This window comes from Oryctolagus cuniculus, chromosome 1 (assembly GCF_964237555.1).
Source record: "Oryctolagus cuniculus chromosome 1, mOryCun1.1, whole genome shotgun sequence".
Classification (NCBI taxonomy): domain Eukaryota; kingdom Metazoa; phylum Chordata; class Mammalia; order Lagomorpha; family Leporidae; genus Oryctolagus; species Oryctolagus cuniculus.
The window spans coordinates 20,567,048-20,707,569 of NC_091432.1; the positions used below are offsets into that span (position 1 = coordinate 20,567,048).

Here is a 140,522-nt window from a genome sequence, read left to right on the forward strand (position 1 = left end):
CCAGGCATATGTAGCACTAGTTCATTTCTTTTTCACTGCTGTATAATATTCCACAGCACGGATATACTACATGGTGTTCTGTTGACTGACACTTTGTTGCCTTATTTTTTTTTACCTTTGTGGTCACAGAAAGTGTTGCTGTGGACATTCCTGTGCACGGATCAAAATGGAAGTACGTGGAATGCTAGATGGCAGAGTGGCGTGTGCATGGGGGACACGCACACACTCATGTACCGTGGCCTTGCCTGAGGGCTGAGTTCAAGGGGACACAGGGGTTCATGGAGACCTTTGGGGGCCTTAACTTCCCTCCTGAGAGGAAAAAATGAGGCAGAAATAGCGATTCTCTTTCTTTACCAGTGTGAAAGAAACTCTCCCATGCATGCAAAGTTCCAAACGGCAGCTCCAGACAAAGCAGGCAGGGACGAGGGGACTCCTGGGGTCCTGTCTCCCTGTGTCTTCTTGGTCACCGCTGCAGCCTCAGCCCCTGGAGGAAGAGGCCCCGGCACCAAGCGAGAGGACAAGGGTGAAGTTTAAAGTCACTGTTACAGGTTGCGAAGCAGGATAAACGATCCACGCACAGAGCTCTGTGCTGTCTTCACTCCCACGTCTGTGCGAGTCACTCTTTACCCTATGTACACACGCCCAGATTTTAATGGCAACCAGGCTCTTCGTTTTCTTAAGATGAGTGGCTTTTATCCTATGAGCCTGATCCCGTAGATGGTACGGTCACAGGTGACTAGGGATGTGACCCCCACCCCCACCTCCGGGTAAGGGTCTGGCTTTATGTGGAAGAGGAACAGGAAGACCACTCACCGCCGGGCACGGGGCTCGCCAGTGAAGCGCCTTCCACAGCAGACCCAGTGCGAGCATGTCCACTGCCACTGCCCGCAAGCCTGCCCCCCGCCCGCCCCCCAGCCGGGCCTCAGTTTCCACGCCCGTGAAATGAATTTGGTTCTTTCAGGCCCCGTGTGGCTTGACCCTTTGGTGATTCTCTGATGGAGAGCAGCAGCCACGCAGTTCGGACCCACAGCTCTGGCCTCGCGTCTCGTGCACAAAGCAAACTGCAGCCACGCTCATGTGTTGCTGCCCTGCCTGCCCCAGGTCTGTGACACCCCAGTGTGTCCCCCAGAGCCCCTCCTGCTGGCCACCCCCTGCCGGGGACAACGCGCAAGCGTACCTGGGGCTGAGCCTGGGGCTTCTCACGCCCTGTTTCCTCACAGCCCGGTGGGAGAAGCACCGACACCTTGAGGCTCTGAACGCTGGCATCTGTTCCGTCTCCCTCCTGGGGCAGATGCCTGGCAAGGAGGAAGCCACGGGATGTGGCTGGGGCGGATTCAGAGAGCTGAGCATTTTCTTAATAGAAGTCCCGGAAAGCCACCCCCACACTCTCCTTAATGCCCACAGATGAGCCAAAAGCTTTTCTAAGCCACAGATGGCCGAACCTACCTGGGAGAAGGCAGGGAGGAAGCCAGTCTTGGCGCTGGAAGCCACACGTTGCCATGGAAACCGGTCTAACGGGAGCCACCTTGGGGGCGGGGCCCTGTGGCAGCTGGTCCCCAGCCACAGGAGGGCACACATTCCCGTCCCAGCTTCCCTAAGCTCCTTCTTGCTATTTCAGTTCAGCCAGTAGACAAACCGGGGATGGCAGAAATCCTGTTTCAGAAACCTGGGACCCACGCAAGGACAAACCCACCCACAGCCAGCAGAAACACAGCCTCTGCAGGGCCACGGCGTGGGGGATGAGCTGTTGGAAGCAGAGGCTGCCCAAGGGTCTTTCTGAGAAGGGACGGGGATCCCCACGCAGGAGGAGGTGTCGGGGACTCTGCAGTCAAAGCCACAGGCAACTCCCCACTCAGCGTAGCCCCAAGAGTCCTGGGTGAAAGAAGATGACAGCAGGAAACCCCAGTACCTCCTAGGGCTCATCTCATCCTGAACCAAGAGGCCACCACCATGGCGATAAACAATCAGCACCCAGGAATCCCTGAGCTGGGCTGGCGCCTGGGCTCTGGGTACAGCCGGTGACCGAGGGTCTTTATTGGGTGGTTGCAGTAGCTTCGGAATGCAACCTGGGCTCCAAGAATCGGTGAACAGGAAAGTTCTCTCGCACTGGAGAATCGCAAGACACCAGGGCGTTGTCCAAGGGGCAAGAGCAGGTTGGAGTGGAGGGAGAATCAAGTAGGCACCACACGGACAACCTTGAGCTGTCTAGGGAAGGGGCTGGCTCAAGGGCAGATGCAACCAGCGGTCAGGGGTTAAAGTCACAGTGATCAAATGGGAAAACAGATGGAGAGAGGCGATGTGTTAGAATCCGAGCCTTTAGCTTTGGCCCCTACCACGCTGCTGGAACCACACAGCCATCAGGAGTTGCTTGCATTCAGTCCTCCCTGGTTCAAGGGCTCGGTGGTCCAGGCAGGGCAGCACAATCTAGAGGGAACAAACAGGAAGCAACCACACGCACACATGCACACCACAGCTTCCCCAGGAGTGAAGGTCGCTGCCCCAGGCGGCTGTTTGGACAAGGTAGTCAGGAGAGACCACATGGAGGCACTGGCATTTTTGCTGAGAGCTGGAAGAAGAGACAAACTCAGCATGCAGTCATCCGGGGGTATCCGGGCCCAAGCCGAGGGACTCAGAGGGTGCAAGACCCCCAAGCGGAAAAAGAGTATGCCAGACCAGGCGGTGGGCAGTGGCTGGGCTTGATGGAGGAACCTGGGCTGAATGGGAAAGTACCAGAGAGTGTCAGACAGAAAGAGGGCACCAACATCAGATCTGCACGGTGAAAAGATCATCCTTGGAAAGGTCGCATAGCAACCATCCAGGTCTCAGGATGCCAGCCCGTCTCCGTCTCTGGAGGACTCTCTCTGGGGTGAATTCAACTTGCCCTTGAACCTTGGAGGGGTGCGCAGGAGAAGATATATATATATATATATATATATATATATATATATATATATATAGAGAGAGAGAGAGAGAGAGAGAGAGAGAGAGAGAGAGAGGAGGGCGTAGGACAGACCTACCCCACACCATCATCCCAGCCCCACTTTGGGAAACAACCTCACAGCCAAGGGCAGCCTTGCTCCCTGGGGACGAGACCACTAACCTGTTACAGATACAGCTGCAAATGTGGGGCCAATCTGGGTGGCTCTGCAGGGGGCAGGGGGCTGCCCGGTCCCCCTAGCTGGCTGGCTGGTCAGCCATGGACCTCTGGGTCCCTTTGCTCCTTGGTTCCCTGCTTACCCTCTGGGAAGAAGAGAACTAGAACATTCCACAGGGGCGTTCACCACAAGAAGCCTCTAAGTGGTCAGTTGGGGCTGGGAGGAGACGGCCAGCACTGGAAAGAGGAGGTCACCACCCAAAGGTGCGGGGGCCTAGGGCAGCGAGGCGGCATCTCCAGGAGAAAACCAGGAGGCCCCACCCAGACCTTTATCCAATTCATGCCCACCTTTTTTTTTTTTTTGACAGGCAGAGTGGACAGTGAGAGAGAGAGACAGAGAGAAAGGTCTTCCTTTGCTGTTGGTTCACCCTCCAATGGCCGCCGCAGCCAGCGCACTGCGGCCGGCGCACCACGCTGATCCGATGGCAGGAGCCAGGTGCTTCTCCTGGTCTCCCATGGGGTGCAGGGCCCAAGCACTTGGGCCATCCTCCACTGCACTCCCTGGCCACAGCAGAGAGCTGGCCTGGAAGAGGGACAACCAGGACAGAATCCAGTGCCCCGACCGGGACTAGAACCCGGTGTGCCGGCACTGCAAGGCGGAGGATTAGCCTAGTGAGCCGCGGCGCCGGCCGGCCCACCTTCTTTCTCAAGCATCACTCCTCACGCACCTCCATCCCACTGGCAAACCCTTGAGCGAAGTCCCCTCTCCAGGGACTGGGCTGGAGTGAGAGGCACACAAAGCAGGTGTGGGGGGGGGGGGCGCATTCGGTCCACAGCTCACCTGCAGCCGCTCTGCGTGCTTCCGCCAAGAGGTTCTCTTGGGATACATACATGAGGCAGTAAATGGATTTCACCTGTTCTCTGTCACACTTCCTGTGGCCTGACAAGTGGGCAGGGCCAGGAGATGACCGGCCGGAAGTGGGTCCCCCAAGCCTTTATGCACCCATGCATTGAAATTTGGCCCCCACTGTGAAGAGCTGAGAGGGTGGACACTGAATTCCAGCATGGTGTCCAGAGCTGGGGCCTTTGCAGGGTGTGTGTGTGTCTGTGTGTGTGGCCAGCAGGTCAGCCCGTGCAGGTGCAGCCCCCATGATGGGATCCTCAGTTTTACGAGGACAGAGAGAAACCAGAACACACACACATACATACACACACACACACACACACGCGCGCGCGCGCGCGTGCGCTTCCAGTCTCTGGCCACCTGCTGCCCTGCGCCTCCCAGCACTCTGCCACCACAGGCAGGCCTGCATCTCACCTCCGAGCGCCTGGGTCCCCCTCCTGGCCCTGGCTCCCGATTCAGCCTCTGCTACTGCAGACCCTGGGAAGCAGCCGGGATGCTGCAAGCGGTCAGCTTCCTGCCGCCTGCTTGGGAGACCGGGATTGCGTAGCTGGCTCCGGGTGGGGGGAGGGAGTCAGTGGCGGTGAGCATTGGGGGGAGTGAATCGGCAGGGTCCATTCCACTTCCTCCGGAGGGCAGGCGTGGGAGAGAGGCAGAGAGGCAGGCGTGGCGAGTACATTTAGATGCTTTTATTAACAATCTTCTTACATTACAAGGCTAATATGACAAAGGAAAGTCTGTGTACAGAATATGATAAACCAACATAGCTCTATTCGTATCCAGTGTTCTAGGATTCGTCACACAGGTACTATAAAGCGGAGTCTGCGAAATAATGACATCGAGGGAGTTTACTGTTTCAGAAAGAAAGTATCAACACGCGTATACGGATGTGATAATAGACTCCTAGCTATCCCCCCCACCCCCACTTCATTTTGCCTGTGTGGTCCAAATGCAAACGTTCAGTAGCGTGGGGGTGGAGAGGAGGAGAGAGGCGGGGGCTGAGAGGGACCCAGCAGCCTGAAGGGACCACCCAGGGGTGCCGCAGGGCAGCCTGGTCTTTGTCCTGTGAGCCCTTGGCGCGCCCCTGGCACACTCTCTCTGAGGTACAGTGCATTGTGGGATTGCTACCTGGGGGTGCCCAGCCCCTTGCCGGGGGTCCGAGCCGCTGCAGTGGGGGCCCCGAGACCCGGGTGGGCAGCCGGCTGTGGCTCGGAGGGGCGTGGGCACTGGCACAGCAGATCCGGCCCCGGCCTGCAGGTGCAGGGTGGGTCTGCTGGAGACTGAGGTACTTGGTAGGATGGTGAGGAAGGGCAGGACAGGGGGGCCGAGGTGGCTCAAGGGTGGGGGGCAGTCCCACCACGGGACCCCTCGGAGCCCTCTCTCCCGCCAACAGGGCGAAGACATGAGACAGAGTGGACTGGAAGTGAACGGGCTTTGGACTCGCGTCAGGGCTGGGCTCGGGCTGGGGACAGCCCTCCACCCCACCCCCTAGCGCGGCCTTGGCCTCGGTCACAGAATCGGAACAGTGTCGGGGAGCTCCCCGCGCCTGTGAGGGCGGGGCGGGGGGCCGAGACCCCGCGCGCCAGGAGGGGACGGCGTGGTCCTGAGTACGGCCCGGGTGCGGGGGCCGCCGCTGAGTTTGGGAGTGTGCGGAGCGGCGGGGGTGGGGGGTCTCTCCCACTTTTCCCCGTTGGCTGATGCCCCCACACTTTGGCCAGAAAGCCGCGGGGAAGTTGGGGGGTGCGGGCGCCGTCGGGCCAGACTCTCACGCTGCCCACCTCTCTTTCCCCCCCGTGCCCCAGCCAACAGGACGGCTGCACCTCTGGGCATGGCCTCTAGGGGGCCTCAGGGGTCGGGCCCCCTTTCCTAGCGCCCCCCAAGCTGCTACGTGCTGGGGCGGCTCCTGGGGGGATCCTTCCGCCAGGGCTTAGAGGCCGAGCAGCTGGCGACCACCTAAGCGTGCGCTTGGCGGGGCGTGGGAGAGGAGGGGGCATTTCGGCTGGAGCGGGGATTGGGAGGGGCGGGGGTATCTCCTTCCAGCCTCAGGCCAAGCCTGCGGAAAGGAGAGAAAGTGCACGGAGGGCCGGGGGGGTCTAGCTCCTCTCCCCTCCAGCACAGGGTGGGGAGCCCCGCTTCCACGTTTTTCCCGCCCCCTTCTTCCTGCAGGCAACCGATGTTCCCTTGGCCAGCTCTATAGACTCTCTTTATATCTATTTAAAACATAGAAACGTATAAATATATAGGATATTATTTATAGATATATAGACGTGATTTGCTCTTACTCTGTGTGTAGACGTACTGTATATGTCCATATATACAACATAAATGCTGTAGCATCTGCATCACACACTGCACCTACCCCTGCCTCCATGCACTGTCTCCTAGGGAGACTGGATTGCATAGGTATTTCCAGGGCGATACCACTTGAAGGGACGGGGGAGGGGGGGAGGGCCGTACCATTTTTCCTCCCACAAGGGCACTTTTCCTCCCTCTGGCTAACCTGCAAAGCTCACCTCAAAGGCTCCTTAAAGGATCACAGCTACATCAACCTGATGACCAGCAGTGTGCGAGGGGAGGCACAGCTCCCCGTAGGTGAGGCACCTGCCCAGTCTCCTGCACACCAGCCCCGGAGCCTGGCCTCGGGAATGGGCATTCCCAACCCAGATGCCCCCGAATGCTCCTCCTATCCCGTAGAAGGAAGTCCAGCCTGCCCACTCCGGCCAGCTGGCCTAGCCTGGCCCAGTTAGGCCTGCCCCTTGAAGGGGCAGAGGTGTCCCATGAGCCTTCTGCCCAGGCTGCACGTAGGGACTAAGTCAACCCAGACCATCGACCAAAAGCAGATCTAGGTACAGAATTCCTTTTCCCAAAGCGGACAGAAAGAAGGAAGGCAGGAGGTCCCCAGCAGGCAGAAGTGACCCTTCAACCACTTGGGCCACCTGCTGGGTCCCAGCCCACTCCAGGGGCAGCAAACACGATGCCATACCTACAGCACCAGCTAGGGGGCGCCTGGAGCCCCTCCCAGCCTCCCCACTGCCGGGTTCAACCTTCTAGTTCCTTTCCCGTTTTCTCCATCGTAACATCCCCCTGCCACCTTCAACAACCACAAGGTCCTTTCTCCAAACCAAAGGTTGGCCTAAGCACCTGATGTGTGACCTGGGGGAGGGAGGGACTGGGCAAAGCAACTCAGAGACACAGAGAAGGGCTGAGGTCAGCGGCCACCATGTGTCAGCTGCGACCACCCAAGTGTGGTCTCTCTGGAGGCCAAGCCTGCTCTCATTCCCTAAGTGAGGGTGGGGGATGAGGGTGCACCTGGGTGCTCATCTCCCACCAAGCAGGCAGAACTCGGGATCCCAGATGTGACGAGAGGCACACATGAGGCTGGCTGTCCTCCTGTGTCACGGACACTCGGTGGCCACGAATTGCTTTACCCCGACCATGAAGGAAGAGCGTGTGGTTTGAACCCTAAGGGCCTCAGGCTCCCAGGCTCTGCAGCCAGTCCGCCTGGCACGGCCGGCCACCAACCTGGACCTGAGAGGCGATCTCACTTCCCAGCCGCTCCAAGAGCCAAAGGAAGTCAGCAATGCGGGCAAGGCCCAGCCCAGAGTCCCTCCCGAGCTGTGGGGAGCTGAGTGCACGGGCTCCACCCCATCTGCAGCGGCCATGCTGGGAACGCGCAGCACAGCGTGTCCACAGGTTTTTATGCCCATCAAAGGCGATCAGTCCTTGCCAAGCAGTGGTTCCCTGGGCTGGATCCCAAGGATCCCATCAACCCAACCCATCTTCCAGGAGGCAGAAAGATGAGGAAACCATAGGTGAGAAGCCCCTGAGCCTCTGGGGAGCCCTCGGGCGGAGAAAGGAGCCTGTACCACCTGCAGTGGTGGGTTACCCCTGCGGCTTCCTGGTGATGCCCGTCTCAAGGCGAGGTAGCCTACAGGATGCCAGCGACAGCACAGCCTTGGTGAAACCAGCAGAAGCCACGAACTCCCAGTCCTGGAGGCAAGACCGTCTGGAGCTCAGGTTTCTCCGAGGGGACGGCTCAGCAGGTGCCCCCTGCCGTCTCGGGCTGCTGCCCGCAGCCCCCAGCTCTCCGGGGGAAATGCAGTTGGCCCACAGGACTCTCCCCTGCTAGCCGAAGATCTGAGCTCCTTCTGGCTGTGACCTTGACAGGGAACAATACAGCCCTGATTAGGTGCTCACTCGGACACGATTCTCTCCTCCTGGCTTTTACAGGAGTGGCCTGAGGACACCCCCTTGGGATAGGGGTCCTCATGTAGTGGGTGAGGAGGAGAAGGTGTTAAGGCAACTGTTGGCGAGAAGAAAGGATCCCAACCTACTGTCTCTGCCCCACCTTGCCAGCCATCGCTGCCCTTGACCTATCTCAGTCTCGGTGATGTTGCACGAAACTCCTCTGAGCCAGGGAGGGAAGAGGAAGTCCCAGGCAGGAGCGGGGCGAGATGGGACCTTGTGCTTTGGAACAGCATCCCCACCTGACCCCAGGGAGGCGCTGGCCCAGGTGGGAGGAGCAGGTGCAGGGAGACGCCAGCTACAGCGGGAGCAGGGAACGAGGCTGGGAACATCACAGCATCACAAAGGCGACTGTGGATCTTTCCTTGCCAGCTCATGCCAACTCTCCTGGCTCAGAGGAGGGTGCGGACGCAAGTGGGAGACCGGGGTGGGGACAGAGAGGGTGGTTGTCGCCAGGCAGGGGTGCACTGATCTGTTGAGGAAGGCAGCATATGAAGCCTGGCAGTGGGACAGTTGAAGGAACCCAGTATTTTGTTTTTTTCATGTTTTTTTTTAAACATGCTACATCACTGTTGAAAATAAACAAAAATGTTTCAAAAATAATATATAATATATATAATATATTTATATAATGAAAAGCTACTGACTAGCAGCAATGATTCTAAAGTTATCTTAGCACCAAGACCATGGGGGTGAGGGGGACGGGATCTGTGGGGGTTCAGTGTTGATGACGTTTCCGACGGTGGCACGGGGCCCCGGACACGAGACACATCAAGAAGGAAGGAAGCCACCACAGTTCTGGGATGTCTGGGCCAAGCAGGTGGAGGGCACCGGGGCCTCGCCACCCTCTGCCAGGGACCCCGGGGGACAGAAACCGAGAGCTTCCTCCGTGGCACGGACACGCCCTGCATCTGCGTCCGAGGATCTCTGCATATCAGATATGCATGAATCAGATGTAGAGACGCGAACTGTTTGCCAACTGCTCACGCACAGGTTTGCAAAGCTCCCTTGCGAGGTATACCGGTAGTTCAATGGATGAGAGTACTGAGTGGACTCCTCTAGCTTAAACCACTGCTTGCCCCAGGGAGTGGGCAAGCGGCTGTTTCTAAAGCTTATATCACGGGTGTGTGTGTGTGTGTGCGTGTGTGTGTGTGTGTGTGTGTAGGCTCAGAGTCCTGACCTACTTTTTTTTTTTTCCTTTTCCTTAGGACATTTCTACCCTGTTCCAGAACAAACACAGTTCCCAGGCATAGACACGCCCTGCTTTCCCGCACCTTCCCACCAGGCTCTGGCACCAGACGGGGGCTCCGTCTGTTGCCCACCTGCGTGGGCGTCTCCTGTCACTGAACTATTTTTGCAGGCATCTCTGGGTCACTGAAGGAAAAAAGAAAATCCCGCCTCCCCCCTTCCCCAACACATTGTATGACTGTAGAGACAGAGAATAAGCAGTTGATGTAAAGTGAATGGATACTTGTCCTTGGACTTGTGTTTAGCCAAGAATCGATGCCCTTTTGGGGACTGGACTTCTTGGCTCTTGGTATCCACCACCCCCTCACCCCCCACCCCTGGGTCTGAATGGAATTCACTTGTTTTACCTGCACCATGAAAAACCAGGAATGCACAGAGCTTGCCCCCCCTTCCCCCTGCCACCCCGGATGGAAGGAGGTTTCGCCTTCCGTGTAACAGGTCACACCTCCTCTACGCAGGGGGCTGGAAGGCAGAAGGGACAACCCAGGGCGGGGACAGGTGACAGAGGGAGGAAGAGAGTGGGAGCCACTGTGTGACCCCCACTTTGTTTAAAGGACATTGTAGGAAGCTTCACTGGGAACTGAATTAAAAAAAAAAAAGCAAAAAAAGAAATAAATTGAAGTCGAGGTGGGGGAGGGAGAGAAACATCAGCATCCCACCCAGACCCCTCCGTCCCACCCCCACCCTGTGGCAATCAGAGAACCAACAGAAGTTCGGTGAGGAACGCAGAGACATCCCTCCCTCTCGTCAAACGGAACGGAAAAAGAGACGGGCGAGACCATCCTGACCCCAAGGACACGACTGGAAGGCGGAAGGTACGACCCAGAGGCAACCACAGCGCCCCCGTGTGGCTGGGCGGGAACACGGGTGGCCCCAGCGCATGCTCCTGGAAGGGAAAAATGAGTTACCACGTATGTTGCAGCTGCCAAATGTTGTAGACATTTAGAGTCCATGTGTGTCCGCCACTGTTGCTTTCTGAAAGCTCCCGGGAGCTTCCGGTGCACGTGTCACCTTGGTTCTTAAAAAAATTTTTCAGTGTGGGTTTATAGATATTTATATATAATATAATATAATATATATTTATATAATATATCAAAGCTTAGGAGTATAGATTAAAAAAATATTCACCAGCTTAATGAGCTCTGCGGCGCCGGCCCCCTTACATGTCCGGGTAGAAGTCGGCCGCGTGGTCCAGGGTCTGCAGCACCGGCTTCTGTTCCAGGGCCGACATGCGGCTGAGGACCTCGGCCGACAGCGCGTAGCTGTTGCCGGACTTCTCCTCGAACCAGCTGTCCAGGGCCCGCTTGGCGTCGAAGCTGGCGATGGGCGGCCCGTTCACGGCGATGGTCAGCAGGTCGCTGAGCTGCTCCAGGGTGAGGCGGGAGCGGTGGTTCTTGCGCACGCGCTGGAGGGCGGTGCGGCCCTTCTCGCAGCAAGCCGTGGACGTGGGCAGGACCTTCAGGACCTGGATGATCTTGTTCAAGAGCGGAAACCTCTGCTTGTACTTGCAGATGTGGTTGATGAGGTCTTTGAAGCCGTTCTTGGCGTAGTAGTCGGCCTTGAGCTCCCGCCACTCCACGAGCAGGGTGCCCCGGGGGTCCAGCCCTTCCCTGCAGAGGTCTCGCGAGAAGGCTGGAATGGCCTCCAGGTGATCGAAGATCTGCACCATGTCTTCCTTGCCGTAGCTCACCAGCTCCTCGCTGCTGCGCGGCCAGGTGGCCAGGTCGAACACCTGGCACGCCTTGACGAAGACACGGCTGCGGGAGTCGAACCTCTGGGCCAGGATGACCTGGGTCTTCTGGCAGATCTTCTCCCTGATGGACTGGAACTTGGCCTCGGCCACCCTGAGGTTCTTGACGGCGATGCCGTTGAAACTCTCGCGGAAGTTCTCCTCGAATTCCTGCAGGTACTCGCCGGGGGAGTCGGCCAGCCGGCTGATCTCCTGGATGGCCTCCTCCATCCTGTCGTCCACCTGCGACACCAGCAGGTACTCGCCCTGGAAGACGTAGGCCAGGCGCGAGAGCACGGCGATCACGTCCAGCAGGAAGTAGATGAGCTTGATGGACTGGTAGTCCATGAGGAACTGCAGCAGGGCCAGGGCGATGGCAGAGGCGTCCGCCCGCTGCGTCTGGCTGCTGATGTCTTTCAGGTGCGCCACCACCTCCAGGTAGTCCTTGATGAGCGCGTTGAGGACGTTCTGCTCGCCGATGATCCACCGCACGGCCCGGATGTCGCCCAGGAACTCGGTCTCCTCGCACAGCGTGGCGGCCGTGGCGCGCAGCTCGCCCAGGAGGCGGGGCGAGTAGCGATAGAAACTCAGCAGCTGCTTCAGGTTGCTCTCCAGCTCCTCGAGGCAGGGCAGCTCCTTCCCGCTGATGGCGTCCAGGATCTCCAGGTGCGGCCGGTGCACCATGAAGGGCAGGCAGAGCAGCCAGGGCAGCGTCTTGCGGATGGTCATGAACATGCTGGCGCGCAGGCTGGCCGTGATGTTGGCCCCGTCCACGCCCAGGCCCACGGTCGGCTTCTCGTCGTGCAGCCGGATGCCCAGGCCGGCCAAGGCCCGGTCAAGGGCCTGGAGGTAGCTCTCCGTGCCGGAGAAGGCCAGCTCCTGCAGGGACAGGAACTCCGTGGCCGGGGGCCCGTCGCTGCTGGTGTACTGCACGTACACGGCCACCGTGTCGGCCAGCAGGTCGTCACTCTGCCCGTCCAGGATGAGGCTGAGGCACGGCGACTGGCGGATGCGCTCCACCAGGTCCTCCCGCAGCGCGCGGGCGATGTGGTGGATGAGGATCTGGCAGTCTCCCTCGTTCATGTACTGGTCCACCACTTTGAGCTCGCACTTGCGCAGTAGCTCGGCCAGCGGCCGGAAGTCCAGGTAGGGCCGGCCCTCGAGCGCCAGGTGGTAGGCGGTGTTGAAGAGCAGGGTCATGTTGCGGCACATCTCCTCCGTCTTCTCGGGGTGCATGCGCAGCTTGTAGAGCTGGAGGCACTTCTTGTGCAGGTTGCTCTGGCTGTGCAGTTTGATGGTGTGGATCTTGAACTGCTTGGAGCCGATGATGAAGGCCGAGGTGCGCGAGGACTGCACGGTGTACTGGCGGCACACGTGGCACCACATCTCGTTCAGGGTCGGCGAGTACCGCAGGAACCAGAACTTCTTCAGCCACTCCTGCTTGAAGCGCCGGATCCTGCGCCCCGTGGCCGACGACAGCTTGGAGGGCTCGTCGGCCGCGGCCGCCATGTCGTTGGAGACGGACTCGTCTGCCGAATCGACCTCCTGGTCGTCGTCTTCCAGGACGGCGGGGCCACAGATGGCGCCCTCTGAGGCTGGAACACAAATGGGAGAGACACGTTTACACCCAGCGGGTGGAACGCCGATGCCTTTTCCATAAACGACCGGGAAATGCTGCCCGGAAGACAGGCGCATGCCCACCGGAACCCAAAGTCGGGCTGAAACCTACGACGGATCGACTCCCAGCCCGGAAGTTAGGGGTAAGCCCCCCTGTTCTCCGCGTGGGAGTCTGAATACCCGCTGGGTAATCTTCTGTCACCAGCACCACCACGCCCCATGTGTTGTCCTTCCCCCCTCCACTCGTGGGGATGGTCCACGGCCACGGGCAGCACCAGCTAGGCGAGCAGGGAGGAAAAGCACCCGCAGGTTTGCCGGTTGTACCGCCAGGGCTCGGCACTTGCCTGCCTACCGCTAATGGGAATGTGGCCCCCAGCGATTTCAGGAGCAGGCCACAGGTGACCTTGGAGGCTGGCTTTGAGTGGCTGAGACACCTCGCTGTGACCTAAGGGAGGTGGGAGGCCGAGGAAGGGCCGTGGAACTCGGCTGCAGGCGAGCAGGTGGCCGGGCGCTGCCATCGAATAAAACACTAAGATCCAGGCGACCAGCGGCAAGGCGCAAAGCATGCAACCAGGATTCCCCACCCCACCCTGCCTCTCTCCATCCTTCTGAAACTTCAGGCAGCTCACGTGGGGGCAGCTCAGAGATGCAGAAAGACAAGAACAAAACTGTGTTCCTGGACTGAGTCTGGGTGGCTGCAAGATCTTCCCCCCCAGCCCAGGACAGCCGGCTTGGGACTTGGGGAGTGGGGGTGGGGGGACAGGGACTGCCCTGAGGTGCTGGGCTTTGGGGCAGGACGGCAGGGGGACCAGAGCGAGGCAATGGGTCAAGAACACAGCACACACCCCTCCTGCGGCGGAACTTCCTTTATTGACAAGGAGGGTACAAGGGCAACAGGTGAGGCGTCCCCCCAGGGCCAGCTGAGGATGGGGGCCGCCACCCACAGGGGTCACCCCTCCGCGGGTTCCCTGGAGAGGTGGTCCCAGCAGAGAGAGCACCAGGCTCCCCTCTGCAAGGCCTGCCACATGCTCGCCCCTCCTCCACGACAACTTACCTGCGGGGTCTGAGAACTCCGGGAGCTCCAGGCCCTGGGGCGGCAGGACAGGGGGCTCGGGGAGCTTTCCGGACTTAAGCAAGTCCAGTTCCGCCTGCAGTTCCCGGACCTTCTTCTTCAAGCGGATACAGTTAGGGCAAAAGGACGTGGTGGGGAGCTCGTGTGGGTCAGACGCGAGGGAGGCCTCGGCGGGACTGTCGGCCTTGAATGACGTAGGCTCCTCTTCTTCGTCTTCCAAGGGGCCTGGCTCCTTGGGACCCCCCGCGGGGGCCTTCCAGTCCCCTTCCCCCTGGGTCCGGCTGACGCTGGGCACGCCATGCGTCACGGCCGCTGCGCACGGGCTGTAGGCGCCGTCCTGGTACTTGGGGACTTTCCTGATAACCAGCGAGGTGCTCAGGGCCAGCTGGCGGGCTTCGCCCTTTGCGGATTCCAGCGAGGCCTCCAGCACGTCCTTGAAAATGAGGTCAATCTTCTTCTTCTTGGCCTGGGGGTGCGCGTCCCCCTCGTCCAAACCCCGCTTGTAGGGACTTTTGCCCTGTCTCAACACGGGGAGCTGAGTGGGGCCCCTCAGGTCTTCTGTGCTATCCAGAGCCTGCTCAGACTTCTCCCTCTGCAACCTCTTCTCTCCTAGGAAGGAAAACCAGGGTGTAAGGAAGTGGGGAAAACCCTGGGGGCGGAGAAACCCACAGAGAACCACGCAGGCCTGCGGAGGACGGCCCTGGCGGGGTCTGGTCTTGGGACAGGGGCTACAGAAAGGGAGCCGCGGACCACGCCTGGAGTCACGGGACCCGAGGGTGCAGTTCTCAGTGCGGTCGCAAGGAAGTTCCACGTCTACAATGTCTACGCTGAGAGAGCACCATAGGTGAGGGTGATGGGCTTGCCACCCTCTGGCCCTGGAGAGTGACCTGGCACCTGGTCTAACCAGTGGGCGGGACCATATCTCTGGGCCGAGCCAGCGCTGACACCCCTGACCTCTGAGCTCCCCCTCCAGCCCCAGCAATCAGGAGCCCTCTGCTTGGACTTGGCAAAAGGTACGCACGCGACTCACGGGCGAGCGCCACTCCTTCCTCCTCGGCTGTTCAGGGCACAGCTCACTTAGGGCAAAGTCCGCTCTTCGGCGGCTCTCCTGTCTAACCCTCCCACCCTCGGGACACTGGAACATGGGCGAGAGCGCACCTGGGATTTGAGGGTTCTTGCTGACCACCGAGGCCCCTCCCAAAAAAACAGGAAGCGGGGGATGGCTCCACCTACTGCCGCCTCGGAAGAGATAAAGGACAAGGTTGTCACAATGACCCGAGGCGATCTGAAATACAGCTGTGTGTCCTTACCTGCTACTTCAAAAGACAGCTCCTTTTCTATTTCTTTCTATCATGTGAATGGATTCAGTTCATTCTTGAGTTTCTTTATATGACTTCCAGAGACTCTGGTGAGCTCCCCCAACCCAGACTGCTCCAGCCCGATTCTTAGAAGTCACCCCCATGTTTTCCCAACCTGCTGTAGAAGTGCTGGCCCTCTGCAAGGAGAGAGAAGCTCGCCAGGCAGGGGAACCCTTCAGCCCTCGGAGGGCCTGACGGTAGCCCGTGGGGGCTCAGGCACCTCAGGGGCTCCCTGGCTCAGGGGTGACGTGCCGCTGAGCGTGTTTGAATGAGGCTTCTGAAAGCTGCATTTCCCAGAGGCCTCTGAGCAAAGGCCAAGGGCCCTCACGAGTGGACATTCTGTGCATGGCTTCCCACGGTCGGCATGGGGCACTGAGGCCTGTCTGCCCCAGGCCCGACCCCCAGTTCCCTACAGGTAACAGCGCCTACAGGCAGCGGCCCAGGCTGCCCCCTCTCCCTCCTGCCCGCCGAGGCTTCTGGAACTCTAGCTGTTCTCCCGGCCCGCAGCTCTATAACGCCCCGAGGCCAGGGAGAGGGCACCTTTTCAACCAGGCGCTGTGTCTGTGGGACAGATCAGATGTAGAACCTGTAGAATCTGTCCGTGCAGAATCTGTGAACATCAGCACCACCCTTTCTCTTCCTCCAGAACCAATGGGGCAGCAAACAGCTGGGGATGCAGAGAGGCCAAGGCTGCGCATGGCCGGGGAGACCCTGCGTCTCCGGAAACAAAGTCGTCCAAATTTCCTAGGATGAACAGGAGACCTTTCTGTCCTTGAGGCTTCTGGAAAAATCTGGGAGCTGCAAATGACCTTTAAGCAGTATGAATTTGATTCTGGAGCCTCTTTGAAATACGAGGAGAAAAAAACACAGCACCTTCAGGGAAATCAGTGGCTCAGCGCAGATCGGATGGCACCCAAGTATTTGGGTGGAAGCATCGATGCACCCTGCGCTTCAAAGGTAAGCACCAAGGAATATTCTAGATTCTCCGCAGGAAGCAGGTCCCGGCTCCAGCCAATGTCCTTCCTGAATAAGGACGAATCACCCAGGCCCTACCTTTCACTGGGGTGCCAGTCTCCAAAATCCAACATGCCTCCTCCCACGTGAGACCTGAGCGATGGGGCAGAGAGGGTCTCCTTCCAGTCTGTCTATGGGGCCAACGCCACAGGTGACCAGAGGGTGCTAACGCCACGGGCCACAGAGACACACAGCCAAACGCCCCCGTGCTCCACCGCTGCTCCCGAGGGCTTCAGGGCCAAGGCCACCCACGCCTCTGCCACTGTCCCCTCTCTGGCTTCCCACTTCCTCCCTGTCTCCCGTTGCTCGGCCTGGCCAGGAACAACACTCCCTCCTCCAGCGTCTTCCCATGAGCTGATAAGCGGAGCCAACTCCTCTGAACCATGGCCGAGAGCTCACGGCCTTCCCTGAGCTGGGCCCCTGGGTCTCAGGGCTCTCTGAGGACGAGGCAGCTTGGGGTGCTTTGGAGAAGATGTTGAAGGGTGGGCACATCACAGATCCACAAGAATTCACCCAGAGCCGAAACCTGTGTCTTCAGACAGGACTTCTCTCCATCTCCTTCTTGGCGGGTGGGAGGGTTCTTTGGGAGTCTTGATTCTCTTTGTTCACTTTGGCTTTAATCCAGGCAACAAAGATTCACCGAGCACCTGCTGTGCCGCCGATGCCTCCCGAGGTAAAGCGGAAGCCACGGGATCTCCTCCCGGAAGCCCACTCCTTCCCATGTGTGAGCAGCGAGGGTCCCACCCGGCTCCGGAGAGGGTGAGCCAGGGGTCCGGCTTCTGGGCACACCCACTCTTCTACCAAGCCAGGTACACTCGATGTCCACGCCTGGCTTTGTTCTGTTTTGGTGCCACAGATAGAGTGTGGAAAGGGGTCACTCCCCACCCGGCTTTCTCTCTTCCCCACTTCTGTCCCAGACGGAACTCGATTTCCGGGCAGGAACACAAGATGGTGAGGCTTTGGGCACAGCCTGCGTGGCTGGGAGCAGATGCACTTTGGGGATGTGGATGTGTGTGTGGCCTTCGTCCTACGATCGACGAGGAAAGATCTGGACTCAAGGGTTCACCCCGGACCAGGCTGACAATGGGATCCAGAGGCGAGGGCTTGGGGCTGGCCCCAGGGACTGCAAGTCATTTGTACATGACTCATTTAAATGGAAATGTCTATCACCTTCCAGCCTTCCTCTTCCCACAGAGCCTGACCTGTCACCTCCTGTCACGGGGCCAGGACTGGAGGCCATTAAACTCTGTGGGTTACAACTTAGGGGCTGCAGGGTGGGGGGACATCCGGGCCGTTTGAGGCCTGCCAATCACTGGGCCTGGCCCTGCCAAGGCACCTGCAGGCAGGACACGGAATCCAGTCCATTTCCAGCAGATTCACTTTTGAGCTGAACATTTGGAATGGCCCACAAGCGATGTTTAAGTACCCAAACGGTCCCGTTGGCAGAACAGAAGGTCCCCACCCTGACAGGCCCCAAGAGACGTGGGCTAGGAACACAGCTGTGCCCTCCCAGCCATGTGACCCTGGCTGCGTCACTGGGCTCCTCTGCTGCTCCGTCTGTGTGTTTGTAGCGTGGGGCTAATGACTCAGATGACAGCTGACAGCTCACCCTGGCCAAGGCCGGCACTGCTCTGACCGTGGGCTGTCTGGCCTCACAGCCCACTTACGGGGTCCATGCTACTGCCGTGCTGTGACACGGGGACGGGGTGGGGGGGCGACTTGCTGTAAATGTTCCCCAGTAGCGCGCGCCATGTTTTTATCCATCCCAGTTGAGGAAGCCGCTAGCGAAGCTCCTCGGCTTGGCTCCGGGGACTTGGCTCTCCCTGACACTCTGCGCTACAGGTATGTGTCTCAGGCCATTTCTTGGGGAGGGGGACCCCGCTAGGGTGGCCACGCAGACTGGGCCAGGAGCTCCCGCAAGATGCTCTGGGTGTTCCGGGCACCGTCTGGCCCGCCGGTGTGCAGGGGTGGCTCCTGCCTGTAGCGCACTCACCTCTGGCCAGGTTCCGGTGGATGGTCTCCTGGGACATGCTGTGCAGCCGCTTCATGTAGTCGCCGCTGTACCAGACCCGCAGCCGCTCCCCGGCCCGGATGTCCCGGCACGCCCGGAAGTAGATGTGCTCATTGTGCTGGAAGGCCAGAAGGTTCTGCTCCTGCTCCTCCCGAGAGATGACCACGTACCTGGGGGCGAGGGGCGACAGGTGAGCACGCACAGGCCACTCCCGCCGGGGCCGGGCCCAGTGCTGGGCGGGCGTCCACCACCCGCACACGGGGCAGTCTAGGGAGCAGCCGCCCCGCCCAGGACAGGAGCACCAGCTCCAGCCAGCATCCCTGCCAGAGCTCTGCAGGCCTCCGGGGGCGCAGGGCTGGGGTCCTTGGCCTGTTTCCGCATTTCGCAAAGCCCAGCAGAAACAGAGCATGCGACAAGAGAGCCCATGAGATCAAAGGATTCGTGTTAAAGTTCCGAGCCGTTAGGAGCAGAGGCTCCAATGGGGACAGAGGAAGAAGATGAACGAGAGACAGGGAAAGTTGCCAACCACGGGCTCATCGAACCGAATGACCTGAGCTAAGGAAAGGAGGCTGAGTGTCTTGTTCAAGGTCACACAGCTAGGAAACAGGAGCTGGAGCCTGGTGGCCCCGTGCGCCTCCCACAGTAACTCACAGCTCTTAGGTGGGCAGAGAGAGTAACAACCCAGCGAAGCCCGGATAACCCTTAAAGTGCAGGCAGCTCCCCCCGAAATCCATGACCGTCATCCACTCTCCCTAACATCCAACCTGACCCCCTGGGGGGAAGGGGGGACAAGTGCGCATGCTCTGACACCTGCTGAGAAGGGGAGGTGCACCTAGAACAAAGTGGGGGAGGCAATGATTTGGAGACATATGCTCTGGGCTACGCAAGCATCTAGGCAAATTGTAGTCAAAAAACTCAGCTTCTTTGATCTGTGCTCTGATTTGTCTCAATGTCTGCTGGCGGGGTAGCTCAGGGGACTGCGGACCAAACTGTCCAGGGGAGACGCTAATTCACGTTCAAATGCACAACAAACGGAAAGTATTCAACATCACTGATGAGCAAAGACAAGCAAAGCAGCACCCTATACCCCCAGTGCATCTTTTTTTTTTTTTTATTTTTTTTTATTTTTTTGACAGGCAGAGTGGACAGTGAGAGAGAGAGACAGAGAGAAAGGTCTTCCTTTGCCGTTGGTTCACCCTCCAATGGCCGCCGCGGCTGGCGCGCTGCGGCCGGCGCACCGCGCTGATCCGATGGCAGGAGCCAGGAGTCAGGTGCTTTTCCTGGTCTCCCATGGGGTGCAGGGCCCAAGCACCTGGGCCATCCTCCACTGCACTCCCTGGCCACAGCAGAGGGCTGGCCTGGAAGAGGGGCAACCGGGACAGAATCCGGCGCCCCGACCGGGACTAGAACCCGGTGTGCCGGCGCCGCTAGGCGGAGGATTAGTCTAGTGAGCCGCGGCGCCAGCCTTTTTTTTTTTTTTTTTTAAAAAAAAAAAAGGGTAGGATCTGAACTGGCCAAGGCAGACCGAAAGACCCCTTGTGGACAGGCAGTGCCTAAGCAGCTGGCGCCATCCTTTGGGAAATAAGTTGGCCACACAGATCAAGAGTGATAAGTGTACTGGGGATGTTAGCCTGGTAGCCCAGGATGCTCTTCTCCCAATTTTCCTTTTCCTTTGCTTTTAAGATTTATTCATTTATTTGAAAGGCAGAGTTAGAGAGATGGGGGAAGACAGAGATCTTCCATCCGCTGGTTCACTCCCCAAATGGTCACCATGGCCAGAGCCAAGCCAACTGGAAGCCAGGAGCCAGCAGCTTCCTCTGGTCTCCCACGTGGGTGCAGGGGCCCAAGAACCTGGGCCATCTTCTGCTGCTTTCCCAGGCCACAGCAGGGAGCTGGATCAGAAGTGGAGCAGCCGGGACTTGAACCAGCGCCCATATGGGATGTTTGCACTGCTAACGCACTACCCCACAGCGCCGGCCTGATTCCCCTGTTTTTAACAGTGCCAAAGGAAAAGCAGCTGAACGTCTCAGACTGGAAAAATAATTTCATAAACGACAGAACAGTCACCACTGGAATGTTACTCATCGGCAGAAAAACACTTTTTACAGTTTATCTAGTTATTTTGATTTCTTTGCAAGGCAGAGCAACAGAATAAAAGATACTTCCACCCACTGACTGACTCCCCCACAGCCCGCAACAGCCACGGCTGGGCCAGGCTGAAGCCAGGAGCCAGGAGCTCCGTCCGGGTCCCCCACATGGGTGCAGGGACACAAGTCCTTGCGCCATCACCGGCTGCCTCCTGGGGCGTGCGTCAGCAGGAAGCTGGTTCAGGAGCAGAGATAGAGATTCAATGTCAGCCCCCCATGTGGAAGATGGAGATCCCAGGTGGGGGCTTAATGCACCGTGACGCAACGCCTGCCCCTATAGGAAAATGTTTAACAAAGACGCGTTCATGCCAGGAGAAACGGCGCCGAGACAGAGTGAGAGGAGTGAAAGCTATTTATACCACGCTTTCGCTAATGCTTTCAAAACAAGCCTTGTTCCACTACCTGGAGAAAATAACACCAATGTTTTAACAGTGATTACCCGTGACAGGTGGATCGTGTTTGCAATTTCCTGCACTTTCCAAGTTTTCCCTCCCAGTAAGGAAGTATGATTCCTCCTCCACTCATCCTCCCACACACATACACAAAGACAAGAAGTCCACAAACGCCAATCCCAGGAGGCGGCGGGAGTGGCGGTGGCCAGGAGCACCGTGCATCTTCATTGGAGATGCCCCGGGCACAGTGCCTGCCGCCTCCTGTCCATCCCACCCTTCCCATCTGGGCAGTCCCCTGTGAAGCCTGCTTTGCCCAGCCCTGCTGCAGGCTGAGCCGCCTGCGCAGGGAGCTCCTGGAGTCCAGGGGTGACCCCACTGTGACAAGCGGAGGGAGAGCAGAGCCCCAGCGTGGGGCGAGAACGAGGCAGAGCGGGGAGCAAACGGGAGCTCTGGCCACTTCGCTCTTTGGAGAGAAGCCAGCCCCACCCTGAGGGTGTGATACTTGTTCATCTGCACCAGGGTTTCACCCCTACAGTTCAGTGTCCCCATCGGCATCTGGTCAAGGATTTGGTCTCCCTGAGCGGTGAGGACAATAGGGCGATTCCCACGCTTTTCCTGCGGTGACTTTGTCAGCAAAAAACAAACAAACAAACAAACAAACCCAAAGGCTCTCAGGCCAAGAGAAGCCAGTCCAGATTCCTACCACGCAACCCCAACTCTCCAACCACAGGCTGCCCTGTCTCCACACCTGAATGTGCCATTTCCAATCCCCACGGGAGTGGGAGTCCGGGGTTTGACAACCAAGAAAAATCGCCCTAGCGGCGGCAGCACAGAACGGAACTGAGGCAATCCTGGCTTCCCTGCTGCCAGAGACGGGAGACAAACCATTCACCCGTCCTCCCCCGAGAATCGGCCGCACAGAACACGACGAATACCACCTTCCCCCTCCCCTCAGTCTTCAAGCCGCCGCCCATGCAGCTCTCCACGCAAGCAATGCGTTTGCCCAGCTCTCAAACTACTACGATCCGGGGTTTCTTGGCTCCAAAGAGCGACGTGGGGAGCAAACCGCTAACGGATCAGAACGATCCCGGCCGACTCCCTTTCTATCACCTGGTGCTCTCCTCCCCGAGGGGGTCGGTCTTTGCAAAGAGACCCCCACGGCTCTGCACAGACTGCAAAGCACTTTCAGAAGCTAGCAGAACCTGTGCGGCCATGCGCAGTGCCCAGCCCGTGGATCCTGCTGCTCTGCTCGGCAGGGATTGAAATGCTAACTGGAGCCAGCCACCTGCACGCCCCTGCTGCCTGTCCTCTCCTCTGCAGTGACACCTGCTGGCTTGACCCAGTCCCCGAATCCTTCTGCCCCGCCCCCATCCATGGCAAGCCCTGCAGGAAGGTCCACACCTGTCCCACTACATGGCTGGAGGCACTCAGGAGCCCCCCCCCCCAAACAGGAGAGCAAGACAGCTGCCCGCTCACTGTAGCTGAGCAGCCGGGTACCAGGCTGCGGGAGTTACCAGGCCACCACCTCCCTAGGGAGAGGGCACTGAGCATGTCCACCGGGACCTGAGAAACACCCGCGTAGTTAATCACCCTTCACATCCGGCCCACAGGGATGGGGGCCTTGGACAGGGGCAACGCGGTGAGCTGGCAGCGGGGGTCAGGGCGGGTCCTGGACGAAACCTCCCGCGATGACTATGCAGCCCCGGGTCCCAGAGAAGCAGGAAGACAACAGCTCTGAGACCCCACCCACTGGGTCCTATCAAGGACGCCATATGTGCTAGCTGGGTCCCGAAGTGACTCTCAGTTCACCCAAGGGGCCCTGTTCTTGTTGGGGGGATGGGCCAAGGCCAAGCTCCGCCCACGCCTGGCTGATGGAAGGGAGGCAGAAACCAGAAGAGGCTGTGCTTTGTCCTCACGGGCTGGGCTACACGCTTAGGGCTCTGGGCTGGGAGGCCCTGGGTTGTGTCCCTGCACCGCAGAGCAGTCTCGGGCTTGCTTCCCACCCCCCGCTTCGCCTCCTCTTCCTGCTCTAACCTGCTGGCTCCACTGCCCCACGGACGCCCCCGTGGTCTCTTGGCCTCCTTTTCCTCTGCGTCTATCTTTCCTGGCTTCTCCCCAGGCCCCTTCCCTCCCCAGGACCCAAAGGAGAGGCCGGCCAGGCACCGCTGAGTGCACTGTGGCTGGCCCTGACTTCCATAGCCAAGAACCACAGAGGACAGCCTGCATCCTAAGAGGCCAAAGGGGGGGAGAAGCTTCTAGAAGCTTCCAGACAAGACTGGGGGGGGGGGCAGCTGTCTGTGAGGCGGGCAGCGCGCTGCTGCCCAGCTGGGGCGGGCCCCAGAGGAGCAGTTCCATTACTTTGAGGAGCCTCGGTCCCAGGCGGGTGAGGCCTTGCGGCTTCGGGGAGGTGGCCTAGCAACGCTCACGCCTCCGGGTGGTCCCTAAAAGACACCGGGTGTGGACAGCCCCCAGAGTTCCCTGCCGGCACAGGCAGCACACTCCCCTGCCCCCAGGCACGCACACAGTAGAACACACTCGGTGGCGTCTTACTCGTGATGTGCAGAGGGGGTGCCCTACAAGTGGCCGGTCTCTTGTACGCATGCCATGTCTCCTGCCACGCCCCTCTCTGTGGGGCCTGGGAGCTTACGGAAGCCGGGACGTACGAGAGGCACCTGAGCCCCGGGTGCCACTCGCCTCTCCCTGCTGTCTAACCCCAGCTTCGGGCCCTCGAGGCTTTCACGGGCAGCGAAGAGAGAGAGAGAGAAGACACACCAAAGAAAGATCCTGGAGCCTGGGTGTGTTCCAAGTGTGAGACTGATTTCTTTTTATTGCCATCTTAACAAAAATGCTTCGGAAGGCAATCTGGGGTTCCAGCGTCGGAGGGCGGGGCAACTCCAGGCAAGAACCCAGCCCTCGGGCTGTTCGGACAGGACAGTGTTCAGACTGGGGGAGCAGGAACCCCCAAAGAAGCAGAGAATGGGGAGATGGAGCCAGGGGCACAGGGGTGTCACGGAGGCCTTCCGTGCTCCCTACAGGGCGCAAAACTGGGCCTGGGGTCAGCAGCAGCCTTGCAGGCACGCGGCACAGAGATCCTCCCAGCCCTGGCTCTGGCTGCAGAGGGCTGGATGGGAGGAGGCGGGGGAAGGGGGCAGTCCTCCACCTAGAGAGCGAAGAGGACACAGCTGCAGAGCTGCGCCAGGGCAGAGCTACAAGCTTGCACCGGCTGCTACCACCTCCCTCCCTAAGGCTAAAAGCCCAACTCTTCCCCCACCCAGCTCCCAAAATGAAACCTGAAGCTCCAGGCATGTATGTCGCCAGCGCGCACGGATGCAGCCCAAGCAAGCAGAGGCAAGGCATGCTGGAACCAGGGACGGGACGCGAGCCCTGCTGGGCTCTGGGTTCTTTCGGAAGCCCGATAGGCTGCCTTCCGGCTGCCCAGGGCGTGCCTCTCCCCAGCCACTGGCCCTGAGCCTTAGGGCCAACGTGGGATGCCAGCCTCACCCGCCAAGGGCTGCTATGACCCGACATAGGTGAGGCCGAGGCCAGGCAAGCAGCACGACCCCTGCCTCCCACTACTCTGTATCTGGCCTCTTACCAGGGGAGCTGGCACACCGCCCCCGAGCCGGCCCTGTGGCTAACTGGCTGCGGTCATCTGTCATCTACGGAACGCAGTCACACCTGACCCGGCTGCCTCTCTGGCAGTCCCAGACATCAACCCACTCAGATCACGGATCCACAAACGCAGGGAGGAGCCTCATCCGTCTCCCCGCTCCCCCAAAGGCAAGCACAGCAGCGGAGCGCACGCGCACGCACACGAGGAGGGTAAGCAGGGGGCCGTGGCGGGGAGGGAAGCTCCCTCCTGTGAAGGCTGAGCTTGCCCTCTTCTCCACGCCTCCCCCCTGCAAACAGCAGAGAGAACCCAAGGGGTCTGGGCGGGGCCAGCGCGGGAGGCGGGTGCCATCGCCGCTCCGCATGGCTCCATGGGGCTGCGGCCGCGTCGGCTCCGCATGGCGCACAGCCCACTCCCTGGGGCACAGACCAAGGGAGGCTGAACCTCCAGGCCAAGCAAGCATCAAGCAGGCAGCTTTGCTCGCGTCGGGAGCCCCCTGTGCCAAAGGAGAGGAGGCGCTGGGAGCCCAGGGCAGCCGACTGCGCCCTCCGAGGTCCTCCTAGGGCCGCCGCTGCAGCTCCCAGGCGCATCCACCTTCCTCGGAGCGCAGACCAGCCGCGTTAGAAATTGTGCTTTCTCTTCCGCGATCGGGTCGTCCGGACCGGGGCTGGTGTCGTAGGAGTTTGCGGGGGCTCCGGTGGGGGCGCTGCGGGGGCCTGGGGGGCGGAGCCTGCAGGGGCTGCCTCGCCCACTGGCGCCCGCTGAGCTGCCTGAACCCCATCCCGGATCTCCGTCAGCGTCTGGCACATCTGCCCGATGCGGCCGCTCAGCTCGGCCATGGCCTGGCCCATGACGTGCAGGCTGCTGGCCATGTCCCGGTGCACGGCCACCAGCTCCTGGCAGAACTGCCGGAACAGCTCGGTCTGCTGCACGTGGGTGTGCAGGAGCTGCCACTCGAGGCCCGTGGTGGGCGGGCTGGGGTGGGGCCGCGGGGTCCTGCAGGCGGCCTGGGGCGAGGGTCGGGGCAGGGCCTCCGGCTTGGGGCCCACCGGCTCGCACTGGTCGGAGGAGGAGGAGGAGCGGAGCAGGGCAGGCCTGGCCAGGTGGGCCTCTTCCTCCAGTGACCGCTGCAGGGGCACGTGAAGTGGCTGCCGCGAGGGCCCGGGCACCTCGTCCTCTTCGTCATCTTGGGAACAGAGACACAAAAGGACCACGGGTTACAAGGGGGATGAAGGGGGCGGCCCTGGGCTCGGATCCGCTCCTGAAAACACCCCCAGCGCCTGACACCTAGCCTATCCTGGCGCCCACCTATGGAGAAATCCCTGTCCCCCAAATCCCGGAGGCGCGCCGGGAGAAGGGCGAGCCTGAATCGCTCCCAGTTCCTCTCCTCTGCACGCCAGTGGGAGACTGCCCTGGCCAGGGACCCACGGACCCCAATGCCAGCGACCGCACCACTTCAGCTCTTGCCTACCTACGTCACCTAGCCAGGCTGTGAGGCAGGGAGTACGCGGCAACATGCATGAGGGCACTTTGCAAAAAGCCGAAAGGGACGGGGGGCGCGGGGGGTCGGGGGGAGGCTCTCCATGGACAGCTGTGCTGCACCCCCAGCCCCCGCGCTGAGCTCCAAGTCTGCGGAGGCCAATCCTGACTACTTGGCGCCACCTTGTGGCCTTGCTGGAACCTGCATCCTTAAAATCACCACAAGGGGGCACCAGCAGGCAGGAGACTGCAGGCCAGGGCTGGTGTTGGACTAGGAAGGACAGCGTCTCCCTGTCAGGCACCTGTGCCCCCATTCATGGCAACTGACTCGAGGCTGGACAGAGGGCAGGGCCCAGACCCACACAGAAGAGGGTTCAGCCTTCCAAGAGAGAAGCTGATTCCTGCGGTAGGATGACAAACGCTCGCTCAATTCAGAACCCCCTGCAGGGGGTGGTGACAGGGGCGATAGGTTTATCCTGCAGGCTGCTTTGTGTCTCATTTGGGCCAGCGCAGGAAGAGCCTGGTGCCTCCTGACCCTGCTCAGCAGGGCAGTGGCTGTCCCCTGGGATCCCGGAACCTGGCATGACCAAGCTTGTTAGGAGTGAGGCCAGTGAGGAGATGCTGCACCTCCTGCACCAAGCCCCTGGCCAGTGCTGGGACAGCTGCCTGCCGGCCGGGCAGGCAGGGCCGGCTGGGCTGGGGGGGAAGGCCTCCCTGCCTGGGCTGCCTCTCTTTGCCTTTGGTGATTCAAGGAAAGACTTCAGGGGCTACTGGCCCCCCTTTTCTTCCTCTAGATTGGATGGAATCCCCCTGGGACTCCCGGAGACACCCCCTCCCTGCTTCACAGGGAGCTGGCAGACCCGGGTTCGAGTTCTGGTTCTGCGTTGACCTTGGGCCCGCGTCCCTTCCTGGAGCTTAGCTTCCTGGTCTGGATACCAGGGCCCCCAAGGGCCTTTCCAGTCCTGGAAACCTGGGTCCAGGACTGTCCACCTGTCGGGAGCTCCGGGCCAACAGGAAGTGAGCAGATCCCAAAGGCAAGGGGCCTGGTGGGTCTCTGTGCACCACGTGCCCCGGGCAGGGCAGCAGGCTTCCCTGGAGCCCCTTGGGCCAGCTCCTGGCCTCCAGTGGGGGCTGACCCAGGGTGGGTGGGGTGCAGCGCGGCACAGGAGGGCCTGCACTGCTCCCTCTAGTGAGCCCTCCTAGAACTGCAGCCCTAGAGCCGCCCCCTCCCCCCCACCTCCGGGTCCATCAGAGACAGGGCAGCAGAGAGGGAGAAGGGGGCTGGCAAGAACAGGGGTGGGGGTGGGGTGCGGGTCTGGGAACAGTCTCAGGACAGCCAGCAGCAGACGTGGCAGGGAACGGGGAACGCAGCAAGGCACAGAAGACAGGAGTGCAGGCGGCAGGCAGAGAAAGAGCAACCAGGACCAGAGGCAGAGAGAGAGAATGGGATCCCAGGGCGGCCGGCCTCCTCTCGGCCCCTCCCCCACGCCCGCCACACTCCCGGCTGCCCTGGCTTCTCGCTGCTCCTGGAACGTGCCAAACGCCTTCCTGATGCGGGGCCTCGTACATGCTGTTCTCAGCAGGCCGGCCTCCGCGCCCCTGCTCAGCGCCCCTCGCGCGCCCCACCCCGCCTGCTTAACTCTCGCTCGCCCTCCCCCTCCTAGCCTGGCTGTCCCCTTCCCAGGGGAGCGGCTCCCCGCCCCTCCTCCCCCAGCACAGGGCGGCTGCTGCAGGCCCAGGGCCAAATGCAGAAGGGAAACGGGCCCCTCGTGCAGGAGCCACGAAGGATGTCCCACTGAGAGCTGAGCGTGAAGCCCCCGCCCTGCTGCTGGCGGACTCCCACGTGGCCAGGAAGTGCCTGGGAACAGGGCCCCAGGCAGGTGGGACACCCACGGCTCTGCTCCCCCCCATCTCTACCCCCACTGGCAGCAGGGGAGGACAGGGGGACAAGGTACAGAAGGACAGGAGGAGGGGGGGAGGGGAGGGGGGAGGGGAGGTCACGGGCCACCATCCCCAAGCAGGGAGCCCAATACTCACAGCTTGTGCATGGGCTGTCCGCGACGTCCAGCTCCGCCCTGGCGAAGCCGTGCCCGGCCCGGGCCGTGAGCAGTGCCGACTCGATGGCCCTCTCGTGGGCGGTGAGCACGATGGTGGGGCCGCGGCCGCCCGGCCCGGGGCCCGCCAGGGACTGCCGCATGAGCGCCAGCTTGTCCTTGGTCCTCCGCTTCAGGTCATCCCACCTGTGCTTAATGTCCTTGACGGAGCGGGGGACCTGGCTGGCCGAGGTGACCTTCCGGGCTATGCCTTCCCAAATCTTGTCCCTGTCGGCATGGGACAGCCGCATGGTCTCCCGCCCAAAGAGAACGGCTTCGTGGTGGGTCACCTCGGTGACCAGAACGTCCAACTCCTCCTTGGAGAACTTGGGCTTCCTCTTGCGCTCAGCCAGGGGCGCCACGTTCCTTGGGTTGAATACCCCACAAAGCACAATTGGGTAAAGGACCATCAGCGCGCGTGGGCCTTCTTCTTCCTAATGGCCGGCCAACGGCCGGGGGGGCCAGGAGGCACCTGGGGCAGCCCGGCCCCCCACCACACCCTCCTGAGACTGAGTGTCCCCTCCGCTATCCAGCGGCGGGCAGGGCGGCTGGAGGAGACGCCCATCCCACAGGCGGGTGGGAGTGTGGACTCGGCGTGGCCGCCTTCAGTGTCAGCCCCTGCCTTACCTCTCAAAGGCCGGGGAGGGCGGGCAGCTCCGGCCTATGCCGCCTCTCCCACCTTGTTCTCCCCACAAGGGATGGGAACACGGGCACAGCGGGCTCTGGGGGGCACTTGGGAAGGAGGGAGAGGCGTGGCGACGATGGAAGAGAGTTGGAAAGCCCCAGGAGGCGCTCAGGGACCCACGGCATGGAGCCACAGGGTGGCAGGGAGGGCCACGGGAGACATGACACGGGGACCCTGCTGACAAAGGCCACAGCACGAGACTGGTGCCACCCCTGACCAGGGCGCGGTCCTGAAAGCTTACTGTGTCACTACCTTCCCGTCCCCTGTACCCTTCCCCCAAGTCCCCACCTCTGAAGCCACGCAGGACACAGGCTCGCCTCCCACAGGGGTGCTGCCAGCAGTTCCTTTTGGGGTACGGCTGTCTTGTGGAATTCGAGGAGCCCACCACAGTCCACTGAGAAGCCAGGAGTGATGTCCTTGGCCTCCACTCTGACCGTGCAGCCGGGGCCCTGGGCCCGTCCCTCAGACCCGGCACCTGCCATGGCTTTGGAACTCCACTTCCCCGCACTGTGGTTCTGTCCGCCCTTTAGCAGTAGGAAGTCCATAAAGCTCACCCCAGACAGCACGCCGGGGCATGGAGGGAAGTCCAGAGCCTAACTCTACACTCACTGCCCCCAGAACCAAGCCAGCAGCCAGGGGCCAGCGCCACCACGAGCCCATGGCCCTGACCTCCCCCGCCATGCCAACCTGGAGCCTGGAAGGGAAAGGCTGGGGCACCCGGCATGACAAAGCAAGCATCCTTGGGCAAACCTTGAGGGGCTGTTGGGCGGGTTCACCGCAGGTCCCTCAGTGTCACCAGCACTGCCGCATGAGGCCAGGGGACTGGAGTGAGAGGGAGCACCCGTGCAGGGTGGGGTCAGAGCCCTCGCCCTTGACAGAAAGCAGGTGCGCCCACCTGCAGAGTCGAGGCATCACCAGCTGTCTCTGGGGCACAGGCAGCCCCTGGTTCCAGACCACCACGCACACGGCAGTGGCCGCACGAAGTCGAGCTGCCCCGAAATCAAAGCTCCCAACATGAGCTGTACACGGTGGGGGAGAGGGTGCCCAGGATAAACCGGCTCGCCCCTCCCCTCCCCCAACTGCCAGCAGCGGCGCGTCTCCATGGCAATGAACCTGCACCCCTCCCCATCAAGCCTTCTCTAGACGACAGCCGCTGGCTCTGGCCACGCAGGCACTGTCTTGGATCAGGACCCGGCTGAGAGCAGGCCTGGAAGAGACCCCCAGCCACGCCAGGACACGCCCACCACGCTCCGCCTGGTTCTCTGTGCCGCAGGTCCCCAGCCTTGTTCTGCCACCTTGAGCAAACCCCAGCTCAGCACAGAGGCACCGTGGAGAGCCTGACCACACCCAGCCCCCCAGGCTCCACCCAGCCCGCCTGAGTCAGCCACACTGGGGTACCAGGCAATGGCGGTGTGAGGTCCGGTGAGGAACCCCCTCCTTCAGGCCTAGGGGAGAGCCCTGTCCCTGAGGCAGAAGCCCTGAGATGGCTAAGGAGTGTGGGCGGTGCCGGAGAGCCGGACAGCGGCCAGCCTGGAGCAGCACAGGCGAGGGGGCATGGCCAGGGGGCAGGACCCGGCTCCACCTGCTCACAGTGCCCCAGCCCAAACCCTGGCCCTCAAGGAAGGCCCTCAACGAAGCTTCCTCCAGGCAGCGGCATGCCTGGCGGGTGGGAAACCCAGGGCCACTTCGGGCGCCCGGCACGGGGTCTGAGGCAGAGCAGGTGCACAGTGCGTGGGGAGCACCTGTGTGTGCTGAGCCACCCCGGGCCCAGCGTGGGCGGGAAAGCCGCCCCTGTTGACTGGCGCTGCAGACCGCTCCCCCCACAAAGATGAAGATGAAGCCAAGTGCCCAGAGAAGGGGAGAGCATGGCTCCATCCCTCAGGGGGTCTCTGGTGGAGCGCACAGGCCAGCAGGGAGCCACCAGGAAGGGCACCTCGCCATGGCTTCCAGCCCCCAACCACTTCTTCCTCACTCAGCAAGTCCCGCCCAGGAAGTCCCTACCACCACAGTTACCGGTCCACCTGCCAGTCCCTGTGCACGCGGGTCATGGAATTGCACAGTCACCACGCTCGGCACAGGCACAGCACACACATAGGCAGGCTACGCGGCCCCAGGCTCTGTTCAGCCACCAGGGAGTGACCCTGGCCCAGGCTCCTGCGCTCTCCTGGCTGGTCATTACAGACCCTCCTTCTATTCCAAATGCTGGACTGGGGACTGGGGCAGAACCACTCCGGAGAGGCAGCAAGCCCGGGTGGAAACCAAGCTATGGGCTTGGCCAGATGCCTCCTCTTCCATGGGGCTGCCGGGACTGGCTCCTGCAGTGCCCCAGCAGGGGTCTGTCCCAGGAGAAGGTGCCATGCTCCCAGATGGGGGGGCACTCTGCTGCCCCCTCCTGGGGCCTGGGTACGCCACACCCATCACACTGCCCTGGCCACAGCCCTCCTCCAGAGCTGCCCCAAGAAAGCCTGAGTGATGGCAAGACCCCCAGAGTCAGACCCGCTCCAAACCCTGCAGGTCCCGGAGCCACCGGGGGCCTCCGCCGCTGGAGGCCTCCCCCCACTGCCTCGGCCTCCTTCCCAGGGGCCAGGCTGGGCCCCCAGGCAACCAGCAGAGAGGACTCACCTCATCCAGTTGGCTTTAGTCTCATCCGAGCCATCAATGGACTTGTAGCGGCTGTTCTTGTCCACGATCTGCAAGACAGACAGAGTCCAGGATGGGCCTTCCCAGACGGGAGCTCTCCTTCCCGGGGGCCCTCTTCCCGACCCGGGGCCCTGGGCCCGGCCCCATCCACTGTCTCACTCCCTGCTCACCCTCGCTGCTACCCAACTGAAACCCAAGCTGGGGTCAGAAGTCCCTGCGTGCTGCTCCCGCCCCTTCTCGCTGTGGCACTGGGGGCGGCACGGGAGCCCCTGACTTCCTGGGAGATGGCAGCACAGGGCTGGGACTGTCCTCTTCCTTGGTGCTGATGGAATGCTGGCCACGTGACCAACAGCACCATGTCCAAGAGCCTCACATCGCAAGCACAAAAGTTCAGTCCACTCACCCCCGCCCCCCACCGTCATATATTATATAAAAACTCTACGGGAGACAGAGGCCACCCACAGGACTGGGCAGGTGGGATGGGAGAGGGCCCCTCCCCTGCCCAACCTCCAAATGTTCACATCCCCGAGGTCTGGGATGGGGCCGGCTTTTCTTTGTGAAAACAGCTCTGTCTCACCATCCCTGTTAACCCAGTGTTCAGCTGGGCCCTGGAGTCAGGAGTCAGAGCCAGGAACGCAACCCAGGTATAGTGAGCGTGGGGCACCTGCCCCTTGTGCTCACCCTTCCAGTAACTTCCCGGAGGTGTGACTGCCACAGCACGTGCAGCTTGATGAGCTCTGACAAGCTAGCTCAGTGGCGCGGTGCCCTGAGGTCGGCAGCTCTCTATCCCACAGGCAGGGGAGCAGCAGGCCGGGCCCTCCCTGGCCTAACCCCATGGTTGTCTTGTGCTCGCTGCACCCTGCTAGGTAATTTCCTCAGGACGCTCTTCCAGTTCGCTAATTCTCTCTTTGACTATGGCCAAGTACAGACCTCTCACAAGCTTAGGCTCCCAAGCAACCCCGCTCGTGCCGGTCTCAGCCACCCCTCCCCCAGCCTTCTGCTCGAAGCGGCAGAGTCATCTTCTGTCCACATCGGCCAGGCCAGATCACAATCTGTGGTCCCACACAGAGGGCTGCAGCCCAGTCCCTGGTCCCTGCCTGCCTCTCTGACCGACCTTGGGCCTCTCTCTGCCCCCGTCACTCTCCTGCAGCCAAGACGCCTGAGCCTTAACATTGAACTTGAGCTCCACTGCCTAGACCCTCCTCTCCCTATTCTTAAAGAAAAAGGTATTGACCATGAAATAGTCAAGGCATTCCTGAATGATAGAGCATACAGCAGCCGACACCCCGTGCTCAGTGGCTACAACCCACAGAAGCCAACACCAGTGAGATTGATCCCACATCGCTCTCTCCTTTGGCTTCAGGAAAGCCCCCAGAAGCAGGTGAAGCCCCTCACTAGCCTCTAACTCCTTCTCCTCCCCTTGCTGCCTCCAGGGTTGCCCACGGCCACTCCCAGGAGCACTGTCCATCAAGTGTACAGGACAGCACGCGGGTCTGTACATGGGCCTGCCCAAGCAGATGGCACCTTTGCCAACTCAGCCCCACTACGCCTTGGATGCCGGGCTCCTGCCTACCTTCGGGGTCTTGGATGTGGTTGGCGCCAGGGAGGACCCCACCCACGGCCTGAACCTGTAGCGAGTTCTCCCTGCCACTGCCCTGTGCTCTCTCCCTCTCTCCCTATCACTGGTCCTCCTGTAGAACCCCAGCGCCAGCAAGCGCATACGTGGCTCACGGGCCCTGCCTACCTGTTGGTCTGCTCATGGACCGTCTCTCCCACCACACTGGGAGCTAAGGAAGGCAAAGGGCAGGGCCACCGCGCCCACAATGGTGGCCCCGTTCCTAACAGTGCGCCACACGTGGGAGGCCACTGTGGAGCCAATGAATGAGTGATTGGATGAAGAGCTTTTTTTTTTTTTTTTTTTTTTTTTTTTTTTTGACAGGCAGAGTGGACAGTGAGAGAGAGAGACAGAGAGAAAGGTCTTCCTTTGCCGTTGGTTCACCCTCCAATGGCCCCCGCGGCCGGCGCGCTGCGGCCGGCGCACCGCGCTGATCCGATGGCAGGAGCCAGGAGCCAGGTGCTTTTCCTGGTCTCCCATGGGGTGCAGGGCCCAAGCACTTGGGCCATCCTCCACTGCACTCCCTGGCCACAGCAGAGAGCTGGCCTGGAAGAGGGGCAACCGGGACAGAATCCGGCGCCCCGACCGGGACTAGAACCCGGTGTGCCGGTGCCGCTAGGCGGAGGATTAGCCTAGTGAGCTGCGGCGCCGGCCGGATGAAGAGCTTTTTAAGCAAAGCGTAAGTTAAATGGGGAGCAAGAGCTTCTACAAGGTAAATATATTAGTAAAAAGGAAATGAGTGGTATCACGGGGCTGGCTTGCACTGATCACTAATAAGGATTACATTTTCAGGGTGTTTCTGAATCAGTTGTTAAATACAGCCATTACTAAAAACCAAATGATTTAAACGTATTATATCCTTTTAAAAGGTAATGCTCAAGGGATCGGCATTCTGGCATAGTGGGTAAAGCCTCTGCCTGTGATGCCAGCATCCCTATGGGTGCCAGTTCAAGTCCCGGCTGCTCCACTTCTGATCCAGCTCCCTGCTAATGGCCTGGGAAAGCAGCAGAAGATGGCCCAAGTGCTTGTGTCCTTGTCACGCATGTGGGAGACCTGGAAGAAGCTCCTGGCTCCTGGCTTTGGTGTAGCCCAGTCCTGGCTATTGTGGCCATCTGGAGTGTGAACCAGTATACGGAAGATCTCTGTCTCTGTCTCTCTCTCTCTTCCTCTCCCTCTCTCAGTAGCTCTTTCAAATAAATAAGTAAATCTTTCTGAAGAAGCTACCACTCTCTCCTGCTTCACCACCTTTTCCCATCCCCTACGCTTCTGGGACCACCGTCATCAACTGTGCCCATGCACTGTGGTCCTTGCAGCTCCAAAGTCGGTGGTTTCATGAGAGTACCCTGAAATGGGCTGAGGTGGGAGTCTTTGCAACATGGAATTTGGCTTGCAGTCCCCGGTGAGCGTCCCCAGCAGGTGGTCAAACACTCGCCGCACAGCGCATGCTCCGGTTGAGGAGCACAGAAAGTCTAGGAGATACATTGCAAACGCAACGCTGCTTCCACCAGAAGAGGGCAACGGGCAGGGTGGAGGCGCTTCTGCTTCCCCGTCTGTTTACGAGACCGGACACTGCCTGGAGGACGCTCGCTCCAGCCCACAGGGTCCTCCCCGGAGTCGCCTAGAACCCTGAACCACTCCAACACTCACCAGCCTGCAGCATCAGCTCGGCTGGCTCTCTCTCCCCGGGGACAAGCGCCCCCTAGGGTCCTGAAGCCAGCAGGAGGAGCACGTGGTGGGGTCGGAGGATCTGAGGAGAACTTCAGTGTCCCCTCCAACAAGCCCAGTGGCGGTGGGCAGGTGGCTTCACTGGCCATGCCTCAGTTTCCCTATCTGTGAAATGGGACGAAACCTTGCAACACTGTGGTCACAACACAGGAAATGGCCACAACTAGCACTGTGACTGTTACTGACTTCTGGGTGGTGGGAGCCGGGCAGGGCGACACCGGGTTCCAATCAGCCTTTTGCAGCTGGGAGGGTCGGGAGCCGCCTAAGATCTGTGTCGCTGGGCCAAGCCCGGAGATTTTCCGAGGAGGTGTTTCTCGGGTGGTCTCTCCCGTTGTACTCACCCACTCTGCACTGGCTGAGCTACAACACCCGAGAGAAGGCACTCGGGAAGGAGCGAGGTTTACGCCATCTGGCAGTTTTAGAGCTTCCCAGTCTCAGACTGGGCGGCCCTGCTGGTCCGGCATCTGACGAGGGTGGCAGAGGGGGCATTGTGTTGGGAGGGAACCTCGCAGCCAGCCTCAAGCTCAGCGGGCACCCTGGTTGTCTCCCCTCCACATGGCCTCTCAAAACCACTCTGAGTCCCTGTCAATCACAGGGCTCCACCCTAACGACCCCCTCCAATCCAATCACTTTCCAAGGCCCCACCTTCAGACCCCACGGCTGGGCTGAGCTCCATCCTCAACCCATTAATGCTAAAAGTCTGATATTAACATACAGTAATGTAAACCCTAACACCCACCAATCAGGATTCTCAAAGCAAGACCCAAACCCCAACACCCACCAATCAGGATTCTCAGAACAAGCATTCATTCATTCAGCAAACATGACAGTGACAAGATCTGGGGATAAACCAGGGCTCCGGGCAGATGGTACCTTTACGCTCAGAAAGCGCAGGTGGGGGCGGGGTAGGGCGGCCGCAGTCGGCACTGGGATGGGAACTTGTGAGGGCTGTAGCACGGCCCTGGGAGGAGTCAGCCGGGGAGCCCCCTGGGCGCTATAGAGTCTACACTGAAAAAGGAGGTCATGTTCTATGCAGGGTGCCGGGGGCGGGCAGGGCCTGCAAACCCGGGGGCCCCTCACTGATGGCCCTGGGCCACCCCGGGGACCTCCAGTCCTGGGACTGAGACAGGCGCAATAATGACCAGATGCTCGGGACCAGCGCCCCGCAGGCCGGTCTCCCAGCCTTCTCATCTTCTCTCTCAAGGCCACCTCCTTGGCCTCTCTGAACCTAGTACTTCTTGGACCATTCCAGAAGCTCTGAGCAGTGCTGCAAGAAGAAAAAAACGGGACCTGACCAGACAAGGGCAGCCAGATGGCGAGGGGTGGGGAGGGGTCCCCTTAGCCCAGAGAAGGATGGCCCGGAGGAGGCAGAGTCGCTGAACACGCTGGGAAGGCCGGCCACACCGGGCAGGCACTCAGGGGGACAGAGGCCTGCCTGGCCACAGAGCAAGCAAGCAGAACCGCCCCGAGCCTGAGAGGTGGTGAGCTTCCCGCCGCTGGGGATAACCAAAGGGGACCTGCTGTGGGGGGCGGGGAAGGGGTGAAGAGAGGACTCTGCCCGCCCCCAGGTAGAAATCTGTCCTAAATGACCTTCGAATCCTAAGACCAAGGTCGTACATGTCCACGTGGACGGATGCTCAGAGAAAATACAAAGCATGAGTGCTGGCCCATTGGGTCCCACGCCGTCCACAAGCGACCGCGGCAATAACGAATGAAAATGGCAATAATGAAACATCGGCCATAGCTGTCACTCAGGGAGCCACTTCACTGTGCCGGGCACCCGGATACGCCAGTGCATTCTCTCTCTCTCGACTGACACCACAGTGCGGGATCACTCACACCTTACAGGGGAGGAAGCTGAGGTTTGGGGTCCTTAGGTAACTTGCTCCAGGCCGTGGAAGGGGTACTTGGAGGGGCTGGAGTTCAAGTTCAGTCTCTGATGGTACAGCACACACTTTAAGCTCTCTGTAGGGGGAATGCATAAGCCCCAACACTCTCTAATGACCCCATTGGAATTGACCCAGCCCCTCTGAGACCCCACCCCCATGCCCAGCCCAGGACTTTCGGTCCCGCCTCTGCCTTCAGCACCCTGGAGCTACACAGGTAGCGCCTCACAAGGAGGAGCGCTCCACCCCGAGTCGTCTTCGCCTCCGCGCTGGGGCAGCCAGTGCCGCCACACCTACCGCTGGGATTCGAAGCAACCGAGTTGCATGCAACTTTCCAGGAACGCACCAGATCCGTCAAGCGAGCTGCTCTCCAACCCTGCACCTCCTCATGGAACAAAGCAGTCACAAAAATGACCCATGAGGCCATCCACATGCCCACGGCTCACCCACACATCGGATGGGCCTTCCCCAGAAACTCCAGGAGGGCGACAGTGGCGCCCCTGTTCTCCAGCTGCTCTCCGATGGGCTGACTGAAGAGCAGAGAGCTAAAGAGGCCGGCCTGATCTTGAACTTGAACTCTGGCCTTGGCCACGTCCAGCAATAGCAAATGAAGGACCTTTCAGCTGGACAGCGGCCTCCCTCGGGTTCCTAACCTGGTGCTGCAGGACGCGTCGGGAAATCTCTTAAGATGTGGGCGGCGCGCTGTGACCGCTGGAACGTGAGTATGACCTCCTAAGGGTGCAGAACCACAAGGGCGCCCAGCTGCTGATTCAACTGATAAGACACCAGTGCTTCCTTCTATTGCTCTGCAACGACTGTTAAGCGAGCTCCTTTTTTGAAAAAGCCACTTCATTAAGGTATCATTGACCTATAGAAAGCCGCACACACAACCGGATGAGCCTGGCTGGAAGTACATTCCCGTGGGGGTGGGTGTCGGGCACAGTAGTTAAGGCACCACTTGGGATGCGCGTGCACCATTTTGCAAACCCGGGTTTGAGTCCCGGCTCTGCTTCCGGTTCCAGCTTCCTGCTAACGCACACCCTGGCAGGCAGCAGGTGACGGCTCAAGGACTTGCCCATGTGGGAGACCTGCATGGACTTCTGAGCTCCTAATTTCAGCCTGGCCCAGCCCCAGCTGCTGTGCGCATCTGGAGAATGAACCAGTAGACAGAAGCTCTCTCTCTCTCTCTTTTTAAAAAAAAGGAAAATTAAAAAGCATCCATTTACCCATTGATTTAAAAAACATACATCTGGGACCAGCGCTCTGGTGCAGCAGGTTAAAGCCCCAGCCTGCAGCACCAGCATCCCATATGGGTGCAGGTTCTAGTCCTGGCTGCTCCACTTCCGATCCAGCTCTCTGCTATGGCCTGGGAAAGCAGTAGAAGAAGACCCAAGTCCTTGGGCCCCTGAACTTGCGTGGGAGACCTGGAAGAAGCTTCTGGCTCCTGGGTTTGGATCAGCACAGCTCTGGCCTTTGTGGTCACTTGAGGGAGTGAACCAGCGGATGGAAGACCTCTCTCTCTGGTTCTCTCTCTCTCTATAACTGTGTCTTTCAAATAAATAAATCTTAAAAAAAAAAAACAAAACACAGTCTACATCTGTGACAGCATCACCACAGTCTGCCACATCACCAGGAGGAGGAAGAGTACGGTGGTGGCACATCGCATATGATCCACCGTGCAGTGTGGGCTTCAGCATAACACGGTGTCGCTGCCAGGGTGCCATGCTGGGCACTAGATCTCTGGGCCCGGTGCCCCGGGCAGAACTGAAACTGTGCCTGTGCCTCTGACCAGCGCCCCCACCTCCTCCCTCCCAGGCCCTGGGAATCGCCATCGGCCGCTCTGCTTCCCGGAGTCCCATGACCCGAGATCCCACAGCTAAGAGACATCAGGCAGTATTTCCGCTTGTGTGCTTGGCTTATCTCGCATAGCCCGCTGGCCTCTGCGTTCATTCAGCTTCATAAATGGCAGGGTCTGCTTCCTTTATTTATTTATTTTTCATGTTATATGAGAGGCAGAGACAGAGATCCTCCACCTGCTCATCTCCTCCCCAAACGCCCATGACAGCCAGGGCTGGGCCAGGTTAAAGCCAGGAGCCTGGAACTCAGTACTTACAAAGGCCGGTATAGGACAGGCACTTGGTGCAGTGGGCAAGACACCACTCGGGAGGCCTGGCTGGGTCCCAGCTCCCTTCCCTCTGCCCCGGCTTCCTGCCGATGCGCACCCTGGGAGGCTCACTTGGCTGGGCCCCTGCCGCCCACGTGCGAGACCTGGATTGAGCTCCTGGCTCCCGGCTTCAGCCTGGCCCAGTCCCAGGTGTCATGAGCATTTGAGGAATGAACCAGTGGAGGGAAGATCTATCTATCTATCTATCTCTCTCTCTCTCTCTCTCTCTCTCTCTCTCTCTCTCTCTCTCTTTCTCCAGCCACAGCTTTGCCTGAAGCACACATGAAGGAACAGAGGACCACACGGCGGCCTGTGACCTGTCCATCACCTGCCGGCACCAGGCCTGTGACAGACACTGATTCACACCCACTCTCGACATCAGACTGTGCAGGGGACTGGCGGAAACAGGTGGCGAGGCCCAAAGACACGCTTCCGGCAGGTGGTGGAGCCCGCACGGCAGGCAGCCCAGGGACCTCAGAGCAGGGAGCCCTGTAACCAGCCCAGCCAGTCCTTCCCGTCACAGGCCCCTGGCTCTGCCTGGAAATGACGTCCCGCGTAGGGAGCCAGCCTTAGGAACAATGCGTCCCCTCCCCCACCCCCGCCCCCAGCCCCGATGGCACAGGGCCTCCCTCCTCTGCAAGGGGAGTGCTCGCTGGTGAAGACAGAGGCCACGGTCAAGTTCCAGAACAGGCCCCTGGGGAGCAGCCCGAGAAGCGGCCATCAGAGAGACCGGCCTGAATCCCATCTTAGTTGCAATTTCCACAAACGTTCTTGGGCACGGGTGGGAAAGAGATCGAGGAGGTAGCACAAATGTAAGCTGGAGAGAAACAAGCTTGAAACCAGGTGAACGTGGTACAGGAAAGCGGTTAACTGACGTGAGAAGCACCCTAGGCAGTTGTTCAGTGCACAACCTGCACATCCATCATGGACCACTCTCCTCCAATAACCAGAGAGACGGTGCGCCAGCCACAACAGGCCATGCACCATGTGAGCGTGTTCCCAGGACAGCGGGGCACACTGGGAAAGTGGAGCAGCGGCTGCCATGGCTGGGGGGAGGGGCAGAGGGAAACAGCTGCTGAAAGAGACAGCATTGCTTTTTTTTTTTTTCCAAGATTTTATTTATTATTTATTTGAGAGGCAGAGTTACAGGCAGAGAGAGGGAGAAACAGAGAGAGAAGTCTTCCATCTGCTGGTTCACTCCCCAGATGGCCGCAACAGCTGGAAATGTGCCGATCTGAAGCCAGGAGCCAGGAGCTTCTTCCGGGTCTCCCATGTGTGTACAGGGGCCCAAGGACTTGGGTCATCCTCCAGTGCTTTCCCAGGCCATAGCAGGGAGCTGGATCGGAAGTGGAGTAGCTGGGACTTGAACCAGCGTCCATATGGGATTTTGACGCCACAGGCAGAAGATTAACCTACTGCGCCACAGCGCCAGCCCTGGGATTTCTTCTTAAGGGGAAGAACTAACCTAAAATGGACTGTGGTGATGGCTGCAGCTATCCGTGTCTACACTAAAACCCATGCAAGCTGACGCTTTAAATGGGTGAACTCCATGGCACGTGAGTTACATCTCAATAAAGCTGTTAAAAGGATCAAATCTGTCGAAGGTCACACAGCAGCAACTACAGCAGGGAGAGGACTGAGCTTCACACCCCACGCCAAGTGTTCCCAGGAGAGGCCCACAGGAAGACGCCCGAGGGGATACCACGTGGGCGCCCCCGGATGTGCACAGCTCGGGCTGGGAGATGGTGAGCCGAGCTCTGGCTCCAAGTTTAGCCCCACGGTCAGCCGTACACCCTCAGCCTCTTACGCCCAAGTTGCCTGTTGTACGGAGGAGGCAATGGCCATGACCCCCAGCCCTACTGTGGGAGCACCAGGGCATGAGACGCACACATCGTCTGGGACGCGGTAAATGGCAGCTGTCGCGGTGGCTGGGACTCTTGTGGTTCTTGTGGTCACTCTGCCGCGGGCAGCATTTGCTGAGGACCCACAGGGGCACAGGGTGCCAACCTGGGTTCAGGGAGCGCAGATCAGACGTCTCTGTGGGGAACGTGTACACACCGGGAACCCCCAACTCCCGGGCCGTCAGAGCCACGGCGCCGGCTGGAAACCAGCGCTTCCCACACGACAGTCTTTGAACATGATCTCAAGAGCTGAATGTTCTAGAAATTCGTAAGTCCATGTTTTCATTTTAGAAAAATATTTATTTATTTATTTGAAAGGCAGAGTTACAGAGAGGCAGAGAGAGAAAGAGAGAGAGAGAGGTCTTCCACCCGCTGGTTCACTCTCCAGATGGCCGCAATGGCCTGAGCTGTGCCAATCCAAAGCCGGAAGCCAGGAGCTTCTTCGGGGTCTCCCATGTGGGTGCAGGGGCCCAAGGACTTGGGCCATCCTCCACTGCTTTCCCAGGCCATAGCAGAGAGGAAGTGGAGCAGCTGGGACTTGACCTGGTGCCCACATGGGATGCCAGCACTGCAGGTGGCGGCTTTACCTGCTTTGCCACAGTGCTGGCCCCAATGTTTTCATTTTCTTAAAAAAAAAAATGATTCGATCCAAGGGAATCACCATGACTTCCGGGGTGTTGCCCCAGCTGGCACCCGTGCCAGTGAATTCTCAGCCTCAGCTCTTCACCCAGCCCCATCACAGCCTCTGCCAGGGACTCTGCACTGTCTCCATTCCACGGGCGGCTGAATCCCTCGGCTCCTTGCCGGTGCGCTCAGCCACGTGACTTGCGTGGCTGGGGGATGTTACCGAACACGATGCACATGGCGTCTTGAAACGCAGAAGAGCTTCCGGCTCCAGGCCGCCCGGCACAGCCTCGCCAGATCTGCCAGGCCAAGGTTGACCACACAGGGGGCTCCACGGGGGACTGCAGTCAACCGGAACCCGCAGAAGCCAGAAAACACCTGTACCCGCCACAGACACCGCGTGGTCCGCACAGCCTCAGCTCGCTACTCCCGCAGCCGGCCTCGCGGAGCCCTCTCCTGTGGCACTACACAGAGGCAGCCGCCTCCCCGGGAACAGCTGACCAGGCAACACCAGTTATTGCCACTCGCTGGGAGCCAAGCTGTAACCTTAACAGGTCACTGTTAGATTCTGGCTAAATAAAGGCCTAGGGACCGTGGGGCAGTTAACATTAACACAAGCTTTCCCAGGGTCTCACACAGAGACAAAGAGTGGACAATAAAGCTAGCTCGCAGTGTGAAAAAGCACTGGCATCGCACACACGCAGGAATCGGCGCCCTGGCTGTCCCTGCCACACTGGCCTTATAATCAGCTATGTGGTTTCCGTGCAACAACAGTGCCCGGCACAAGGGCCAAGGGAGAGGCGCGGTGGAAGCTGGGAGCCGGGAACTCCACCCAGGTCTCCCACGGGAGTGGCAGGAACTCAGCCCTCTCCGCTGCCTCCCAGGGTCTGCACCAGCAGGAAGCGGGAGTCAGGGCCACGGCAGGTGTCAAACCCAGGTGCCCTGATCTGCGACGGGTGGGCGGGAGGGGAGGGCTTAACTACAAGGCTTCATGCTTATCCCTGTTTTGGTTTAAGGCTGCTGACAAGTTATAAGAAATTCTGTGTTGGGCCAGCGCTATGACGCAGCAGGTAAAGCCGTCGTCTACAGTGCAGGCATCCCATATGGGCGCTGGTTCGAGTCCCAGCTGCTCCACTTCCCATCCAGCTCTCTGCTATGGCCTGGAAATGCAGTAGAAGATGGCCCAAGTCCTTGGGCTCCTGCACCCACGTGGGAGACCTGGAAGAAGCTCCTGGATCCTGGCTTCAGATTGGTGTAGCTCCGGCCATTGCAGCCAATTGGGGAGTGAACCAACAGATGGAAGACCTCTCTCTCTCTGCCTCTCCTTCTCTCTCTGTGGAACTCTGACTTTCAAGTAAAATAAATACATCTTAAAAAAAAAAAAAGCAATTCTGTGTTGACCTGGCTTTGTGTTTATTATCTTTTTCTGAACTGTTAAAATAAAATGAATGCAATTCTGGCATTCCGTGAGCCTGGACACAACACGAGTGAGAGGCAGCTGCAGCAGAGCCGCCGGGGGCCGGGGGAGGGGTGAGGACGGGCCGGTCAGAGCCTGGGCCCTCCTGGGGACACCGGGCCAGCTCAGCATCCACTCTCTGAGATCCTGAGAACTGCAGACTCCGCCTCGGTCAGGACTGGTCCACCGGCATAGGAGATGTTTCGGGAGGAGCTCCCTGGCTTGTTGTAGGACTTAATAACCAATTATTTACAAAACAGCTACACAGCCAGAGCCTATTTAATGCTTCCGATGTTAAGAGGGGTCTGATCCCATGCTGTTATTCTGGCCTCCTGATTGGTAGTTACTCCTGTCTTCTGATCAGCTATTATTTTACTCCTCCCCTTGATTGGTGAAATCTGTACTCACGTTTCAGTAAGGGGCCAATCAGAGAGCGCCTCGTGTATAAAAAAGCCGGAACCAGCTTCTTTGGTGACTCCTCCCTTGGAGCCCCCTCCTGACAGGTGCGGCAGGTTCTCGCTTTCAGTAAATCTCGCCTTACTCACTATCCCAGTCCCGAGTGGATATTCTTCAGCGTGAGATAAGAACTGAGATCATCCCGCCACAAGAGGATGAGGACCCAGTCTGAAAGAGTTCCCACGGGCCAGGCCCAGGGCGATTTCAACATCAAGGTGAACAATGACTGAAATGGCCCACAGCACACTGAACAGAAAAGAACTGGAGAGTCTATGTGGACACTGGAAGTGGTTTTTAAATCGGCGGGAAGGTAGAGGAGTGTGGGGAGCAACTGGGAGCAGCCCGGACTAGACTAAGTTACTGGAATTAAGACTTATTCTATGCATCTGCTCTCCCACAATATGGCGCTGGGAGAGGAGGAAACAGCTTCTACACAGCTGCCTCCAGTTCAACCAATAAACAGCAGGACCTGCTCCTGATTGGAGGAGAGCAGCGTACTCGGCGTGTGGGTAGCAGAGTTGGGATTGGTGGAAGAGGACTATAAAGGAGGAGAGAGACAACATGCACCGGGAACATCTAAGAGGAACACCTGTGCAGCCCCCGAGAGAGCCGGCCGGCGGTGTGCCGCTCCTCCGCGGAAGTGGGGAAAGTGGCAGGGGGAACCGCCCTTCCACGGAGGTGGAAGGGACGGTAGCCAACCCGGGAAGAACCAGCAGCAAACCCGGGAAGGGCCGAGCAGACAAAAGAACAACGCAGGGTTTAGTGTCGTTCCTCCATGAAGAGGGGGAGCGACAGAGGAGGTCAAATTTTTTTTGAAACAGAACAGTGTCAAGCAATAAATGGAGAAGGAATGGAAGCAATAGGAAAATCTTTGGAAAGCACGAACAGTAAGCAGTAACTGGCACGGACAAGAATCATCCATAGTCACCAAAACTATCGGGTAAATGACGAACCAAACTAACACCATGCGCCTCCAGACACCAGGCAGTGAGAAAGACACAATATCGCCTGTGCCAAACACGTGGGACCTGAATCTATCACGAGACAACGAGCAGACAAATCTAAATGGTGGAACTTTCTACAAGCCACTGGCCTGGAGTCTTCAGCAGTGCCGACATCAGAGAAGAAAAACAGCACCAGGGACCCTCGAGGAAGAAAGGAGACTAAGGAGCCGTGATGACCCTCGCGAGCTACGGTGCTGAGTCCTGGCCAGGGGAAGCTAAGGGCCAGTACTCGGGGCTGCTGGAGACCCCGGCTGAACCAGGCCTGTCCTTGAGGCAGGGCTGCCCCGGGCCGGGGGCCACAGGCTGTGGACAGCTAGCTCCTCTGCACCTGTTCTCATATAGCCTCAGGCCCAAGGACGCTTGGGCATTTATTTGTTTTTCTCCAACGATGGGAAAATATTATTTTCAGGTAGTTTCATTTACATGCACTTCCAGTGTGTATGAAGTGCCCGTTTCAGCGCTCAGCAGTGACCTGTCATCGGGACGCGGCCACGCTCCCACGTCTGCGCGTGGGGATAGTCTGTGACGGTTTCACATGACAGGGGCAGAGGCGGGAGCTGTGACGAGACTGTGTGTGTGTGTGTGGTGTGTGCAGCTGTACAGAGACAGAGCAAAGGCCGGGAGGTGTGAGGAGCAGGGGTACCTGGAAGCAGGGTGCATGGGGGCTCCTCCTCTCTCAGAGCTCCCCCGCAGAGCTCGACATTGGCACAGCTGACGGCTCACCGAGGCGTGAGTGTCCAGCCCAACTGTAAGACGCCCATGTCTCACATGTTGTGTCAGGATTCAACACCCAGCTCCGATTCCTGACCCCAGCTTCCTGCCAGTGGAGACCCTGGGAGGGGCCGGTGATCACTCAGCTCCTGGGTTCCTGCCAAGACGCAGGAGACCTGGAATGAGTTCTGAGCTCTCAGGGTTGGCCTGGCCTAGCCCTGGCCATATGGCCATCTGGGGAGTGAACCAGCAGATAGGAGCTTGCTCTCGCTATCTCTCTCCCTCCCTCTGAGCCTCTCTAATAAATTAAAATAATAATAAAAGAAACAGAGAGTTAAGAAAAAAGATTTTCGGCCGGCGCCGTGGCTCAATAGGCTAATCCTCCACCTAGCGACGCTTGGCACACAGGGTTCTAGTCCCGGTTGGGGAGCCGGATTCTTTCCCGGTTGCCCCTCTTCCAGGCCAGCTCTGTGCTCTGGCCCGGGAGTGCAGTGGAGGATGGCCCAAGTGCTTGGGCCCTGCACCCCATGGGAGACCAGAAGAAGCACCTGGCTCCTGCCATCGGATCAGCGCGGTGCGCCGGCCACAGCGCGCCAGCCGTGGCGGCCATTGGAGGGTGAACCAACGGCAAAAGGAAGACCTTTCTCTCTGTCTCTCTCTCACTGTCCACTCTGCCTGTCAAAAAAAAAAAAAAAAAGATTTTCATAGACACTAACAAACAAGCATGACACTCCTCACTCACACCGAGTGCCCAAGTTCACTCCCATCCTGTCTCAAACGCCCGTCTCTTCTCCCTGGACGGACCCATGAACCCTTGCTTCTCCGAGCTCCCCCACACTTGGGCTGTTGCAATCATCTGCTTACGTTCCCACATAGCCCAGGCACACAGGGTCTCCAAGACCCTCCATTCTCGAGGATGGGCCATGAGCTTTTGCACATCCAAGTCCAAGTTTAAAAGAAATCTGTTTTACAATCAATGCTGAAACAGGAAACACTGAAAAGACCACCTCCCATCTGCTTCTCCCTACAACAGTGAGAATCGGGCAGACGGCAGGCTGAATGGCAGGGGTAGGCGGGTCTATCCCATGGCATCCTCTGTGTGAGGCCCCCAGGAAACCTGCCCAGGAGCAGCACCCTGAAGGGCCGACCCCTCAGGGCTGCCTGGTATCTCACGTGGCATGGACAGAAAGCACCAGAAGCTTCCCAGGCGCCCCCTTCCCTGCGGCGGCCGGATCTGGGACCTACAAAGCTACATCATGGTGCACGCCATTAACCTCGCTCCCGGCTCCACTCGGGGTCTCTGCCTTCGTCCTCCTTCCCTCTCTCCCCCAGCTGTAGGCACTGTCAACGCATGTTTTATGCATCCTGCGAGGCAGCCCTAAATCCCTTCTGGAACAAGAAGGGTCTGAGCGGATTCTGCGCCGGCCTCTCCTGTCTTTTGCCTCTTGATCAACCCACACGGCCGTGTGGCACCCCCAGGCCCGGTGCTCGCGGCGTCGCCCGCCCGTGGCCTGCAGTGTCTGGATGACCTTGGCAATGATCTAAGCATTCAGAACTTCCAAGGCGGTGAGAAAGCTGAGGAAGGGACATTTCTTTTCTAACAACCAGAAGTGAGCGTCAAACTCACACGTGGCAGGCCAGGCCACTCAGGAGAGATTCAGAGAAGAAATGGCCGCTGGGTCCATGCAAACCCAGGCCCTGGCTCCCACGCAGCACACGGTAGGAGCACCTCTCTTGTTGGGTAAGAGGGGCTGGAGAGGGAACTTGTGCCGGGCAGGAAAAGGAGAGTAGCGAAGAGTCAACCCAGGCCAGCGGTAGGCAGAGGTGTGCCAAGGGAGGCGGACTGAACCAGGGGTGGAATGAGAAGGGGGATTCTGCGGCTAGAACCCCAGTCCAACTCTGCACTAGCTTTGTGCAACACGACTCTCCAAGCTTCCCTCTTCTCGGCTGCGTAATGGGTCAAACAATGCCTGCGTCACGGAATTGTTGTTGGGCCAAATAAGATGGGACTTGACTATGCCACGCGCAGCCCCGGACACGAGTAAGTGCTCACTAAACACGGACGACGGCCACGCCCACCGTGACACCGTCACCATTTCTACCCGAGTGGAGTATGCACACGGCCCCGAGGCGCCGCGGGCAGAATCGCGCATTGTGGGATGGAAGCCAGCGTTTGGAGGTACTCAGAATGTCAAGAAAAGACAACAGCACATAAAGCTTTGCGACAGGATTTGACAAATGACCGCAGTTTATTTAGGGTGTAGAGTTTCCAGGCCCTGGTCCAAAATCGGGCGCCACGGTTCAGCCCAAGGCTCCCTGTCTCTCCAACCAGCACCTGAGCAGGCAGAGCGGCCCCTCACGCCTGCCTCTTCCCAGCTGAATCCTGGACATGCAACACACACACACACGCACACACATGCATGTGCACACATGTACACGCACGCATGCACTCATGTGCACACACACACACACTACAGCACCTGTTCCGTGAGTCATTTCCAGCGCCTGTCCTCCCCAGGCCCACAATGCCTCTCACCACTCGGGATCACGAAGTTGGTCAAAGCCTCCACACTGTCCGGCCACCTCCAGCCCCTCCCTGCCGACACCCACCCCTGCACTTGCTGCAGCTCCCAAGCCCTGGGAAGGAACCTCCTTGACCTCCAAACCTCCGGATGGCCCAGGATGTATGCCGACCCCGACCCCGGCCACAGGCCACACCCACCCTGGCTGGTGGGGTTGTCCATAGTGAGGCTGCCAGCGCCAGGACTTCCTACCCTTCGTCTCCTCCCACCCAGGCCATGCCGGGGAGCGAGCCGGGCAGAATGCACTTTGGCAACTCCCAGCGTTCCCCGGCTGGGCTGTCCCGGGGCACAGGCTCCAGCAGCGGGGGAAGGGCACCCAAGCAGCCCACGCTGGGCAGGGCCAGACTTTCCCTCACGGTCCTCCTGCAGGCTGAGCGTCCGTGGCTTCCTGTGTCGGACTCCTGTCCACCCTCCTGTCTCTCCTCTGATCTGTCCTGTGAAAAGCAGCCCCCTCTCCCCGCCTTCCGCCCTGTGCTCCAGGTCTGCTTCGGGCTTGCTTGGCTGGAAATCAGCTTCCTCCCCTCCTATCCGCCGTGAGCCCTGCTCCTCGTAACCGAACCACGAGCTCCATAAAGCACAGCGCAAACCTCACACGTGTCTGTTATGGGCAGGGCTCCCCGCGCCCAGCGTATGGCCTTGGGGCTGCTCTGTCTCCCTGTCTCTGTGAGGCTGGGTTGACTCTGGACCCGCACCACAATGGCCTCACACCAACTGCTCCACTCCCTGGTGCGTGGGAGAGCGCCATCTTTGAAGGGACCAAGGCCTGCCGTGTGCCGGTCGGGGCTGTCGCTTAACCTCTTGGGGCCTGTGTGTCTCCACTGAACCAGCCAGGCAGCGCAGCTCCCGGCAGCCCTGTCGTGGCGAAGAGTGGACTACGAAATGACAGAGTGGCCTGGTATGCAGCGGACACACAGTAACTGCTCAGAGGGCAACCAGATTTTTAGAACCAGTCACCCAGGGCTGGTGCTGCGGTACAGCAGGTTAAGTCTCCATCTGCAGTGCCAGCATCCCATACGGGCGCTGGTTGGAGTCTTTTTTGACAGGCAGAGTGGACAGTGAGAGAGAGAGACAGAGAGAAAGGTCTTCCTTTGCCGTTGGTTCACCCTCCAATGGCCACCGCGGCCGGCGCGCTGCGGCTGGCGCACCGCGCTGATCCGATGGCAGGAGCCAGGAGCCAGGTGCTTTTCCTGGTCTCCCATGGGGTGCAGGGCCCAAGCACCTGGGCCATCCTCCACTGCACTCCCTGGCCACAGCAGAGAGCTGGCCTGGAAGAGGGGCAACCGGGACAGAATCTGGTGCCCCTGGTTGGAGTCTTGGCTGCCCCACTTCCCATCCAGCTCCCTGCTGGTGCACCTGGAAAGACAGCTGCTTGGGCCCCTGCACCCTCGTGGGATACCTGGAGGAAGCTTCTGGCGCCTGGCTCCTGGCTTCAGCCTGGCCCAGCCCCAGCCATTGCAACCATTTGGGGAGTGAACCAGGAGATGGAGGATATCTCTCTCTCTCTCTCTCTGTTACTCTTTCAGATACATAAATGAATCTTAAAAAAAAAAAAAAAAAAAAAAAACAACAAGCCACCACCCTTGCTGGCTCCCTCTCCCCACCCCCACCCTCATTGCTCCATCTGTGGCAGTAGTTCCGGCCGGGAATCTACTCCTGGCACGTGCACCAAGACCTTCCTGCTGTCCCCAAGTTTCTGGGTCTGAGACAGCGCTGCCCCTCCCCCTCCCCACTTCTCACCAGCTCTGGGAGAAGAAACACCTCGTGGGGGCTCTGAGCTGCACCCACCCCAACCTGAGCTCGCCTTCTGGGTTCTCCCCAGTCCCAGGCCGCCTGTCCACCTGGCCGCATGATTTGACCATGTCCTCCATACCCACGGGCCACCGCGGCCGTCTCCCATGCTGCTGTTACCACTGGCCACCAACACCAGCTCTAAACCCCACTAATGGATCCTCCTCTGGTTCTAGAGGTCATGGGTGCTACTGCCAAGGTGTGGGCGGTGCTGCCTCCTTCCGGGGAGACCCCGTGTCCTGGCGTTGTCTGGCTTCAGGAGCCACCTGCATCCCGTGGCTCCTGGCTCCCTCCTCTGTCTTCCAGGCCAGCAGGGCAGCACCTGCCAACCTCTCGCTCTCTGATTTGGGCCATGTGTCTCCCTCGTAGAGAGAGGCTCACGCGTACGCTGTGGTCAGTCGGATGCTCCAAGGTCAGCTCCCCACACCAAAGCCTTCACTTAACCCCACCCGCAAACTCCCTTTCGCCATAGGACACGAAGCACACAGCTTCTGGCAACCGGGACACAGGCACCTGCCTGGGGCTACTACTCGGCCTCCATCTGCTCCAATCCTCCACCTGCCCCACCTCTGCCTGCATCCAGTGGCTTCTGGGGCTGCCAAGGCCTCTCTCACCAAGCCCCTCGGCCCCGAGGATTGCAGGAGCCGCCACTCCACCTTCACCTCCTCTGTCTCCTCCGTGCCTGAGCTCACCCGCAGCCCAGCCTCCCAGAAGCGAGCCTGCTGGTCGCCTCCAAGGCCGCATGCTCCCACAGGGCTTCTGCAGATAACTGCCGTGGAGGGCACCGCTGCACACGGCAAAATGTCGACCAGGACCCCCGCCTTTGACTTTGTGGATGCCAGGAGCAGACCTCACACCTCGTTGTTTCCGCCCCCCCCGCCAAACACGTCTCTAGACAAAGCCAAATGTGCCAAGTGCAGGGGTTCGCCCTGCGTGGAGACCCCTCGACCTAATCACGGTGCATCTCTTGCTGAAGTCGCCAGCGGCCTCCCCAGCACTAAATCCAGCAAAGACATTTTTCACCCTTTGTTCGCTCAGCTGCCCAGCGGATGGCGGCGTGGCAGCCACTGTAGCCTTCGCAGCCGCTGTCCTCGCTCGTCTGCCGGCACACACACCGCTCGGGCCGCTCACACTCCTTCTGCACCACGGGCGCTCTGTGCTCAGTCCCAGGCCCTCTGCAGGTCTGGATCGGCCCCTCCTTCCTTGGTGCTGTCCCCCACAGCCCCGCCCTCTGACTGTGCCCAGGTGATCCGAGCGCCAGACTCTTCCATCCAACTGCCCGCCCGATGTCACCACCCAGACATCACACCCGAGCCCGGGCTTCCCCGCCAAGGCTGTCTGACCACGACATGGGAGGGGCTCTCACCTAGACCAATGCCGCCCCTCCCCCCTCTTTAACCAGCTCACCCAGGCTGCACCCAGACCCCCTTTCAAAACATAAATGCCATCGGGTCACCGCCACCCTCACTCCAACGCCAAACAATCCGAAGGTTCCTTGCTGTTCTTCCCATGAAGAGCCAAGGCCTTAACTTGGCCCATCGTGCCCCACGGGGCCAAGCCTCCGTCTCTTCCCATGTTCCGCTGTGTTTGCTGCAATCCAGCTATGCTGACGGCCTGGTTGCTCAGACAGGCCATGTTCTCTTCTGCCACAGGGCCTTGGCTCATGCTGTTCCAGCAACCTGGATGCCCCTCACCCATCTTCACGGTGGACACTCTCTTCCTTCGGTCACAGCTCAGCCCTCAGGAAGCCTTTTCCGACCTAGGGCTGCGTCCATACCCTGAGGCATTCCCCAGCCTCTGCCAGACCTGATTTCTCCAAGGTCCTCTCTCCCAGCTCTGCTGTCCACACACAGCTTTCTTTTGTCCCCCTGTCCAGATGCACTGTGACCTACTCATCACCTCCTAGGCTAAAGGAAACCCCAAACCCTCCAACAGGCCAGCGATGATGATGGCAACAGTAATAGCGGAGAGTCACTGGGTGTTGACTTCGTGCAAGCAGAATCCTAAGAACCTGACCACGCTGACTCCTTTTATAGAGTCCCCAGCAGCTACTGTGGTCCCCATGCTATAAAGCAGGCACACAGAAGTCAAGGTCTCACCCAAGGTCACAGTCAGAAGTAAGCAGCAAAGCGGTTGACCCTAAGAGCTCGGTGGGCTCTGGGCATCACCTCGGGTACCACGAACACTGCCAGGCGCCCCGTATGCATTCCCTTGTCAGTCCCAACACTCTGTGTGCTGGGGCTCGTCCCAGCCTGTCAGCCGGCCAGACCCTCCGGACCCTGAGAGCAGGGCTCAGCCCCGCGCACTTGCACGCACTGCTTTTCTCAGCTGTAACCACGCCTTACCTCCTCCCAGCCTGTGGCTCCAAGTCACCCACCCTGGGTCAAGGGTCGGGGAACCCTTTATGAATGCCACACAGAGGCCGGCGCTGTGGCATAGCTGGTAAAGCTGCCACCTGCAGTGCCGGCATCCCATATGGGCGCCGGGTCTAGCGCCGGCTGCTCCACTTCCGATCCAGCTCTCTGCTATGGTCTAGGATAGCAGTAGGAGACGGCCCAAGTCCCTGGGCCCCTGCATCCATGTAGGAGACCCAGAGGAAGCTCCTGGCTCCTGGCTTCGGATCAGCCCAGCTCTAGCCATTATGGCCATCTGGGGAGTGAACCAGAGGATGGAAGACCTCTCTCTCTCTCTCGTTCTCTGCTTCTGCCTGTCTATAACTCTGCCTTTCAAATAAACAAATAAATCTTAAAAAAAGCAAGCCACGCAATGCTCCACCAGACCCACACAGGAGGATTATGGGAAAACCACCCTGACTTCTGCACATGTGCCAACGACCACTGGTGTGTGGGGGAGGGGGCTCCCTGGGCCCAGCCCTGGGACACCAAGGGCCACAAACACTCACCCAAGGCAAGGGGCCAGCAAGATCCTTGCATCCAGAAGAGATGGCAGAAACAGCTCTGGGGCCAGCACGTGGCTCCCCCTGCTGGCTCCCCTCCACGCCCGGGGCCACTCACCAGCCAGGAGAAGAAGCCCGCTGACTTGTCCTGGGCGGCGATCTGCCCCTCGTAGGGGCCGAAGATGCGGCCCTTGGGGATGACGTCATTGATGCAGCGCACGTCGCTCTCGCCGCTGGCCTCCTGGACCACCTCCAGGCCCTGCGGGATGGTGAGGGCCGCCCGGTCTGGGATGCCCACGGGCACCGGCGTGTCGGACACAAACACCGGGGGGCCGTGGTTTGGGCATTCGTCCACGAAGTACTCCTGGCAGGACTCGCAGACTGCGGGGAAGCAAGGAAGAGAGAGGGGGCTTCAGTGGTGGCGGCAAAGAAGGTGAGGGGTTGACGGGAGCCCCACCCCAAGGACAGCTTGGGCAGCAGGGAGCAGATGGCAGGCCCCTGGGGAGTGCCAGGCCCTCCACTACCCCAGCCCCCCAGGCCATCGTAGCAATAACCCTAACTCCCCTCCCACCCCGGGGCTCAAAGAATGCACCTGCCAAGGCCAAGGAAGCCAGTGGTGCCCTTGACTTCAGTCTGAACAAGCAGAGACGAGTGCGGCCTTAGAGGCCGGTGGGTCTGGATCTGAACCGATACCGTGCATCCGTGAGCTACAGGACCCGAGGCAGGTGCATTCCCACCTGGGAGATGGCAGCAACAATGGCCACCCCAATAGCTCCACGAGGCCCGGACCTGCACCTGGTCCTTCACAGGTGAGTGCCAGTACCTGTCCTTAGTGCCTTGGATGCAAATTCCCAGCCCAGGGACGGGAGCGGGAGCGAGGGAGGGGGAGGGGCAGGAGGCTGCAGCCCCACTTACACCAGAAGTCCACTTGCTGGAAGCTCTTGGGCATCAGGAGGTCTCGCTTCCCCTTTAGCTTCTTGTGCTCAACTTCCATGGCGGAGGGGTCTGGTCTCCTAGAGCTGGCCAGGGCAGGGGCCAGCAAAGAAAGCAAAGAGAGTCCATCAGAGAAGGACTGCTGGTGGGAAGGGATGCTGGGGGACCTGGCTGGGGGCGACAGGGAGAGCAGTGGGCAGAGGGGCCCCCGTCGACTGCCGTCCCGTGCAGGGGGTGTGGGAGACTGGAGCTCTAACATGGGTGCCCAGGCCTCTCCCAGGCCTCACCTGAGTGCTTCGAGGGAGTCTGGGCTCAGCTCCAGCCCAGAGCAGGGATAAGGAGGGTGGGCAGAGACTGTGCCTTTCCCCAGAGTCCCCAACCCAGCAAGCCAGCCAGCCACACCCTCCACCCTGTCGCCCTCCCCAGTCCCCACACAAGGGCCTCACCAGGGCTGGCCATAGTCCTGGTCGCGGAGTGGCGAGCAGGCCTCCGTCTTCACCACTGGCGCCATGTCCCCCATGGCCGCCCTGCTCTGGGCCAGGCACTCCTTCATGTGCTCAGTCATTCTGTCCTGGGGAGCAGCAGGCAGGGCCGGCACAGGAAGCCGATCAAAGAGACAGGGGAAGAGGGGTGAGTGGCAGAGAGGGCAAGCAGGGGTCCCTGGGAGTCTGGTTACCCTCCCTGCCATCTCCAGAGGAAGCCGCTTGAGAACACAGACAACAAAAACAGCTGTAGCCGGGCCAAGAGGAAATGCCATTTCTATCCCGGGCTGGTCCTGGGGACGACTGGAGCCACCCAGCCCCAAGGGGTCAGGGACCAGGGGCAGCTTAGGCCAGGAGGCAGGGCTGGGAAGGACCGCCCACCGGGAACCCCAAGGCCAATGGCCAAAGGGCAAAGGGCATGGGGCACCCACAGCGAGCCCACGCACAGAGGTCGGCCAGGAGAGCGAGAAGGGGACCACTCCAGTGCAACTGGGGCCCAGGCGGGCAGGCAGCTGAAACCAGTCCCCCTCTGCAGAGCTTGCCAAGGCACAGGCCCTGCGCAGGTAGACAGGCGGGGCCTAGGGTGCCACCCGCTCGGTCTCGGGGAGCCCCTCCAGCCCGCGGCTTACCGCCCTCCACCACCGCCACCGCTGGGCTTCGGCCCCGCCCTCGGCACCCCCGGGTCCTCATGCCAAGCCCCCGGGACCCCGTCCGGGCCCCCAGCAGGGCGGCAGCTCAAGCTGGTGCCGCGCCGGGCCCCGGGACTGGGCGAGCGGTGCGTGTGACTCACTCCCCGGGGCCCCGCTGGCCACACCCCTGCGCCTCGGCTAATCAGCCCCCTGCGCCCCACCGGGGCCCCAAAGCCGCCGGCGGCTGGGAGGGGTGTGGGCCACGGGACGGCCTCCTCCTCCTCCACCACCTCCTCCTCCTCCTCCGCCTCCCAAGAGCGCCGGGGCCGGGGGCGCGCCCAAGGGGCCGGCCCAGCCCCGGGCGCCCCCTCCGCGGGAGCCCGTGCGCGCCCCGTCGGCGCGAGCGCCAGGGGCCGGGCGCGGGGTGCAGGCTCGCGCTCTCGGCAGCCTGGGCGGCGGGACGCTCGGCCCGGCCCCCGGCGCCCGCCCCGCCCGGCCGCCCGGCATTCCTTGCGGGGCATGTGGCTTCTTGCCGGCCCCGGGGCACGCAGTTGGCGGGCGGGGCGGCGGCTGCTGTGGAGCTGGGGTCCTGAGCAGGGTCCTGAGCCGGCAGCGCCCCCCTGCTGCCATCCCACCTGCAGGGCCCCGGGTGGGAACGCGGCGCCTGCCCGCCCCTTGCCTCCAGGATGCGCCATGCGCGGGGCTCCAGCTTGGGAACTGGCCCACTCTGCATGGAGAGGCCAGGGGCTGGGGGTCGCAGGGGCAAGAACCTAGAGCTGGAAAATGAGGGGCCCTAGGCTGTGCAGGAGGAGTCTGGAAACGGAAGAACCCCCCCCCTCAACCCCCACATTCAAGCTCTGTGGCTCTGCCTCGGGTCCCTGCTGTATCCCCATCCCTGTCTTCTTTGGCCACAATCTCGGTGACCACCGTGGGGTGGGGTCAGGCCACAGCGCACAAGTCCAGCCTCCAGGTGGGAAAGCCTGGTGGTTAGGAGCCTGGGCACTGCGTTCGAATCCCGCTGATGAGCAGGGACCCCCGAAGGCTCCACGCCATTGTATTTGGAGACAGGGCCACCAGGAGATGCAGAGCAAGTGCGTTCGGGGGACCAGGTGCCCTCACCGGAAGAGGTGGACAGCCCAGGGCCCTCTGCCCCGCAGGAGGCAGTGAGAGGGCAGTTCCCAGGTCCTGGCACCTTGACCTTGGATCTTGCAGGACTGTGAGAAATAAAATGTGTAGGCCACCCAGGCCGCCATTCGGTCACAGCAGCTTGATCTAATACAGCAGGTTATGCGATGTATTTATTTTTCTTACTGACTTATTTGGAAGGCAGAGAGCGCGAAGACAGTAAGATCTATTTGCTGTTTCACTCGCCCCAGATGCCTGCAAAAACCAGGCAGGGCTTTGCCAGGCTGAAGCCAGGATCCTGGAGCTCAATCCCAGGTCTCCCGCGTGGGTTCAGGGACACAGCACTGGAGCCCTCGCCTGCTGCTTACCTCCCAGGGTGCACAAGTGCAGGAAGCTGGGAGGTGAACCCAGGCGCCCTGATACGGCACGCAGGTGTCCCAAGGGGCAGCTTACCCCCGGTGCCCCACGCTCACCCCTGCAGCAGCCCATCAGACTGCTCCGGGCGGGCTTTTTTCATGTGGACACATGGCTGGCGAGAGACTCCCCGTGCTACAGAGACAGGTGTGAGTGTGCAGGGGGCTGGGCCCGGCCTCCGCACATCCTGCTGAGAAGGGATGGCTTTGAGTTCCTTCTACTGGAGTGCGTTGCGTTTGGGTTCGGGGGTAACCATCTGCAACACGGGCACCTTCTGAGAACACGCTGCTTGGGGTGCGCTTTGCAAGGGGCTCCCCTGCCCTGGCCGCCCTGGAGCACGGCACAGGGCCCCACCTGTATCCCGTGCTCCATCCCGCCATGGGGTGACCTGGCTGCCCCCCCACCCCGCAGCAGCACCCCTGGGAAACCATCCTCTGCCTGCAGTCCTCTCCTAGCCCAAGTCCCACTTCACTGCACTTGTCGCACTGTGCCTGGTCTTTGGTGAGCGCAGTTCTGCGAATGCTTTCATCTGTAATTTTCACTTTTTTTTTTTAAAGATGTACTTATTCATTTGAGAGTCAGAGTTACAGTGAGAGAAGGAAAGGCAGAGAGACAGAGACAGACAGACAGACAGACAGACACACACACACACACACACACACACACAGTGCTCCCATCTGCTGGTTCACTCCCCAGATGGCCACGATGGCCAGAGCTGAGCCAGGCCAATGCTGGGAGCTCAGAACTCATTTCAGACATCCAGCCCAATGGGCGTCTTACAGTTGGGCTGGACACTCACGCCTCGGTGAACCGTCAGCTGTGCCAATGTCGAGCTCTGCGGGGGAGCTCTGAGAGAGGAGGAGCCCCCGTGTGCCCTGCTTCCAGGTGCCCCTGCTCCTCACACCTCCCGGCCTTTGCTCTGTCTCTGTACAGCTACACACCACACACACACACACACACACACACACACAGTCTCGTCACAGCTCCCGCCTCTGCCCCTGTCATGTGAAACCGTCACAGACTATCCCCACGCGCAGACGTGGGAGTGTGGCCGCGTCCCGATGACAGGGCACTGCTGAGCGCTGAAACGGGCACTTCATACGCACTGGAAGTGTGTGTAAATGAAACTACCTGAAAATAACATTCCCCTCAGCCGGAGCCTCCCAGGAGGGTGGCGGGGAACCAGGCACTTGGGCCATCACCGGCTGCCTCCCAGGGTGCACACGGGCAGGAAGCTGGGGCTGGACGCGGAGCCGCAGCCACACCCAGGCGCTCTGACTGGGATGTGAGTGTCCCAGGTGGTGCCTTACCCCCCTGCGCCAGCATGGTTATGTGAATCGGCTCGCTCCCCGTGAGGACAGAAATCCTCCCATGTCTGTTCAAAAGGGGCATGGAAACTGGAACTAAAAGGCAACTTTATTTTGGCTACAAAGATATTTCGAGATCCGTGCTGCTTTTCATTGTCTACCGCTTTATGAGTTCTTGGGAAGCCCCCCCCCCCCACTTAAGCACGGTTGCCTGCCACAGAGCTGCCAGCCCCTCCCACGGCACCTGCCACCGTGGCCAAGGTGACCAAAAGGCAAGCCAAGCACGGGGGCGCCGGCTTTTAGGACGCGCTCCGCCTCGGGGGGCGTGCACTTGTAGGACCGGCCCCCCTTCCACATTCACTCTAAGTGCTGGCTCGCCTCACCCCGTCCCAGCCCAGCCCAGCATGGGGCATATTCTCAGTAAGTAGTTGCCAAAGGAATCAGAGACCAAATGGCCCGTGGTTGAGCTCACCCTCACTAGCACATCCCACTCGCCCCGACGCTCAGCTCAAGAGCAGATCACAGATGGAAAGGCTGGTTGGCTGGCTGGCTGGCGGATGTTTTGAATTCTCTGCCCCACAAGGCTCTTTGCCCGTGACCTCTGCCAGGGCTGGCGAGGCAGGCGCTAAGGGGCAGAGCATGGTGGAGGGTTTGATGGGATCAGCCTGGTTCCGCTAATGGGCTGTGCAGGACCCGCTGTGTGGCCGTGAGCACGTCACTCACCCTCTCTGGGCCTCTAGTGCCGTCTTGGGTGGAATGGAAACAGTCAGAGGTGCCAGGTTCTGCATGTGACACCGAGCTGGAGCAGGGCCTTGGGGAGAGCCAGGCGCTAGGAGCTGACGGAGAATACGCACGCTCAGTCTGCTTCTGGCTGCTCCAAGGCGGGGGGCGGGGGCGGGGAAGAAGAGGAGGAAGAAGAGAGGGAGGGGATGAGACCAGAGGGGAAAGGCAGAGAGGAGAGAGGTGGACACCAGAGAGGATTAAAGACGGGGAGGAAGAGGGAGAGGAGGGAGGGGAGGTGGGGACGGAGGCCGGCGGGAGGGCAGGGGAGACACACCCGGCAGGTCCTGGGAGAAGAGGAACACACATTCTGGGTCTAATCAACCCTGGGAACACCATCCGCTCATGAGAAAAGCCTTCTGAGCAGAGGCGTCTCTGGGCCACTTCCTGCCATGTCTTGTGTCTCACTGACATCTCACCTTCACGACCCAGCAGATCTGCAACATCTTGCAACACAAATGCACACTAGACAGGACAGCTGAGTAGCAGCCAAAAGGGTGGCAGAGACCTCACAGATAAACAGTTGAACCAAACACAGCAATGATCTCTCGTAAGATGGTGAGCAATCAAGATTGTCATGTAGTTCTGAGCCTCCCGGGAGCCAAAGCGAAAAGGGAAACACAACAGCGTACAGACTTCTCACTGTTTGACACTTAGGTGTTGACTGCACGCACAGTGGAGTGCCCCTTCCATCCTCAGAAGTGTCCAGGACCAAGCATCACTTGTGTGAATGTTGTGCAAGTGGCCCCAGACCCTTCTCTGTGTCTATAGTGCACGACCCAGGAGCAGAGAGAAAGCAGAGGGGGTGTGGCAGGACATGTGAACCTCCAGGCAGGGAGAAGGCACAGGCTAGTGTCCTTCACTGGGTCCCTCTCGGCGAGCACGGTGAGGCCTGGGCCAGGCCAAGCCCAGCAGCCTTGTCCACAGAGCGTCCTAGGTGCCCGGTGAGGGGCTGGGGGAGGGGCAGTGGGCCGCCTCCTGCTGCTGGCAATGCTCCCTGGTAGCTGGCTCCTCTCAGTCTGCACACACAGAGATTAAGCTTGCTGCAAACACAGCAATGAGAAGCAAACCCAAGGGGAGGGGGCAGAAGGCAGCCCAGGAGCCTGCAGCTCCGTATTCACCCTTGGCGGGGGGCCAGGACGCTGGACGAGCCGACAGCCAGTGTGGCCGGGGGCCTGGGAGTCTGTGCCCGCTCGGTCTCCCTGCAGGACGGCTCCATGAGAATCTGGCAAGGCGGCGGTGGCCCTGGTCCTCCCCACCACGTCCTCCATGGCTCCCAGGTACAAAGGGCTCTAGGCCGGCCCGGTCACACACAGCCCTGGGCTGGGTACCCAGACCCTGGATCGGGGAGGGCTTGGGATTTTCACAGGGAGCTGGGGAGTTTACACATCCGGCAAGGACCGCCTGTAGAGGGGACGCATATGATGTGTGCCTTGAACTGCTGCGTGGAACGGATTTGCAAATGCAGAGAACTTGCGAGATAAACCGATTTTAAAAGTGTCACTGAATTCTTGGAAGCCCCGGCAGCTGTGTATTTTGCTGATCAACCAATACAAGCACAGCCACTTGCAAGCCAGGTCACTCCAAGGTCATTACTTCACTGCTTCCCCCCTCAGTTTTCTCATCTGTTGAATGGGATTGATAGGAACTATCCCACGGAGCTTTTATATACCCAACAAAGCCCAGCCTGCCATAGGCACTCTATAAATATTAGCTAATTGTTATCATTGCTTTTATTATTATTTAAGTGTAATGGACATCTGGTGTGCACACTGGTGAAAATTTTTTGACATTAAAACCCCTTCACTGGGGCTGGCACTGTGGTGTAGCGGGTAAAGCCGCCGCCTGCAGTGCTGGCATCCCATATGGGCTCCAGTTCGGGTCCTGGTTGCTCCACTTCCAATCCAGCTCTCTGCTATGGCCTGGGAAAGCAGTAGAAGATGGCCCAAGTCCTTGGGCCCCTGCACCCACGTGGGAAAGCTTGAAGAAGCTCCTGGCTCCTGGCTTTGCGCAGCTCTGGCTGTTGCAGCCAGCTGGGGAGTGAACCAGTGGGTAGAAGACCTCTCTTTCTCTGCCTTTCAAATAAATAAATCTTAAAAAATACAATCATGATGGGGAGTCAGTGGCACCAGCCTCCGGGAGGGCAGCCGGGCAACCACATTCAAAGCCTGGGAAGGAGCGGGAGCTTTGCAGAGGGCCCGCATGGAGGAATTCACCCTAAGGACATAACCGAGCGCGTGCAGAGACGGCCTCAGCCGCCCGACTTCCAGTGCTAAAAGCCAGGAATGAATTCATGCCTCCAAAGCAGGAAGGCAGGCAAAATACAGCAGGCGGCGGAACCCTAGAGAGCAGTAGAAGAGTGCCCGACCCCGGGGCACGTGCACATGACACACAGCTGGATACAGATGCAAGGCGGGGGTGGCGTCTAGTCCAGCAGTCAAGACGCCGGGCAAGGTGTCCACAGCCCTTAGCGCAGTGCCCGAGTTTGAGCTCCAGCGCCGCCCAGGATTCCAGCTTCTTGCTAAGGTTCCAGTAGTTGGGGTTCATGCCACCCATGGGGGAAACCCAGATTGGGTGCTGGCGCCCAGTTTTGGCCCGGCCCAGGCCCAGTTGTTGGATCTGGTGAGTGAGCCAGCAGGTGGAAGAGCTCTCTCGACATCTCCCTCTGTTTCTCTCTCTCTCTCTCTCCAATCTGAGAAGTCTACATATTGTCTGCTTCCACTTTTAGGAAATTCTGGGAAAGGCAAAATGATCGAGAGAGTGAAAGGCCCAGGGGGTGGAGGGGGAGGGGCGGGACACCTGGGTAGGGGCAGGGAGCAGGTTTCAGGGCAGTGGCCCGGCAGGTGGTGATGGTGGGTGGGCGTCCCCATGTTTGCCAAAACCCACACGCAAACCCATGCAAACCACGGGCTTTGGCTGACGAGGGTCGGGAACGCTGCCCCTTGGGAATTTTTTTTTTAGAAAGATTTATTTATCTATTTTTATTTCAAAGGTTGAGAGGCAGAGAGGGAAGAGGGATAGGGAGAGGGCTCACGCACCAACTGGTTCACTTGCCAAATGTACACCCAGCTGGGGCTGAGTCAGGCCCAAGTTCGGGTCTCCCATGTGGGTAGCAGGCACCCAAGTGCTGGGGCCTCACACTGCCTTCCAGGGTGTGCAGTAGCAGGAAGCTGCGTGCGAAGTGGAGCAGCCGGGCTACATAGACCAGGCCCTCCGATAGGAGATGCCGGGGTCCCAAGCGGCCGCTGAACCCGCTGGGCCCCAACACCCACCTGACGTGAGCTCCAGTGTCTGCCCAATGTCAATGTCACATGGCTCTGTCAAGGTTATGAAAGGTACAAGTTATGGGGAGGCAAGCTAGCATCTCGGTGTGACGGTGTGGATTTTTGTGCGCAGGCTGGGGAGACGGAGTCGGGGGGCACCATCAGGGCCAGCTGCTGCTGTGTCTTCCCTGTGTGCACGTGTGAAAAGATGGCACTAGAAGCTCTGGAAAGAACTCCCCATCCCCCTTGGCTCAGGAATCGCTAGGTGAGGTGAGTTCCAAGGCCCTTGCGCCTGTACCTGCTGGTCATTGGATGCCAAGACCCAATCAATTTATTAGGGAGAAGGAGGAACCCAAACTGGGGTCGAGGAGCCAGCACAGAAGTGGCCCCCAATGCGTACTTCATGCACGACGAATCAATCGAGTGTCCAATCAGGGCCCCCATATTTCTACCGTGAAGCATTTCTGCTTTCACTGTTCTTTTTAAAAGACTGATTTATTAAGTGACATGCAGAGAGAGAGAGAGAGGGAGGGGTACCATCTGCTGGTTCACTCCCCAAATGGCCACCGCAGCCAGGGCTGGGCAGTGCTAAAGCCAGGAGCCAGGAGCCCCATCCTGGTCTCCCACAGAAGCGGCAGGGACTCCCATTCTTGACCCAACACCTGCTGCTTCGCGGGCACATTAGCAGGGAGCTGGACTGGGAATCCTGGCTGCGAACTGAACCTGCACTCTGATACGGGATCCCAAGTGGCAGCCTAACCTGCCGGGCCACAACGTTGGTCCCTTCTTGTTCTTTGTGATTCTGTTTTGAAGGATTTTGTATTACTGAAAAGACTGCAGGCATTAAGTAGTAGTTGGTTTATCTTCTAGTTTTATAAACATAGGAATAGACCAGGGTTCAAAGAATGGTACGTTGCTATCATAGCAAAAGCAAAGAAATTTGGGGTGTTCATTCATTTGTAGTGCACCACATTCACAAAGCTTCTTTATGTTAAAAAAAAAATAGCATGGTGGATAGAATACTACGCAGAAATGAGAATAAACAAACTACGTCATCCTAAGAATGGAAACACACCTCCCACAAAAGAGTCCACACTGCATGGTTTGATTTATATAAAGTTTACAAACCAACCTGCTACAGCTATGCTGTCAAAGATCAAGTTCATGGTTCTCCTTGGGAATTCCTGGAACGGGGCATGAAAGGGACGTCCAAGGAGCTGGTCACGTTTGACTTCTTCACCTGGGCGTTCGCTCCCCACGACAGACATTACCACTGGCTTCTCTGGCACCTACCTCCCCACTCAGACTCTCCCTTGAGTGTCACCCTCCCCTACAGGATGGACCAGGGGTGAGCAGGAGCTGAGCCCGTGCCCAGCCCCAGGACAGGGCTCCCCGTCAGTTGAGGCAAGGCCACCTGCCACCCCAGCGACTGGATCAGCAGCCAGGGCTTCAACCAACCAGCAAAGGACAATGCCCTCCGAGGTCGGACACCTGACCCACTTTGCCCCGCTCAAAGGGGAGGGCGGGGCTTTCACTCCCTGACTTGAGTGAGAAAGCCCACAGCCATTGTTGGCCACAGCAGCCAGGGTCTGTGGGGGACCCGGCAGGAAGCAGGCTTAGGAAGAAGCCGGCTCCTCGGAGCAGAGCCTCCTCGGGGAGCTACAGAAATTCATGCTCAGTGTTCTCTTAATTTGTACGTCCTGCCAACTTTTTAAAGACCACCCCCACCCCGTCTGCATGGATTTCAAAATCTCTGCAGCAAAATTAATTGAATTGTTAACTCCATTCTTCACGATCCTTTGGAAGCACCTTTATATTTGCTCTTGGCATCTGGCTCCTGGCACGGAGCACCTAAATTCCTGGACCTGCCCGAGCCATAGGAAGGGCTTTTGTGACTGCTAAGGAGTCCCTTTGGGTCACGCTGGAGTTTATGCAAATGTGGGTGACCCCTAAGGGAGCTGATTGCCAGAAAGACCAAATGAGTAGAGGGGGTCAGAACTTTTAGCCACACCCACTGACCCATGGGGAGGGGGAAGGGCTGGGCGCAAAGAGAAAAAAAAAAATACAATCCACAAAAAATGCTGGCACAGCAAGATTCAAAAAAGTACCCCGACAGGAGACACCTGGGGGGGGGGGGCGGGGTCGCGGCTGCTCTGTGCTCTTCCCGCCTCGCCCTGCACATCTCTTCCTTTGGCTATTCCTGAGCTGCGTCCCTTATATCACCCAGGAGCAGGTGAGTGGTACCTCAGTCACCAAGCCCAAGGAGCGAGCCGTGAGGACCCGGATGGACCCCGGGGCCAAGCCAAGAGGCGCTGGCGTCTGCCCCACACTGTGCTCTCTGTCACATTGCTTCACCCTCTCAAGCTGTCACCAAACCAGGATCTCATCTCAGGAGAAGCCTCGGAGGGTGAGGATTCGGAGCAAAGAGAGGGAGAAGGCTTATTTAGGACGCTGACAGCCAGGGAGGGGACAGGCGAGCGCCTGGCCACCCAACCTCCCCCGCACAGGGAAATGGGCCGCTTTCCTACAGGGAACACACGTGTGCAATCGTGCAAGGGCCAGGTCGTGGGCAAGCTGTCCCACATGTCCCCCTGCTAGCTGGGTCCTTTCCCTGTGACCAGGTCATCGGCACCCAGGCCTCGAGGAGATGCAAACAAAACCATCCAACAGAGAAGGGGGAGGGACCAGGCCAGATCTCAGTCCCTCAAGTCTGTCCATCCCCACACTGGAGTCTTGTCCACTGCTAGGACAAAGCCTTCCCAGGCCAGGGTCTCTGTTGGGTGCAGCCAAAGCCATCCTCGTGGTGACTGTCACCTGCCAGGGGCACAGGCCCATCGACCCGGGCCCACGGCAGCTGGGTCCAGCACTTTGCCTGTGCCTTTATACTTATTTATGCTTAATGCTTGCTTATTTATTTATTTTCATCTACTTGAAAGGTAGAGTGACACAGAGAAAGAGAGAGCGAGCGAGATCTTCTATCCACTGGTTCACTCTCCAAGTGCCTGCAACAGCCAGGGCTGGGCCAGGCCAAAGCCAGGAGCCAGGAACTCCCTCTGGGGTCTCCCACTAGGGTGGCAGGGGCCCAAGCACTTAAGCCATCATCTGCCAGGTGCAGCAGCAGGAAACCGCATCAGAAGCAGAGTGGCCAGAACTGGAACAGGCGCTCCGGCACAGGATACAGGTTGTTCCAAGCAGTGGCTTAGCCCACTGTCCCACAATACACACCCTGTACAGTTTTAAAGTGCCCCCATCCACAGCACCCTGGCCTACAGGAGGGCAAAGTGGGAAGGGTGAGGGTATTCAGTGCAAGCCCCCAGCTCCCCTGAGCCCAGGATCATCCGTCATGCATTGCTGGGTGGAGTATAAACTGGTTGGCACTGGGGATCTCTAGAAATGCGTATATGACCTTCTGTCTGCAATGTCACTTCTAGGAACTTCATCCAGCCTGGCCCTGGCCACCACTCCCTTCCCCTGCAGTGGCTGCGTGGGCACCCAGCTGTCTCCCGGCTTCCACTCTGCATCTACCGTGCATTCCCCACCCCACAGTCAGAGTGAACCCATTACAACCTAAAGCAGACCAAGCAGTCCCCGGCTCACAACCCTGCACAGCAAGAGTGGCATGTCACCCTGGCCTGGAGCCCCCCCGATCCTGTCAGCCACGTCACCTCCCATAGCTCCCCACGTCTCCCGGCACAGCCCCATGGGCTGCCTTGCCAGCCTCCAGCGTGGCACCCTCCTGCCCTGAGCCTTCGCACTGGCTGTTCCCTCTGCCTGGAATGCTTTGCCCTAAACACGTGGACTGCTCTTCCACCCTCTCCAGGCCTTCCTTCTGCGGCCCCCTCCCACTGCGATCTGAGCTAACACTTCTGTCCACTGTGTCTTCCTCAACACGCGACCCCAGTATCTGTCTGCCCAGCTCGACGGGACCCTCCCGGAAGGCGGCGATGGCTGTCCGCTCACTGCTGCGGCCCCTGCCACCATTACAAAGTCAGCACACAAGGGCCGTTTGTTGCATGGCTGAACTGGTAATGAACACAAAATCAAAGTCAGGAGCACTGGAAAATGATGCATGAGAGCAGGGACCCTGGCGCTAGGCTGCCAGGGTTCAGCTTCCGGCCGCATGCCTTACGTCTGTGTGATGCAGGGCGAGTGTCTTCACCTCTCTGTTTCTGGAGTGATTAATAGCCCCTGCCTGGCAAGGCTGTTATGAGACATACATGAGTCAGCACTTGCAAAACCCTTTGAATACTACATGTGCTACATAAACTCAACACACCACGGCTGCATTCAGTGTCACAGGCCAGGCACACACGTGTGTACACTTGTATATAGCAGATGCACACACATCCGATTTGCAAAATAGACAAGCCATGCTTAGGAGTTATTGATTGTCGAGGCTGGGCTACAGGTAGGTGGGAGTTTATTTTTTAGCATAAGAAAAGCTAAAAAATTGGGTGGGTGTTTGGTGTAGCAGTTAAGACTTCACTTGGGACACCCACATCCCATAGGGGAGTCCCTGAGTTTGAGTCCCAGATCCGTTCCAGATTCCAGCTTCCTACTAATGCCCCCCCTCCCAGGAGGCAGCAGGTGATGGCTCAAGCCCTCGGGTCCCTGCCACCCACGTGAGAGACTCGGATTGAGTTCCAGGCTCCTGGATTCAGCCGGGCCCAGCCTCAGCCGTTGCAGACATGGGAAGAGGCGCAGAGGGAAAATCTCTGTCTGTTTTTGCATCTCTGCCTTTCAAATAAATAAAATACCTATTACTGTTCATAGTTGAAAAAACAAGCCCAAGTCCCCTCCCCACCCATGTTAGCAAATGGGGAGGTGCGGGCAGAGGCTCCTCCCAGGCACCTGCTCTCCTGTGGATGAGAACCCCGAAGTCCAAACACCCCGAGGCCCATGGCTCCAAAATTCCAAGCACGGGTCAGTCATAGCAACAGGAACTGAGAGGAGGGCAATGGACAGGGGTGGATGGAGGTGAGCGGATTCGAACCCAGGTCACCGTGCGTGCTCTCCCCTCTTACTGCCACCTGCTCACCCCGGCCCACCTGGCCCAAGCCCTTCCCTTCGAGACAAGGAGAGGGAGGCCCAGAGAAGGAACTCCCTCAAGCCCACCCAGAGAGAGACAGAAACCCAGGGCCAGCCACGGGATACCCGCCCCTCCCGGGTACCAGGCAAGGTTCTCACCCCACATCCCTCCCCGTCTAGGCAGTCATGCCTGCCCAAGCAGCCCGGGGCTCTTTTTCAGTGACAGGCACGGGGTGGGGGGTCCCACTGCACCATGACCCCAAACAGGAGGCTTGGGGAGGGCGGGGCTGTGGGCCCACAAGGGTCCGTGCCCCCAGCACCAGCCCCTCCTTCCCTGACAGTCTCCTCCCTTGCTGTCCATTCCTCCCTGCCTTTCTCCTCGACCCCTGTCTGCCCAGAATTTAAAGAAACCGCGTCACTGAGCCCTCGCTAGAAGGTGATTGATCCCAAGCTCCAGTCCAGGATCAGGATCCGCCTGCCGGGAGCTGCCCAGGGGATCTGCATGCACATTAGCATTGCAGCAGCTCTGGTCTGGACCCGAGGAGACCGGAAGCCTGAGCGCACACCAGCTCCCAGCAAGCGTGAGCACCTCCAGGAACAGGGAGCCCCCTACCGGGCAGGCCCGTCACCCCATCTTTGAACAAGGCAGGTGCATGTGTGCTGTGTGATGAGAGGCTGAGTCCACCGTGTGTGCTGAGTCCCCTGCTCATCCTTGCTGACCACGTCCAGGCCTCACTGTCCTTGGCCCCACAAGGCACTCACGTAGGTCAAGGCGATCTTGTTTACTGCCTGCTACAAAACGTGCGGAGCCCAGGGCCCGGAGCCCTGACTTCTTCTGGTGCGCGTGCCCAATGTATGCGCGGTCACCAACGGGGACCACTGTATCGCCCCTCAGCAATGGGGGTGGAGCACCTGGTGCTCCCACGCTGATGGTCCCACCATGGCTGTGAGAGATAAGCCGTCTTGTTGATTTCCTGCATCTTGGCCACTTTCAGCACCTACGCTGGGGTTCTGCTAGGGCTATGTGTATTTGTGTGTGTGTGTGTGTGCCTGCATGTGTGCCAATTATGAATTAACCGGAGCCAGCACGGTGGTGCCGCAGTGTAAGTCTCCATCTGCCATGCTGGTATCCTACCTGAGTGCTATCAGTTCGAGTCCCGGCTGCTCCACTTCTAACCCAGCTCCCTGCTAATGCCCGTAGGGAAGGCAGCAGAGGATGACCCAAGTGCCTGGGCCCCTGCCACCCACATGGGAGACCTGGTTGGAGTTCCTGGCTCCTGCCTTCAGCCTGGCCCAGCCCTGGCCATTGTTGCCATTTAGGGAGTGAACCAGCAGATGGAAGATCTGTCTGTCTCTCTCTCTCTCTCTCTCTCTCTCACTCTGTCTTTCAAACGAATAAATAAACCTTTAAAAAGAATTATGTGCCTTCCCATTTATCCATGCAAAGGTTGAGACGCATGTGCTCCAAGACCTTGACTTGAGGGGACCCAGAGGGACCTGGCCTTTGCTGAGCGCTCCCCTTTGCTAGGCTCTGTGCCAGGCGAGGTCCCTTTCTGCACCATCTGCCTGCCCCTCGCTGCAGCCCTGCACGATGGACTACGCCCCCTGTCTGCACCTGACGCAATCACAGCTCGGTCTGTCGCTCCATCTCAAGAGGGAGACAGGCCCCGGGGTCCAGCAATAAGACGTCAGCCGAAGATGAGGTGGTTCTTGGAGAATGACACCTGCGAATGCAAGGTGATCCCCAATGATGACAATGACTGTACGTTAAGCCTGCTGGGGCCTCTGCAGCCAGGCTGATGTTCAACATGGAGGAGGCAGAAGGTGACCCTCAGAGAGCAGGAGACCTGCACCCAGGGCCTCCAGGGAGCGACCGATGCCAGGCTCTGAGCATCGTTTTACGTCCACTGTGGAGGACAGCCCAGGCGTCCACCCTCGGCCTGTGTTCCCACGCCACCCAGCGGCAGGCACTGTCCCAGGTGCCAGGGACCGCAGGGTGAGCGAGGTCCCTACCCTCGTGGGACTTGCAGCGTGGGGGGGATGCTGGCACCAAGCCCCTCGGTGTCCTTGGGGAGCCCCCTCTTCTACAAGCTCCACCCCAGGGTGAAACTGAGACTGAGCACTGGCCAATCAGAGCTCCCGTCTGCAGGTGCAAGGCAGGGAATGGCCCAGGCAGGGGATAAGCTGGGGAGGGGGGAGGGGGGCTCTGGCGAGTCTGCGGGGAAGAGGAGGCCCTTTGCCTGCGGGGACTGCTGACAGAACCGTATGAGCCGACAGCCAGCTGCCATGGTGACAGTCTGCTGTGAACGGAGCCAGTACAGGAGGGAGCAGAGTAGGATGCTCGCGATGACTCGGTCTGAACTCCTGGATCCACTGTGCCTGCCGCTCTCTGGATTCTCCCGGGCTTTTGCTGAGCCGGTCAGTTCCACTCGTACCTAATTCTGCCCCACGGAGTATGTGTGAGACTGTACTTGGTCCTGTCAACAACCTACCAAGCAGTTTTACTTTGTTTTTTTTTGGGGGGGGGGTAGGAAGCAAAGGCTCAGAGAGGTTAAGCGGCTTGAGCAAGGCCACACAGCAGCTGTCCTGAGTCCTTCCGGCCAGTCCCAAGTGGCAGTTTAGTGTGATGGGGGGGGGCACACCACAGCTGGAGAGGTAAGGGGTCTTCCTTGGCAGGGGGTGACGGGGCTCCCTGAAGGGGGTCCCTGAGAGACGAGAAAGGGAAGCTGCTCCAGCCAAATCGGGTCTACACAGAGGCGCCAGAAGACAGCAAGCATAAGTGGCAAGCGGGTGGCTGTTCCTTTTTTTCCATTTTTATTTTTGCCAACTTGGAAGAAACAGAAGAATCTGTGTAAAAACGTGGCTGTTCCGCTTCCCCGGCAGATCGGGAGGGCTCCCGGCACGGCACAGACAATGCCACCTGCTGACAAGCTGCAGGGCTGGGACATGGCCTTGCCCCCCCAGCCCCCCCTCAGGTCCCCCCCCCCCAGGTCCCCCGCCGGCCCCTGCCACTCCTGGCTGCACTGGGCATCTGAGCTGGCAATTTCCACAGCAGAGACCAAGTGCTGCGTAGACGCCATCCAAAGACCCAGGCTCAGGGGACACGGCGGTGCCGGGCTGGGACCTGGCTCTGCTCTGCCTGCTCCCGGAATCCCCCTGCTCAGAACAGCTCCTGGCAACAGGCAGAGGCACCATCCGTGTCTGGTGAGCGCATGAAATACAGGAAGGATCTGAGCGGTCAAGCACCACTTAAGGAGGGGATGCGTTCTGAGAAGTGTGTCACTAGGCAGCAATGTTGGCACAGTGTGAACACCAGGTGCACTCACACAGACTCAGATGGCCGCGATGTTCACTGGGCGACAGACTCTTCGGAGACCGCAGCCGTCTATGCAGTCCGTCATGGGCCAAAGCGGCATTACTCGGCACGAGACAGCCTCACCAGCAACCCTGGACGCCCACTCCCGAAGGCACGGGAGAAGCGAGGAGGCGGGAACAAAGGCAGCCCTGGGGTCCACAGGCGAGGGGCCGGTGGTGCAGCAGCTGGCACAGGGGTTCTGGAGGGAGAGGCCCGGCCTGGCTGCTCACTCCCTGGGTGACCTCCTGTGCCTTTACCGACCCCTCCATGCCTGGGGGTCGTAAGAGCCATGCCCGGTTGTGGCAGATAAAGCTCCGAGCCTCAGTTTACCCATCTGCAATGACGAGCCGGTTGGGCTCAGTCATCCGTGACCGAAGACAGTCCACCTTCTGTGTGATGCCCGCTTCCAAGCCCCAGGCAGGTTGCAGGGGTCTCTCCACCACAGCACCCCAACCCCCAACTGAAGTCAAAAAGTACCCTACCAGCCATCAGAGCAAGACCCTCTGACCCCAAATCCCGTTAGGCTTAGCTCAAGTTTGGCTGTGGCTCATATACCCCTGATCATGACACCCCAAGGGCATGGGGACAAGGCTGGAGGGAGTTAGCCCTCGGGTGCCCGGCCCTGGGAGGGGCCCTCCTGAGCCCCGGCTCCCACCACGGCCGGCGCCCAGGCACCCGGCTGGCAGAGCTGTCTCCATCTCTCTCACACGCCCCTGGATGGGAAATGAATCATGAAAACCAAGAAGGTAAAATTAGCCCATAGGCTGCTGGGTAATCTACACAGGCATCGGTCCCGGGAGGGGGCAAGGCCCACATTGCGGGCTCTGGGTAGCCTCTCAGGGGCTGGCAGGGGGCAGGCTGGCCATCTGGAGCTCCTGTCTCCTTCCAGGGCTGGTGGCTTCTGGAGTGTTCTCTCTTGCTCGCTCACTCGCTCCTCCCTGCCACCCAACAGATTCAACAGGCACTGGGTGTTCCAAGCCCAGTTTCCTCAGCTGGCAAGGCGGAGGGGCCCGAGTATCCCAGCATTTGAAAAGGGATCTGAGAAAGTATCAACCAGGGCTCTGAGGCATACATCGTACCCCTTAAAGGGCAGGGCAGGAGCCCCTTGGTCTCCCTTAACAGGGTGGAATCGCAAGGATCGCAAGGCCCAGAGAGGTGGGAGGTCTTACCCAGTGTCACACAGCAGACCTGGCTGAGCGGCGGCCAGGACCGCGCCCTGCTGCTGAGATGCTGCGAGCGGAACTGCTGACAAAGGGAGCAACTCCAAGTATGTGTGAAGGGGCAGCCGAGCTGGAGTCATACCCCGAGATCACCAGGTGCCCCCGATCTCGTTCCGCCCCCAGGCACCTGCTCCCACTTTTGGAACCTACAGGGGACCCCTGGGCAACAGGGGAGGCCGGCTGGCGTCCTGCTCCACGCCCGTGGGGCCTTGGACAAGTCACCTCCTCCACCTGCGACCCAATAATAAGAAGCTCGTGAAATTGACAAGGAGACGTGTGACTCCTCCCGGGCACATCAGGGGACGGCGGTGGTCAGTACAGACCCACAAGGCTGGCCTGAACGCCACACAGTGTCTGCTCCCAGCACCTCTGGCCTCCTGGCTCTGCCCTGAGGATGCCCAAGGCAGCCCCCCATGCTCACAGAATGTCCCTCTGTCCCCATGTGGACAGCCGGGAACAGCACCACCCGCGCCCCAGGCCACCACGAACAGCGACCCCCCTGGGGTGACCGCAGCTGCTGTGGCCGCAGCCCCGAGCTCAGCACCTGCAAACAGCAATGCACGGGGCCCTACCCTTTAGTCCTGAAGGCAATGGGGTCCAGAGAGACCCAAATGCCTGCCCAAAGCCTTGTAGTCATTCGCGCAATCGCTCACCAGACAGACCAACCAGCTCCGGGCTTGTGTCAGGTGTCGCCCAGGAGTAAGCGAGGTGCGTGGCCGTCCTCGTGGTCTCCCGACCATCAGAGGCCTTTGAGCATGTGGGCCACAACCCTGCAGCCACACTGCCACCATTCGAGTCGCAGCCTCACCCCTGCGTGACCTTGGGAGGTCCCTGAGCTTCCTGCGCCTCCTCTCCTGAGCTGTAAAAGGGAGCGTAGTAATGGCATCTTCCTGGCAAGGTTATGCTGAGGACTCAGCGAAACACTGCGAGACAGAGGACAGTGTCTGGCACAGAGCGAATGTTGTTACCGAGCCAAGGCCACAGCCATGTCCGTCTGACACTGCTGACTACTCTTAACTCGGAGCTCGGCCAGGTCAGGTTCCCTGGTTCAAGCAGGAGGACTGGGGAGGGTACCCCTCGTCTAAGATCGGAGGGTTGGGGCCGGGGCCGGGGCCAGCTCTGTGGTGTAGTGAGTAAAGCCACGGCGTGCAGTGCCGGCATCCCACATCGGCGCCGGTTCGAGTCCCAGCTGCTCCACTTCCGATCCAGCTATGGCCTGGGAAAGCAGTAGATGATGGCCCAAGTGCTTGGGCCCCTGCACCTGCGTGGGAGACCCGGAAGAAGCTCCTGACTCCTGGCTCTTGATCGGCACAGCTCTGGCCTTTGCGGCCAATTGGGGAGTGAACCAATGGATGGAAGACCTCTCTCTCCTCTCTCTGCCTCTCCTTCTCTCTGTGTAACTCTGACTTCCAAATAAATAAAAATAAATCTTTAAAAAAAAAAAAAAAAAAGGTCGGGGCTGGCGCTATGGTGCACAGGATTAAGCCACTGGCTGCGACACCAGCGTCCAGTATGAGCATGGGTTCACATCCGGGCTGCTCCACTTCCAATCCAGCTCCCCGCCAAGGCACCTGGGAAAACAGCAGAAGATGGCCCAAGGGCTTGGGCACCTGGTACCCACATGGAAGACCTCAGCTGAGACCATCACACCAGTGGCCTTGCTGGCCATGGAGCCGGTGGCCTGGGGACCACACCCAACCTGCCAGCCGCTAGCTATGTGGCTATGGGAAAAGCCACTTAACCTCCTGCATGTAGCCTCAGTCTCCACATCTGTGGAATGGCCTTGGCCAGCTGCCTGTGTGCCAGGGTGGCAGCGAGGAGCCGGTTAAGAGGCTCGGAGGTGGTTTGGAACCCAAAAGACTATGGAGGAAAGAGCAAACAGGCCACTCTTGCCAGCACCAAAAATCAACAAGTGTGGCGACTGGCCCCAGAGATGGATAACAAGCAACCCTCGCTCGGACCAGCCAGTGTGGCCCAGAGGCGTCCCAGAGGTCCCAGGAGAGAGGCTGGCCCCCACGCTGCTTTCTTCCTCTGCCCACCCCGAAGGCTGAGGGAGATCAAATCCACAGCCACAAGGGCCCCATTGAGAGCGGGTGAATCTGCCCGAGGTGTGGGGTTTCGCCCCCAGCCTCCTGGCTCCCTCGGCAGAGCAGAACAGTCAGGCTGACCTCCTTCCCTGCCCGCGGGCCCCGGGCCAGCACCTTCAGGGCCAAGACGGGCAGAAAGTCGAGCACAGATTTGAAATACCAGATAGTAATTTTGTAAAGGTTTATTTATTTATTTCAAAGGCAAGGTTACAGAAAGGGAGAAGCAGAGGCAGAGAGAGAGAGAGAGAGAGAGAGAGAGAATCTTCCATCTTCTGGTTCACTCCCCAAATAGCCACAACAGCCAGGACTGGGCCAGTTTGAAGCCAGGGGCCAGCAGCCTCTTTCAGGACTCCCCCCATGGGTGCATGGCCCCAAGCACTTGGGCCATCTCCCACTGTTTTCCAGGCACATTTAACAAAGAGCTAGATTGGAAGTGGAGCAGCCAGGGCTCAAATCGGAGCCCATATGGGATACTGGCACTGTAGATCGTGGTTGTACCTGCTATGCCACAGCGCCAGCCCCCACAGGCTCCTGGAACCCAGCAGCAGCTGCTCTGGTACCCAAGAGGTCTCTGAAGTCAAACCAGAACTCAACCTCCATGACGGCTCCTCTCCAGAAATGACTGGATGTGAATAAGTAGAAAATAAAACGAAGATATGGGCAGGTACTGTAAGTGCAGCAGGTTCAGCCACAGCTTGGAAAGCCTGCATCCCACACAGGAGTGCCTCGGGCCAAGTCCCACCTCTGCTTCCGATCCAGCTCTCTGCTAGTGCTCCTGGGAAAGCAGCAGAAGATGGCCCAAGGACTTGAGCCCCTGCCACCCACATGGGAGACCCGGATGGAGTCCCAGACTCCTGGCTTCCGCCTGGCCCACACCCAGCTCTTGTAGGCATCTGCAGGGAGTGAACCAGCACATGGAAGATATCTACCTCTCTAGCTTTCTGTTTCTCCTCTCTCTGTCAGTCTACCTTTACAAATAAGTCAAGGAAGAAAGGAAGGAAGGAAAAGAAAAGAAAAGAAAAAAAATGCTTCTGGTAGCTCTTAATGCAACATCACAGTTGGATTTACCAAAGTGAGAAAAGCAATTTGCAAACTAACTCATGCTACCTGAAATTGATCACACACACACACTCACACACACACACACACACACACACTATAGTGATACCGACTTTACAGGTTACCTGTATCAGTGTATAGAAGGAGATCTTTTTTTTTTTTTTTTTTTTTTTTTTTGACAGGCAGAGTGGACAGTGAGAGAGAGACAGAGAGAGAAAGGTCTTCCTTTTGCCGTTGGTTCACCCTCCAATGGCCGCCGCTGCAGCCGGCGCACCGCGCTGATCTTGGCAGGAGCCAGGAGCCAGGTGCTTTTCCTGGTCTCCCATGGGGTGCAGGGCCCAAGCACCTGGGCCATCCTCCACTGCACTCCCTGGCCATAGCAGAGAGCTGGCCTGGAAGAGGGGCAACCGGGACAGAATCCGGCGCCCCAACCGGGACTAGAACCCGGTGTGCCGGCGCCGCAAGGTGGAGGATTAGCCTATTGAGCCACGGCGCCGGCCCTAGAAGGAGATCTTAAAGGATATACCAACAAGTAGCTAATTAATGATCAGAGGTTCCTAAACCAGGAGGAAGAGCCTGGAATGTTGTGGCGGCGGGGAAGACCAGCTTACTTGTTGATTTGAGTTTTTAATTGCAAAAATGTATCCATGTGTTCCCTCCAGTAATTAAAACGCCACCCAACAAAATGAAAGAAAGAGACATACTGAGTGGAGAACTCACCCACGCTGCCCTGCCCTGGAGGTTTGCCCCCATCTGTGTGCGAGTGGGCACTGCAGGGTTGGGGCGCTGCCCCCAGAGAAGCTGGGAGCCCAGCAGGGAAGCGGGAAGGGAGGCCCTCACCCCACCTGTGTCAGGGGTCACTGTGAGAGCCTGGCCGCGGGACAGGCCAGGAGCTGGGGCTTCAACTTGGCTCAGAGGAAAGGACTTGGGGACCGGCGCTGTGACACAGCCACCAGCTGTGACGCCAGCATCCCACATGGGTGCCGGGGAAAGCAGTGGAGGATGGCCCAAGTGGGTGGGTGGGTCCCTGCCACCCACGTGGGAGACCCGGATGGACCTCCTGGCTCCTAGCTTTGACCCAGCCCAGCTCGGGTCACTGCAGCCACTTGGGGAATGAACCAGCAGATGGAAGATTTCGCCACCTTCCCCTGCAACTCCTCTAAATAAATAAATAAATCTTAAAAAAAAAAAAAAAAAAGAAAGAAGGAAGGAAAGAAAGGGGAAAGGACTTAAGGACGTGGCAGGTAGGAGGCACATGGACTGGCCACCGAGGGCTCGCCCTCCACAGTCCCGGGGACTCCAGCCCCTCCGATCTAGCACCCCCAGTCCCTGGCCACCAGGACTAGTTTGTATCTTGGGGGAGGCCCCTGCACTGCTGACAAGAGCTCAGGAAGGAGAGACTCGGAGGGGGCGGGTACGCCATGCCCACAGGGCTGCCTGCCTCTGGCTGGGACCCTGAGCCCAAGCACGGCTGAACCTGGGAGCCACGGCCAGAGCCCTGGCCCCAGTCAGGAACTGCGCTGTGACGCTGGGACAAGCAAAGACCAAAGAAGCGCCGACTTTGAAGACAGCTTCAGTGTTAAGAGAAGAGCCAGCAACTCGGCCCCTGACTTTCTACAAGATCATGACAAAGTCCCTGCACCCCATGAAGCCTCACCTTACCCATCTGCAAAATGGGCTAACAGGCTGCCGCTTTGCAAACCACACTGGCTCTCACAAAACCTGAGGCCCCATCCCCACCTTGGACACCAGGCACTGAGCAAAGGAGGGAGCAACGAAAACCATCCAGGCTGGGTGCAGGCCCAGGAGCCTGGGCACAGCTGGCCTGAAGTCCACGGCAGCCCCCCGCTGGGCCCAGGCAGCAGCAAACAAAGGCATTTGGTGGCGAGAACAGCCCAGGAGGAGTCAGGAGTCAGTCCCGACGGGCAGTGGAGACTTTCTTGGCCACCATCCTGGGCCTGGGGCCAGGGCGCTCGGGGCCGGCAAGGGAGCTGCTGGCAGGTGCCAGGAAGGAGTCTGGTTTCTCCCTGAAATGGGTGGGGGGAGGGGACCCTCGGGAGCCGGGCCAGCAAGTCCTTGGCTCACCAGGAGGCCGGGGAACTAGGGCAGAGGCAGGCCAGGACGTGGCAAGGGGCATAGCAGTGAGGAGGAGCAGAGCCCTACAGCTGGGAGACGCGGTGACGGGCGGTGATGAGCACGGCCTCGAGGCTCCCCTGCTGAGAAGCCAGCCTGGGCCACACAGGCTAGGCTCAGGGCGCTGGGAGAAGCGAGCAGACCCTACCCTGCACCCACAACCAGGACGGACGGCAGGGCTGCAGGACGAGGCCTCAAGTGGGATCGCTGCCTCCCCCACTTCATGGAGGGCCTGGGTCTATAGCAAGGCCCAAGTCCAGCGTGGGAGCAGCCGAGGACAGAGCCAGAGAGATCTGAGGACCAGGGCAGCTGGGCACCAAGCACGATCAAGGCCACTGGCAAAAGCAAGGCACCTCAGGGGCACGTAACCTCCTGGCCCTGGATGGCTGGGGACCGGGGGTGGGGGAGGGGAGTAGCGCCTGCCTTGCCCACTCTGCAGGACCCCGGGCAGCTGGACTCGGCTGATCAACAGCCAGACAGTGCAGCCATTTGCGTGGGGTCTGCAGGGAGAGTGTGGGAGGCTGGGCCCCCTGCACGAGGGCCCCAGCGGAGGAGGGTGTAGGCAGGGCTGGCTGCCGGGAGAGGCACTTTGCCTGGCTCCCTCCCAGGCGGGCCCCCTGCTCTCTGGGACTTGTGGCCACACGCAGGCCCAGGCATACCTCGGGTAGTTCCCAGCAGCCCCGGGACCAGGCAGGGCGGCTGCGACTCTCTGACACTGCACAGCCTGCTCCCTTGAGCTGGCCCCAGGAGTGGGACATGAACCCCTCCTCCCTGCCTCAGCCAGGGGCGTGCTGACTCCTGGGGGCAGCGATGCAGGTGCCCAGCCCTGGCCCGTCAGAGGAGCAGGGCAGGAAGCAACTCCAGGCCTCCTCTTGCCTCCATCCTCCCTCGTCCCACCAGCGCTCCTGAACCCCCAGGCTGCACCTGAGCCCACGCTGACAGCTCACGTCCCTGGTCCTGCAGCTCTGACGGCACAGGGCAGTGGGACGACAGGGTTCCGCCAGGGCCAGCCAAGACCAAAGCGGCCTGGGAGCCCTGTCTGGCCAGGGCTGGCTCTGGGGACAAGACGAGGCCTGCTGGCCAGCAGCTGACCCCACCGGGCCCCAGCCAGGCCCTCACCTGCCTCTCTGGGGCTATCTCCTATCCCTTCTTTCTCAAACATCCAAGCTGGTTCGCCCATTTCCCGGAACCACAGGGTCCTCCGGCTACGTGCTTCATTCATGCTGTTCCAGTATCTGAAATGCCCTTCCCTCTTTGTCCACCTGACAGAGGGGCCCTCCCCTCCCTCACTGCCCAAGGCCAGGTGCCTCGCTCCCCTCCTTGAGCAAGTAGACCACCTCCTATCTCCAGCCACGGCCAGGATCCCAGCACGAGCTGCTCAAACTATTTGCAGGAAAAAGACTTCTTTTTATCAGTTTTCCTATCTGTGGCCGACTGATGCTTTCATGAAATACAGCAACAACAAGAAAGACGCAGCAATGTCAACTCACAACACGATTCTCTTGAGGCTTACGCTCAGCATCTGGACCGATCTCGCCGCATGCCAGTATCACACAGCTCACGGACAATTCCTGGGGGCCCTGACCACGCTCTCCACAGCACTGGCAGGGCCTCTGTGCTCCTGCTGGGCCCAGAGGAACCCAGGTTCAGAGCCCGTGGCCAGCCACGTCCCTGGTGCTCCACAAACAGCTCCTGACCCGAGGACTGGATGGGAAGATCCCACCGACCCTGTGACACACACATACGTGACTTGTGCTATGGCGTCTCCATTTCCCAGGTGGGCACACAGGCGTGCACCTGCCATGCAGCGGGTGACACAGCTGTCCACGTCCTGCACACTCTCTGCAGCGCCCCCAGTGTCCCAAGGGCAGACCCCTGGCACCTGCCACAGGCCATCTAGTCCAAATCCCCTCCCAGCGCAGGCTGCGACTGGCCCCTCCCACCGCAGGAACATCAAGGCAGTCCCGGGCAGCAGCCAAGAGCTGCGACTCTGGGTTCAAATCCAGCTTTGCCTTTCACAGCTGTGTGACCTTAAGCAAGTCGCTTTCCTTCTCTGGGCCTTGATCTCAGAGCCTAAGGACCCCAGCATCAGGGGACAGCCGCGGCAGCCACATAGAACCCGCAGCCCATGGCACGACCCACGCACACCTCATTCGGGCCTGGTTATGAACAGATGTTTCTGAAAAACCCTGGGGTCTCCCTCTGTCCTGGAGCCTTCCTTTCTGCCCCTCCAACCAATGCCCAACATCTTCTCTGCGGGGTCAAAGCTGCCCTGGCTAAGGATGCTCCTGCCTCCATACCCACCCCCGCGCCCCAGGCTGAGGGGCTTCTCTGTCCTCCCTGGGGCGCCCGGGGCTGTCACCTCTGGAATCGCCAGAAACCTCTAGTTACCCTGGCTTTCCCCAGAACACAGCTGGTTTGAGGGAGGGGGAGGGATTAACGCCCCTCCCCCTCGGCCAGGGTTAAATACCAGCCCAGGGTGAGAGCTGGAAACAGCTGGGCCATGTCCAGCGGTGGGTCGCAGCCTGCAGGCTCCCCCCACAACCTCTCTGTACCTTGGGCCATGACAACACCCAAGTCCACCCCAGCTGGGTCCCAGATGGCTGCTGCACCCAGATGCTCACTCCAAATGCCCCTCAGCTGTCCCCAAGCAGGCCATCTCCATCCCCTGGGCACCGGGCAGCAGGAAACTGTGCTGGCCCCCAGATGCGTCTCCCCTGGAGTGAGTGTGGAAGTCAGGGGAAGCTGACACTGTTGGGGCAGTTCCATTGTCACTACTGCTCAGTGAGCCCACGCCAGTCCAGCCCTGGGGTCAAAAGCAGCCTCCCACCTGCTTGGTCCACTTTTGCCCCAATCCTGCCCCGGGCCTGGCCCAGGGACAGCATGGGTCACTGCACCACCCCCACTCTACCCCGGGCATCTTCTAAGCACAAGACCCCAGGCCTGCTGCCTCTGTCCCCATGCCACGGCCAAGTCACCCTCTCGTTGGGCTCCCAGGGCACAGAGAGGCCTGGGACGAAGGTCCCCCATTCAGCTCTGATTCCAGGAGGAGGAGGACCAAGGTGCAGAGGAAGGGGCGCTAGATTGGAGGTTAGAATGTGAGCAGGGTCACCACTGAATCCGTCAGTTCCCCTCTCCAACCCTCAATTTCCTTAGCTATAAAACGTGGGCGTGGAAGCTGGCCCCTGCTGCCCCACGGGAAAAGGTAGCACTGAGAGGACCCTCTTGCACTGGCCTTACAGCTCAGGAGGGGCGAGAGAGGGTCAGATGGCAGAGCGAAAGCCCCAGATGGTTCCAGAGACCCCCCCCCCCTTAGCAACCACCCCTGATCTGAGGCTGGGGCTTGGGAGCAGGGGGACCATCAGGCTCTGCCCCTCGCCCAGCCTGAGCTCACTGGACACTCCTGGTTGGTCCACAAGTGCCTACCTGTGTGACCAGGGACCTTCTCAGGGTGGGGACAGACCTGGATCCAGCTGTGTACACCAAGACCCTACCAATCAAACTACTTTTTTATTTATTTATTTTTCTCTTATTTGAAAGGCAGACACAGAGATACACAGTGAGCTGTCATCCGCTGGTTCGAGCCCTCTCTGCTCACAGTAGCCAGGGCTGGGCCAGGCTGAGGCCAGGAGCCTAGAACTCAATCCGGGGTCCCCCATGGGTGGCGGGGACCCAGCCATCTGAGCCATCACCTGCTGCCTCCCGGGGTAGGCATCAGCAAGGAGCTGGAACCCGACGTAGGGCCAGGGCTCACAGCCAGGCACTCTCCCATGGGATGTGGCTATCTCAAGTGAAGTCTAAACCACTGCCTCCCACATCCACCCCAAATCCTATTTTGCAAAAGGAACTTTTTGAAGCCGTATTTATTTATTTGAGAGGCAGAGTTAGCAGGGGATGAGAGGGACTCAGAAAGACCTTTCAACAGCTGCTTCAGGGTGGGGCCAGGCCAAAGCCAGGTCTCCCACGCAGGTGCAGGGGCCCAAGGACTTGGACCATCCTCTGCTGCTTTCCCAGGTGCATTAGCAGGGAGCTGGATCGGAAGTGGAGCAGCTGGGACTCAAACCTGTGCTCATATGGGATGCCGGCATTGCAGGCAGTGCCTTAACTTGCTGTGCCACACCATCATTCCTCTAAAACCTATCTCGAAAACAGTTAGGAAACCTGCTGAGAATCATTCTGGAACACAAGCAGACGACCCCTAAGGTTTCCATTATACTTACAGCTTTTGCAAGGTGACTGGACAGATGAAAACGAGGCTGTGTGACCTGGAGTGGGTAACTCACCCTCTCTGAGTCCCAGGTTTCCTCAGATATAAACGCATGGGGCTGCTACAAGTGCCCTGGAGCTCCACACCGCTCCGCCCAGCGGCCCACCAGGATGACCAAGCCTCCAACCCGGTCCCCCAGACACGGCGGAAGACATTTCCTTCCACAGAACATGGGCCAGGACGGACATCACCACTTGCATTTCCAGAAAGGGCACGGAAGCCCGGGCAGGTTGAAGGGTGGGCGGATGGGTGGCCGGGGCGTGGCCAGCTCGCATTTCCGCACGGAGGCCACTGGGCTACTGGCCCCTCACAGGCAGACACCGCTGTCCCAGCAGGGGACACGAGATGACCCCCAGTGCCCAGGGCGTGCCTCTCCGTGCCCACTGGCTACCACCCCAGGACATGGCCCTGTGCCACTCACGACGCCGGCCGTGCCTCCTGCCGGGCTGCCCAGGAGGCTGGCACTGTCCTCGCCCCTGCAGAGGTGGGAGGGAACGTGGGGTGCACAGGCTCTTGGGGGTACCAAGCTGACCCCTCTGCAGCACCAGCAGCCTCATGGGGAGGAGGGCCCGCTACTCTGAAACAGAAGGCAGGAAGGTTCTAGAACCCTGTGGCCCCCAGATCTGAGTCCCAATCTGTGTGTACTGGCCTTCCGTGGGGAGGCCTGAGTCCGGCTACATCCGGCTTCCCCCTCGGGCTGGCGACCCCAGGCCTCGCCTCGCCCTCGCCTCCTCCAGGACTAGAACAGCCTCCCTGCTGGCCTCCCTGCCTCCAGCCCCTGGCCCGAGCTGCTGCTCGCTGCTTTCTGGAACACGGATCCGAGCATCGCATCGGCTTCCTCCTAAAGCCCTCCGAGATTCCTGTGGCCCCACAGACAGAGCAGGAAATCCTTGGCCCAGCCCTCAGCATCTCTCATGGCCCTACTGGGAGCCAGGTGGCCCGGGTTTGAATCCCAGCAATGCCTCTGAGCGACTGCAAAACCCGAGGCCGGCCGTGGCACCCCTCCGAGCCCCAGCTTCCTGAACTGCCCAATGCGGAGATGGCAGCATCGCTAGCAGGGCACTGCAGTAAAGGGCGCAGGCAGAGCATGCTGCACACAGTAGGTGCTCAATTCATCACTCCTTAGACACCCGGGGGAGGCCCCGGATGCGGTGTGCGAGGTGCTGTTCACACTGATCTCTGTGAACTTCTAACGAAGGGGGGTCAGACAGAACACAAGTCAGACACATAGCTTGGCGTGTGTCACACACAGAAGAGAAAGAGCAGGAAGCAGTGGGGGGTGCCCACGAGATGACATCTGAGCAAAAGCCCCCCGCAGGGATGGTGGGGGGGTGAGGGAGGCTGCTGAGGAGGTGGAAGGAGCAGCCAGTGCCAAGGCCCTGAGGCAGGATCACGCCTGGAGTGTCGGTCACACGGTTCCTGATTCTCGCCCCAGTCACGCCTCCTTCCACCGTCTCCCAGACACACGGTCCAGCCAAGGAAACCATTCAAGCCCTTCTAGGGGCCATACTGCAACCCAGCCAGGCCCCATCCCAATGCCCCCCCCTCCACTGCACTCTCTAAATCTGACCCATCCTCCCAAGGTCATCCTAAAGGCCTCCTCCTCCTCCAGGAAGCTTTCCTTGATTTAACATCAATGGCTGCCTCCCCAGGGACCTTCTGCCTTAACCTCTCACCGCCTGGCTCCCCTCCCACAGGGGTCTGAGCGCTCTGCACAAACAAGGGCAGGGTTGCATGCTGCAAGCGAGCGCTGGCATGCGTGCACCAGGGGAATGAACGAAGGAATGAATGAATGACCACATGGCCCCCAGACGGTGCCTCCCCTCTCACGAGGCCCTGGCCCCAGCGACGCCGCCGCCACGAGCGTGCCTGTGCTGTTTGAACCGGGGCCCTTCCGCCGCAGATACAAATCTGCAATAGGAAACGGGCTTTTTAAAAATAACAGCGCATTTTTCTTGTTTCTTTCTTGTTTTTCTTTCTTTCTTTCTGCATGGCCTGTGTCTCCGGCTCGGCCCCTGGGCCAGCCCCTCCCTCCCAGGCCCCATTCAGAGCACAGGGCTCAGGGGACCCTAAGGCTCCAGGAGCGAGCGTGGAGGCGCCACACCGACCGACACCGGCCCTGGAATCGTCTGCTCCAACCCCAAGGGTACTTTCTGCCCTCACTCCAAGGGGTGCTCCCTAAGGAGGCGCTAGCAGGCTGTCAGGGTTCCAGTCCTGGAGCCTCAGTGTATCCATCTGTGAAATGGAAATACGGGCCTTGAGGAGCTGTTTTCAGTGCAGGGGATGTGACATAAGCCTGCAGCTAACGTTAGCTGTCATCATCATCATCTTCTTCTTCCTCCTCTCCAGCATCCCCGGGGCACCTGCCCTGTGGCGCCTTCACGGAAACCCACCCTCCCAACACACAAAGACCTCAAGGGTCTATTACATCTCGGCCTTCTGGAATCTTCTCACACACAGGATGGGGCACGCACACCTGTACGGATGGGGAGCCTATCGTCTGTCCCCCTGCCTGCTGGCCCCGCTGCCCACAGCTCAGGGGTGTGGTGCCCATTCACCCTGCCCTCTGCCCCCCAACACAGGGGGAGGCCCCGGCATTGCTCAGCAGCCCCACCCCACCCACCAACAGCCCGGGGTCTGCAGGAGGAGCAAGACTGCAACCAACTCAGGACTCAGTGGATGGAAACCAGCCAGAGAGGAGTGGACAAAGGAGAGCTGGGCGGGGCCAGGAGGGGCTGTCATCAAGGAGGACTTCCCAGAGGAGGGGGAGTAAAGGCAGAGGAGACCTCCTCAGGGCAGGGGAAAGCACTGTGTTGGCCAGCACGTGACCAGCGATGGCGTCCCCACAGGGGCTGGAGGGCAGCCCAAGGACTCCTGTCTCTCCCGGCAGCAGCGGGAGCCCCTGAGGTCTTTGAAGCAGAGAGAGCACAGGCTCGGGTTTGCAGGTCAAAAAGGTCACCCCAGCTGGCCACTTCCCCAGCCACCATCCTCGCACTGTGCAGGAGTTCAGGACTCGCCACTTGTCCCTGCCCAGACCGCTGCTCCAAGGTGGTCACCAAGGGGAGCGACAAAGCACCAGGCCCGCAGAAGCAGCCACCATCCCCTACCACCCGTTGCTGGGTCACAAGAAGCAGCACCCTCAAAGGTCTCCACCCCAGTCACCGGAGGCACTGGAAACATTCAGAGACCAGTAGGGGCTCTCCAACCCCAGCCCACCCTTGGCCAACCTCCATCCATCCATCCATCCGAGGGCAAGGATGTGGGGTTTCTTTCTTTCTTTCTTTTTTTTTTTTTTTTTTTTTGACAGGCAGAGTTAGTGAGAGAGAGAGAGAGAGAGAGAAAGGTCTTCCTTCCATTGGTTCACCCCCCAAATGGTTGCTACAGCTGGCGTGCTGCACCGTTCTGAAGCCAGGAGCCAGGAGCTTCTTCCAGGTCTCCCATGTGAAAGCAGGGGCCCAAGTACTTGGGCCATCCTCCACTGCACTCCCTGGCTACAGCAGAGAGCTGGACTGGAAGAGGAGCAACTGGGACAGAACCGGTGCCCCAACCGGGACTAGAACCCGGTGTGCCGGTGCCACAGGCGGAGGATTAGTCCAGTGAGCCACAGCGCCGGCCTAAGGCTGCGGGGTTTCTAGAGGGGTCAGCTGAGCTACAGGCAAGGGCAGGGGCAGGTGCCGCTCTCTGGGGAACTAGCTGGTCCTTTATCCTAAATACACCGGGGAGACTCAGGTGGGAGCTGGCCAGGGTGACGCGATCTGGCCTGGGACAGCTCACTCTAGCCGGGACGGAGCTGCAGGGGACACTGGGAGTCTCTTGCTGGTGTCACAGGGGACAGTGACAGCGACACCTTGACTAAGACGCTGGGTGTGAGAGCTGGACCAAAGTGGACAGCCTCTTCTCAGCGGGTAACACACCCTGGGCCTAGAGATAGAGGGGAATGGGGTGAGAGAGACAGAGACACCAAGGCTTCTGCCTTCAGGACTGGTGGGACCCGGTGCCCTTGGCCGAGAGCCTTGGAGATTTGGCGAAGAGGACTGTGGGTGTGTCCTCACTAGGAGACCACCAGCAGGGCCGGCCAAGGACGCGGCTGAAGCTCCGACAGGTGTGGCTCCTGACTCCCAGCCCAGTGCTCTTCATTTCCAATTGCCTAGGACGAGAAGGCCCAGGGACGTCCAGGAGAGGTTTAAAGGTGCAGATGACGGACGCCATGCTGGACACTAAGGAGAAGTTTCTCAACCAGACCAATGCCATGGGCAGGCCCCAAGGACAGAGCTGGAGCACAGGGGTGATGGGCTCCGGGGACAAGGGAGAATGTCACCAAGGAAGAAGCCACACTGCACCCCCCGGGCTGCTCCCTGGGGCTCAGGGGAGGGCCAATGGGCACTTCTGACCGCCCGGGGGGCGAGGGGAGTGCATTCCACTCCAACCCCAGGGAGCAGGAATGCATCTGTGCCCTGTGCCAGGCCTCGGGGCTGGGCATCTCCTCCTGCTGTCCCCACTGCCTTGCCAGGCAGACTGCTGGTGGCCTCATTTTAGTGATGGCGACACAAGGCCCAGAGAAGTCAAGGGCAACCATGCGAAGTCCAAAGTCACAGTCATCATGAGAGGGATTCCAAGAGAGAAGCCCTGCCTGCTACACTGAGTCAAGCCAGGGCCCTAGGCAGCATTTGCGCGCTGGACGGAACTCTGCCTGCCCACTATACAGAGCTGGTGGGCGAAGCCATGCCCCCCCGGGGTGGGGGGGAGGACTCCACACCACAGCCACAACCCACAGGGAAACGCGCATGAAGGCCGGCTTGGATGCCACAGGCGCCGGGCCTCATGGAAAATTCTCTTGCCCAGGCACAAAAAGCCCCAAAGGGTATAGGGCTTCCCGGCCATCAGGAGCCCCCTGCCCTCCATGCACAAAGACCTGGGCGTGTTTCCTCTGTGCGTTCTAAATCACACAAGGCAGCCTTCCCGAGAGGGGCGCCGCATCTCTCTCCCCTAAATCCCAGCCCTTGGTGGTGGGGGGAGGGCCGAAGGGGAGGTCCCAAGCCCCCCCTCCCAAGGAGGCTCCAGGCACGAGCAACTTTTCTCCCGCATCGCCCAGCACCCAGGACATTGCCAGTCCCCCTGCAGCGACTTGCCTAGGGCATGCTGGCCTTGACGGAGCCAGGTCATTGGCCACCAAGTTTCTGCAGTTTCTACATAAGCCGGTGCCTTGGGGACCGCGGGGCGGGGGGCGGGGTGCAGGCTGCACTCCGGAGCAATCGCCCCAGACTACGCTGCCACCAAGCCTCGCACTGCACCACACACTCCCTCCTCCGCAACAGGCCCGCCGGCCGAGCCGCACCAGGCCCCGCCGCACCCCGCAGGAGCCCCCCCAAGTCAGCCCCAGGCGCAGAACCCCGGCTGGCCCGCAGAACCAGGCCGGCGGCGCAGCCGGTCCCGCGCCCCGCCCCGCGCGTGTCTCCGCGTTCCGAACGCCCGGCCGCGCCGCCGCTCCCATTGGTCGGCGGCCACGTCCGTCAGCGGGCGGAACGTCGGCGCAGAGAAAAGGCTACATTGTAACAAGGCGAGCGAGCCAGCGAACCGGGAGGAAGGAGGCGGAGGGCGGCCCCCGGCTCCCGCGGCGACGGCTGCTACCTGCCGAGGGTTAACCCGCGGCGGGGCCCGGCGCGCCGCCCCCCGCCCCACGCCTCGCCGGGCTCCCCCAGAGGGGGCCCCCGGCGCCCCTGCGCCCCCCGGCCGCCCGCGCCCCCCCTCGCCCCGCGTGCAGCCCCCCGCTCCGCACCCGCGGCCCCCCGCGCTCGCTGGCAAACTGCCGAGCGCTTTCCGAAGCCATGTTCAATGGCCACATTGGCTACCGGGCTGACTCACCTTCCCGGGAACGCGGCGGCGGCCGCCGCGGGGCCCGGGCGACGCGGGCGGCCCGGCGGGCGGCTCGGCGGAGGCGGCGCGGCCCCGGCTGGCGGCCCCCGCGGCGGGAGCGGCCGCGCTGCGGGCGCGCGGGTCCCCGGCGAGGCAAAGTTTCAGCGCCAGCCCCGGCGCGGCGGCGGCGGCGACTCGCTGCTGCTCTCCTCCCCTGCCTTGACCACCATCTTATTAGTACAGGAAATGACATGGAAAACGGAAGAAAGCGGCGTTTGGGGTAGACGCGGACCCCAATTCAGGGGCCGGAGCCGGGCCTCGCCAGCCGCGTCCCCACCCGGCCCCGGAGCGCGGCCCCGGGGCCCCCCTGGGCCCCCGCCCCGCGCGCGCTGCCCGGCGGGGGGACCCGCGCCGCCGGAGCCCGGGGGAGCGGCCCGGGCTGAAATAAATCAATGGGGAAAGAAGCGGGTGCGGGAACTTTGCAGCTGGGATACTTTCGGGGGGTCGGAGCCGAAAGTTGTGGAATTCCAACCAGCCCCTCGGAGGGGGCCCCGGGCTCGCCCCAGCCGCCGCCACCAGCCACCTGGAGAGTGGGCGCTTGATATTTTTAACCCCTTCGGGGCTCCGCACCCGCCCCGCGCCCGCTCCTGTTAACCCTTTGAGTGCCCAGCAGCTGTGAGACGCGAAGTGAAGACATTAAAAAACAAAAAACGGAGGCGCCCACGCCAAAGGCTGGAGGTCAAGGGTAGAGGAAGGCTGGGAGGTCAGGGGCAGGAGGCCCGTTAAAAACATTTAACTCTTTACGCGGGGCTGCGGTGTTCAAGTCGCGAACCGCACGTGTTCTTGGCGTCCAGATGAGTTGCGGAGATAGCGGTTCCGAGCCCTGCCTGCGCCGGCCTGCGGGGGGCCTCAGTTTCTCCATCTGTGAAATGGGCTCAGCATGGCGGAGACGAGAGGCGGGCAGAGCCAGAAAGCCCCCTCCCCCCGCAGGTTGCCAAGAGACTGGGGGTGGGGGTACATTGAGGAGGACAGGGGACACCCGCTAAGGCCTAGCTGCCAGAACGGGGCTGTCGGAGGAGGCTGTGTTGCCCGCCAAGAGTGCACCCTCCGCAAACCTCAGCTGGACAGAGGTTGACAGAGGGGTACCAACGCAGGGAGGCGCTGCCCCTGTGCCAGACGATTTTTTCGGGGGAGTGCTGCAATGGCCCACCGCTCAGGCTCCTACCCCAGGGGGGTGGAGTCCCCTGTCAACCCTGCTGCTGGTGCCCCCACTCCACGGGCTCCTCAGGCAGACCTTCGGATTGCTCCAGGCTCTGGGAGTGCAGGTGTGGGGCTGGAGGGGGCCGGCGGGAAGCACCTGTGTATCACATCTGCTCCCCTTGACTTTGGCATCTCCGGCATGGCCGCATGGAATCTGATTTGTTACTTGCTGTGTGATCTTGAGTAACTGGTGTTCCCTCTCTGAACTCCAGTTTCCTCCCCCGCAAAGTAGGGCACATGGCAGGAGCCGGGACAGTGCTTGCTGCGCATAGTAGGCGCTCAAGAAGCAGCCGCTATCCTGACCTGGCATCCGGTGCACCTGTGCTGGCAGGCGTCCCCGGCTACTCTCGGGGGCTCTGTTGCTGGCAAGGGCCAAGGTGGGACAGACGCGATCCAGCTGCTTGGAAGACAGAGGCGTTCACAGCTAATTCGGGAACTCGTGGGCGTGGGGCCACCTTGGGCTTTCTGCCCCAGGCCGAGTGCTCGGGCAGGGGCAGGGGCCTTAAGGAAGGAGCCATCTGTTCTTTGGAGGGGGAGAGGCCGCTGAGAGCATGGCGCCAGAGGCAGGCCCGTGCGGGATGGCATTCCAAGCAGGTGGAGCGAGGACCTCACGGTGTCAAAGGACCAGGGCTCCTGACATGTCCCGTCCTGCAGCGGCTGGAGTAGGCTGGGTGGGGCAGACAACACCTCGAAACCAATGAGAATGAGCTGGCCCGGGGTCAGGGAGGGAGGGGATTCCACCTGGAGGCACTGGCTTTTTATTTAAATCTCCTCTGCCTTGGGCCAGGTGTGGTGTCCCCTGGTCCCCTGGTGTCCTGGGGCTGCACCTGTGCCCTGGACACTGTGGTTTGGTGGTTCCTCCCGGGCGCCCAGCATCCTCCTGGGGATACAGACACCGCTAAGGGTCCAGCCGTCAGCTGTCCCTGAAGCTCAAGACCAAAGCACAGGAAGGAAGCCAGGGCAGCTGGGGGCAGCACAGCGGGGTGGAAAGCAATCAGCCCGGACAGGTGGCCTGACGGAGCTGTGCCTCAGCTTCCCTGGACAGCTGAGTTGGAGCTGAAACCCACACGTGGAGGTGGGGGATTTCCTAAGAATCAGGCACAAGGGGAAGAGGTGGCCCGCGCCTTAGGGGGCGTCACCACTCACCAGTTGAGTGCCCAGGCATCCAAGGCAAATCCCATTTTTAGTACCAGAGGAGCCAAGCTCAGAGAGGTTGAAAGTCTTGTCCAAGGTCACACAGCTAGAGGTAGGGGAAAGATTCATTGCTGGCTCTGCCTGTCTCAATGTCTTCCTCACTTGGTTATTTCTGGTTTGTAGTCTGTTTCAAGCATACAGCTTTTCAACCTACTGGTTGGTGGGACAGTTCCCTAATCTCCCCCTAAGGCATATGGCACCGACTTCACAGCCTGCCCTTACCAAAGCTGCTCATCTTGTCCTGGTTCCCAGTGGGACGCAGCTCCTCGAGGAGCAGTCTGACTGCTCCTACTCCCCGACCCGTCCGGTGAGGCCCCGGCAGGGCGTTTGCGGGTCCGCTGAGCTACAAGTTCGGTGCCCACTGGCGCTGGCGCTGGTGCTGATTGGGAGGAACGACCAGTGGAGTCACTTCCAAGTTTGCTATAAAACCCGGATGGTGTTTGTTGCCTCAATGAAGGACCCCCTCCTAAAACTCCAAGGGAGAAATCTCATTCAGGATTCAGCGCCTGCAAAGAATGGAAACGGACAGGCTGAGTCTCGCCTGAGGGACCTGGCAGGCTCTACCAGAGCAGAGCTCTGTGACCAATCGGGCTTCCCTTTGCACAGGGGCTTCCAGGAAGCTCACGGCCAAGCTCTACCCTCCTTCCCAACAGCTTTGGCCACTGCCTCTTTCTCATTCCTGCTTTCCCACTTCTAATCCCACCGGCTCAGCCTCATCTTCTCTGCCTTTAGTCGATGCCCTCCCCCCTCTTTTAATGGCAAGAGCTAAATCCTTTCAATAAACCCACATTTGGAAGAGTTGCCGCAGGGGGCTGGATGCCACGGGCCTTGTGCTAAGCCAGGCACAGTTCTGGTCTGGGCTGGTCTTGTCCCCTTGCCCAACAGCTGAGGGATCCCTCTCTTGGAAGGAAGGCAAGACTGGCTTCAAACCAAGGCATTGCTCACCCAGCTGCCGCCCACGCCGAACACCAAAATGCTGCCGGCTGGGTCGCCGTTGCTATTTTTCACTCTATTGGCAAGCAGCTTCTCCATCTCTCGCCGCCATCCCCTACCTGTCCCCCTGGAGGTATGTCCCATCAGCCCCTCCTATGCGGGCACGGCAGGGGTGGGCTCCTCTTCCTTATAGAAGCCTCCGCTCCCCCGGGCCTCACCCCTACCCCAACCCAGGCGAAAGAGAATGAGGTAGGAGCAAGAGCAGGCAAGGCTTCTCTGAGGAGGGGGCGTCTCAGTGGAGTCTTGGGAGACGCAAAGGAGCCAGCTTTACTGAGAAGTTGAGTGGAGGAGTTCCTAGACAGAGGCATGGCCAGTGCAAAGGCACTGGGGTAGAGCAGCACTGGTTCTATGACGCAGCAGAAGGCGAGTGTGCTCAGAGCGTAGTGTGGAAGGGGACCGAGGGGAGAGGGCGTGGAGACAGGTGGGCCAGACTCTTTCAGGTCGGAGGTACCCGCTGTGGTGGAAGACGCCGGCAGCTCTAAAGCTGGAGACACAGCCCCTGATCTCTGTCCCCACGATCGCCTTGGCTGCCCTGTGGATAAGGAGCTTGTGAGCCGGCAGCCATGTTCATAACCCACGCCGCGGAGCCGTCCTCACGTTCTGCACAAGAGCCCTGGGGCTTGTCTCAGCTTGGGGCTCCTCCTCGGTCATGAGGAGCATCCCGCCTCTGACAACGGGGAAGCAGCAGTGCCCGGCCTCCCTCCGCCCCCTGGAGCAGCTGAGGCACAAGAAACCCTGCAGGTCAGGGGCAGGCGCGGGAGGGCGTCCTGCCTGCCAGCCTTTCTGGGGAGGGCGGGATGCCAGCGGCTGGGCCCCCCGGGGAGCAGTGGAGGGTGGGGGTGGGGGCACAGCTGGGGAGCCGTGTCTCGCCACACTGGTTCTCCCGCTGGATCTTGGCTGAGGCTCTGGCTGTGTGCTCCTGACACCTGGTTCTGTAGCTGGACAGGTCAAGAGAAGGTGGAAGTGTGGCCCTGGGTGTGAGCCAGGGAGCTTCCAGGCACAGGCTTCTGGGTAGTCCCCTCCATTTGGGGGACGTCCATTGCTGGAAACCCCAGTCTCCTCATCTGTCCGTCAGGCTGGAGTTGCCGCATGCAGTCATGATGCCAAGTTGAGTTTAGCTCCTAGTGTTGCTCTTCTGGCCAAGCAGGGAGAGGAGGAAAGGACAGGGCTGGTGTGGTGCTGTGGTGTGGTGCAGCTGCATTGGAGAGAGAGCCCTGGCTGCTCTGCCTCCACTCTAGCTCACTGCTGATGACCCTGGGGAGGCAGCGGAAGATGGCCCAAGTGCTTGGGCCCCTGCCGCCCACATGGGAGACTCGGGTGGAGTTCGGGCTCTTGGGATGGAGATGGGGATGGGGGACATGAGAGAAGCTGCATTCAATCCCAGAGACTCCAAGATGACTCCCCAAAGCCACACACTTCTAAACCGGGAGCCCCCCAGGCAGGGAGGGAGCCGATGGAGGACCACTGGGTGGAATATAGAAGACAGATTTCAGCTCCGTGGGAAAAGAGCTGCCTAAGATGGAGCCCCCCGAAACAACAAGTGCTGCAACCACAAGTGGTGAGCTTCCTGTCACCAGCAGTATGCAAGCCAGGGTCTGGGGAGATCACTTAGGCCCCCATTTACAGCTCTCCCCAGTCCACAGGAAGGCTGTTGGTTCTAGGGATCAGACAGCTTGGTCAACAGGAGGTGGGCACTGCAGCAAAGGGAGAGAGCTCGGCTCCTCCCCCGTCACCTGGCTCCTGGTGTGTGTAGCGGGGGGAGGCGACATGCTAAGTTTTCTTGTCTCTCTATTCTGATCCATTGATCATTTGTCGATTCACACGGTACCAAATGGTTTAAGTACTCGGCTTTACAGTGTCTTTTAATATCAAGCAGCATGTATCTCCCACTCGCCAGATGCAACAATGTTAACTCTTTAACTGGTATTGGTTTCTGTGTTCCTACAGTTTGTGCTTATATATCCAGCTTTGGGTGAATCAGTTTTAGTGCTTATCTGTCATTGTTTCAGGCATGGTAGATGAGGGTTTTTAATTCACATGCACTCCCTCTTCCCTGACCCCGTGTACCCCGACCCTACTCTGCCATCACTGTAGACTCAGTCTGATCATAGTTGTTGGGTTGTTTTCCTAGTCCCTCCCTCCCTCTCTCTCTCTCTCTCTCTCTCTCTCTCTCCTTTCCCTTCCTGGCTCCTGGCTCTCACTGGAAGAATCCTTTCTTTGCATGTGTTCTGCCACCCACCACCTGCATCCAATGCCAGGCCAAGGGGATTGCCCAACCTTAGACTGTGAACCTCCAAAACCATGAGCCAAAATCAACTGCCTTGCTGCATAAGTCAGTTCTCCCTCATGTTTGTGGGTGTGATGAAACGCTGAAAACCAGGGGATTGCCACGCCCTAATCTTTCAGTGTTTCACCTTCATTGTCATCAGGAAGCCAGGTTTCTTGTTTTTTGTTTGTTTCCCACAGCTTCCTTTACCTTGGAGGCTGCACCGCTTCCTCTGCTCTGCGACTCTCTCCCCTCCCCGTCTTCCGTATCGTGTGCTTTCTGCAAGTTCGTCCCTGGTTTGTGGTGCTCTCCGGGGCTGTGGCTTTCTCCCCTTGTCTGCAGGTCCTTGGCTGCCGCTCCGTTCCTGAGAGTGAGGCACCACACAGGTGTGAGTGGGTGGCATTTGTAGCTGGAGGCGCTCCTGGTGGGTGAAGGTGTACTTCCCTGCGTGGCACAGGTCTTCCCTGCACCCGTGTGGGAGACCCGGAGGAAGCGCCTGGCTCCTGGCTTCAGACCAGCCTACCCCGGCCATTGTGGCCATTTGGGGAGTGAACCAGCAGATGGAGGACCTCTCTCTGTTTCTTCCTCTCTCTCTCTCTGTAAACCTTGCCTTTCAAGTAAATAAATACATCTTTAAAAAAACATTTGAGATACTTTTTTTTTCTTTTTCTAGCATCTTTGTTTTTAACTGACAAGAAAAAAATTATATATGTTGATAGTGGACAACATGATGTTTTAACATCTGTATGCATTGTGATGTGACTGTGACCTTCCCTCCACCCACTGGTGTGTGGGGGCTGGGGAGGCTTCACAGGGCTGCCAGGTCAGATGGGACCGCTAATGTTGGTCCTGAATGGGGAGGGGGCTGGGGGTTGCAGGCTGCTCCTTACCCCGCTGTTTTCAACTCAGTGCCTGGTGAGGCCAAATCAGAAGAATCTTCCTGCCCATTTCTGGGGGTTTTCAGGGACAGGAGGGGAGGTGGTCCCTGGACCGCCGTGGAAATGGGCAGGGGTGAGATGGGCCATCTAGGGGGTCTCACCACTTCTTTTTTTTTTTTTTTAAGATTTATTTATTTGAAAGGCAGAGTGTGAGAGAGAGAGAGAAGAGAGAGAAGAGAGCGAAGAGAGAGAGAGAGAAAGTGCCCAAATGGTTACAGTAGCCAGAGCTGGGCCAAACAGAAGCCAGAAGCCTGGAACTCTATCCAGGTCTCCCACGTGGGTGGCAGGGGCCCAAACTCTCAGGCTGTCCTCCGCTGCTTTCCCGAGTGCATTAGCAGGGAGCTGGGCTGGAAGCAGAGCCACCGGAACGCTAACAGGTGCTCCGATGCGTGTCGCCAGCATTGCAGGCAGCAGCTTAGCCCGGTGCACCCCTGCGCCGGCCCCCTCACTGCTTCCTGTACAAGGTTGTGAGGAAGGGGCCCTGTACAGTCGCCTCCCCACCCCTTAATCACAATTTCCCTTCCCAGTTGCTGTGGTCGACTGGTGGTCTCGACATAGTAAGTGGAAAATTCCGTAAGTTAGAAATCCCCAGGTTTTCAGTTGTGTGCGGTCCCGAGGCACGTGAGGACGCCTTGCACCCTCCCACTTGGAATTGGAGCCATCCCTGTCCAGTGTATCTACTCCACACACACCACCCGCCCGACATCATCGTGGCGCGGCCGCCACTTCACGCTGAGAGTCCTCCTGCTGATGGCGCCCAGGTCGCTCAGCTGAGCTCAGCTCACCATGCGGCCGTGCTGTCGGCTGTCGTCATCCTGGAAGCAGGGTGAGTACAGGGAGGCATTCCCATAGAGACCGCACGCATGTAACTTTTAACACGTTATATTATAGCTGTTCCGCTGTAGTAATCGTTGTATTCCTCACTTCCCACGGTTCCATCCGACATTCAGATTTGATTCTTGTCTGCAGGCACTGCTCGTCAGCCCGCCTCCACCTGCCTGTGTCCTCACCTGGTGTTTCCGATGCCTCTCTTGTTTTATCCCGGGTGGGGCTGTGGGTGGAGTTCTCCATCTGAGGGAATGAAAATGCTTTCGCTCCACCTTGGTGCAGCAGGTACCTGCTCATCCTGAAATGGACATTCTGCACTAGAAAGGATGAGGAAAGGCGAAGGAGGGAGGGAAGTATTATATTCTTACAATTGGGTCTGTGGAATCTGTTCTCTTTTGCCTAATAAAAAGCTAAATTATTTTTTTTAAAGAAAGGAAAAAAAAAAAAAAAAGGACATTCTGTCCTGTCATCCCCCAGCTCCCGTTCCAGGGAAACTTTAGAACAAAATTTATCCTTTTCTTCCCACCCACAATCCATTTGATTTTTTTAAAAATAGACCACTTCTTTTTTAAGAGGAGTTTGAAATGTATCGAACAATTACAAAGACGTTACACGGAGCTCCCAGATGGCTTCCAAGCACCTTCCCCTGTCACTAACATCTTACATTAGTGGGGATCGGTGACCCTTGTTCCCGAGCTAATCACGTGCCTTGCTCTTAGCAGGAGTTCAGAGTTTACGCAGATGTCTCTAGATTTTTCCTGAAGTCCCTTTGCTGTCCGGGGACCGCACCCAGGCTACCCGTGGCTCCTCGTGGCTGCGGGGACAGCTGCCCTGACTCTCCTTCAGAGCAGCTCTGTTGGAGGAGCTGGCTCAGGGTAACACGGCTCCTCTCGTCATCCATCGGCTGTTTTCTGGGGTTAGACCAAGGTTGTGGGTTTGGGGGAAGGGAACCAGTGGGATTTTGATGGGAATGCTGCTAACTTTATGGACTGATCTGAGAGGAATTGACGTGTCCACAAAGTTGAGTTTTCCTTCGGGGACCCAGTCCATTTCTCCACTGTATTTGAGTCTTTTATGATCTTCGGTGACGTTTTATGTGCAGTTTGCTTCCTAGACGCCGACCGTATTTCTTGCTCAGTTTATTTCTAGGTATTTTGGTCGTTTTTGCTGCTACTATGAGTGGGATCTTTTTTCGATTACATTTGTCTTCTACGTTGTCCTTGCTGTTTCATTGGAGAGCTCTCAAGTTTTATAAATTTACAGTCTCACCAGCTGTCTTACTAAATTCCCACTGTTTCTAACTTGATTCTCTTAAGTTTTACACATTCACAAATCTTGATTTCTACTTTAATTTTCTTACATTGTTGCATTAGTCAGAGGCTCCAAAAAGGACAATTAGGAGTGGAGACAGCCGGCATCCTGTGTTACTGACTGTTCCTGATGTTTGCCCTAGGATTCTGATGGTCTCTTTGTTACATTGTAGAGATATTCTATTCCTGTTTCACACGTGCATATATAATTTGAGCACATTTTATCAATACCATCTTTGCTATCTGTCAGTTATTAATGTCAATGTTTCCAGATTAACTTCCAGATGCAATCAGGAGTGCTCTGTGGTAATTTGAAAAAAAAAAACCAAAAAACAAAAAACAAATGCAATACATTGCAGGCTTGGCTAATTCTTTTTTTTTTTTTTTTTTTTTGACAGGCACAGTGGCCAGTGAGAGAGAGAGAGACAGAGAGAAAGGTCTTCCTTTGCTGTTGGTTCACCCTCCAATGGCCCCCGTGGCCGGCGCGCTGCGACCAGTGCACCGCGCTGATCCGATGGCAGGAGCCAGGTACTTATCCTGGTCTCCCATGCGGGTGCAGTTCCCAAGTACCCGGGCCATCCTTCACTGCACTCCCTGGCCACAGCAGAGAGCTGGACTGGAAGACGGGCAACCGGGACAGAATCCGGTGCCCTGACCGGGACTAGAACCCGGTGTGCCCGCGCTGCAAGGCAGAGGATTAGCCTAGTGAGCCGCGGTGCCGGCCATGGCTAATTCTTAAATCAACTTTGAATTCCTCAAATGAAACCCATCAAAGGGAGTCCTTCCTTTCATTTATTGCTGCATTCAAATTGCTGACGTCATAGATTTTTGTGTGAATAGGCTCTATTGGTTTGGGACTCGAGTTTCTGTCCACCTCCGTAACATTTATTTTTCTGATTCTGTCTTTTTTTTTGGGGGGGGGGTAACATCCTGCGATGATTTTGTCAGTGCAGTAGACTCACGAATCTCAAGGAACACCACAGTAAGACTATTGGAAGTTTTCTTCTGTTTCCTGCATTAACTCTACTTCTGTATGGACTGTTTGGTCTGGTTGTTTGAGTCAGGCTGACAGTTCTCACACGTCCGTGGGCGTTCACTGCCTCTTCGCATTTTCAGGAAGGACTAGGTCGACCTAGTGATCCAGCCTGTGCCTTCTCAGCAGTTGTGCCAGCGGCCATTGTTCCATTTCCCCAGGGGGCCCTGACTTGGCTGGACAGAAATGCAGCAAGTCTCTTGCAGAGGGCAAAAGCTGGCAGAGACGTTGCCCATCACAGTGCCTGGGTCAGGAAGCTGTTTGACAAACGGGAGCCCGGATGTGGCTGAAGGGGGTGTGGTATGCTCACCTGGCAAAGATCCACTGCACTGCATGTGCTGTTGGCACCACAGGAGACCTGAGAGATGGGGCTTGTGCAGAGGGCAGCTGCTCTGTGTGGAGGAGCTGGGAGCTGGTGCCTCCATGCTCTTCACCGACTCTGCTTCTAGCCCCTGCTCTGTGCCCTTTGGGGATCTGTGTGCGGTCAGCCTGGGCCAGGAGTAGGGAAGGCGTTACCCAGGAAGGAGATTTCACGACTGCACTGCTCCATCCACCAGCCTCAGAAACTCAGTGGAAGATAGCTGGAGCAAAAACAATGTGTGATTCATGAAACTAAAAAGGAAGGCAAAGAAATTCAGGTTGGGCTTCAGGCTCAGCTAGATCTGGGGATTCAAGCAATGTCAAAAGGAATGTGTCTTTATCCATCTCTCCACTGTGAAGAAAGAGAAACATTATGACCAAAAAAGTTATGAGAATCAGGGAGAACAAGATATCCTGGGAACCGAGGGGGCAGAGCACTCAGAAGGAGGGAGTGAGCAGAAGTGGAACTCAATTTTTTCACTCTTGCCCTGTACGCTGTTGTTACTGTTGTTGTGTCTGTACTCATATGAGGATGGGCACTGCGAGCTCTGCACACACCCTCATCACTGCTGGCTTCAACAAGCAAACAAGCAAATCATTCTGCATTTATCCTTTTGAGTACTGGTCACTCCTCCTGCTGTCTGTTCTCTCTGAAATACCTTTTTTTTTTTTTTTTTACCCTGAAAGACTGAACTTCTTGTGGTTCTGGTATGCTGGCAACTTTTTTAAAAATGAAAATATATTTATTTTACCCTTAATTTTAAAGGAATACTTGACAGGTATAAAATTCTAAGTTGGCAATTTCTTTCTAGCTTCCATAGATTCTACGGAGTGTCAGCTGTCAGTCTCACTGCTCCTGCTTGAAGTGATGTTTCCTCTGGCTGCTTTCACAGTCTCTCTTTGTCTTTGGTTTTCAGCAGCTTATAGGAAGCATACAAGTGTTTTACTCTGTGTTTGTCCTGCTTGGGTTTTATTTGCTTTATGAAACAGAGCCCCAGGCATCATTGATCCAAATGTTTCTAAGGACTCGTTCCACTGACACTCCAAGTATATGTATGTTCAAACTTTTGCCTGTGCATGAACCTGCATGCTCTGTCCTATATTCCCTGATATTTTTTCTGTATGCTTCAGCTTTAAAATTTTCTATTGATTTCATTTGAGTTCACTTTCCAATCATATATTGAATTCCACTTGCTGTCAGATCCATCCAATTCGTTCCTAAATTCTGTATGTTTTCAATTCTAGAATGGCCATTGGATTTTTAAAAATATTCTAAGTATTGGAGTTCTCCATCTTGTGTCTATTTTATGCATCTTTTCCCCTTATTTTTACCTATTGGTTATTTTTATGTCCTTGCTGGTAAATCCAGTATCTCTCTCTTTTGGTGGGTGGACTGACTTTGTTCCCACATGGCTGCTTCCTTGCTTATCCACTTATTTTTTACTGTCACCACTAGACGCGGACACTGTGTATGTAAGGACTATAGTGGCCGCAGATGGTATCTTTGAGTCCAAGGGTCTTCTCCTCTTCTGTTAGGGAAATAGGGGCAGGGGCTGATAACCCTACACTGAGCTCTGCAGTGGCTGGGGACAGTCCTAACAGCACTCTGCCCACCCCTGCTTCCTGCCTGTTCCCTGGGTGTGGCGCTCCTGCATTTCTGATGGAGAACCTGAGAGCTCTCTGTGTCCTTCACCCTGAACACCTGCCCTCTGAAGGTCCTGACCTTTGCCCTTTGACCTCCCATCCCCTACCCCCAGTTTCAGAATTGGGGAAATGTCTGAAGAACTAAAGCAACATGTGGTTCTTGCAGCATGGTCTGGTCCCCTGGCTGCCTATGCAAGAGCTTTCCCTCTGTCTTCATGGTCCACCCCTCCCTTTCTGTGTTGTCCTGGGACTCAGAGCACCTCTGTAGAGGGCGCTGATCTTGTGGTTACATCCCTTTTGCTGTAGGGACCCTTGCAGCAGACCCAGGCCACCAGAGAAAGGGACGAGGACTTCCCAGGCCCTGCCCCAAACTGGCTGTTTCAACCTCACCAACTCTGAGAACTCTTCTTCTATTCATTTCCCCACCCTTGTCCATGTCGCAGTAGCGAGGACTCTCGGTACAACCGAATGGACACATTCCTCTTATTCCTGGTTTTGGGAAAAAAACAATCACCATTCATTACTATGAAGTTAGCAATATTTACATATATATACATATATATGTATTTACTTTATCAGGCATGGATTGCTAATTTGCTGAATGTTTTCTTTTTATCACGAGTGGGAGCTGAGTTCCGTCCGACACGTTTCTGTGTATTTATTCAGATGATCCTGTTTCCTGGTCTGTGAACACACAGATCACGTGGATGGACCTGGGGGTGTGAGAGCAAACTTGTCTTCCTGGAAGATGCTCACTTGGTTGTGCTGTATTGTTCTGTGTCACTGAATTACATCTGCTAGTATTTTTTGTTGTTTTTTTTTTTTTTTTTTTTTTGGTACATTTTATTTTTGTGAAATTTCAAATATCCGGAAAACTGGATAAAATAGTTCCTGCATGAGCCTCCAAAGCTTCTCTGATTATTTTAATGAAAGCAGCTTTGAGCGTGGGCAACTGCACTTTTTTTTTTTTTTTGACAGGCAGAGTGGACAGTGAGAGAGAGAGAGACAGAGAGAAAGGTCTTCCTTTTCCGTTGGTTCACCCCTCAATGGCTGCTGTGGCCGGCGCGCTGCGGCCGGCGCACCGCACCGATCTGAAGGCAGGAGCCAGGTGCTTCTCTTGGTCTCCCATGCGAGTGCAGGGCCCAAGCACTTGGGCCATCCTCCACTGCACTCCCGGGCCACAGCAGAGAGCTGGCCTGGAAGAGAAGCAACTGGGACAGCATCTGGCCCCCCGACCAGGACTAGAACCCGGTGTGCTGGCGCCGCAAGGCGGAGGATTAGCTTGTTGAGCCGTGGCGCTGGCTGCTTCTCTGATTATTAACATTGGACAGCATGGTGATGCGTTCGTCAGGGTCCATGAGCCAACATCCACTCAGCGTTGTGAACCCAGGGCCACAATCTGCTCAGAGTTCCGAGAGTTTTACCCAAAGCCCTTCTTCTGTCCCAAGTACCACATCTCACCTAGTTGTCAACTCCTCAGGCTCCTCGTGGGTGTGACGTTTGAAGAGACTTCTTACTCTTCATGGTCCTGACAGCCAGGTACTTTGTAGGATGCCCCACTATTGGAGTTTGCCTGATTTTCTTTTTTAAACAACAACACTGGGGTCATGGTTGTGGGGTGAAAGACTGTACCAGTCAAGTGCCCAGTCCACCACCTCACGGCCGGGGCTGTCACCAGCAGGACGTCTGTCATCGAGGTTGGCTCTGGTCACCGGCTGGGGCAGCATTTGTGGGGTTTCTCTGCTGTGACGTTACTCTCGCCACCCCCTGTCTACACCGCATACTTTGGAAGGAAGTCACCATCCCGCCTGCCTCTGTGGGGTGGGGCATGATACTGCCCCTCCCTGAGGGCAGAGGAGCCACATAAATATTTTGAAATTCTTCAGCACGAGAGGTCTGTCTGCTCAGCATGGCCCAGCTTGGATGGTTAGGGACTCTTCGGGCTGGCTCCGATGCTCCTCCAGCATTGCTCGTCCACGTGTGTGTTCCTCTTCGTGTTTTGAACCATTCCTTACTCTCTAGGATGCCAAGAAGCTCTAGGCTCTGATTATATATTTCCTTCCCCAGTCGTAGAATCAACCATTTATCCAAGGACCCCGATCCCTTTTTTTTGGTGTATGGTGTGCTGGGTGCTACTTTACTTACGCTGGGATTATGTCCAAACTAAATCCATCATGAGTTGAAAATACCATAATTTAAAAATGCATTTAGTAGACCTCACACACCAAAGACGGTAGCTTACTTAGCCTGTCTCAAGTGTGCTAAGAACTCTCATGTGAGTCTAAAATTGGACAAAGTCATCTTGCACATAGCTTCAATGTTGACCATCTCATGCAATTTCAGCAGTACTTGTATGTAAAAGGCACTAGCAACACAGCGCGCTGTGCAGTGTGGCTCGTGGAAGCTGCAGCCCTCTGCCTACTAGCATCATGACAGAGCGTCAGACCAGGTATTACTGGCCTGGGAAAAGACGGAAGTTTAACACTTGGAGTGTGATTTCTGCTGCATGTGTGTGGCTTTCACACTGTTGTCGCGACATCGTGAGCTGAGCCATCATCAGTTGTAGACAGCTCTATCAGTTTGCTTGGGCTGCCATAACAGCCCGACAGCCCGAGTGACCTGAACACACATGTAGTGTCTCATACTTCTAGGCAAAAATCCCTAAGCACTACTTTATCTGTATTACACATATTTTGTGATGTTGTATTTTCTTTATTATTTCATCCAAAATAGTTACAATTTCCTCTCTGATGTCTTCTGTGCTCATTGGGCTGTTTAAAGATGAGTGATTTAATTTCCAATTGTTTGGGGGAACTTTCTAGATACATTATTGTTACTGTTATCTAATTTAATTTCATTGTCAACAGAGGACGTACTCTGGAATGTTTCAATCTTGCATTTTCCGAGATGTGTTTTTTATGACTTGGTGAGTATGTTACATGCTAAGAATATGCAGTATGCAGTTATTTGGTGTGATATTCTATAAATGAAAATTGTATCAAAGAACTTTATAGTGCTCTCCATAATCCTCTTGATATTCATTCATTTTTGGTTTATTTGTTCCATCAGTTTCTGAGAAACTGGTTGTTTCACCTAACATGATTGTAGATTTTTTTTTAATTATTATTCACTCTCTAGTTCTTTCAGGTTGTGTGTGTGTTGAGTTGTTTTCTTTCTATGCACATACACGTTCACACATTTCATCTTTCTGATAAAATGTCCTTTCAAACTGTGTGTGTTCTTTATCTCAGCAGATATTGCTCATTCCAAAGCATGTTTAATTTGCCGTTAATCTCACTGTTTCAGTTCGTGAATGCTTGCACACTTATATGTTTTTCTCCCTCACTTTCAAGCCAACTTTATCTTTAGACAGAAAGAATGCCTCTTGCCCATGGCCTAGCGTTGGCTTGTGCTTTTTTAGCTGGTGTGGTAAGCTCTGCTTTTTCATGGAAGCAGTCCAACCATTTACGTTTAGTGTAATTATCGCTGTAGTTGACTGTGTCTGTGTCAGTTTCGCTATTTATTTTCTATTTGTCCCATGCATCAGTTGTTCCTCTGCCCTTCCTTCACATGCCTTTGAATTAATATTTTCTAAAACTTGTTTTTCTCTATTGACCTTCTGGCCAAAGCTCTCTGAATTATTGGTAGTATTTGCTTTGGAGATTTCAATATGTATCTTTAGCTTATCAAATATATTTGTCCCTTCACATCAAAGATAAGAACCTTACAACCATATCCATTTCTTTTGGATTCTTTATCATATGATATCACTACTATATTGTAAACTTCATAGCATAATGATCTTTGCTTCAATTCTATATAGCTTTTAAAGATATTAAGAGAGTTTCTTCTGTAATCACTATTTGCATGTTTACCATTTTTAGAGTTTCTTTCTTTCTTTCTTTCTTTCTTTCTTTCTTTCTTTCTTTCTTTCTTGACAGGCAGAGTGGACAGTGAGAGAGAGAGACAGAGAGAAAGGTCTTCCTTTGCCATTGGTTCACCCTCCAATGGCCGCAGCAGCCTGTGCTGATCCAAAAGGCAGGAGCCAGGTGCTTCTCCTGGTCTCCCATGGGGTGCAGGGCCCAAGCACTTGGGCCATCCTCCACTGCACTCCCTGGCCACAGCAGAGAGCTGGCCTGGAAGAGAGGCAACCGGGACAGAATCCGGTGCTCCGACCAGGACTAGAACCTGGGGTGCCGGCGCCGCAAGGGGGAGGATTAGCCTATTGAGCCATGGTGCCGGCCACCATTTTTAGAGTTCTTTGTTCTGTCCTGTAAATCTAGTTTCTGTACTATGTAATGTCCCCTCAGCCTGAAGAATTTCTTCTTGCACTTCTTGTAGAACAGGTCTACTGGCAATGAACTCTCTCGTTCTCACTTGTTTGAAATGTCTTCCTTTCTCTGTATTTGATGGGAATTATTTCTGGGTATGCAATCTGGATCTCTTTTTCTTCTTTCAGCAAGTTAAAGTGTTACTCCGTTGTGTCCTGGTTTCCACGTGTCCAATGAGAATTCATCCATCATTCACGTAAGTGCCCCTCTGTTTGTCTTAGGGTTTGGGATTTTTTTGTGGTTGATTTTTTGAAAAGATTTATTTCCCTATCTATTTGAAGGTCAGAGTTACAGAGAGAGAGGGAGAAGCAGAGAGAGGCCTTCCACTTGCTGCTTTACTCCCCAGATGGCTGCAATGGCCTGTGCTGGGCCAGGCTGAAGCCAGAAGTCAGGGGCTTCCTCTGGGTCTCCCACATGAGTGCAGGGGCCCAAACACTTGGACCACCTTCCACTGCTTTTCTCAGCCCATTAGCAGGGAACTGGATCAGAAGTGGAACAACCAGGACATGAACTGGCAGCCATATGGGATGCTGATGTTGCAGGCGGCAGCTGTACCTGCTATGCCACAAGGCCAGCCCTGTTGATTTGGTTTTAAACGGATTGCTTTTAGGATCTTATCTTTATCTTTGGTCCCCAGACTGTGGTGTGCCTAGGTATGGATTTTCTTTGTATGATACCCCTTGAGGTTCAGTGACATTAATAGTTATATGTTATGTTTGCTTTTACTAAGATTAGGACATTTTAGCCAATAATTTTCCTTATCAAATGTTTCTATATGTATTTTCATTTATTTCAAAGGTAGAGAGATAAAGACAGAGAGAGAGAGAGAGAGAGAGAGAGAGAGAATCTTCCATTTGCGGAGTCACTCCCCAAATGCCTTTAACAACCTGTGGTTGTGTCAGGTTGAAGCTGGGAATTAACAAATTCAATTCAGGTCTCCCTTGTGGGAGGCAGGGGTGCAGGTACTTGAGCCATAATTTGCTGCCTCCCAGGGTGCACATTAGCAGGAAGCAGAGGCTAAGATCCACCTAGGCATTGCATTATGGGATCTGGATGTCTGAAGCAGTGTTTTAACTGCTGTATCAAACATCCACCACAGCAGTAGTTTTTCAAGTGCTTTTTCCTGCTCTGGTATCAATTTCCCCTCTTTCTGAGATTTTAACTACATGTTAGGCCAACTGATGCTGCCCCATGGCTCTCTGGGGCTCCATTTCATTCATTCTAAACCTTTCATCTGCAGACTGGATAATTTATACCTATCAAGCTTCAATTTTGCTGATCTTCTGCCAACTCCAATCTGCTGTTATACACAGCCAGTGAATTTTGCATTGTATATATTGTACTCTCAACAGCTATGATTCCCATTCGGTTCTTCTTTAGAGTTTCCATTTCTATGATTTGAATTTTCTTCTCGTCATTTGTGAGGAACATTTTCCCTTTGAGTCAGGGGTGGGGAATGCCCAGCCCATGGGCCACATAAGGCAAGGCAGCCACAGGCAACACTCAACATTCAATAAATTTACAGCAGGCTGATTTTGAAGTGGATAATTTTGTATGGCCTATGTACGATGTTATAAATATCCAAATGGCTCTTGGCAGAAAAAAGTTTCCATACCCCTGCTTTCAGCCCTTGAGTATACAGTCTGCTTTAAATTCCTCACACTGATTCTAGCCCCTTTGTCCTATGAGTATTGGCTTCTATTGCATTGTTTTCCCTGTGCCCTCAGTCCTATTTTTCTGTTTCCTCATATGAGTCTAGGAATTTTTTATTGTGTGCTGGTCATTGTGGATGGCTCATTAGAAGAATGGAGATCTGTTCTCTTCCTGTGAAGAGTGCTGATATTGAAGCAATCAGCTCCTATGGCTGGACTCCAGCCACAAACTATTGCCTCTCCAGTCAGAAATTCTTCCTGCTTTTCTAGGTTTGTTTCTCACCAGTTATCTTGGAATCTCCAAGGTCAGTCGAGGTTTTGTAGAGATTAAGTCTAGTTTGTGGGCTTCCTTTTGATGGCTCTCTGCTTGCTGGGATTTCTCTCATGTTCTGCTCGCTCTTACAGCTCTGGATCCTATCATGTGACTCCTCAAGCCTGTAAGACTTCAGTTTTCAACTCCAGTCATGCTATTCTCCATGGAAGTTAAAGCAAACAGGAGATCTGAGATGGCTGGAGAGAGAAAAGACGTGCTGATATTGACCACATGAAGATAACAGAAGAAAATGGGGTGGGGTCCGGCAGCTGCATTCCCAGTGGAGAGCTGGAGTGAAGCTTGCAGTGGAAACTCCACAGAAAGAAGAGAGACGCCATGGAGCAGTGGGGATTGGACAATCGTGCAGCAGGTGCAGCTCCCACAGTCGGTGGTTGGGAGGATGCCATGGCTGGGAGGGACCTGCAGTGGCCGTGTCAGTGAAGGAGAACCTCATGGACCCCACTGACCTGAGTCTGGCCTGAAGCACTAGCAGGGGTCAAGGTGCCCACCAGACCCCATGAAAGGAGAGTGCACTGCACCCTCACCTCCCCCCACCAAGGCAGCGGCAGCCAGCAGGGTGAGTCCTCATCACTCATCTCAAGCAGGTGAGCAAAGGCTGCTCTGGCCTGCACCTGACTGGGGGGAGTTCATTGGAGGGATAAATCCACTGTCCCCACCAACTCAGTCTGGCCTGGAGGGTTAGCAGTGGCGGGCACCCACTCAGGTCTGTGAAGCCCGGGCATGTTGCTCCCCTCCTCTCACCCTGTGAAGACACCAGACTCAACTTGCCAAGGAGGACCACTGCCCAGCTTCTGTCAGCAATTGGCTCTGGGAAGCCGTGGCTCTCCCCCTGGGAGGCTCTCCTCTGGGAGGACGCACAGAGTGGATCCCCTGATCCCTGATCCCTGTGCAATACAGCATGGGCTGTGGCTGGGTCTCTGAGCAATCACTGCACTGAATCTGGTTTCAGAGACTCAAGAGTTCCCTGGGGGCCTGGGGTGGGTCACTGCAGAGGGTTCCGCGCTCACACTGAAAACCGCGTAGATTCTTTGTGTGGTTTGTGCACTTGTGGGGGTGGGGAGTGTGGCTACTGAAGACTCATCCTGGGCAGTCGGTTCAATTTGGCAAAGAGGGAGTGAGGCTGTGATTACGCCAGCCAAACCAATCACAGCCTCCCACTGCTGATGATAGAGGAGACCAATAACACCCAACTTGGCTGTCACTCTGGACTCTCACCCACCTCCAGCCCTGGCCTGAGCTTCCTGGCCCCACCCAGCACACACCTCTGGATATCAACAGAAGGAGCAGACACTCCACTAAGCCAATGAGGCATATTTCAAAGATAAAAGCCCTCAGAAGAGAAAAATAAGTGCTTTTACAAATGCCTAAAAATAAACATACAAATACAAGAAACATGAACAAGGAAGACAATGTGACACCGCAAAAGGAACACAACAATTGTGATACTTCAGTGTCAGAATGTGGTGAAGAGATTGCTGAAATGCCTGAAAAGAAATTAGAAAGAATGGTTGTGGGGAGCCATTGCACGGCGCCCTAAAGATGGCGCCGGCTCCTTTCCCCCGGAAGGACTGGCGAGAAACAAACATCTCCTAATAAGGAGATGGTTGAGCTCCCTTCCGGCTTCCGCATTGCTGTACCTATCAATCCTTGCCACTTGGCTGCTTTTGATTGGTGTGCTGATGGCTATAAGAGGGATGGGAGAGGGAAGGAGGCGGAAGAAGAAGCTTGTTCAAGGTTCCTGAATAAACTGCTTGAAGAAGAGTTCGGGTCGTGTCTTCCTTGCTGGTCGAGGGACGCGACAACTGGTGGCCCGTACGGGGAACATCTCGAACGCGAACTCAGAACTTCCTGCAGTCAGGGCAGCGCTGGTAAGTCCCCCAGGAAAATAAGGTGGGGATCCGCGATAAGAGCGGGCAGTCCTGCGACAATAGCGGGAGGATAGCTCTGCGATTAAAGCAGAGGAAGTTCTGTGACAAAAGCAGAAGGACTCTGACCCGTGGCCAGGGAAAGAGTAAAATATTTGACGGTGGGTAATTCACAGTCCCATCCAATTTTTCTGGCGCTGAATGCGCTGCTTTGAGAAAACGGTTTGAAACTTAAGCCTAGTACGTTGCATAGGTTTTTACGTAACTGCGATACCATTGCACCCTGGTATGGGGTTTCGGGAAGCCTTACTATCCCTTCATGGGACAAACTAGGCAGGGATTTGGATTTTGCATTTGAACAGGGTAATCTCGAAAGGGGAGTGAGACCAATATGGAAGTTAGTGCGAGCATGCCTCGAGGATGAGCAGTGTAGTGAAACTATTCTGAGCGGTCAAGCTGCCTTGGAGGAGCTTCAGGAAGAGCGCTCCGAGAGAGCTGCCAGTGAAAAAGGGAAAACTTTGAAGGAGAGTCAGAAAAGAACTAGGAAAAAACTGTACCCCAATCTTTCCGAGTTGCGCAGCCCCTCCTTAGTAAGTAGTACTAGTGCAGAAAGTAGCTCAGAAAGCAGCAGTGAGTCTGAAGAGTGTGGTGATAACAAAGAGTCATATAAAGCAAGTATGGGAATTGAAGCGGCAAATGAGGATTTCCAAAAATTACAGCCGCTGAGCCATTACCAGGTGCTCCAAATATATTTACGGATGGGTCAAAAACAGGCTGTGGGGTTTATATGGTAGAGGGTAATGACCCGGTATTTCATCAGTTTCAGCCAGGCTCACCTCAAGTTGTGGAATTAAAAATAGTTATTGAAGTCCTTAAGCAGTGCTCTTTTGCCTTTAACTTGTTGTCAGATTCCTTATATGTGGTGAACGCATTAAAGATATTGGAAACCGCAGGACCAATTAAACCTTCTAGCCCAATTGTATCCCTAATGTCCGGTGATTGCTCATTGTCTGGATGCATGGGCCGCCTGGGGGAGACCCCAGGTGCTAAAAACTGATAATGGCCTGGCCTATACATCTCAAACCTTTACCACCTTTTGCCAAAAAATGGAGGTTCAACTTGTCCATGGATTGCCGTACAATCCTCAGGGCCAGGGCATAATTGAGCGAGCACACCGCACACTGAAAGAATATCTTTTAAAACAAAAAGGGGGACGTGACAGGCCAGGAGAAAGAGAGAGGAAAAATTCCACAGGTATCTTGACCTAGAGAAAAGTCTTAATTCGATAACCCTTTCCAACTTGATGGGTTTTTCTCTTTACAGTTAATAAAAACTTAAGCAATGGGCTCATACGCTGATAATCAATTCTTTTCTGTGCTGCTGTAGCTAACTTATCTAATGAGAGTTTTCGTGTGTCTTGAAGGTTTCACAATTTTCTATTGCCAGTATGAGTCTTGATTGGAAAAACTGCACCATGAAGCTGTTTACGTTATATCTTTAATGTTTGAGTGAGTACCTAACTTTGATCAGATCTAGTCCACAGCCTTGGTTAAACGTACTAATTTTTGACTAAAATGGTTTGACTCTCTGATAGTTTAAATTCTAAACCGAGTCTTTCAACTTTGGGGCTTCCAGTCGGATCCCTGGAACTCTCAAAGGATGGGACTCTAAATTTGTTAAAGTAACAGCTGTTTGAGTCAATTCAAATTATACAAAGTGTATTAAAATGTAGTAAATGAGGTCAAATCTATGTTGTATTCATGTTTTTGCTTTCCAGCTAGAGTAGTCTTATAAAAATGAGAGTAAATTCTGTGTATACAAGCCTTTATGTTGTTAACTCAAGTAAGCCAATACAGATTGGTTCAGAAAATTGGGTTAATGCAAACGCCCTTTGGTTCACTTGCTCAGTTGTACATTTACATGTCTTCGATATGCTTTAAACTTGTTTCTCTTAAGGATGAAGATCTTTTCAAAGTTGTAAATATGCACTAGTGACTGTTGCTGCCCAAGTGGTGTTATCCTTATGTTACTTAAAAGCATGGGAATGTAATTTTGACTTTTAATTCAGATAATGGTGTGGTATTCATTAATAGCTCAGTGTTTTAAGTTATCCAGGCATCGGTGCTAAGTAAAATATGGAAAATGTATTATGTATACTTTTAACATCTTAAATTTGATAAGAGACTTTTAAGTTTGCCAGCATGTATTCTCATAGGTTGTCCATACATGATAATTCAAGACTGTAAAAGTAACTACAGGTATAAAGTTTCAGAAGGTGTGAGCAAGTCATGAAAAGTTGTAAAAAGTTTACGATTTTAAAACATTGTTTACAGAGTTTTCTATAAGTTAAATGTTAATGCCAAAATTACACTAACCTAAAGTTGAAGTCTGATCTTCTGTTATAACCATGGGATTTTTTTAAAATGTGTACTAATGTTATTAATTATCTGGAAATGGTCTCAATTGTAAATCTTAAAATCTGTTGTTGCAAAAACTGTAACGTCTCTTTTTAACAGTGTCTGCTTAATCAGTTACTCTGCCATTTCTAAAGTTAGGCCGTGTAAGCTCTTTTTAACTCTGTTAAATAGTTCTGAGTTATGTGATAATTTCATGTGCTAACTCTTATGTTCAAGGTTTTTGTATTTCTGGTTTACCTAAAAATTCATGTTCTGCCAAGTAAATGTGTACTCTACTGTCTGTTAAGTTATGATTGATAAAAAGTATTAAGTCTTAAAAAGTTATGTTAAATATTATTATGATCAGATGTGGTCTAAAAGTGTTAAAATCGTCCTGACTAAATGTTAAGGAATTCTATTTTGACCAGATACTCTAAGTTCTCTTGGCACCTTTAACAGACTTTCTGAAAATCAAAGTTCTAAATTCTCTGGACTTTTGGTATCTCCAGAGGGCCCCTGGAGATGTCAAAAGATATATCTCTCATGTTGCAGAGATAATAACCAATCGGGCTGTTTAGATTAAAAGTGGTGCCAAGATGTGAAATGATGCTAAACTTCAGCTATAAACATGTTTCTTTCTAGCTGCTCCAGTCTCTGGCTCAGTAGCCAGATCCTTTAAAGAGGGACTGACAAAGTCTAAGAAGCATCCCATGGTCATGATTTGCATCACCTCAATGTCCAAACCTTAAGCTTTGGCAGATGGATGTTACCCATTTTTCTGAATTTGGTAAACTAAAATGCATACATGTTTCTTTAGATACATGTTCAGGTTTTGTTTTTGCCACCCCGCAATGCGGCGAGGCTGCCAAACATCTCATTGCCTTCAGGCCTTTGCTGTTCTGGAACCCCTATACAGATAAAAACTAACAATGGCCCAGCGTATACTTCCAACTCTTTTAAGCACTTCTGTACTAACTTCCACATCTCTCTTCACCGGGATTCCTTATAATCCCGAGGGACAAGGTATTGTGGAACGAGCAAATGCCACATTAAAAAATTATTTACAAAACATAAAAAAGGGGGAATACGGGACCATGGCATATTCCCCACAAAAATGGCTATCACATGCTCTTTTCATTTTAAATTTTCTAATACTGGATAATCAAAGGAAAACTGCAGCTGATCGTCACTGGCATCCTGAAACCAAAAGACAACAAGTCTATGTGAAGTGGAAAGACCCTCTAACTGCTCAATGGTATGGACCTGACCCTGTTTTAATATGGGGACGTGGACATGTTTCTATATTCTCAATGGTTACCTGAGCGACTGGTGGGCAAACAGACAATGTCACAAAGCAGCCCCTCGATCTTCATTATGATAACATTGTTGATTGGGATCGTTACTGCAGCCGTTATAACCGCCATTTCCATTGCAGCTGTGGGCGCTACAACAGCTGCTATAGCGCTCACAGGGACAGTTCAAACTGCTAATACCCTGAATAATTTGATGGCCTCCGTGGCTGCTGCTTTGGATACTCAGACATCCTTAAATGTACATATAAAGGGAGGCTTGATGATTGTTAATCAGCGTGTGGATTTGGTACAGGAGCAGGTGGATACTCTCTGGCAGCTTGCTCAGCTAGGATGTGAGTGGAAATTTTCAGGGTTTTGTGTGACCTCTGTTCAGTACGATAACATGACTCAGGCAGCAAATTACTCTAAACAGTTGTCTCAGATGCTCTTGCAGAATTGGTCCGCAGAATTTGACTACACCTTGAAGCAACTGTGCCTTGCCGTGGTCACCATCAACTCCACATGTGTGGATGTCTCCTTCGCATCTGGATTGTCATCCTGGATCCGCACAGCTGTCTCCAGCCTGAAGGAGTGGGCGGGACTTGGAGCTTTGACGGGTTGCTGTTACTTGTTGTGTTATTTTGCCTGTGGTGTTTGTGCAGGATGAGGACAGCTCATTGGCGGGAATTGGCCATGATAGCTCAAGCCTTTTATGCCCTTGAGGCTGGACAATCGCCGCAAGCATGGCTGGCCTTCCTTGAATGCTAGGCATGGGTGCAGGGTGCGAGGCAAAGCACTGCAGAGAGAACGAGCCATTACGTTCTCTGGAAGGCAAGTCTGTCTGCATGTGGGTTGGCATCCCAGATCCCACCCCCGCGAAAAGGATGCTGTTCCAGGTGGATGCCTGGCAGTGGGGGACAGACCCCTACCTTCTCCTGTAATCCTTAGATGCCTGGTTCTAAAACAAAAAGGGGGAACTGTGGGGAGCCATTGCACGGCGCCCTAAAGATGGCGCCGGCTCCTTTCCCCCGGAAGGACTGGCGAGAAACAAACATCTCCTAATAAGGAGATGGTTGAGCTCCCTTCCGGCTTCCGCATTGCTGTACCTATCAATCCTTGCCACTTGGCTGCTTTTGATTGGTGTGCTGATGGCTATAAGAGGGATGGGAGAGGGAAGGAGGCGGAAGAAGAAGCTTGTTCAAGGTTCCTGAATAAACTGCTTGAAGAAGAGTTCGGGTCGTGTCTTCCTTGCTGGTCGAGGGACGCGACAAATGGTCATAATGTTACTCAAAAACAGAGGGGAAACTACATGAGTTAAAGAAACCCATACATGATAAGGATGAAAGATTCTGCTGGGAACAGAAATACTGAAGAGAAACCAAGCTGAAATATTAGACACGAAGAATTCCACATGTCAAATTAAAAATACAGTGGGAAGCCTTCAAAACAGACTTGATAAGGTAGAAGAAAGAATATCTGAGCTAGAAGACAAATACTTGGATATATCTCAGACAAAAAAGAAAAACTAAAAATACTGTTTGAGAATTATGAGATACTATCAAATGACCAAACATATAGTTCTTAGGAATTCCTGGAGGTATGTAAATATGGAATGGATTAGAAAGCCTACTCAGGGAAATAATAGTAGAAAGACCCTCCCAACAACAACAACAAAAGCCCAGGACCAGATGGCTTCACTGCTGAATCCTATCAGCCTTAAGTATTTACTCAAATTACTTTTATAACTCCAATTCTTCTCAAGCTAATCAAAACAATTGAAAGGAAGAGAATCCCCCCAAACTCCCTCTATGAGGCCAGCATCACCTTAATTCCAAAACCAGAAAAAGATACATCAAAGAAAAAGAACTATAGACCAATATCCCTGGTGAACATAGATGCAAAACTCCTCAACAAAACACTAGCCAATCAAATACAACAACACATCCAAAAGATCATTCACCCTGACCATGTGGGACTTATCCCTGGCATGCAGGGACGGTTCAACATTCACAAATCAATCAATGTGATATATCCCATTAGCAAACTGGAAAATAAATGTCGCTCCCCCTCTTCGTGGAGGAACGACACAGGACCCTGCGCTGTTCTTTCATCTGCTCGGCCCTCCCCGGGTTTGCTGCTGGTTCTTCCCGGGTTGGCTACTATCCCTTCCACCTCCGTGGAAGGGCAGTTCCCCCTGGCCACATTCCCCACTTCCGCAGGGGAGCGGCACACCGCCGGCCGGCTCTCTGGGGGGCTGCACAGGTGTTCCTTCAGATGTTCCCCTTAGATGTTCCTCATAGATGTTCCTGGTGCATGCCGTCTCTCTCCTCCTTTATAGTCCTCCTCTGCCAATCCCAACTCGGCTGCCCACACGCCGAGTACGCTGCTCTCCGCCAATCAGGAGCAAGTCCTACAGTTTATTAGTTGAACTGGAGGCAGCTGTGCGGAAGCTGTTTACTTCTCTCCCAGCGCCATATTGTGGGAGAGCAGATGCATAGAATAAGTCTTAATTCCAGTAACTCAGTCCAGTCCGGATTGCTCCCCACAATAAAAACCATGCAGTTATCTCAATTGATGCAAAGTAACCATTTGATAAAATATAGCTTTCTTTTATGATAAAAAAACAAAAGCCTTAAGGAAATTTGGTATAGAAGGAACAATCCTCTACACAATCAAGACAATATAGGACAAACCCATAGCCATACATTACATTTTTGGTACTCTATTAGTTACCACAGATTAGGGAGAACATATGGTATTTGTCTTTTTGGGACTGGCTTACTTCACTAAGTACAATGGTTTCTAGTTGCAGCCATTAGGTTGCGAGAGAAGATTTCATTCTTCTTTATGGATGACTAGTTTTATGTAGTGTATATACGCCATAATTTCTTTATCCAGTCATCAGCTGATGGACATCTGGGTTGATTCCATATCTTAGCTATTGGGAATTGGGCTGCAGTAGACATGGACAGTACAGGTAACTCCTGCAAATGCTGATTTCATTTCCCTTGAGTAAATGGCTGGGTCATATGGTAGATCTATTTTCAGGTTTCTAAGGTATCTCCAAACTGTCTTCCACAGTGCTTGGACCAGTTTATATTCCCACCAACAGTGGATTAGGGTATCACCAGCATTTGTTGTTTGTTGATTTCTCTATGAAAGCCATTCTAAAAGGGGCAAGGTGAAACCTCACTGTGGTTTTGATTTGCATTTCCTTGACAGCTAATGATCCTGAGCATCTTTTCATGCCTCTGTTGGCCATTTGAATTTCCTCTTTTGAAAAATGCCTGTTTAAGTCCTTTGCCCATTTCTTAACTTGGTTGTTTGTTTTGTTGTTGTTGAGTTCTTTTTTTTTTTTTTTTGACAGGCAGAGTGGACAGTGAGAGAGAGAGACAGAGAGAAAGGTCTTCCTTTTGCCGTTCGTTCACTCTCTAATGGCTGCCGTGGCTGGCGCGTTGCGGCCGGCGCACCGCGCTGATCCGATGGCAGGAGCCAGGTGCTTCCTCCTGGTTTCCCATGGGGTGCAGGGCCCAAGCACTCAGGCCATCCTCCACTGCACTCCCTGGCACAGCAGAGAGCTGGCCTGGAAGAGGGGCAACCAGGACAGAATCCAGTGCCCCAACTGGGACTAGAACCGGGTGTGCCGGTGCCACAAGGCAGAGCATTAGCCTAATGAGCTGCGGCACCGGCCCTTGAGTTCTTTATAGATTCTGGATATTAATTCTTTATCAGTTTTACAGTTTGCAAATATTTTCTCACATTCTGTCGGTTGCCTCTTCACTTTGCTGAGTGTTTCTTTTGCAGTGCAGAAGCTTCTCACTTTGACGTATTCCCATTTGTCTATTTTTGTTTTATTGCCTGAGTTTCTGGGGTCTTTTCCAAGAAGTCTTTGCCTATGCCAATGTCTTCCTGAATTGCCACAATGTTCTCTAGTAATTTGAAGGTATCAGGTCATAGATTTAGATCATTGATCCATTTTGATTTATTTTTTTTCTTGCCCAATGGCTCTGGCTAAAACTTCCAGAACTGTGTTGATTAGTGTGGGGAGCAACTCGGACTAGACTAAGTTACTGGAATTAAGACTTATTCTATGCATCTGCTCCTCCACAATATGGCGCTGAGAAGGGAGAAACAGCTTCTACACAGCTGCCTCCAGTTCAACCAGTAACCTGCAGGAGCTGATCCCGCTCCTGATTGGAGGAGAGCAGCGTACTCGGCGTGTGGGTAGCAGAGTTGGGATTGGTGGAAGAGGACTATAAAGGAGGAGAGAGACAACATGCACCAGGAACATCTAAGGGGAACATCTGAAGGAACACCTGTGCAGCCCCCGACAGAGCCGGCCAGCGGTGTGCCGCTGCCCCGCGGAAGTGGGGAAAGTGGCAGGGGGAACCGCCCTTCCACGGAGGTGGAAGGGTCGGTAGCCAACCCGGGAAGAACCAGCAGCAAACCCGGGGAGGGCCGAGCAGACAAAAAGAACAGCGCAGGGTCCTGTGTCATTCCTCCACGAAGACGGGGAGCGACAATTAGCAAGGATGAAAGTGGGCATCCTTGTCTGTTTCTGGATCTCAGTGGGAATGCTCCCAACTTTTCCCCATTCCATCAGATGCTGGCTGTGCATTTGTCATAAATTGCCTTGATTATGTTTAGGAATATTTCTTCTATACCCAATTTGCTTAAGGTTTTCATCACAAAATGATGAGATATATTATCAAATGCTTTTCCTTCATGATATTTATCTTTTTAAAAGATTTATTTATTTATCTGAAAGGCAGAGTTATAGAGAGGCAGTGGCTGAGAGACAAAAAGAAGTTTTTCATCTTCTGGTTCACTCCCCAAATGGCCGGAGCTGAACTGAACTGAAGCCAGGAGCTTCTTCCGGGTCTCCCACGAGGGAGCAGGGGGAGCAGGGGCCCAGAGACTTGGGCCATCTTCTACTGCTTTCCCAGGCCATAAGCAGGGAGCTGGATCAGAAGTGGAGCAGCCGGGACTCGAACCAGCGCCCATATGGGATGCTGGCACTGCAGGTGGCAGCTTTACACAATAAGTCACAGCACCAGCCCCTCTAAACATAATTTTTAACGAAGACAGTTCCTTTCTTTCAGTGGTCAGTGCCTCTCCAATGTCTGACTTTTGGTCACATCTGTTCCCTCTTTTGGGCCTTAAAAGAATAGTTTGAATAAATATGTTGTTGTCAATGTGTCATTGTTTTCTGAAAAAAATGTTTAATTCAATAGAATCTGTTGCTATTATATAATATAGAACCAAGCCACACTGTTTTAACTGCTGTATTTTTGTCACATACTTTAATAGTTACCATGTAGATTTCCCATCTTTTCAGGACATATTGGCTGTTGGTGACTCATTCCTGCAGATAAACCTTGGACTTGTGCTTTCAGAAAAGTCTTTGAGAGATACTGAATGAAATGTCATTACATTGGGAGATTAGTATGGGAGATCATTGATATTTAATAACTACAATTTCCTTCCTGCAAGAGTATGTGTCTCTATTAGTTCAGATTATGTTTTGCTTCTCACTAACATTTTGCGGTTTTGTTCCTGTCTGGATCCGCGTGGAGAACCTGCAGCCCGTGGGCCGTAGAAGGCCTGCAGTAACCACTGGGTCTGGCCCGCCAGGGAGCTGCAAGCGGCACTCGGAATTCAGCAAATCTGCAGCAGGCTCATTTCTATGTTGATCATTTTGTGTGGACTGCAAATGATGTTATAAATAAAATCCAAACGGCCCTCGCAGACAAAGCTGCTCCACCCTCGATCTAGATCCTACTCGCTTCTTAATCAAGTTTATTACACAGTATTTGGTAATTTAAACTTTTTATAAGCACTTGAGCCCACTCTTTCCTTCCTTCATTTTTCTCCAAGTGCTTTAATAAGGAGGCTGATGTTTCCCCACTCATAGCTGTGTCAGTTCAGACCAAGTCATACAAACAGAAGCCATTCTGGTTTGTCACAGAAGGGGAGGAGGGTGAGAGAGAGAGAGAGAGAGGAGTCAGTTCCAAGACTTTACCAAAAGACCCTGGAAACAGGAGGCAACTTCCACCAGAACCCACTGCCCAGGTCCAGGCCATGGCCGGCTGGTGTTCAGTGGACAACAGCGGCTGCAAGCCAGAGGATGAAGTCTCTTCTCGCTTCTTTTGCCCCCTGCTCTTCCGGTCATCAGACACCAGAGCCGACTCTCTGAGCAATGCAGGTTCCAGACAGAGCCCAGTGTCGCAGAGCGGAGCAGTGTGGGTGTGGTACTCCCAGAGGGCATGGCTCAGGGTCCTAACGTTCGTGTGCCCAGCTCCAGGATGGTGGGTTGCACCGTTCCCCTTTGGGTGATGCTAATTCTGCCTCAACGTCACAGACTGCAATTAGTCCCGCTGACTACCCCGGGACCTAAAGAGAGAGGAGGGATAGTGAAAAAGAACTGACCACCGTAAGCAAGCGTGGGCAGATACACACACGGGCAGTGGTTAGGAATGCTGCACCCCACATCAGAGCGCCTGCGTTCATGTCCCAGCTCCACTTCTCTCCAGCTTCCTGCTAATGTGCACCCTGAGAGACAGCAGGTGAGGGCTCAAGTACTTGGGTCCCTGCCGCCCATGTGGGAGACCTGGCTCCTGGCTTGGTCCTGGCCAGGCACTGGCTATTGCAGGCATTTGGGAAGTGTACCAGTGAATGAAAGATCTCTCTCTCTCTCTCTCTCTCTTTTTCAAAAACATAAATATAAGCACCCGTGATAAGGAAGAAGAAAATACACGGAATTAGGAGAGTTCTCGCTTCTATTCTGATCATCAGCCCAGGGACAGGTGCTTTTTTTTTTTTTATATAAAGATTTATTTGAAAGTCAGAGTTACACAGAGGAGAGGGAGAGAGGGAGAGGGAAAGAGAAAGAGAGGACTTCAGTCTGCTGGTTCACTCCCCAGATGGTGATTCGGCGGCAGGAAGCCCCTGGGGTTTCTGGGCTCCAAGGTGGGAGCACACCCCACCCCACCCCGTGGAGTAGAGTGCCCGTGGCCATCAGGCGGCATGGGGAGGGAAGCCACCCCACCCTGCACCTTGCTGTGTGGCCAGGGGAGGAAACATGCCTTGGGGTGCTCGTGGACTCTGCACCCCGTAAGACAGAACCCCAGCCTTTTGGAATGCTGTCTTAGGGTCACTTTCACCCGTCTGCCAGAAGTCGTCCAGCCTTGGTGCCAAGCCAGCTGCTGCCGGATGATGGACGCATGCGCAGACCATCGATTTCTGTGACTCCAAGCCTGCTGAGTCCCCCTGGCTCTGACAGGTTCTGGTCGGAAGCAACAGTGGGTGGAGCCCGTGAATCGGGAATGCGATTTAACCCACAAGGGGCAGGAAAGGGCGCTGGGAGGGGCGAAGGCAGAGTGTGTGGCCCCAGAGGGGGAGCGGGGTGTGGGTCCTGAGAAAGATCAATCCCCCTTCCATCATGGTGCTGGAAATGCTACCAGTAGGGGGGACTTAAGTCCGCGGGGCTGGAAACTTAGCTGTACAGTGCTGAGAGGTGGGGCTTTCACTGGGTCGGTGGTCACAGGTGCTCTTGCGAATGGATCAGTGGCAGTGGCCCGGGACTGGGTGAGCTGCACCAGGACTGGCTCCTGGTAGGAAGAGGCATTCCCCCTCCCTCCTTCTTTCCTGTCTGCCTTCCCCCACGGGATGAAGTAGCGGAAGGTCCTTGCCGGTTCCCAGGCCCCGGAACTGTGAGATAAAAGCTGTTTTCTCTGTGTGTGACGCACTCGGTGGCATTCGCCGTTGCTGCACAAAACAGAGCGAGTCAGACTCCCCCAGGGCCTCGCCAGCAGGTGCACAGGGGGAGCTGGGCCAAGTTAAAATCCAGAGGCTGCCGCCCGTTCCAGGTCTTGCCGAGCCATTTGGCACCCCCAAAGTGCGCCCCGTTTGTGAACATAAAGTTGCGGGATCCAGAAGCCGACTTGAGTGTGGAGGACTGATGGCCTGGGTGAGCCCGGCTGCCTAGGGAGGAGAGTCCGTCATTTCTGTGCCAATCAGGAAAGGCGCCTCCTGTGCAGGGGGCGCTCTGCTGCCATCTGCTGGGAAAACCAAGCAACGCCTTTGCCCGAGTAGGCTGGGCTGGGCTAGGCTGGGCTGGGCTGGGCTGGGCTGGGCGGGCAGCCCCCTCCCCAAACCGGCTATGCATCCTGGGGCCGGCACAGAGCAAGCAGTGACCCTGCCTGCGGGCGGGCAGCTGTCTGTGTGGGGCACTCCTCGAGGCAGCCCTTTGTCTCCGAGCTGTTTGGTGAGGTCGTGGGGCCAGGGTGGCTGGAGCGGCGTGGCCTGTCCTCCTGGGCGCGTTCCCCACGGGTTACAGAGGAGCCCCCTGGCTAGTTCTCTCCCCAGGTCCCTCAACAGCAGGGGCTGGGCCAGGCTGAATCCAGGAGTCTGGAACTCCATCCAGGTCTCCCACGTGGGTGCTGGGCCCCAAGCACTTGGGCCATCCTCTGCTGCTTTCCCAGGTGCATTAGCAGGGAGCTGGATCGGAAGTGGAGCAGCTGGGACTTGCCAGGCCCCTCCTGTATGGGATGCCGGTGCCGCAAGCCCCACCCCCTACTCCACCATACAGGGCGCAGGCTCCAAATATTTTGGGGAGAATGCACAGGTGCCTCTTGGAGCAGTGTTTTCTCTCCGGTGAAGGTTGGTTAATTAGGGCTCGTTCAGCTGTGAGGAACCAAGCAGCACAGCCCCTCCTGGCTTAGGGAGACGGAGGAGGTATCGGGGGCTGTTACACCTGTGACATCCAAGGTGCTGTTGGACCCAGAGCCTGAGCGACATCAACAGGGCGCTGCCAGCCCTGGCTTCCCTCTTCCCTGGCCACGCCCAGCAGTCCGGCAGTGGCCCTAGGTCCTACCAGACGCCGCAGCCAGGGGGCTGTGTCTCCTTATTGCCCTGGGTACCAGTCAGGGAGGACGCAGTTCCGGTGGGATGGACATTGGAGGTGGCTAAGAGAGTGTCCGAGTGCAGAGCCCTGGGTGGGAGAGTGGCGGGGTGGTCCGGGCTGCCCCTTCCTGAGTGGCAGGGTACACAGTGTCAGATTTCCAGCCCGGAGTGTGCAGAGGCCCCTGGCAGGGGGCCTGGGTGCCGACAGACGCACCGCCGAGCCCGCCATCGTCCCGGAGAGCTGACTTTCTTCGGTTCAATCTGCAAAAGCGCTATTTTTAGCATGGGCAAAAATGGAAACCTTATGGTGCGGAATCCAGAATCTGCAGGTGCTTTTGAGGTAAAACCCTAGATTACAAAGACAGCTCGCACTTGCGTCAGCTGCCGCGGGCGGATGCCCGGGCCTGCAGGTAAACCTGTGCCGTCTACTTGCCGTCAGCAGGTGTCTCGGGGAGGGCTGGGGCCTGTGTGACCTCGTAAGGGCCGGCAGATCCACAAGGAGACAATCCAGGGACTTCCCCGCTGCTGCTGGGTTCTCACCTCCCCCTCAGAAGCGTGCCCTCGGCAGGTGCGGGACTCCAGCACCAGGCTGGCCCTGCCTCTAGGGCCCAGCGTCCAGGCTGAGCGAGGCATTGTGGGCCCGGCAGGAAGAAGATGCCAGCTAGACACGGGCGGTGCAGGTGCTCCTGCTTTTTATGGGGCCGTGGGCACACGGCAGCAGCATCCTTTGCCATATTTAAGCTTGGACGCTCCTGGAGCCAACCAGCCAGACAGACCCTGGCCTTGAGCCTGAGCATGGCTCACTGCTGAATGTGTTGGGCCAAGGGGTCATGTGGGGGCCCCAGGAAAGAGGCAGTGGGGAGCACTCCCAGGGAACAAGATTGGGTCCAGCAGGCAGCGGCACCGGCTGAAAATGAACCCCTGCATGCTGGGATCAAGACCAAGGCTCAAGGTCAGCCCACGCTTCTGGATCACCTGCTAGGTGCCAGCGACGGTGCCCAGGGGCTTCATGGTTTGGGCTGCACAATAGGATATCCATGGAGGTGGATGAGATGAGAGAGGAGTTAGTAGGAAATCAGAGCAGAGAGAAGCCATGAGCAGACCCCCACAGGTGCAGAAGGCAGCCCCTAGCCCCGGCGGGGGATGGACACTGTCTTGAAGACAGGTGGTAGAAGGCCAGACACCTGCTCCCGGCCTCGCCTCTGCCCGCCCTCGGCCCCAGCTCATCTGCTGTCCAAACTGCGCAGTCGGTAGTAGCGCCACTTTGCATGGCTGGACACACGAAGCTAGTGCCTCTGTCCATTTCTTTAAAGATTTATTTGAAAGGCAGAGTTACAGAGAGGGAGGAAGAGGGAGAGGTGGGGGGGGAGAAAGAGAGAGAGAGAGAGTGCTTCCATCTACTAGGTCACTCCCCAAATGGCCTGAATGGCCCAGGCTGAAGTCAGGAGCCTGGAACTCCATGCCGGTCTCCTGTGTGTGTAGCAGGGGCCCAAGCACTTGGGCCATCTTCCATTGACTTCCCAGGTGCATCAGCAGGGAGCTGGATGGGAAGTGGAGCAGCCGGGTCTTGAACCAAAGCTCAGAAATAGCACAAATAATGCAAATAGGTGAACCCTACCCTATAGCAATGACTCAGGTCATGCAAGTAACCCAGAGCCGGCTCCCAGTGAAGGGGGGAGGGCGGGGGTCCCGTGCAAACACCAGGCCTTTTACAGAAGTGGGAGCACCTGCAGGGGGCCTCAACCCCTCTCCTCCAGATGCCCGGGGACAGCTGTGTGTCACACATTCAGCTGAGGCTGCTGGGCCCTGACACCAAGGTGACAACCTCCTGCCCCCGCCCTCCCCCAGCCATCAGCCCAGGTGTCCCCACGCGGAGACCCTGCCCCCCTGCTCCAGGCGGAGCCCCCCCCCCCCGGCCTGGCTGTGTCTCCTGGCCCAGAACCTCCTTCCCCGGAGCCCAGACTGCATTCTGGCCAGGGGCTCAGTCTTCCATGGATCACAGCCTTCGTTTCTTCCTCCTCAGGATCGGGGGGGGGGGGGCAGTTCTGAACACGAAGCTTCTGGGGCCTGGGGCCTGGGGCCTGGGGTGGCGGGTCTGGACACTCAGGCCAGGAGTCCAGCCAGCAGCCTGTGCGGGCCACCAGACCTGTGAGTGAGGGCGCCTGCAGCCTCCCAGTCTGTGTTCCAGCCCCGGGCATCATCGATGGAGCCAAACCGTCCGCCTGGGGCCCTGGCCTCGCTTCCCAGGCATGGAGTCCCTGCTCACAGCGCAGCGTCTGCTCTGTGCACTCAGTTCTAACTGGAAAGTGCACAGAGTGTCAGAGGTAACACAAAGACGAACGGGCCCCAGGCTGCAAAAGAACTGCAGGCAGTGGACCTGCAGGAGGAGAAGGAGGAGGAGGAGGAGGAGGAGGAGGAGGAGGAGGAGGAGCAGGAGGAGGGGGAGGGGGAGGAGATGGAGGGGGAAGCCACACCTTGGGCCCTGATGTCCCTGGAGAGATGTCTTAGCAAGGCAGGCGGACCCTAAGCTGGGGTTGCCCCCAGGGCAGAAACTGCTGAGGGGATTCGGCTCTCCTGTGTGCAAGGGCCAGCTCGGGCCAGGATCAGCAGGGCTGCAAAGACCCTGGCGGCCCCTTCGCCTTCCTGGGCAGAAACTGCCCCACCCTCACCTTGCACTGACAGGTGCGGGTGGGCATTCACTCAGGGGAGAACCCGGGAGGAAGGAAGATAAGAAAGCCCAGCTTGAGGTGCCCAGCCCGGACCCCAGCAGAGGCCTCTGTCCCTTTCTCTCTGTGGCCCCGGGGCTTAGCACCAAATACTCGGCAGGGACTCAGAGGCGTGGTCCTCCAGAACCCAGAGCGGGGTGCTTCTGCAACTCCGCAGTTGCAATCCTTGACGTGACCACTAGATGGCGCTCCATGGCCGCACCTGGCGGTCAAGCAGGTGACTGAGCCCGGGGGGGGGCCCTCTGATGGCTGTGGTGTCTCTGTGGCTGGGAGGAGAGGCCAAGGGTCAGCGGCAGCTGTGGGGGCCCAGGCTGTGTGTCTGCTCCCAGGCGCTGAGGGGGCTGCCCGAGGCGTGAGCCTCTGTGGGTCCTCATAGGACCCGCTCTGCTGAGACCTGGCTTCCACCGGCAACCCCCGCCCCCTTCCCTCTTTGGAGCACAGGGTCCCCTTCCCCGGGCTCCAGGGTTCTTGCAGCCACGGTGGCTGTGACTGTGTTTCCACACCCCTGGTCTCCCATAGCAACCGGGAGCAGATGAGGAAACCGATCTCCCCCACCCCGGGGGGCAGGAAGCAGCTTTTCCCTGGTTGCCCAGAGGAGACCCCAACCTGTCCTGATTTCCCCTCCCCCACACCCCTGTGCCCGCTTCCACCTGCTCTTCCGGGGCGCGCGCGCGGGGGGGGGGGGGGCTCGCCCTGGCTGGCAGCTGCTCCTCTGCTGCCCTGCGACCCTGGGGACCCGGTCTGCTGGGCCCCGGCGCGGACGCCTTGGCCGTGCCCTCTACAGGACACAGTGCACCCTGCGGCCGGCCGGAGAAGGAGCTAGAATGAGCCAATTGGGAACAAGATTCCAGGGGCCTCAACCCCTGAGCTGTGGTGAGGAAGCCAGCACTTGGGGGCGCTGTGGAGACCAGAAGTGCGCAGGGTGGGAAGGGGCTCGGGGCCCCACACTGGGTCTTTCCTTTGCACAGCTGTGGGTAAGCCCTTGCTATGTGGACCCAGCCGGTGCTCGAAGCATCCCGGTTAAGGCGGGCCTTGGCATTGAGCCCGCCCCCCAGGTCCACAGATGCACACCTGCCCCTGCTGTCAATCACCTGTGCGCTTAACAAGACCTCCTGCGATGGAAGCACTCTGTAAATAACTTAAACTGCTTTGTTTGGGGAATAATGACAAGGAAAACTGTGCGTGTTCAGTACAGACAGTCTTCCCGAGTCGTTCCTGTTCTCCGTGGGTGGAATGCAGACGTGGAACCTGCAGACACGGAATCTGAGCGTGTGTACACCAAGAGCCCCAGCCGGGCGCTGCGCATAGCTCCAAAGGATGGCGACCCCTCCCAAGATGGAGATCCAAGGCTTCTTTAGCTGCCTCTCGGTCAAAACATCACCAAAGGCAAAAGCCTAAAATTGGGATTATTTAGACCCATTTTACAGGTATGAAAACCAAGGGTCAGTGAGGCTAAGCCTGCCGGTGCCAAAACACACCTGGGCCATCCACCTGGGCTTTCGAACGCCCTCCGCCTTGAGGGCTACTTGTTGTCATTTCACATCTCTACCACCAGGTGGAGACAAAGGACCGCTGCAGAACTCAGAGGGGCCTTGAAGGCCCCAGGCGGGACCTGATGCCGGGTCAGTGCTCCCAGGCTTCGGGGAGGGAGGCAGGGGAAGGGGCTGGCGGCCATCCTGGGCCCTGCCCAGATACAGCAGAGGATGCCCAGGCCCAGACCCTGTCCGGAGATCACCAGACAAGAGGATAGAGCTGCTGAGCTCCGGCTTAGGAGGCCCTGGGCTGGGAATCCTGGCTTCTTGTGTTTGCTGTCACACGCTCCCCAAGCCTTCTCCCCACCCAGCCCAGGCGGCAGGTCTTCCCGCCCACAAGGCAAACCCAGTGCCACCGCAGGCTCTGCACACCTGCCATTGCCTGCCCTGGGCCTGCTGGCCCCTCCACTGCCTGAGATTTCATCCCAGCCAGCCTCAAACGCCCAGCTCAATTGCTACCACCTCCAGGAAGTCTTCCTGGTCACTCAGCACCTTGGCAATGGGCCGTGACTCAGCCCTGGCCCTGGCCTTGAGCCCAGGGCTCCCAGGAGGCCCTACGACAGGACAAGTCTCTGCTTCGCAGCCTGCCTGCTCTTCCTCCCGACTGGACGCTGTTCGCCTGCTCCCCCCAGATACCACAGACACAGCAGGCGTCCCTACTGCAGGGGCAGGGGCACGAGAGGTGACGAAAGGGGTCTGGGAGAGCTGTGTTCCCAGGGTTAAAGTCCCGTCCAGGCCCCATCAGACCCTAGCACACTCGGGCCCCTGTTGGCTAAGAGCCCAGCACCTGGAGGGACACATTCCTGGCTCACTTCCATCTCTGCCCTTCCTGACCTGCCTGATGGAGCGAACGCTTCAACTCGGGAAGTTTGCCCATCTGAGAAATGGGAACAAAAGCTGTCCCTGTTCCAGCCAGTTATGGTGCAAACTGAGAGAAAGAGCATGCAGGCACTTAGTGCAGGCCTGCCCATAGCACGTGCTCAATAAAAGACAGCTTCTGTCCTGGCTGTAGAGACGGGGGCCACAGGAGACGCTGACTGGCTGCTGGGTGTGCAAATCACCTCTGCGATGCCCCAGCACCATGGACCCGGGAGGGCAGGGCTGCTGCCCGTGGCCACCTCACCAGTCACTCAGCTCAGCTGGCAAGAGGGGTTGGCCTGCCAGGGAGGGGGAGGGTGGGAAGAGGAGACTAGAACTCTCTGGGTGCCAGTCTGGAGAGCCGGGTTCTAGAATGAAGAGTGAGGGGTTTGGGCAGGATGCACATGGTGCAGCCTCGGCTTCCTCTCCTGCAGTATGGGAGGAGGGGTCCCCTCGGCCCCTTTTCCCCAGGGGCTGAGTGGGAGGCTCAGGCGAGCTGGCGGGTGGGGCAGGGTTCCGACAGGCCCAGGAAGGCCTCTGGATCACGGTGCAATCCACCAGCCAGGCCGCTGAGGTTTGCTCTTTTAATTACTCACACTGTCACATTGCGCGTTGGCCTTTGGATGCAATATTTTTAAAAAGATGAGTGATTTCCGCACGGTATGAACGACTCACGCTGTGATTAATGCCAGTGTGTCCCTGCTTTCAGAACCCACTGGATGATGCCACTTGATTTACAAAATTGGGGTTTCTGGGTCAGCCGCCGGCCCCCACTGCTCTCAGCGTCCCTGGGACCCCTGCCCACCCCTAACCTGCAGAGAGTCTGGGGACAGGTCCTTGCTTTCTCAGCCCGTGTGTAGAGGAAGGTACTGGGCTTTGGGAAAAGGCGGGAGCTTGGGGATACTCGCGCACTGCCAGTGGCTTCCTCGCTCCTGGGCTTGGCTGGGACCCCAGGAGATGTGGCCTGAGCCTGTGGCTCTTGGGCAGAGCTGTGGTCACCCTTTCTGCTCTGCCAGCCCCCCCTTCCCGGCCCACCTTGCCTTTCCTCCTGGGGTCCGGCAGCAATCCCTACCCACCAGTGGTCCCTGCCCAGCCCACCCCCAATGCACTGTAGGATGTTTTCCGGAAGGCAAACTCCAATCATTTTCCTTCCATGCCTGAAACCCTGCACAGCTGCGGAAGGAAGCCCGATATCTCCAGGGGCCACCCGCCTCTCCTCCCGCCACCCCATGCTCCTACCTTTGCCCACCCCTTCCACACCCCATAGGGGGCGCTACACTCCAAGCTTCACACATGACTCGTTACTCTGCCCTTTCTACTTCCTCACTTGGAAAAGAATGTTCAGGTATCGCCTCTTCCAGGAAGTCCCCATCACACCCTCCCTGGCCTCACCCCATGCTTCTCCCCAGCACCACCCCAGGAGAGGTTAAAGTTACAAACTTGAGCCCCACCACCTGGTGCAGACCCCAGCTGCAGCTCTTCCCTGCTGTGTGACCCTGAGCGAGTCACCTGACCTGCTCCCCCACCCCTAAAGCAGGACTGAAAACAGGAGCTGCCTCAGGGCATCTACCTGAGCCAAGTTCACAGTGCCCCGCCCATCGCAAGCACTCAACTAGAGAGCTGCTCTTCTTCCCTCTGCTGGAATTATTGGTCTGCACCCCTCCCACCCGCTCCAAGCCTTTCCGGGGTCTCCCTTCATCTGTGGATCTCTCCCCTGGCGGCCGATGCACACAGTCAGGCACACAGCAGCGGCTCAGCAGGGGCCCAAAGGCACGAATGATGTCAAAGGTAGCGAAGACCACAGCACGAGGGAGCTCCCAGCGCGCTGTGAGTTTGTCCCTTGCATGTCCGTCTTCCTCCTTGAACCAGACGGTAAGCCCCTGGGGACGACGGCCTGAGGACCAGCCTCCCGTTGGGCATGGTGCGGGCCCCTGTGCCTGGTCCACCAGAGGCCCTGGCCCGGCAGCCGGATGGTGCTGGGAGCTGTCCGCGGTGCTGAAAGGCGCGGCCGAGTGATTAAGTCCTCAGCCGGCGATAAGCGCTCAGAAGCGGAGGGATTTGCTTCGGGCGAGGCAGGCACGGATTTTCCTCATCAATATCAGCCAGCACATTTGGTTCTGACATTTCCCTGGCCCCTGTGCCAACGACGTGATGGCGCCCGTGCCGCTCGTCCCCCTGCCTTCCAAATTCCTCCGGGAGCTGTCAGGTCACCCCTGGCCTCCGCCACCGCCTTGCCTGGAGACGTGGATGCAGGAGCCAGGAACAGGAGCTGGGACCCTGCCCCATCCAGCCTGCTCGCCTCACCGCCACGTGGTCCTCAGCTCTGGAAGCGTCCCCACAGCCCCCTCCCCCCAGGAATGCAAAACTGGAGAATGCTGGCCCTAAAGTGGGGTGAATTAAATGCATCCAGGGCCTGGGGCCGGCGTTGGGGCCCAGCGGTGCCAGCCTCCTGGGTCCGGTCCCAGCTGCCCCACTTCCAGTCCACCACAGAGCTCCAGGAAGGAGGAGCTTCTCTCGCAGCCCGATGGAGCAGGTCCCTTTCTAGAGAAAGGAGCAGAGAAAGAGCCCTGTCTCGGGAGAGAACCCAGATGCCGTCCCGATCCTTCTTTGGTCTCATAGCCAATCTGGGTCAAATGAAAGAGCATAGATGACCAGATCTTCATTTGACAGAGGGAGGTTCGGAAAATTCCAGTTTCCTCTGAGACTTCATAAGCTTGGGGCACCTCTAAGATGTTTTAGCTGCTCCAATTTGTCTCTTGGAATGGAGTGACACACAAGAAGCTGTCATTCTCTGTAGTTTGAAAATGGATCCTGTGAGGCATGGGATCCCAAGAATTGTTGCTTTCCAATATTCCCTTAAGCTAGATTGCGTTTCCTTTTTGAGCTTTAGTCTTGCCTACACCGCTGACCTGCAAATCCTGCCTGGCGAAACAAGCCGTGATGTTTTAATATTGTAGAAGCAGTGCTGTCAAAAATTGAACTAAGATGTACTTGCTTTCCCCCCGTAGCTGGCATAGAGTACGCGGCTATAGATAAACAAGCAATCTTTAAAAACTGCTGTGACGCAAGCCGGCAGGTAAAAATAAGAATTGCACCATTAAAATAGATGGGAGGTTTTTGGAAAAACCCAGCTCATCTTATCCTGGGCAGAGGTTGTCCAGCTGGTGTAGAATCCGGTAAGTTTCAGGAAAGTTTGCCTCTGCCTGGGTGATAAGGTCTTTATGTAATGGCAATATAGGCTACATAGCTGTTTCTATGACAGTCTTTATTGGGAAATTCAAGGTCTCAGACAATACCTACATCCTGCCAGTTTATGGGTACCTTGTATTGTAGAGCTGAACTTTGGGTTACCATGCAAGACTGCTTTGTTCGTGCTGTCATTTGTAATATGTTTGTGTAAGACTCCTTGGGATTAAAGTTTTGGTTATAAATTGTAAAAAAAAAAAAATCCTTTCACCCTGTCTTTATCCATTGTGTTTCTCAACCATGCTGCCAGGTTGGGATCATCATTAGCTCCATTTTCCTGACAAGCAAACAGAGGCTTGGAAGACAGCAGAGGCTGGAGCCCTGCCAGGGCTGGTGTGAGGATGGTGTGAGAGGAGCAGCCAGGGCTCCTGGGATTGGGCCTGGCACGGGGTGCACTTGGACATGGTGGCATCTTCTACCCCCTCCTGTAGGATACAGCCTCCCATTCGGAGCTGTTCAGAGCCCCCAGGCCTCTGTGGTTCCACAGCTGTGAGCTCCATCTCCTTTGGAGAGAATAGAAAGATGCTAAAAAACCCAGCCCGAGAAGTGGCTTCTTGGGAGGCGATGGGGAGCTGCCTAGTAGCCAGCAAGAGGAGAAGCTGCTTGTGGGGGGGCATTAGGGTGCCTGGTGTCTCCCAAGAGTGAGTCCAGGCCGGGCCAGAGTTGTGAAGCCCCGGGCACCTGATCCAGGGTACCCAGGCTCCATGCCAGCCCTGCAGGCTCTGCGAGTATATCCCCATCATCAAAGGCCTCGGTTTCCAGATCTGACAAATGGGAGCAACAACTCACACCCGAGTGTCACGGGGAGCGAGATGATTCCCCTAGAGCAGCCAGCAGGGCGTCGGGCATGCGGCAGGGGCTCAGTCAGGCCAGAGCGCCCCTGTGCATGTTCTCCGGGTGCTTCCTGAGCCCTTCCCAAGTGCCTGGTGCTATTCCAGGTCCTGGTGATCTGGCTGCTGCCTTGAGAGGTGCGCTACGGAGCAAGGCAGGAAAACAGGAGGAGCGATGATGGATCAGAAGGCGGTCTCCAGCCGTGGTGCCACAAAGAGCCGTCCACACCACGGTGCTGCGGAGTGCGCAGGAGAGTTGGGCTGGACCTATGGGGCAGCCAGCCAGGAGCAGAGGCCCGAGCCAAGATTTGGAGGAAACAGCAAGTGCAAAGGTCCTGTGGTGCAGGCAGGCTTGGTGCCCCAGGAGGAGGCTGGAGCGGCTGGAGCGAGGGGGGCCTCCCAGGAGAGGCAGCGGGGGCTGTGCGGCCCTGCCGAGTCACCTGCTCTCACTTCCTCCTCGCCGCCTTCAGCTCCCCTCAGCTCCCGGCGCATCTCCACTTTCCAGGCTCTCTCTGGTTTGTGCGGTCGGTCCAGGGGGCCTTTAGCCACAGCAGTGAAGCCCTGCCTTGGATGCTCACCTTGAAGCAGCAGAACGGGGCGTGTCCTCTGGGTCACTCCCTGTGAAACTCTCATTGATCAAATGGATCAGCTGAGACCCAGAGTCAGAAAGGGCCCTGCCAAGGACCGCCCCCACCAGATAGAATTACATACAAGTGCCAGAAAGCCCCGAAAGCAGCAGCTTCCACAAGTCAGCCCTTCTCTCCAGGAAACAAAGACAGGTGAGCCTCCAGAGCAGGTGCAGCTGCTCCAAGGTCACCAGGGACCTGGCTCCTTCTAATGTCCTCAACAAGTGACTTTTGCCTCATGACCCAAGATGGCTGCCCCAGCTGCAGCCATCATGTCTGCAATTCAGCACAGAAAAGAAGGTGGCGAAAAAGTTTCTTTCCCTAGGGTTGCTGTTCTATTGCACTGGTCAGATCTTAGTCACATGGCTATGTGATATTGCAAAGCAGGCTGGGAATGCAGTTTTCACTCTGAGAAGCCATGCACCTAACACAGACTTAGGGGTACCCCTCACCAGGAGCGGGGGAGAACAGAAGGCAGACAGCTCTCTGCAGGGACTCCTGACCCTGGCTGCTCTCGGCACTGCCCAGTCCTCCTGCCAGCTGTCACTGTGATGAGCCAGTAGCAGCAGAGGTCAAGGCCAAAGGCAGGGGTACCCCTGGGGAGAGCAGCTTGGGCAGGGAGGGGGCTGAGGGCTGGAGGAAACAGAAGGAGGAGTGGGCTGGGGGTGTTCCTAGGGGGAATCATGACAGAGGGCGGCCCAGCTGCTGCCCCTCCCCAGGGCTGTCACAGGGCGGGCAGCTGCCCTGGGGGCCAGGGCCAGGAGGCATCCCTGACACCCCCTTTGGGGAGCCAGCAGCTGGTGACAGGGGCTCGGGACAGCTCCCTATTGTTCCCCCGAGGGTGAGTGGCAGGTTGGCAGCTCCCGCTGCAGCGCAGGTGCAGGGCGGCGGGGTTAAGCAGCTGCAAAGCCAGACTGCCCAAGCCCCAGCCCCTGATCCCCTGGGGGCTGGGCAGGGAGGCCCTGGCCTGGGCCATAGTTTCCTCCTGCTGGACTCAAGTGAGTGCCGCCCCCCTGCTCCTCGCCCTCCCTGCCCCTCCCCCCTCTCTCCCTGCTTCTGGTCTCTTCCTTTCCTCTCCTCCCCTTGCTCCCCTTGTCCTTTGTTGGTTCCCCCTCTTCTTCTCTCTCCTGCCCCCACCCCGCCCTTCACAGCCCAAGCCCCACCCTGGGCAGCCCTGGGCCCAAGGACGTTGAGCCCAGCCTGGGCGGAGGTGGCGCCTCTCGGTGTGTTTAGCCCTCACCACAGTCCCCAGACCGCTGGTGCTTGTTCCCAATTTACAGACGAAGAAACTGAGGCTCACAGGACAGGGAAGCTGCAGGGAGAGGCAGGTCCCCAGGACCATGCATGTGAGGTGGGGGAGCCTCTCCCTGCCCTAGTCCTGGCTGTGAATGAACCCCAGGCTCCTTTCTGACTCTCCCTCCCCAAGCCGGACTCCTGCACCCATGCTGACCCCCAAGCGGGAAGCCTCTGGAACAGACCTGAGTCCTCTGGCGGGTGTGGGCGTGGCGGGGTGGTGGTGGCCAGGGGGCGTGGCTAGGCTGAATGGGCACTGTGCATCCTGGACACACACACTGTAGCGATGAGCGACAGCTTGGGTAACACTGAGCACTGCGCAACTGTGCTGGCAGATGGCCGCGTCCAGGACACCACGCCACACTCGGCACGCGGCAGGGAGCGGGGCTGCGGTGTGACCCCACACACGACGGAGCAGTCCTCCTCCACGGGGCCCGTCTCTAATGCCCCTGCCTCCCACGTGAAGCCTTGAGAGCGCGCAGCCCCTACCCCTAGCGCCTCGGCTGCTCGCTTCCTCTGCTCGATGCACTCAGTGAAAGGTGGGAGGCACGGGAGGAGCCCCTGAGTCACAGACGCAGCGTGGCCCTGTGGTTAGCATCTCACCCTTAGCGTCCGTCCTGCGGGCTGTGTAGGAGTCCGTGGCCCTGACCAAAGAAAGCAATTCCCAGTCTACCCTGGGACCCACCTGTGTCACTCCCCAGGAGACATGATGGCCTGGGTCACTGGCCCATCACAGGACGGCCACTGCATGGGCACCCCCCGCTCATCCCTAGCCTGGGACTCTGGGAGCCCCCCCCCCAACTCCCTGGGGAGCCCGGGAACCTTGATTGGCCTGTAGCACTGCGGGCAGGTGGGGGGCTCCCACTGCTCGTCCCCCCCCCCCGACCCGGCATCACTCACACAGGCCCCCAAGACACCAGTCTGAGGCCCCCTCGCAGCCCTTCCCATTTGCTTCCTGCGAGCTTCAGGGGTGGCGCCCCCAGAACAGCGCCCAGCCCAGTGGTTGGCTGGGGCGGGGAGCCACAGGCCAGCGCACAGAGATGGGAGCCTGCCTTTGTTATTTCGTGAATGAACGCGTTCTTTAAATGGTGTGTATGTTGTAGGCATTGCGTTTCTAAGTACGTCCCACCATTCAGAGCAAAAATATAAGAGAATCCATGCAAAAAGAAAAAAAAGAGGGAGGCTGCGCTGTGGCATAGCGGGTAAAGCTGCCACCTGCAGTGCCAGCATCCCATATGGGTGACGGTTTGAGTCCTGGCTGCTCCATTTCCAATATAGCTCTCTGCAATGGCCTGGGAAAGTGGTGGGAGATGGCCCAAGTCCTTGGGCCCCTGCACCTGCGTGGGAAACCCAGAAGAAGCTCCTGGCTCCTGGTTTCAGAACAGCCCAGCTCCAGCTGTTGCAGCCATTTGGGAAGAGAACCAGCGGATGGAAGACCCTTCTCTCTGTCTCTGCCTCTCTGTAAATCTAAAGAAAGGAAGGAAAGAAAGAAACAGAGAGGAAGGAAGGAAGGAGAGAGAAAGGGAGAAAGAAAAAGAAAGAAAAAGAAAGAGGAGAGAAAGAAAGAAAAAGAGAAAGAGAGAAAGAAAGAAAAAGGAAGGAAGGAAGGAAGGAAGGAAGGAAGGAAGGAAGGAAGGAAGGAAGCCATGGGCGTCCTGGGAATGGCTCTGGCCTTGCTCCTGGCACCAACGGCTGAGACCAGCACAGCAGCCCCGCACTGAGTGGACAACACTGGGTCTCAGGGGGGCAGGCGGGGGCCGGGGGGGGCAGTGACTCGCATCTTGCCCTCCCCACGCAGGACCCGGGTCCCTGTGCCGCTGCTACCTCCCTGGGGGACGACGAGGAGGGGCTGAGTGTTTGCTTAGGGCCGGGATTGCCTTACATGGCCGGGCTCGAGGAAACCTAGAGCCCGCGGCAGCTCGTTCGTGTGCCGTTGGCCAGAGCTGGGCGGTAGGGGGGCACACTGCTCGGGGGGCGGTCGAGGAGCCCCCACACCCAGGGCGTCCGTCCTGAGCAGCTTCGGGACCCTGCCTCGTCCGGGAGGGAGGACCCTGCTCAGGCAGGGAGCTGGCGGGTGGGGCTGGGGGCTCAGCCTGCTTGTTTTTCTCTCTACCAAGCTTCCCCTGCCTCTGAGGCTTGGCACCTGCTGATCCTTCTGCCCGGAACAGCCTCTCTTGGGTCCTTTCGCGATGGACGCCTTATTCTTCTTCCGGTCTGAGCAAGGCTTTCCCTTACCACAGCCACGAAGACCGCACATGATCCCCTACCCCCACCCCTGGGCCCGCCCCCGCCACACCCTGGGCGTCGCCTGGAGGGACGCCGCGTGCGCAACCCTCCTCTGGCGGGCGTGTTCTCCGCCTGCATTGGCGAGACCCCGAGGACGCGTGTCCACTGTACCCACCTAAGCGGTGCTTTCCCCCAGCTCAGAACTCTGTGCCCTTGGACGGGTTCAGCGCAGCTGTTGGGGAAACATCGCCGAAAGCGATCCGCACCCGGGAATGTAGGATTTCACCGCAAGGACGCGCTACTGGCTCCTCGGACGGACATCGCCCTTCCAGGATGGGAGCAGGCGTGAGCCTGGGTTTCTGAACTTGCAACCTTCTGGGTTGGTTGTAAATATGGAATGGAGTCATTTTTAGACAACACGGAAATAGTATACCACTGCAGCTTGGTCAATGAGAGACCTTCAGTTTGGAGGGCGGAGGTTAATTCCGTTTTCATTTTCTTGGGTTTTCGTCGCCAAGAAAAGCAGCGTGAGGTTTCCTGCGCTGCAATTTCCCAGGCAATTTGTGGCTGGGGCCCAGTGTCATTTAAGGGAAAGCGTCGGCGGGAGAGGCTGCGGGAACAGAGGAGCTGTGCTTGGACCTCATTCCGTCCACAGTCCACAGTCTCCCGCCTCTGGGGAACTCTTCAAGGCACCCCCCACCCCCAGGACAGAGCCTGCAGGAGCCCACGGGGCCCAGGGGTCTCACTCCCTTCCTCCTGCTTTGCCTGCTTACTGCCCCAGTGCTCTGTGCATCAGCCAGAGCATAGCTGTGATGCCACTTCTTCCAGGAAGCCTTCCTTGATGCTCCTGAGTGCTGTGTTTGCCCAGGTGCTTCCCATATATTCTTTCTTTCTTTCTTATTAATTTATTTAATTATTTGGCAGGTAGAGTTACAGACAGTGAGAGAGAGACAGAGAGAGAGGTCTTCCATCCGCTGGTTCACTCCCCAAATGGCTGCAACAGCCAGAGCTGAGCTGATCCGAAGCCAGGAGCCAGGAGTGTCTTCCAGGTCTCCCACGTGGGTGCAGGGGCCCAAGGACTTGGGTCATCTTCTACTGCTTTCCCAGGCCACAGCAGAGAGCAGGATCAGAAGAGGAGCAGCCGGGACTCGAACTAGCGCCCACATGGGATGCTGGCCCCAGGCAGATGCTCTTCATCAGAACACTTATCCTGGTGATTCCTGTTCTTATGGGAGACTCTTGGAAGCTCTGTGTGGGCAGACTTGTGTGTGTGTGCTCCATTCTGGGGCTCTATGGTCTAGCAACATGTGTGACACACGGCAGGTGCTTAGGTAATGCGGCAGGTGCTTAGGTAATGCCAGGTGGATGAGCCCACCAAATTCAGGTGACACGTCATGTATAGTCTCTCCCACGCAAGGACTAACCAGGCCTGACCCTGCTTATCGTCAAGATCAGATGAGATCGGGTGCCCTCAGAGTGGTATGGCCATAGACCATTTATAGTCTCTCATTCATACTGCATGGATGGTGGTCCACACCTATACGGGCTCTGGTTTGGGTCCCAGTTGCTCCAGTTCCTATCTTGTCCCCTGCTGATGGCCTGGGAGAGCAGTGGAAGATGGCCCAAGTGCTTGGGCCCCTGCACCCGCGTGGGAGACCCAGAAGAAGCTCCTGGCTCCTGGCTTCGGATTGGTGTAGCTCCGGCCATTGCAGCCATTTGGGGAGTGAACAGTGGATAGAAGACCTCTCTCTCTATCTCTCCCTCTCTCTGTCTGTAGCTCTGCCTTTAAAGTAAATAAATAAATCTTTCTAAAAAATACTTCTTGGATGGCTTCCTCAGTCATTAGTTGGGTCAATCACTCCACCCATCATCCATATCCACCCATTCATCCATCCACATTATCCATCCATTCATCCATCCATTGGTCCATCCTCCCATCCAGCCACCCCTCCCTCCACCCGTCCATCTGTCTCTCCATCAGTCCACCCCTCCCTCCATCCATTCACCCATTTTCGTGGCTAGGCAGAAACAGAGTTTGAAGTTGCCATCAGTCTTAGCAAAAGAAGAGAATCAGAAGTTCTGACGTCAAGGGCAGATGAGACAGGAGGGGCCAGGTCAGGCTCTGACTCAAACCTTGTGGCGGGGGCCTGCAGCACGGAGTGAAGACATGGCGGCACCCTGGGCCCTGCAGCACAGGTGGAACCCTGAAACCTCACGCCCGCCCACCCTGCAGGAGACCTCACGCCCGCCCACCCTGCAGGCTCGCCAGGACCTGCCTTCCCCTCCCCCCCTTCCTGTCAGCCCACCCGCCCTTCTTTCTCAGGTCTTCATGGAGACGGCTCTCTGGCCGGGCCCTATCCTGAGAGTTGTTGAGCCAGACCCAGATTTCTGTCCCAAATGTGCTCTGCGAGGGTGGGGACAAAGAGCAGCACAGGAGGCGCTGAGAGAGGCACAGGTCGTGTGCACAGGAGAGGAAGGAGGGCTGCCTGAAGGAGGCGGCATTGGAGCTGGTGGCTCCGAATGGAAAGGGAGGACATGGATGTGTGAGGGGAGGGGGAGCATTTTGCAGGACAGCAGTGGGGCAAAGGCCTAGAGATGGGGGTGGGGGGTGAGGGGGGTGGTTCCAGGCACATTCAGGGAGTCCAGGTGGCTGGGGAGCAGAAGCAGAGGCGGGCGTAGGAGGGGAGCGGGCTGGAGGGGAGGTTCTGGCAAGGCTGCAGCCCTGGCCTTGGAGGGCTGTGGGATGACGGAGTCGGTAACTCGTTCATCTAACCCGTGTTTTCTCACCCAGCATCCCCAGTCGCAGGTCTAGGCTCTGACACAGTGACGGCAGCGCGTCCTCAGCCCTGTGCGTCACTCCTATGCCCGGGAGGTCCCTGAACCAAGGAGGGGCCTGGCCACACTGGCCTCACTTCCCTGCCCTCACACCCTGGGTCCCCTCCGTCTCCATGGTCACTGCCACGTCAGGATGCGTGGCCTCTCTGGCCTCCTGCACCTAACTCCACTCCCTGCGGGCAGCAGGACCTCCTTAAGGGAGCACAGGTGCCCCTCCCCTGCCTAGACCCCCTCATGGCTCCCTAGTGCCCTGAGCATAAATCCCAATTTCCTCATCTTGGACTTCAAGCCCCCGCCTCCAACAGTCTCACTGCCCCCACCCTGCGAGTCCTCCCGGGTTTCTCTCGCTTCCTTGGGTGGTCCGCGTGCTCCTCTGTCCGGGGCCCCGGCCTCTGCAGGCCTCCCTTGCAGACTGCACGTCGGGGCAGGCCCCACTTCCTCGGGGACCCCCAGGATGAATGAAGCGGGTGCCCCGTCAGTGTTGCTGCCCGCTTGCCTGGCTCCCCTGAGACATAAGCTCAGGTGTGCCTGGCTCGCCATCGAGTCCCCAGCTCTGGAGCGCGTGATAAGGAGCAGTGCCGGCTTCCTGGGGGGGGGGGGGGGGGTCAAAGGGCCGAAGAAAGCTGGCCTGAGAGGGGGTGGGAGACCTGGAGCCCCCTCCCCGGCCTCTCCCAGCCTCTGCGCCCTGAGCAACCCATGTGGTGCCGGGGACACACAGGCCGGCGGCTGCTGTCTCAGCTCGCAGGTGTGGCATTAGGGTCTCCTGTGAGCTCTGGTGGGTTCCAGGGCTGCCTCCAGGAGGCGGGAGGATTCAGCAGGGTCACCCCACCATGTGGTAGCCACATGCATCCCCGAGTCTGGGGGAGGACCCCCCCTTGGGTGCCCCTGACCATGACACTGGCCTCCACATTCCGCCGGCTTCCCCTCCCTTCATTGTGCCCCCTCTCCCCCTTTCTCTCCGTCTTCCTCCCTCCAGCCGCCACAGGCTATTTTTGCTCTCTTCTTGTTCGGTTGCCTGAACAGCCTCGTGGCTTTAATTGGCCCATTTTCTGCTGCTGCTAAGACGCTGGCCTGCTTGTCCTGAGCCCCCCTCCCCCACTGCCCCCTGCCCGGGTGCAAAAGCCAGAAGTGAGGCTAATGATGCAGAGAAAAGTGCTGGAAACAGGCTCGAGAGGAGAAGGGGAAAGAGAGAGAGAGAGAGAGAGAGAGAGAGAGAGAGAGAGAACAAAGGCTAGCGGCACAGAGTAGCAGGAGTCCTGGAGAAGTCCACAGGAACACACAACCGAGCTAGGAGAGAGGCAGGGGCGGAGAGAGACGTCCAGCGGCAGGGGTGGATTCCTGCTTGGGATGGGTGACAAGGCAAGGCCCGAGACCACAGTCGTCCAGCCAAGGGAGGGAGGCAGCGCCACGGCTGGGGGCCAGAGGGGCAGTGTCCCCCAGGGAGGCTCCCGGGCCCCCTTTGCAAGGCTAGGGATGATAGGTGAGAGAACACACGTCCCAGCAGTGCACTGTGGGGTGGCCAGAGAGGCGCAGGTGCTTTGCACACAGGCCGAGATGGTGCTAAGCTGCCAGCTTCCTGGGTGCCAACTTCGTAGGTGCCGGCTTCCTGGGTGCTAGCTTCCTGGGTGCTGGATTCCTGGGTGCTAGCTTCCCGCCTCCCACATTGCAGTGGGGCTCCCCTGGGAGATGGTCTTTTTCCCTCACTTCGCAAGGTTTACCCTGACAGCAAACATTGGGGGCCACCTCCTCCCCATGCCCCGCTTCCCTTCTGGACTTGAGGGGGAAGAGCCAATGGGGCCATGGCTGGCTGCGGTCTCCCTCTTGAGCCCTGGCCTCTCTCGGGCGCCTGGTGAGTGTTCACCGGCCCCTGCTGTGAGGGGAACTCACACAGCCAACTCTGCACATCCTGGCCTTAAGCCCAGAGGAAGCAGCCTCTGTCTCCACTGAGGGGCAGTCAGGGACGGCTTCCTGAAGGAGGTGCTGTGGGAGGAGACCTTGAAGGCTTTCCCCAGTGGAGAAGGCAGGCGGGGACTTCCAGGCAGAGGGATTGCCCCCACAGAGGCACACGGAAGCAGAAGGATGGGGGAGCTGGGAAGTTGGGGTTGACGTTGAGGGCAGACCAGGCTGCGAGGCCTGGAGGACAGGCAGGAGGTGGGTTAGGAGGAGCCTTGAATGCCGGGTAAGGGGCAGGGACTGTCCAGATAAACGGAATAGCATGAGCCAAGGTGAGGCTTTACAGCGAAATCCCGCCAATGGAGACCCAGATGGGAGCCAGGAGAGCAAGGGAGGCCGGGACCAGGTGTGGGTGACGCAGGAGGAGGGTCTGGCCTGGGATAAGCGGGGTGACGGCCCCTGACACCTGGGGGCGCTTGCCCTCTCCCCCAGCCCAGTGGGACATCCGATGCCTGTCCTGTCCTGTGCACTCATTGCCAGTGCCATCAGATGGGGAGAGGGGGACCAAATGGCTGAGACCCACGTCTTCTAGAGGGCGCGGGAGGGGGCCTCCTGCCCCTGCGCTGTGTGGGGTCCACAGAAAGTGTCATCTGTCAGGGGCGGGCCCTCAGCTGACGCCCACGGCGATCTCCCACTTCCCCAGGGCTCCAGAACGGTGAGTGGCTCCTCCTGGCGTCCGCCGGACCTGCGGGTCTAAGGCGGTTCCTTACAGCCGCCTGCGCAGCCTGATTCTCTCCCCAGAGCGCTCAGCCAGTTCCCTGCCCCTGGGCTGCCCCTGGCCGGCGTGCGTCCCAGCTGACAGCTTGTTGTTCCACTTCTGATGGGAAGCTCCCTGAGGCCAGGGAGTCCGGACCTGGACCGCACTGACCTCGGCGTCGCCAGCCTGCATGGGTCTGGCACTCAGTAGGTGCTCAAAAAAGTTTTGAGCAGAGAGATGGCAGCAGAGTCTCTATCCCTGTCCCCGGCGGCGTGGAGGGGCCACGAGCTCTCAGTGGGTCTGTGAGTGTGGAGTGCTGCCCAGGAGCCGCCTCTGCAGGGGTGGGGTGGGGGTGGATGGAGAGGGAAGCCCTTGGCAGACTGAGAGCCTCGACCCTGAGAAAGGAGAGACAATCCCGCCCCGCCCCATCCCCCTACTTGGGAAGGAAGACAAGGTCATGTGTGTATCCTGAGGCGCTGGCATGCCTGCTTGCGTGTTGTGAATGTGTGCGTGCGGCGGCAGGTGCACACGCTGCCGGTCTTGCTGACTGTGTGTGCGCGTGTGTATGATTGTGTGCTGTAGGGATCGCGCTGAATCACCGAGTGTAAGTGGTGCTTGTCTGGGCCTGCGTGTGTACAACTGGCGGCGCGTGTAGGTGTCGCCTGCATGTGTGAGCTGGCGTGGGTGGAGTGTTGCGTCAGGAGTCGCGGGAGGCAGTAGGAGGGAGAAGAGAGAAGACACAACTTGCAATTGTCAAGTGCCAAGTGCAAAGAGCAGGGACTCATGGGTGTTCCCAGCAGAGACCCACATACCCTGGCTCCAGCCTCAACTCCATTCACTGGCTCATTCATTCATTCATCCAACCATTTCCTCAGCTACGCCCTCTGCTGGCTGAGCCCCAGCACAGTCATGTTGTCTGGGACAGCTCCCCTGGGCAGCCACACACACCCTCAGGATGCCCACTGGGAGAGAGCCTCCAGGCTGGGCCCCGTGTTCTGAATCGCCAGCTTTCCCACCTCCCAGTCCAGCGAGGCCAGAGAGAGGCGGGGCACCAGAGAGAGGAAGGGGAGAGGTAAGAAAGCCAGTGAGTAAGGAGAAAGGGGGAGGAGGCTCCCCAGGCCCGCCCCTCCTCCCCCTCCTTGCCTGCAGGCTTGGTGGACTTGAAGGTACAGGGTTGGTGGGCACGCAGGTGTGGACTTCATCGTGTGTGTGTGATAGCGTGGAGGTGCTTGGAAGGTGGGGGAAGAGGCACAGGTGTGGGGAGGGGGGCGGGAGGCTCAGACTGCGCAGCCTGCCCGGTCAGCAAACTGCAGCCCGAAGTGCAGAAGCAAACCCCATCCGGCTGATGGAGGAGGCTGGGAGAGAAAAGATGGCCCACTTGACTGCTATGCTTCCAAGGCCCTACTCATAGGCAGGCCTGGAAGTCACTTTTCTTCTCTTCATTTAAGAAAAAAGGCTGATAGAATAAATGGGACAGTGAATGAGCCAGAACCCTGAAGGCGTTCAGTCCCTCTAGTGCCTCCCCCCCTTACTGAGCACTTGTTATACACTGGAACCCAGGATGGACACGCAGAGCTGGGAGGCTATGGCCAGTGCCTCCGTGAGGGGGTGAGATCCAGGTCTTAGTCTGGGGCTGCAAAGAGAGGGCAGAATCCGGAAGAGCTTCATGGGAGAGGTGGTGTTTGAGATGAACTTTGAAGAAGGAGAGATGTTTTTGAGAACGAGGTCAGCATGTGCAAAGGCCCAGTGGTGGGCATGAGTGGGTGCAATTCAAGGAATAGCCAGCAGGGCCCTCCGGCTTTAGAGCAAGTGCTGGTCTGTCCAAGGAAAGCAGGAAGCAGTAGAGTACCTCCATTTCCTCATCTGTAAAGCGGGCATGATGAGAGGAGCTACTGGACAGGTCATTCAGTAGGATCTACCTAGCTCTCACGGGCGTGGAGGTGCGGGGCTGGAACAACCACGTTCTCTGTTTGCGTTTGCTTGTGCGTCCACACCAAGGCCACACGCAGCTCCAGTGTTGCTCAGACGGATGGGAACTCCTGGAAGCTTCCAGACCTTCCCTGCACTGACAGCTGTGCCATCCCCTGCGGGAGGGCTCCTCAGCTGAGCCAGCCCTGGGCTGGGGGAGGGGGAGCAGGAGGGACATGGACCCCCCCTCCTTGGGCATTGTACTCCCCCGCCCCCGCTGCTGCAGATTCCTCCCCCCCCCCACTCTCCCCGCCCCTTTCTTCCCTCTGCCCTTCTTAGGAGCTCCAGGGACACACAGCTGGCCCTGGAGGGGAGGGGTGGGGCCAGCTGGGGCCCAAGGGGGACCCACTCCAGAGCCAGCCTCAGCCTTCTGGACAGTGTGGAGCCCAGGTAAGCACAGGTGCTCCCAGCCCTTGGGGAGAAGCCCCAAGAAAATGCTTCCAAGGGGCGACTCTAAGAGCGTGATTGGCGGGTGGTGAAAAATGCAGATTCCCGGGCCTGACACCAGACCTTGGAGGTCGGGCTCCCAGGGCCTGGAGCCCAGGAATCTGCATTCTAGCAAGCTCCTCGAGCAAGCCCTGGAGACTCGGTCTGGGAACCTTGGTCTCAAGGGGCAACAGAAGCAGGAAAGCCCTGAAGACCCGGGCTCCTGGGTCCCATGCAAACCCCAAGGGATGCCAGGGAGTCCCAGCGGCTCGGGCAGGGCCAGGGGCGAGTCCCGCCTGAGCCGTCCCTGCTGCTCCCCGGCTGCCCACGCTGCTCACACGTTCCCCGCAGTTTCTAAATCCACCGAGGGGCGGCTTTCGCTGTTTGACAGCTCCCTTCATTTCAGCACAGGAGCCTGCGGTTGGGGTGGGCTCGGGGCTCCCAGGCTTCGGGGGCTGGACAGGAATCCTGGCTGCAGGCAGTGAGGAGACAGGGACATGGGGGTCCCGTTGCAGGCTGGGACGGGGGCAGGGAGTTTCCTGTCGTGATCTCTGAACTGCTTCCTCTCCCCCTAGTCCCAAAGCCGGCAGCTGAGGGCTGTTGGTCTCACCTGGAGAAGGACACCCGT

At 57.5% G+C, this 140,522-nt stretch overlaps 1 protein-coding gene across 4 annotated transcripts; it reads right to left on the minus strand.

Annotated features, from left to right (window-relative positions):
* Positions 1–4,669: 4,669 nt before the first annotated feature.
* PRDM11 (PR/SET domain 11) lies at positions 4,670–86,673 on the minus strand. Of its 4 annotated transcripts, none has more exons than XM_070064444.1 (8): positions 86,088–86,673; positions 53,523–53,647; positions 53,059–53,162; positions 52,262–52,524; positions 31,318–31,385; positions 18,272–18,459; positions 13,889–14,515; positions 4,670–12,812 (listed from the first exon to the last, which is right to left on the minus strand). In XM_070064444.1, the coding sequence occupies exons 2-8, from the start codon at positions 53,639–53,641 to the stop codon at positions 10,648–10,650; spliced, it is 3,534 nt and encodes a 1,177-aa protein (XP_069920545.1). In that variant the 5' UTR covers positions 53,642–53,647; positions 86,088–86,673; the 3' UTR covers positions 4,670–10,647. The 4 variants fall into 4 exon arrangements, with proteins under 4 accessions (XP_069920545.1, XP_008268386.2, XP_051708565.1 ...); XM_008270164.4 differs by lacking the exon at positions 86,088–86,673 and adding an exon at positions 54,188–54,657; XM_051852605.2 differs by lacking the exons at positions 13,889–14,515; positions 86,088–86,673 and adding an exon at positions 54,188–54,654.
* Positions 86,674–140,522: the final 53,849 nt, after the last annotated feature.

Excerpts from the sequence above, each read along its gene's own strand:
- PRDM11 (XM_070064444.1), bottom strand. The coding sequence starts at position 53,641 with ATGACTGAGCACATGAAGGAGTGCCTGGCCCAGAGCAGGGCGGCCATG. Across the intron at positions 52,525-53,058 it reads CCAGCAAGTGGACTTCTGGT|TCTGCGAGTCCTGCCAGGAG; the intron begins GTAAGTGGGGCT and ends GCTTCCCCGCAG. Across the intron at positions 31,386-52,261 it reads CGGGCTTCTTCTCCTGGCTG|ATCGTGGACAAGAACAGCCG; the intron begins GTGAGTGGCCCC and ends TCTGTCTTGCAG.